Source organism: Tachypleus tridentatus, chromosome 2, assembly GCF_004210375.1.
Source record: "Tachypleus tridentatus isolate NWPU-2018 chromosome 2, ASM421037v1, whole genome shotgun sequence".
Lineage (NCBI taxonomy): Eukaryota > Metazoa > Arthropoda > Merostomata > Xiphosura > Limulidae > Tachypleus > Tachypleus tridentatus.
Window position 1 is genome coordinate 125,107,361 of NC_134826.1, and position 125,097 is coordinate 125,232,457.

Consider the following 125,097-nt stretch of genomic DNA (forward strand, 5'->3'; position numbering starts at 1 on the left):
AACACTTTACACAGTACTGTTCACTGCTAACTCATGTCATAAAATAATCAATAAAATACCATTAATTAAGTAGAGAATCATTAATCTACCTCGAAACTTCTACTTCATAACTGATAAGTATAATTATCTTGGCAAAATCTTGTACCTTGTAACGATAGAATGATGGCGTGCGACGTGTCTGTGTTGAATCTTATTAACATTTGTATTGCGTAACCAAAAATGCCTTTTTCTTATAGTATAACTTCACATTTGAGATATCTCTCGGAATAATATTCGACGCCCAAACAATGAAAGTTTTCTCCTGTTGTTTTTTTGTCGAAACTCTCCCATATTCTTCTGACATTCAAATTATGGGTATCGATATCATATACACATATTCCTAAAAGATGGGATTAGCGAATTCTTTTCGGATCACTAGAAGATGATATGTACGGTAATATTTTTGGGCTTCTCGCTTGCTTGATCTTTGGTATTTCATTTCGTATATGCACATGCTAATTTATCACTCGTGGTAACTCTATTATTTGTTTTCACTATTATTTCAATTATTTTTCTGCCGTGTTTTTTAATTTCGCGCAAAATTTCATGAAGACTATCAGTGTAAGACAGTTAGTCATCATTAGCTACCGCCGATTCTTGGGCTACTCTTTTACCAACGAATAATGAGATTGACTGTAACCTTATAACGCCCCTACGGCTGAAAGGGAAAGCATGGGAGTGGTACGGTGATTCGAACCCGCGACCCTCAAATTACGAGTCGAGTGTCTTAACCACTAAACCATGCCGGACCGTTTTTCTATCGTCAAAGTATTCTTAGCCAATTATTAAGATTCGCATGAGAATAAGAAATAGTAATTTTCGAACATCCCCGGTTGTTTTATAACTTTAAAGTCCCAAGGAGATATTTGGATTTTACCAATTTTAGATTGAAAGACTTGTTAAGTTGGCCCGGCATGGCCAAGCGTGTTAAGGCGTGCGACTCACAATCTGAGGGTCGCGGGTTCGCATCCCCGTCGCGCCAAACATGCTCGCTCCTTTCAGCTCTGGGGGCGTTATAATGTACGGTCAATCCCACTGTTCGTTGGTAAAAGAGTAGCCCAAGAATTGGCGGTGGGTGGTGATGACTAGCTGCCTTCCCTCTAGTCTTACACTGCTAAATTAGGGACGGCTAGCACAGATAGCCCTCGAGTAACTTTGTGCGAAATTAAAAAAAACAAACTTGTTAAGTTAAAACTTCTTCCTATTACACTTTATATTTCTTAAGGTGACTCAAACTATTATATGTATACACTGCTGGCTAAAATCTTAAGGCCAATAAACAAAAAAAAAAAATTATGCATTTTAAGTTGTTAGACTTAACCATTTATTTGAGTAGAGCTTCGAAAGATGAAAATAAGAAAAGGGGAAAACCCAACTGTTTTAGCATTTAATAGAATAAAAGTTTAAGAAATAGTCAAAGTAGATTTGTTTGCTTCCCAGTTGGAGTGTCTGGTACCCATTTTTAATAATTTTTGTCGCCAATTAAATGAAAATGCTTCAACACAAAGCTAAGAACTGGTCCGGCATGGCCAGGTGTGTTAAGGCGTTCGATTCGTAATATGAGGGTCGTGGGTCCGAATCCCAGTCGCACCAAACATGCTTGCCCTTTCAGCCTTGGGAGCATTATGATGTGCGGTCAATTCCACTCTTCGTTGGTAAAAGAGTAGGCCTAGAGTTGACGGTGGGTGGTGATGACTAGCTGCCTTCCCTCTTGTCTTACACTGCTAAATTATGGACGGCTAGCGCGGATAGCCCTCGTGTAGCTTTGCGCGAAATTTCAAAAACAAACAAAGCCAAGGAGAGAATAACAATAAATATCCATATATTTTCAAGTGAAATTTAGATAGACGCAATTTATCAGGTTTGTTTTCGGCATTCTTCTTAACTCTGCAGACAAATATTTAAAAATAAGTTTATTCAGTACTTTGATTTTCCATGAATCATGCGATTTATAATTCATAATGATCATACTTTTCTATAAAGGAAATGTTCTGCCATCTACTGGTTTGATTCACTCGGTAATATCGTCAAAAATTTGATTATGAAATGTAAATGATATTTATGTGATATTGGTATTTGTGACGAGAGATACAAGTACGGTTTATCTTTTAGTAAAGAATAGCTAAGACGGTATAATATTATAAGACTAGTTAACAGTAAATAAAGGATAACACGTCTTACAACTTAAGTTAAATGGCGAAAGGTACGGAAGTTTTAACTAATCAATATCACGGTAAGTTAGTTTTAAAAGACTAATTTAATCTTAACTTTAAATTTGATATTCACTGATTGTTCAGACGTAGTCTTTTCCAAATTGTCCGTACAATGTAGTACAATGATAAGGCTTTTGTCTGAGTGAAACGATTCCACTTCCAATGTTACAGCTTTCAAGTTTTAGTGTCACATAACATTCACGTAAAATGATAAAACTAATAAATTATAAATACACAATAAACATTCCATATAGCGACTTAAAATTATGGCGTTAAATTGAGTAATTCATCTGAAGTTATGATTTGGTATATAAACTTGTAAACAGAATGGTCAAGTGAAAATGCCGTTTATATTTGAGGATAATATAATTTAATATATATATTTATATGTATATGTAAATTACTTCTATTTTTGTGTATGAAACCTTAGGTAATTTTTATATGTTATGTAGGCTTAAATTACATCACAAAGGCTCAGGTTGTTGATTAAACGTAACTTTAGTGCTAGAACTGCTGCTCGTAATAAAAAGTTATTTTCGCTAGGCGCTTTGTGTAGGTTTAAGTTAAATAGTGATCACGTTAAATGTCAAAACAGTTCTAATTTCATTAACTTATTAAATGTTTCGTTGTACTTTGGAGTTTGTTTAATTGTAAATATACATGGATCTGTGCATGGAGTTGCTAGTAATTCCAGATTCATCATATGTATGTTTAGAGTGACATCATAAAACTTTTCTGTAAAAGTTTTGCAGTTTTTACCACATGCATAAAACATATATGCCTTATAATCAGTATATCTATAAATACAAAGTTCCTTGTTACAAAATAAAATTCTATTAGCTTTAGTAGTAGAAATTAAGTACTGTTGTAATGACTTGAGTGATTTATATAGCAGGTATGTTATTGAGTGGGTTTCCATCTGTATTAAAAGTGTAATCCAAATTATAATAACCCAAGTGCATTACAGCTTGCATTAATAATGGTTAAAGTTGTTTGCCAGATGTGTAATACACAAACATTGCTTAATATATCTGGAAGTATTAAGAGTTGAAATGGTATCAGTAAGCTTTTCTTATTAATTAAACCTCTATTATTACCAAATATTTATTTGCTAATTTACCTGTATCATTATCATTAATATAAGTAGCAGCTCCAGACAGTGACTACTGAGACACATCACTATTAATAAAGATTCAGTGTAACTGAATTCCTTCAGACACAATTTTTTAATTTTTGTCTCACCCAGCCACCTTTAAATCCATATCAATAGTTTTTCCTTCTCCTCAACAGATGTTGTTTTCTTAAATAATATTCTGTGTTGCATCTTGTCAATAGCTTCTTAGACATCTAAGCACCAATTCCACGCCCCTTCAGTCATTGATATAAGTAATACCAGCCCTTAGATTAACTGTGTAGCAAAGCAAGATTTCTTAGTGAATCCATGATGAGTTTTTTTTGCTATATATTTTTGGTAAATGGTTTTGTAAAGTTTTTGTAATCAAGGTTTAGAATTTTCCTCACCTCAGAAGCAGGACAACCTGGTGTACAACTTCCAGGGAATCTTTTTTTACCTCCTCTACAGATAAGTAACTAGTAACTCTCCATAGGTTTTTGTTGACTTACCAGAAATGCAAGTGGCTCACATATCTTATCTTTGATTCTCCTTGAAACCCTGAGTTAATCATTGACTCATTCTGGTGCTTTATCTAATTTTAATATCCCAAACTTTTCAGAGGATTACTGTCAATATTATTCAGGTAAACTTCAATATTTATCATAGTGCTGAAGGCTGGAACATTACATATATTCTACGTTGAGGTAACAGAGGAAGTTTATAAGCTCAACCATCTCATCATTTTCAAGCAAAAATCTTGCTCTCTGCATCCCTTTGTAAGCTTAACCCTGTTTCAACATTTTGCTGATCATGAACAACATTAAAAAAATATTTGTTATTAGTTTAGACATGTGGGCTAATATGCATTGTCTTATGCTCTGTGTCATTGGTAAATTCTTTGTGGAATTTACTAAACTTAATACAAGTTTTGAATATTGTTTTATTTTATGAAATGAAATTTTTCTTGCTTTTAATGAAAGTTCATAAATATAAATAATTGTAACTCATAAACAGCTTTCCAGAAGTTGCTAAAATGGATATTTTCTGTTATTTCAAATTATTTTTAGGGTACAAAAGTTTTTATTACCAGCTTATTATTCTGTAATTAATTACAGTGTATATGATTGAAACATTTAAGAGGTTATATGGAAAAATGGGTACAGTAATTCCACCTATTATTATTTTTTTGTTTTTCAAGTGTAAGATTATACGTCAATACTGTATTTTTGTTGACTTAAATATAGGGAAGAAGCATTTATAGAACGTGATTCAAAGTTATTGGTGAATTATAGTCTTGTAAGTTTCTTAATTTCTCTGCATATAAACTTACAAACATTAATATATAATATTTATAGATGTATACTTTTGAATTCAAAATGAGTCTTTTGTTAAAGTATGTAGTAATTTTTTTATTCTGAGATTTTGAATAAGGTAACAATATTTTTCGTGTTAGATAAATTTCTCTTCAACAGTTTGTGGCAGAGTTGTTTAAGTATTCTTGAAAGTTTCTTAATTTCTCTGGATATAAATTTACTAACTTTAATATATAATATTTATAGATGTATACTTTTGAATTCAAAATGAGTCTTTTGTTAAAGTAGGAAGTAATTTTTTTTTATTCTGAGATTTTGAATAAGGTAACAATATTTTTCATGTTAGATACATTTCTCACCTACGGTTTGTGGCAGAGTTGTTTAAGTACTCATGAAAGTCGGTTTAAAATCTTGAAATGTCGAAAGGTTTTCAAGAACTATTGTATTAATCTTTTAATTTTTTTTCCATCCTTGTATTGTTTTTAAAGGGGAACCATTTACATATGATCCAGAATTTAGAGGACCAGTTAAAAACAGGTGAGTTTGCATTGTTTTATGTTTATTATTTAATTTGGTCATAATTCTGTCTTCACTTGTAGGACTAGTAGTAGTTGTAAGTAAGTTTGGATAACTTTAAAAGGTTTTAGATTTCTGTGTGAATAATTAAAAGGAATTAAAATGGAATATAAGATAACACTTAGATGTGAATGATAAATAAATATATGTAGTTTTTATTATTCAGCAACAAAATTGGTGCTGAATAAAATGTTTAAATCCAGCCCATAAGTTATTTTTCAAATAAACTTGAAGACTCCACTAAAGCTGCAAAGCTTGTAATAATAATAAAATCCAACCCATAAGCTAGTATACAAATAAACTAAAGCAACATTGCTTGTAATAAAAGTAAAATGTGATTAAAAAAACCTTTATAACTAAACTATTGACTTAAGAATATAAAAGTAAACAAAAACATAGACACTGTGTTGTGGAATTTAAATTAAAAAAAACAATAGGAAATTGGAAAAAAAACATGCAGACTAAGGAAAATAAACTAGGACAAACTACTGTGTCTGCTGTGTAGAATTAACATTTTTTCCCTTCTTAGTTGACTTTGTATTTCTGAGAGTGTTAGAAAAGAAAGTGTAGAATTTATCCATTTCTTGAATCTTATATTGTTAAAAATTGAAGTTTGTATATATGTTACAAGTCATCATGGCTATAGGGTCATTCCAGGCCAACTTGCCCAGAAAAAGAAAACTTTTACCAGTTCATGTCATGGATTTTCTTGAAGATATTGAAGCAAAAACTTCATTTTGGTTTATTCAGCCATGCAAAAACCTAAAGCTATATTCCAAGTAGAGTTTTAAATGATTTTTTATAGATTGCGACTCACAAGCAAAAATCTGACCTTGTTTTTATTGCAAATCTCTGCATTTTCAAGTTTTTGTAAAACAATGACTTTTGCTGTCAAACCTATGAATACTGTTCTTTTGTAATGTATCCCAAGAGTAGGGCCAAAAATTTGTTCTATACCCATATCCCTACAGCCATTAGCTAATAGTGAGTCCCTAAAAATGGCTATGAAACTGATTTTTCTTTTTTTTTTCTTTCTGAAATTGCGACTTCAACTGCTTACAGAATGTTGGAATCTAAATGTATTGAGCTGAGATTTTTACTGATTATAAGTAAAACCCTATAAATAATACTTCATTTGCAATAAACTGTTTCCTGCCAATAGAATCATAATGCAAGTTGATTCAATGAATGGTATTCATTTTTCATACCCAAGTGTGATATTGCTCAATTTTCAAATTTGATATCTTGGTCACTTTTTGATATTTTCAAACAAAATTTTGAATATATGTAGTATCACCAGTTGTATCAAACCTGCAAGTTGTATCTTTCTGCATGTAATATTCAAAGATATACTCTGATTTAAATAGCTTCAGAACAGGAAATTTTGTTTCTGAGGGGTTATTTACCCTACACTATCTTGAAAAAGACAAATTCTATTTGCTCCAAACTTTTTCCTTAGTAAGAACATTTACTTTTCTCCAATATAGAGAAGAAAATCCAGCAGATTTCAGACTCTCATTGAAGCTGTCCACTTTTGAAGTATACAGTGATGACATAGCTGCTGCTTCATCTGTGCTAGCTGTTGAAGTGGTTTATATTCTTCCCAACCAGTCATGTCTGCATCATCATTTTCTGTACTAGCAAAGTCTGAGTCCTTCTGAACACATGAAGTACACCACTTTTTTCCTGGTTTCACAGACTTGCCTGTCCATGCTGCAAGTTCCTTGGGGTTTTCATTGTTTATGTTCCTTAGTGAACTACTATGTTTGATATTGGGATGCAGATCAATGGGATTACAACAGTGTCTTTGTAGAAAGTTGTACTTCACCAAAAATATTTTTTGGTGGTGCAGACAAACTGTGGTATTGTGTGAGGTTGGCACACCAACTTCTACAGTTTTGTTGTTCTTTTTCTTCTGATTTGCTTAAATTTTTTCAAGGAAATGACATGAAGTGGGAAGTTCCAGGTGAATTGGCATGGAATATGAGTGCTGTAGGTATAAATATAAGGTTTGTGATATTGGGATTCTTATTCTTTTTTTTCTTGCTTGAACCTAGCACAGTTTGAGGGCATATCAATGTTTTTTTTCTTGTCATGATGAAATGTTTTAGAGAAAATATTTTATTCTTTTATAATTAATTTGCATTTCTTTGCATAAGCATATCTGCATTTTATTTATAGTTGTAAGAATGTACCCCATTAGAACCTAAACATTTAATGTCACCTAAAGGAAATAAGCATTAAAAAACTGTGTAAAATGCTTTTATTTCAGAATAACAGTAAAAATGATTTATCCTCCTATGTTGAACTTTTTTGAGGATATATTTGTGTATGGTAAAAGTGTTAAAAATGACTGGAATTGGAAAATGCCATATACTTAAGAACTGCAAAATTGTAAACTCAACATCCAGTATGGAAGTCAAAAAACGTGTTTCATGTATTGATCTCTTAAACAAATCTTTCCTGTACTTCCTTTATTATATACTAAATAGAGATTTGAATGCCTTTCAGTGTCTAGAATCTTAATTGCCCCCTCAGCATGGTCAATTAAACTAGTTTCCAGGTTATTAGAGAGTAAAACCCATACCTCAATCACAGGTTAATACATAAATTTATTTGGGCAGTGACAATCAAGCCCCAAGTAAGGGAAGGTTTTGCTACATGGAAACTTGATGAGAATTTGAACTGTAGATCAGAGTGCGTGAATTGAAAAAAACTAATAGATACTTTTAAATATCACGCTATACTTTTTTGCATCTACTGAAATAGGTTTTGGAGCAAGACAAAATATGATATAGAGAAAAATCTGAGGAAAATTTTTATTTTATTTAATTTCTGGCTTAACTTTTCTTTATATCTTTGCTTGCATGCCATCTGTTATACTTTACCAGAAGAAGTGCAAAATTATATGGATTAATAATTAACTTACATCATGAAATGAAAAAAAAATGAACAGCAAATTTAGCGAACATTTTATATCTGTCTGTAAAAACAACTTAAATTTACAAAATGTGAACACTCCACCTAACTGGTATATTTAGATTGCATGACATGCTCTTTTTCAACATCTATTGGAGATCTTTGTTTCATGTAGTATTTATCACTTTTTTCTGTGAAGATTTGTTTTTCACGGCTGCTGACCAGGGCTTTTGACATTTTTTAAGTAAACCATTTTGTTAGATTATTTTGACTTTTCCCTTTCAGTCATCATCAAGTTACTTTTGTTTCTTCTCTCTCCATCACTGATCAGGTACAGCTTTCTTTATCATTTGTCACTCTGATATCTTGGGTATGTGTTGTGTTTTCTCTTACTCTAGTTATCTTTGCATGTTTATCAGTTATATGTTGCTACATGAGCCTCCATTCTCTGGTGTTCTTTTGTGCTTTCCTCTTTGCTTGTTATTTTCATTCATGCTGTCTTTTCTGTCTCAACTTCATGCTGATTACCGGTTGCAGTGTTCTTCCTGTCTTCTAAACTTCTGTTGTATGGTCTGTGGTTGTGATTCTTTTTCTTTCTTTATGCTCCAATTCCTTGATTATCTGGTAATTCATTGGTCAGACCTGATGCTGTACCATCTATCTCCTGCTAATCTTGCCATTATGGTTGTTTTTAACCAATTTTTGCAAAAGAATGTTTTTCCTGATGCCTGGCACCAAGCTATTGTCCTACCTTTCTTTGAGCCTGGGAAGGATCAGAGAAGCCTTTCTCAAATGACAACATCTTGTATCAATATTCTTTGATCTTGAGAAGGGTTATGACACTACATGAAGGTATGTTATTTTGTGAAACCTCCATTTATATGGGTTACTTGGCCATTTACCTGTTGTTATAAAAAATGTTTTAATGGACAGCAATTCCAAGTTTGTGTGGGTTCAACACTGTTCTCTAGGAACTTGGGGTCCCTCAAGACTGTGTTTTGAGTGTCACACTTTTCAGTATAAAGATTAATGCCATCACTGAACAACTCCCTCTTACTGTTGCAAATGGGCTCTGTGTTGACAACTCTCACATCTCATGTCATTTGTCAAATATGAGGCACCTACAGACTGCCCTCAATCATTCACCGAAGTCGACTACAGCAAAGGGTTTAAACTTCTATCTTTCTAAAATCACTTGCATGTACTTTTGATGCAATGGGGTATTCACCTCAGTCCTGAACTCTGTGTATATGAAGTTGTGCTACCTGTGGTCCTTGAGACAAAGTTTTTGGGGCTTATCTTTGACTGTAAGCTGACCTTTATACCACACATCAAGCAGCTTAGAGTCAAATGTACAAGAGCACTGAACATTCTTCCGTATCCTCTCTTTCACCACTTGGGAGTGTATTGATGTTCTATGCTAAAGATATATTGTACTTTTATTCAACCAAAACTTGACTATGGGTCACTGGTCTATTGCTCTGCCAGAACCTTGGCTTTAAAGATGCTGAACCCCATTTATCATCAAGGAATTTCAGCACTGTACTGGGGCTTTCTGCACTTCCCCAGTTCAAAGCTTGTACATAGTCTCATGTGCCTTCTTTCCACCTCTGCCGTTTGCAACTGTCTTTACTATATGCTTTAAAACTTTGTTACCAAAGCATCCCACATGGGGTTGTGTTTTCCTTCTTGATGGGTCATAGTTTTTCAAAACAGACAATCTGCCATTGCTCCTTTTGGCTTTCATATCCAGGCACAGTTGGATGAATTGGGTATGTCCTTGGATAACATTGCTGTATTCACTGGTCAGCCCATCCCACAATAGCTTCTTACAGTCCCCAAATTTGACCTATCTTTAAGTCATCTGAGAAAAGCAAACACTCCCAATTGGAAATACTGTCTGTTATTTGCTGAACATCACTCGAACCATCCTTCCATTCCTCTTTATACAGATGGTTCAAAATCAGGTGGCTGTATGGGCTCTGCCATGGTTTGTTGTAGTTTGGTGGTTGCATGCATTATCCACTCTACAGTTTTTGTTTTCACTGCTGAACTGTATGCCATTGCTCTGGATCATGTAGAAGCTAAGCAGTACTCAAACTGCACTTTCTTTTTACTTTCTCGCATAGTTCTTTAGTGGTCCTGGAATTACTTCACGTTAGTTCTTGCTCTGTTCTCACTGATATTCAAAACTGACTGTCCCATTTGTCTTTAACATCCACTTCTATCCAGTTTTTCTGGATAGTATGCCATGTTGGTATTTGAAGGAATGGGCTCACTGATGCCACATCTAAAATTGTCTGCTCTGGCACTATCACTGCTGTGCTTGTTCCATACACAGATGATGGTTCTATATTTAAGGTTCATCTCCGTGACAGTTGGCAGTTGGTTTGGAGTGAGCAAGTGAAAGCATGCTTTTACGAATAAAAATAAAACCCTCCATTGGACTTTGGTTGTCTTGCTTCCATAAGGATCGGAAAGAGAAAGTTGTCCTAACTTGACTACTCATTGGTCACAGTTTTTTAACTCATTGTTTTCTTTTATCTGGGACTGCTGGTGCACCATTGTGTTATCTGTGTGACGCTCAGGTAACAATTAGCCACATTTTACTATCTTGCCATCGTTACAACTCTTTAACGACGGCACCATTTTAAACATGTTTTGTTCCAAGGTTTATTCACAGTGTTAGATGGTGTCATTGGTGATGGTGACACTGTTTACCTTACAAATGTTTTTAGTTTTTTAAGGGGCCATTAATCTTTTTAATGCTATTTAAGTTTTTATTTATAAATTACTCCTTTTTGTTTAATGTGATTCCTTTTTAAAAATTGAAGTATAACTGGGTCAATTAGAAATTAGAAAATACCAGTAAATAGCAGTACCATCAAATAACTCAAAACCAAGCCTGGAAAGGCCAACTTAGGGTGTCTAACACTGATGTTTGAACTTACCTGTTAGTCATCCTGGCAAGTTATACTCATCAAAATTATGCTACAGAAAGTCTGTAAAACTTGTATTACTTTACTTTTTGAAAATTGCTGCTGTGACATCAAATAACTGAAAACCAGGACTGGAAAGGCCGACTACAGGTGACTATTGCTGATGCCTGAACTTATCCATTAGTCATCATGGCGAGTTATGATAATTAAAATTATCCTACAGAAAGTCCTTTACAACTTGTATTAATTAGTTTTTCTCTTTCTGCTGTAAACTGAATATAGAAATTGGATTTAAAGCTAATTGTTTTGATTTCAAATATTAAACTTTGTTTTGTTTTACCTTGATTTCTTTTTACAAATTTTAATGAGTTTACTTTAATTTTAACTTTTTACCGGATATTTGGTGCAGATAGCCTAGTTGCTTTGTGCCACAAAATGCCAAACCAACCAACCAACAACCTGTCAGTGATGTGCAACAAGCTCTGCCAGGGAATCATATGCAGAGAAAAGTTATACTTGTGCTGCTGTCTTAATTAATGAGAATCAAAGAAGTGAAAGAGAGATTGAAGATTGGTGAATAAGCTTTCTAAATAGCTGGATGGAACTTTTGTTAACTGAAGTCTTGATTTCAGTTAGAAACTACAGTTTGATCTGTCCAGCATAACTGTGAGTGAGTAAGCTGCACTGAAAGCAGTAGAGTACCACTGATCAAGTCAATGAGAATTATCTCAGTGACACCAAGTTCATGGCCTTCATATCTATTCTGAAAGCAAAGAACAAGAATGGAAGCATAACCAAGAACAGAACAAGCAGTGTTTGATCTCGGCCAAGAGGCTGAAAGGGTATGTCAACAAACAGTACCACACATACATCTTCCAAGGTGGATGTCTATCAAAAAGACTAATTTTGATACTGTATACTATTGGAGTTAAAAGCTTGCAATATCATCATTAAATCTTTAAATTTTTCATAAAATTTTTTGTGGAATTTTAGTTCAACCTGACTTGAAAATGCTAAAAAAGAAAGGTCTTATCTTAGAATGACGTTATATAGATCAAAACCTGTATGTCTGACATGTGAAAAGAACTGTTAATTTTAGAAAACAAGAAACCTGCTTGAAAGAAATTTTTTCTCAGAATGGTTGATATGGGTATGAACACTTATTGATAAGCAGAAAACAATGTTTAGACCTTCCTAGTTCATCTTCAGGTTAACCTTCAGCTTTATCAATAAAACTGTTAATATCAATACCAGCCTATTTTAGATACACTGTTAAAATTAATTGTTTTATTATATCTCTACTTATTTTATATTGATTCTGTTCTTGATTCTTAATATTAATTAGAAGATTCTGTGAAATTATTTTTGATTTATGGAATGGTAAATAGAACTTGAAGTTTATTGCAGTGATAAAAAACACAAATAATTGATGCAGCAGTTATTTAGTTTAATGTATATTTAATGCATCAACATTTCTTCATTTTTTTAACATAAGAAACAAGTACTTTAGAAAGAGCATTTTATCTCACAGAACATTTTCTTTTGTGTTCTATGGATCATTCTCATTTTATAATAATCAAGAAATAAAAATTTCTTTTCTTTTTTTTAGAAGCTGTACTGATATTTTATGCCTCTTCTTGTTCCTTGCTTTCATTGCTGGTTGGATTGTTGTTGCAGGGTTTGGTAAGTTAGTGTGAGCATTTTAACTTTAAAAATATTAAGTGAATAGTAAAAACTGTCTTCTGTACTGTAGTAAGCACATACATACAGAATAACTTGAAATGATATATTTAAAGCAATTTACATAACTTAAAATTCAACTTTTAATTATACCAGTTCATGAGGAGGATAGCATGAAAAGTGTTTTGTATTTGAGTGGGTGGGTTTCATGAGTTAGACTTTTCATCATAGAAAAATTAATTGCTCAAGTTTCTTAAGTACAAATGTTCTTGCATGATTTTTAAAGGAATCAGATTTTTTGCACTTTATTATTCATTTTTTGTTTCTGACAGCATATAAGCATGGAGATCCCAGACAGCTGCTATATCCAACAGATTCAGAAGGTAGAATTTGTGGAAAAGGGGAATTTGAGTAAGTAAACAATAGTTTTTAAAATTGATCAAATAGCACATAAAAGAAGCAGAAAGTAGGTTTTCTTATAGGAATTCTTTTTATTTTGTTAATTGTTGTCCATGATTTGTTATTAATAAGTGTAAATGCAATGATTTTCTAATACATCCACCATAACTGTTTTTGTTGTAGATAACTAGAGTGCTGTTTCTAATGTTATTTGCAAAATATGTGTGTGAAAGACTGTGGCCACAACTTTTACAGTGTTTTTGTTCTGTTATATGTTGTATTGTTTTAAATGTGTAAGTTTTTCTCAAAAGTTATCTCAATGAAAGAAAATATGTAGGATTAACTTTACTCTTCTTCAATATTCAGAATGCATTTTTATAAAAAAGGTGTACTATAAAAATGTTAATTGAAACAAAGTTCTTTGTTGTATTATATATTGTTTAAAAATCCCCATATTACTATTTGGTTTTTAACTCTTTCAATACAGGCTTAGTTGAATTGTGTAAATTTGTGACCCCAACTTGACCTTCAGAGTTTCCATACCAAAACATTTAATATGTTTTTTGACAAGATTCCTAACTTCCATACATATACATAGTTATTATTTTTCACTGCTATCTTCTTTTAGTAAAAGTCTTTCACATGCCACAAGCTTTTCATTCCTATGCATCTCTCAGTTCCTGTGATATGACCAATTAATGCATGCAAATCATCATGCAGCAATCCCCCCTCACATAATCCATGTGACTTCCTTTATATTATTCATCCTAACTATCACTTCTTGTATGTTAGTGCTCATATTCAGATGTTAAGTTCATGCTGTCTTTAAGTGTTTGTTTTTCTATATCTTTGTATCGATTTCTCTCAATAAGTTTGCTATTTATTATACAGAAGTGATATTTTTGTAACTTATTTTGAGGTGGAATTATTTTATATTTCTACCCAGTTACAGAGCTTAATACTTTTTCTTTCTGTCAATGCAATTATATTTGTGTATTCATTCTGAATTGTGAATTCTCAGTTACAACGTTGGGGTTATATCTTTTATCAGCACATTTACACAGATCTCCATGTGGCTTTACTTGGTCAGGAAATTGATTGTCCAATGAGCTGACCTTTATTGGGCCTGGACTTAAGTTTGGGGGCCCAGTGAACTGTGGCCTGTCTACTTTCAAAGATTAAACATTATTTAGGTTTATCTGTAATTCATGTTACTGGTATTTCATAAATTGGGTTAACTGTATTATTATTATTTTTTCATTATTAAATACATTACATCTCATATATATGTAATTATTGTCACAACACTCTTACTTACTTTTACACTATCATGTCTATTTCTTTTCCTCGGTGTGCATTTGTGTATGTGGTGAGAGGACCTCCCAGGAAAGGTTCTGTTCTTTCAGTTTACTTCCTCTGGAATCTAAACATCCATCCACATGATGTCATGCGTGGCAACCAGTGAAGGGGAGGAGAGGATCCTGGTGGTTAAGGGATCTAATCCTAACACACCACTTTGGTCTTGAATTCCTGTAGATGGGCAGCCTTGGGGTGGCCTCTTCTTGGGTCAGTCGGCTGGTCCACTTGGGCTAGGGTCAACCAAGTACCAGTGTGGGATGTTCTCAGCAGGTGTTGTGGACATTGTATCTGATACTGGTCTTTTGGTATAGTGCTCACAAAACTCTGGCATTGCTGCAGTGTCTTTGTTTCACATTGTAGTCCATCTCCTCGTAGGGCTCCATGGTGTATGGGGTCAGTGGGCACTGAAATATTCCTTTATTATTATGGATCCTCCAAATAAAAACCTAAATAGTGAAAAAACAGTCCATAGGTAAATCACCACGTCTTGAAGATTCTGAGCGTAATCGTCAACATCTGTAACACCAGATGAACCTCATTTCCTTATCCTACATTCTCTTTGAGACAAACCTTTAGGGCAAATGTCTTCCCTTTTCATTCAGAAGGGACTTCCTGGCTCTCCAAAGTCAGTAAAGAAGCTTTGATCTAGTGACATATTGGTAGAAACATCCACATCTCAACACAGTGAACTCCTGTTGCATTCAAAGGCAATTGGGGATATACCTATTGAGGTTACACCTTCTGCAACTTTGAATTAATCTCGAGAAGTTATTGTTGAGAGGGATTTGAAGAACATCCCCAAGTCAGAGATTCTCGCTGGTTTCTCCACTGAAGGAGTTTCAGCAGTGAGGTGTATCTACACTCAGAGATAGAATTGCAATGCCAACCAATATCATTGTTCTAACATTTACATCACCACATCCACCTGCCACCATCAAGGCAGGTAATATTAATTGCAGGGTGCAGCCATACATTCCAAACCTTCTCCAATGTTTCCAGTGTCAGCAGTTCGGTCACTTAAAGATGTTATGTGGCTTCCTGACCTGTGCTTGTTGTGGTGATGAGGTCTGTTATGCCTATGAGTGTGAAATGGACCCTTATTGCATGAATCGCAATGGCTCTCTCCCATCCTACTTTCGTTCTTGCCCTAAATGGTTGGAAGAAAAAGAGGTACAGTGTTTGAAAATGATTCATAACATTACTCGAAAGTTGCTGTCCACCACTTTATTTCGGACATGTGTTGCTGCACTTCGTTTCACAACTAGAGTAGGAGTGCAGACATATCTCTTTGTGCCTCCAAAAGAATTGTTCTCAAAACAAATGAAAAGTCTTTTGACCTCCATAGTTAAAAAAGTTGATGAATCAATTTTAAAACCCATTCTTGTCCCTTACATACATTCCAGCAAACCCCAAGATGCACATCCTTTGGTCCTGGCACACACTGGAATCCCCTTCCAGTAGCAAAGACCAGCAGAGGGCAGGATCCATGGAAGTTGATAGACCTCACTCGAATAAGAACAGTAAGGAAAAAAGACGTGGTCATAAACAGAAGGGTTCTCCACCCAATTCTCCTACACATAACTAAAAATGGCCAACTTGATACAATGGAACTGTCAAGGTTTATGTTATAATCTAAATGACATCAAAATACTGATTGCTTAATACCATCCTGTATCTCTTTTCCTGAAACCTGCTGATACAGTCACCTTTCAGTGGTTTTATTTCTACAGAAATGACAGGATGTGTGATGGGGCGAGTGCAGGGAAGGGTGGCACTGTTGGTTGATCAGCATGTGCCTATCCTGTTTTTACCACTTGACACACTCTTGGAGGCTGTAGCCATCCTTATTTCCTTGGGTTGTATCATCACTGTTTGTTCTTTCTACCTGTTTTCTGGAGAGACCTATGATCAGCCAGCTCTTGATGTTCTTATTGAACAGTTTCCATCTCCCTCTTTAATCCTGGGGAACTTTGGACATTATCCTCTCTGGGGAAGAGCTAATATTGATGGGAGGGGTCACTCTGTAGAGCGCTTGTTCTCTGATCACAACCTTTCTCTTTTCAATACTGGTTCTTCTACTTATTTTCATGCACCTTGTCAGTCCTTTACTGCTATTGATCTTTCAGTTTACTCCCCTTCATTATTCTCCCATTTTTTATGGGGGGTTGACAAAAATCTACAAGGCAGTGATCATTTTCCTATAATTTTGAGAGAGAGTGGCTGTGGTCAATGCCACCTTACCAATGTGCCCCAGTGGAAGCTGGATCACACAAACTAACCCTCTTTCACTGCTCTTGCTGAACTTGATCCTGCCATCATATGTAAGCCGTCAGTAGATGACTGTATGGCAGCAGTAACTGACTGTGTTATACAATTATCTGCTCAGTGTATTCCTAAAACCTTGACATGTTTTCCACATGGCAACATGGCACAGAAGGCTCAAAACCGGACCTGGGATACTTTCTGTAGATATCATACACTCTTGAACTGCATCGCTTTCCAGCAGGCCCGTGTACATGCTCAGTGGGTAAGATGTCAAAGCCAAAAGGAATATTGGATTAATTACACAACTGGCATATCTTCTACGGCCAGTTCCAAAGTCATATGGGACAAGATTCGAAAGGTCAGTGGGCAATATAATTCTGTCTCCCTCTTGATCTTGCTCTCTGATGGCTAGGAAGTAACTGATACCCCGAACATTACCTGATACTCTGTGTGAAAGATTTTGCTGGGTATCTAGCACTTTTGCTTCTTCCTCTACCTTCTTAGCCATCAAGACTTGGGAAGAGCGATCACCTCTTGCCTTTCGAGCTGATTGTCCCTTTACACTGGTGGAACTCACACTGGCCCTTCGTTGTTCTGGTAATATATCAGTTGGAACTGATGATGTACACTATGAAATGCTGCACCATTTATCTCCTCTTTCTCTTGCTTTTCTTCTGATTGCTTTTAACTGTATCTGGCAAGAGAATATTTTTCTTGATGCACCAAGCTATTGTCCTACCTTCTCTAAGCCTGGAAAGGATCCCAAGATTTCTTCAAACTACTGTCCAATTGCTTTGACAAACTGTCCCTATAAGACCTTAGAGAGGATGGTTAATGCTTGTCTTATTTGGATCCTTGAATCAAACAATCTCCTCTTGTCTACCCAGTGTGGGTTCCGACAACAGTGCTTCATCGTGGACCACCTGATTTGACTTGAAACGTCAATCAGAGAAGCCTTTCTCACATGACAACATCTTGTATCTATTCTTTGACATTGAGAAGGCTTATGATACAACATTGAGGTATGGAATTTTGCAAGACCTCCATATATATGGGTTACGTGGCCATTTACCCATGTTTAATGGACAGGAAATTCCAAGTTTGTGTTGGTTCGACACTTTCCCACACTTTTCTACAGGAACTTGGAGTCCCTCAGGGCTGTCTTTTGAGTTTCACAGTCTTCAGTATAAAGATTAATGCCATCACTGAAGAACTCCTACTCACTGTTGCAAACGTATTCAATATCGATAAGTTTCACATCTCATGTCAAACACGAGGTATTTTGAGTGGCAGCTACAGACTGCCCTCAATTGTTTATTGAAGTGGATCACAGCAAACGGCTTTAATTTCTCTCTCTTTAAAACCATTTGTATGCACTTTTTCCACCAACAGGGGTATTCACCCTGATCTTGAACTCCAAATTGGTGAAGTTGGACAGCCTGTGGTCCCTGAAACAAAGTTTTTGGAGCTTATCTTTGACTGTAAACTGACCTTTGTACCACACATTAAGCAGCTACAAGTTAAGTGTTCAAGAGCACTGAACATCCTCCATGTTCTCTCTACCACCACTTGTGTAGTGGATCGATATTCTATGCTAAAGATATATCGTGCTCTTATTCATTTGAAACTTTAGTATGGATCACTGGTCTGTGGCTCTGCTAGAACTTTGGCCTTAAATATGCTGGACCCCCCATTTATCATCAAGGACTTCAGCTCTGCATTGTGGCTTTCTGCACTTCCCAAGTTCAGGTCTTATACGTTGTCTCACGAACCTTCTTTGCAACTCTGCCTTTTGTAACTGTCTTTACTATATGCTTCGACACTTCGTTCTTTACCAAAGCATCCCACTTAGAGTTGTGTTTTCCTTCCTTGGTAGGTCATAGTTTTTCAGAACAGATGATCTGCCATTGCTCCTTTTGGCCTTTGCATCCAGGCACAGTTGGATGAATTGGGTCTGTCCTTGGATAACATTGCTGTATCCACTGGTCAGCCAATCCCACAATAGCTTCTTACAGTCCCCAATTATGACCTGTCTTTAAGTCATCTGAGAAAAGCAGACACTCCCAATTGGAAATACTGTCTGCTATTTGCTGAACATTTTTCAAACCATCCTTTTATTCCTATACATACAGATCGGTGAAGTTTCGCTGCCTGTGGTCCCTGAGATCAAGTTCTTTGGGCTTATCTTTGACCATAAGCTGACCTTTATACCACACTTAAAGCAGCTATTGGTCAAATGCACAAGAGCACTGAACATCCTCCATGTTCTCTCTACCACCAGTTGGGGAGCAGATCGATGTTCTGTGTTAAAGATATATCGTACTCTTATTCGATCGAAACTCGACTGTGGATCACTGGTCTATGGCTCTGCCAGACCCTTGGCCTTAAAGATGCTGAACCCCAATCATCATCAAGGATTTCGACTCTGCACTGGGGCTTTTGGCAACTCCCCAGTTCAGAGCTTATATATAGAATCTCTTGAACCTTCTCTGCACCTTTGCCGTTTGCAACTGTCTTTACTTTATTCTTCAAAACTTCATTCCTTACCAAAGCATCCCACCTGGGGATGTATTTTCCTTCGTCGGTAGGCCATACTTTTTCAGAACAGATGATCTGCCATTGCTCCTTTTGGCCTTTCATCCAGGTGCAATTGGATGAATTGGGTCTGTCCTTGGATAACATTGCAGAATCCACTGGTCAGCCCATCCCACCATGGGTTATTAGTCCCCAAATTTGACCTTTCTTTAAGTCATCTGAGAAAGGCAGATACTCCCGATTGGAAGTACCATCCTTTATTTACTGAACATCTTTCGAAGAATATTTCCATTCCAATTTATACGGATGGTTCCAAATCAGGTGACTCTGTGGGCTCTGTCATGGTTTGTTGTGGTTTGGTGGTTGCTCACAGAATCCCCTATACAGCTTATGTGTTCACTGCTGAACTGTATGCGATTGCTCTGAATCACGTAGAAGCTAAGCAGTACTCCAACTGCACTATTTATACTGACCCGCTTAGTTCTCTTGTGGCCCTGGAATCGCTTCACGTTGGTTCACACCCTGTTCTCACTGATATTCAAAATCGACTGGCCCATTTCTCTTTAACATCTACTTCTATCCAGTTTTTATGGATACCGGACCACATTGGTATTTGGGGGTATGAACTTGCTGACACCGCAGCTAAATTTTTCTGCTTTGGTATTATCACCACTGTGACTATTCCATACATGGAATATGGTCCTGTATTCAAGGCTTGGCTCCATGCCAGCTGGCAGTTGACTTGGAGTGAGCAACGCAACAACAAGCTTTTCCAAATAAAACCCTATATTTTTCTATGGCCGTCTAGCTTCTGTAAGGTTCAGAAGGAGGAAGTTGTTCTAACTATACTACGTATTGGTCACAGTTTTTTTAACTCATGATTTTCTTTTATCTGGAACTGATGCACCAGTGTGTAGTTTGTGTAACACTCAGATCACTGTAAGCCACATTTTACCTTCTTGCCATCGTTACGACTCTCAACGATGGCACTGTTTTAAACATGTTCTGTCCCAAGGTTTGTCCATAACATTAGACAGTGTTATTGGTGATGATGACACTGTCCACCTTGATAAAGTTTTGAGTTTTTTTAATGGCCATTAATCTTTTTAATTGTAGTTACCTTTTAAGAGTCACAAACTCTCTAGTTCGATTTGAAATTGAAAAATGGCCACATTCAGGTAAGTGGTGGTAGTTCTTGTACTTACATGTTAGTTTTTCTGGCGGGTTGTGATAATTACTATTATGCAACAGAAAGTCCTTTATAACTTGTATTACTGTAGTTTCTCTTTTAACATCGTAGACTAGATGTCAACATTGGTTTTATGCCATTTATCTTTTTAATTGCTGTTTTGTTTTACCTTCATTTCCTTTTATGAATTTTACTACATTTACTTTACTTTTACCTTTTTGCCAGATGTTTGGCAAATTATTATTACAATTTTGCTACCTGTCTTTTAACACTTTTATTATTTTACCTTTTGATACTGGCCATAATGACACATAACTCAGAACCAGGACTGGAAAGGCCAATTTCAGGTGACTGATGGTGGTTCTTGTACTTACCTGTTATTCTTCCTGGTGGGTTATGATAATTACCATTATGCTACAAAAAGTCTTTTAAAACTTCTCTTACTCTGGTTTCTCTCTTATTATTGTTGACTAGATATCAAAATTGGTTTTATGCTTTTTATGTTTTTCAGTGCTGTTTTGTTTTACCTTCATTTCTTTTTATGAATTTTACTACATTTACTTTATTTTTACCTTTTTTACCAGACGTTTGGTGCAGATAGCTTAGCTGCTTTGTGCCATAAAACACTAAATCAACCTACTTGGGGTTTGTATTTTCCATTCTCAATGGTCCACACTTTTCTATAATAGTAAATATGCGATTGTTCCTTTTAGCCTTCGTATTTGAGCATGATTAGAAACATAGGATATGTCTTTGAATAGCATAGCAGTATTAACAGTTTGGCCTCTTCCACCATGGCTAATTACTATCCCCAACTGTGACCTATCTTTGAGTCATCCGAATTAAGCCTGTACTCCCGATTGGAAATATCACTCCTTATTTGCTTAACATTTTTCAAACAATCCATTCATTCCCATACATATGGATGGTTCAAAATCAGGTGACTCTGTAGGTTCTGCCATGGTTTTTAACAGTTTGGTTGAAGCACGCAGAATCCCCTCTGCAGTTACTGTGTTCACTACCACGTTGTGTGCCATTTCTCTTGCCCTGAATCATATTGAAACTATGCGATTTTTGAAATATACGATCTATACTGATTCACTCAGCTGTCTGTTGGCCATGACATTATTCCATGTTAGTTATCATCATATTCTTATCAATATCAACAAACCAACCCATCTCTCCTTGTCCAGTTTTTTCGGATACCAGGTCATGTTGGTATTCCAGGGAATGAGCTAGCTGACAGAATGGCAAATTCCATTTGCTCTGGCTCTATCACCACCATCCCTATTCGATACATGGACTATGGTTCAGTGATCAAAACCCAACTATACACCATTTGGTAGTCAACTTGGAGTGAGTAACGAAATAATAAGCTTTTTCAAATCAAGCCTTCTTCAGCTATTTGGCCATCTTTTTTGTGTAAAGATTGAAGGGAGGAAGTTGTTTTGACTAGGCTATGCATTGGTCACAGTTTTTTAACTCAGTGCTTCCCTTTATCTGGTACTGATGCAACAATGTGTGGTCTGCGTGTCACTCAGGTCACAATCGTACATATTTTATTATCATGCCGTTGTTACAACCAAGAACGATGATGCCATTTTGAACACAGTTTTAAGGTAGCTTTGCCCTTGACATTAGCCAATGTCATAGGTGATACTGGCCACCTCGCTCATTTTTATATTTTTAAGTTTTTATTGGACTGTACACTGCTTGAACATGATTTTACACATTTTAATTTTGTTTTGACTTGAATCCAGGACTGGAAAGGCCAACTTATGGTGACTGAGTGCAAGTTTGAACTTAATACTTCAGTCTCCCTGGCGGGTCTTAATTTTAGATATTTTCTGTATTTTTACCTTAGCTTCCATATACCATTATAGTATACTACATCTTATTTGGCACAGATAGCCTAGTAGCTTTGTGCAAATAAACATGAAATACCTACCTACCTACCTTAATGTACCATCAGGCAGAGTTTCTTCTTGACTCTTTATACTTAGAATATATTGCTTCAATGGTGGGCAGTTTCTGTTCATCTTGTGCATTTTATCATTTTTCCCAATTTTCCTCCTTTCTTAGTCATTCCACCTATATCTAGGGGATTTTAGCAGGACGTTTTCCCTCTTTCCTACATGTTAAGGTGTTTGCCATCTTGAGTTCTTATCCTTCATGTGTGTCTTCTTTTTTGGGGGGTTCTTCTGGGGGGGGGGGTTGTTTTTTACCATTTGTTTATTACCCACTTCTAATAAGGACTGGCTCTAGTTCTCTGGCAGTCTATTTTTTTGGCAACTCTTGTGCATGTAACATCATTTGGAGCATCTGCTATGATATATTCTATATTCTGGTTGATCCTTTGTTGCATTTTGAGCTATTTCCATCTTAATGCAGGTTCCATGTCTGGCACCTTCCCTTCTTTTATATGTTATACCTGTTGGTTCCTCCATTCTATATGTATGTATGTCATCGCAATCAGGTGGACAGTTTTTGCAAGACTGAGTATTTTTATGGTACACACACTTGTTTTCATTTTTCAGAACACTATCTTAGAGACTTATTTTCAACATGTAATATGGTACCATTTTTGTACCTTGAAATTTAGACCTGTTTCACTTCCATATGTCTTTTGTGAGATAATTTGTTATTTCCTGATCTTATTTGGATGTCTGGTTTTAGTCAGCTCCTCCTGAATGGGATGGTCTTACCATACTCATTTGCTTCTTACTCAAGCAGCTTTGGTCATTGGATTTTCCAGTTGTACAAGTTTTTTCTGTTCCTTCATTTAATACTCTTGTCTGTTTGGGGAGTGTTTTCTTTACACATCCACCTACATTGGGACCATTAGTTCTGCTTCTTGATTGCTTTTGATGTAGTTTTCTGTTTTTCATGCCATTATGGTTGAATATCTTCCTGCTAGAAAGATTATGATACATTGGGTTGTGTGGCTTTTATGGAAACACTTCTCCCTTTAGGTCTGGTACATTTGTGATATTTTAAGAAGATTGCATGACCCATAGTCTCTTGCTATGGTTCCTTTGTATTCTTTTCTTGAGTTTCCTCCTTTGACTATATGCATCTTTGGTTTAGCATATTCCACACATCCTCAAGTTTACCACTTTCTTTACCTTATCTGGATTTGTTTGTCTTTCCTGATGCTCATCTTTTAAGTTGGGGGCATGACTTAATCAGCAGGAAGCTTCAAGACAATGGTCTGTACACATAAAGTTATGACTTGTCATGATCAAGGTGTTTTCATCCTAGTTGTAGATTGCCTTTTATTTTTCTCAAAAATGAGTCTCTTAATCTTCAACTTTTCATTGGCTCTGCTTTTTGTGGGGTACTCTTTTATAGGGAGCATTTGAGTGCTTTCTCAATTCCAAGTTACCTCTTGTTTTTTGATTTCCAGTTTAAAATTCTTCCTCACTGTCAAGATATTCATACAAAATTACACATATTCATACCTGACTTTATTTTCCTCCTATCTGTCTTCTTCCTAGGTGATTTTGATCGTCTGTGTCACTTTGGGTCATGTTTTTGTGTTTGATCCTTCCTAGTAGGCACATATCTGGATTTCTTGGTTGTTTCATTTCAGTATGCTCTTTTTGTTCAGAATTGACTTTACTAACCTACCCTTTGGGGGCTCATACGCAATATTCTTTTTGTCATTTTTATTATTTGCTATCTCCCATATTCATTCTTGGTTGGATCCCAGTGGTCGTTTCTGTTCCATACGTGTTCTGGGTTGCTTCATTACTTTCAAGATTTCTTTCCATTGATTTCATTTCCAGCAGTTTTATTCCCTTACATCAATCCTCTGTTCATGATTTTTTTTTCCTTTTCTTTCTTTCAGTTACGTTCAACTAATTATTTGATTGGTCCTTTATTTTCTATTTCCTTCTTCCTCTAACCAATTCCGGTGTCCTCACTCTGATCAGGAATCTTCCCATTTGCTTGAATCTCAAACCTGTCATCCTTTGGAGGTACTTTATCTGTTGAGCACTTGTACTACACCTCATTTGTTCTTCTTCCCCATTGGGGTACCATCTTCAGTCTGTCAACATCTTTTCCTCTTTGGTGAGATTGTAACTGAACAAATATACTTTCATTTTTATATATATATTATTTTTCTGGGCCCTGTGTCAGGTTTTGACCACAATCTCACTCTTTGGCAAATGGTCCCTGTTCAAGTATACTTCCATCACTTAGAATTTTATTAAAACCAGTGCTTAAAAGTCATGTTTATTTCATTTTTCATAATTTTTATGGCCACAAAATGCAAGCTGTTCATTACAATCACATAAAGTAGAGATGAGATATTCTAAAAAATCACATGTACGTTATTCTTCATGATGAATTTGCTTTATAAGTATACCTGTTCTGGACCATACTAACCCATGGACTTTATGGGTAAAGCAAAAAGGAAATTGCTTTTCAGCTCTGCCATTCCCTAGATAGAATAAGTTAAATTTTTATCTGCTTGTCAAAATAGGGTTTCATGGTCACCCATTATACTGTCTCTAGCATGAATATTCCTCTGGCCTCTGCACTATATTCCGCTGCTGTTTTGTTTTTTTTTTCATTGCAGTGAGAGAGTCCTCACCATTTTCCAGTTCCAAGTCACTGGGGTGGTGGACCATGGAGATATCCTGAATGAGAGATATACAATATTAACGATGATAACTTCATTCAGTTCAGAGAACAGCAGTGGTGTTCTGTGGGTGTAGATAATGAAATGTATTCAAAATGGGTGCTCCATTTCTGCACAGATTTATCCAAGAGGATGCTGAAGCTCTCCCAGTGATTTAGAGCTGAACCAATCAACATATTGCCCACACTCATGTTGTGTCAGTAGAGATCCCTCATCCTACCTCCACTGCATGAATGTTGGCTCCAAGCAGTTGTATTTTGGGTATAAAGCTGAACCTATTAGTATGATGTCTTCACACATGGTGTGTGCCAGCATAAATGCAGTCCACCCCTTCAATTGGAATCCTTCATCCTTGCATGGATGTTGATTCCTAGCAGTTGGATTTAGAGTTGAGACAATCAACATAAGTCCTCACATGTAATCAGAGTGTCCCTGGTCCTTGTGTTGTGAGTCATGGTGGGTGCACTTGTTGGTTACTCCTCCTCTTTTTTTCCTCTACTTCTCAGTGGCTTTATGTTAAGGATGTTACAGTATTTGAGATGTTTCCAGTCTGTTTGATATGAGGGTAATGTATATGTACTTAATTCTGATCACATGTGCTCTTTTCGTAGTCATCTTTGTGTGAAGCGTGTCTTTGATGGTGATTTGTTGCATGATGATTTACATGCATGAATCAGTTGAACCATGTGAACCAAGGGGGTAAGTAGGAGTGAAAGGCTCGTGGCATGGGAAAAAATATCGCAAATATAGAGTAACCTGAGCTAGAATAGTGAATATGTGAGTGAAAGGGAAAGTTAGTACCTGTTGAAAATATTATGATTTGTGTATCTTTACAAAATTTTCCAAGCTTTTAATAAACATGACAAGTGTTTCTTATCTGAACATTTCCCCATGAATATATGGTGTTAGTGTTTTCTGCTATGATTACCCAGTGATTATCATTTTAATGTTAAAAATGCTTTTTCCATCTAAACAGTGTCATATTTCATTTCCATAACCCTTAAAACCATGTAAATGTCAATTTTTCATTAAAACTGTGTATTTTGTCTGTTATTTTCTTTATCATAACTCTGTATGAGGTCAGTAAAATTGACCTTTTGCAACATTTTTATTATTTTTATTTTACCTAATCAAACCTAAAAAGTTTCTAAATTTTACATCTTATTTTAATTTATAATAATAGATGAAGGCATATAGTAGTTTTTAAATAAATCTTTTTGTTTTGCCATTGACTGTTGTTGAAAATTAACCCAATTTTTTATACTAATGGTACTACTGCACAAAAGTTTTATTTAATTAAATAATGCACCTAAGAACAGGATAATAGCATGTAAAAAGCAAGCAATGTCTTATAATTGTCATTAATATTTCTGGCTTTCTAATCTTTAAAAATTCAGCTAAAATGTGAATCGTGTGAGAACAAATTAGAAAATCCTTTTAATTTTTACTGAAAGCTTGTGAAATTTCTTGAATACACAAAACATATTGAAAGTTATGATATGGAAAGTTTCAGGTCAGTTTGAGGTTGGAAACTAGGTTGAAGTGATTGAGCCTGTATCAAGAGAGTTAAAAAAACAAAGTTATGCCCCTATAAGCAGCTTTTTTATTTTCATAACTATAACTGTTTTGGGTTGGAATTGCATTATTTAGTCTCAACTAGGGATGGGACACATACCTACAAATAGACATTGCACTGTACTGTTTGTTGAAAGTTTATATCAGTCTTTTTCAGTGGATCAGATATTGAATAGTATTCCCATTAATGGATTATCTCACAATATTATACAAGTATCTTTCTATGTACACATTCATCTTATATAAAAATGATTGTGTCATCTTGTCCACTGTTTTCATTAGACCTATAATGGATTATGGTATCTGGTAACATGAAACAATTCTACCTACTTAGACTACAAAATTTAATCACACGATTGACTCACCATCTACTCAACTATGCACTAGCTTGCTGTGTGGAAAAATGCATATCTTTACCAATAGTATGAGAATAAACAGTTAAATTTGCTGCAAAATACTACAAATAAATCAATTAAGTATAATCCTCTTACGTCTAACTTCCATAAAACTGCTGCCACCCAACAGTCATGGTGTTGATACGTATCCTGATGTAACCTCATCTCCAATAACAACTGTTTACCAGAACTTATGCATATAAAAAACATATATTTACTTAACTTTGCAGTATTTTTCATGTATTCAAAACCTTAACTTTCAGTTATTCTTTATCTGGGCACTAATTGGATTTTCATTTGCTCCTGACAAGTGAAAGTTGGTTTTCTTTGGGTTCACCTATCTCCCGCACACAAAAGCTTTTCAAGCATTAAATATATGTAGCTACCAACTATGGCATTTGGATTTACTGATTTCTGCCAAACCCTGTCACAGCCTGTTTGTTAGATGTTTTCTTTGTATTGACTTCTCTTCTTCTCCTCTACACTGTATGCAAGGGACTTGCCTTACCTTGCCTTCATTCCTGCTGACTTCTTGCCTCACTTAAGTTCTTACATTTTATTTCTAACCATAACTCTTCCCAACTGATTCACAATTGGCCTGTAAAAACATTAGTTAATACAATATAAATTCACTAATACTTTGAGTGGGTGGAAGGAAAATTGCTTATTCTTTGAGCACCCATGATGATTAATTATTTCTTCAGAAATTTCTTTTCATCAAAATAACTACCAGATAGACAGAATAGAATAGAATAGCCTACTGTTGCCTTATACTAGTTTCTAAATACAGTAATTTTCACTGATACTAAGTAAAGGGAAACCTGTTAATTGCAATAAATATAGTCATTATGTTGATTAAATAAACCATCCACCTACTGTGTTGTACCTTTATGCCACAGGTGGTCATACAATGACAGAAACAGCAGTCACAATTCAAGTAATAAATTTAGTGGGGATTGGGTGGGTAAACCATTGTTCCCATATCCTCTTGCTGCATTCCCTTAAAAGATTAGCAGTGGCCATTGAACTGTGCATCCTTATAATTTACAAAACATGGATGAAGTACCTAATTTAATACTATACAATAATGAAGTGGTAATTCAGACCTGTGGCACAAGTTCAATATGTATGTTTGCATCTACTATCGACAAAATGCCTAAACCTGCTTGGGTATCAGGAGTTAGGTATACAAAATCTAAGATCTGACCACAACTATTTATCTCATATCTAGTTTCAGTACAAGATAAATAAGGACTAGTGTGCACTGGGTATAACTTAACTATGTTCCATTGAGAAGAAAGATTCTTAATGAATTTTCATGATTGCATGCTGCCATGGAATTGAAGTTTATAAACATCAAGTGTTTACAGTAATTATTAAAGAATGAGCATGAAAATATTATTCATGAATTTAAACTTAGATCTTGATATGACCTTCCAAAAAAAAAATAAAACATGATATACAGATCCATTCTACTGTATTCAGTGGAAAAAGATTTCAGTTATTATCAATGCAAGCTTTTTAGTTTTACTTTTTTCTTTTAAGGAAGCCCTTATTATTATTCTCATAAACTGTGTTTATGATATTTATAGTAATTTTTCTTTGCTTTTGATTATAAAATTTTGAGTTTTTCTCCATTGTCATTAGTCAGCTGTGTGCACTTTACTTATTGAATCATCTTTCAAAGGTTTATGTTTTTGTAACTAAACTTAACAGTTCTGAGTTTGCATTAATGACCATCAACATTTCACAGATTATGGTGTTGTGAGTTTAAAGAAAAACAAGATTTTGCACCTCTTTTTTTATTACTGACATCTTTGTAGATTGTGTGTGATCCATTTGCTTAATTAAACAATGTTTTATTTAGTTATTGTTGTTCCTTTTATTTATGTATTGATATAGTAAGAATATTTATTTGTTATTTTTGTTGTGCTTTACCTTTCATGCATGTAGGCCATGAATCTTGAGCATATGGTTTTAAGTTTTTCATTTTGTATCGTTTGTTTGATGTTAATTATACCATGTCTGTTAGTTTATAATTTTTTAATTATTTCTATATGACACTGGAATTTGATTTATTTCAGAAACAAGCCTTACTTGTTTTTCTTTGATTTGACTAAATGCATACGAGGTATATCATCTGTTCTGCAAGGCTGTCCAACTCCACAGGTGGGTTTCAAATATGACTATGTAAATAAATAGAAAGTGGGAATGTGCTAATGTCATTAACCTTTTATTCTCATTAAAACATTTCATTAAACAAACAGTTTTTAAATTTCAGTATTTATCTTGCTAATATTAAATCAGGTTTTCTAATAAATGTGTAAAACCTGTTAAATCTGATGTTATTTTCTGAATATAATATGCTGCCAAATATAATAAACATTCTAATCTTCAAAACATGGAGGCAATTATTGCCTTATTTCCATAAATAATACAAATCTAGAATTCTGCAGTACTGTGATCAGAGTAACCCTTTGATGAAAAGAATGATGCATGTTCAAGCAGTCATTTTATTTTTGCAGTTGCTACCAGCAAATGTACATTGTCACAATGTTAGACTATCTGTAAAATTGCTAAAAGCAAGTTTTCTTTAGCATTTGCTTTGTAAAGAAGCTGCACTAACTCTGAGTTTGAATATGAAATGTAAATTAGTGATAACTATTTTTGTATTTGCAAACATTTCTGTATGTGTATATATAGATTAATCTTAAACAATTACAAGACTTAGCTTCTTGATCATTTTATTTCAAGAAATGAAAATGAAAGAAAACAGGTAACAATTCTCACTTATCCCATAGCAGTATAGAGAGTTATTATCACATACCATCAAAATGCAGCATTTCTAGAAAATGTATGTTATCATTCACAAAATATGTTGGAAAAATAGGTGTGGATTAGCAGTATAAATATATTTAAATTTGTTAATATATATTGAATGCATTCTAAGTGCTTGATAAATTTTTAATGAATAAAATGCCCATTATATTCAAACAAATATAGTATATTTTGAAAGTGTTCCTATTATTTTGTGAAAATAACCTATAAAAACTTAAAGTATTAGTTGTTTCCCAAAGTAATTAGGCCGTAAAGCCATAGAAACTTAAATTTTTCTGAGTTTCTCGCACAGAAATGATATTTCATTTATGCGAGTGCCTGTGAAATTTGCATGCCACTTGCCTTGAGTTAACTTCCACCTATATTCATGTATTTTATGCAACAGTAATCCTCTACCAGTAGAAGGATGACAAAATCTCCAAGTATTTTCTTCTTGTGTTTGCTTTTAAGATTTGCATGACCTAACTTTCTCCTAAGTTCATATGTTTAACATGAACTGAACTGTGTTGGTAATGATAATGTAATCATCATGATTCAATAGCAAAGCCCTTCACCACTAGGATGGTAATCCAACCTCTGTACTTGGTAGCTTCCTATACGCACTTGTACTCATAATAACTTCATTCTTTTCCTTGGTATTATATTGAACATATGAGTTCACATTTTCTTGTCTGTGTCCAGTTTAATGAGGTTTGCATTTTTAAACAAAAGTTTGCTTTTCATTTTCTTTAACTTTTACTCCAAAAGCTATATTTTTGAAAATTTTCAAGTGACAGTGACTTCTTGTCCTGTGTGAGTGACAAAGTTGCAGAGGCCCAATTTCTTCTATGGCTTCTGGAAGCTCATAACTTTTGGAGATGTTATAGCCTTTATTCAATGACTTGTAGAATTACTTCATACTTATAAAGTCTCCTCCTTCCATACATTCAGATGATGATCTTTCTTTTCAGTTGTGAATGGTTAGCTGAATGATAATTTTAATCTGTTTTGCTTTGGGTAATGCCTTACATATAAATATGGCCTCAACCTTCCAAACTCTTTTTGGATATACTTTCTCAGGTTTGTTCTTTTCATTATTTATCACCTTTCTCATTTTATACTCTCCATGAATGCAGTTTTTTGTTGTGATTTATCTTTCCTCCTTCACATTTTATTGAAGTTTATACTGATTCTTGTACCTACATGCCTCACAATCATGACTTTTTGTCTTGATTTACAATGATTATAACTTTCCTTCCTAGATTCCTAATCTTTGAATCCTTTTTTGCCTGCTTTTATAATGGACTGTGTGCATTCTATTATTCTCACAAGTTTCCAATTTTCATCTTAATTCTCACCACCCATTCTGTGTTATCTCTATCTTTTGTTGGGGGTTCTTCATCATGCTCTAGTAAGATTCTATGGAGATGTTTATTACCTTCTCTTTACTAGCTTCATCTGTTTTTATTCTTCAGATCTGTTCTTCTTTACTTGATGGTACTGTTGTGGAATCAAAGTGAGCTCCTTGATAATGTACACTTTCCTACTTCTTTTGTATGTGTCTAAATAAGGCTTCCTTTCTTTGACAAGAAATGTTTGGTGGTTTTCATGTTTTGCTGAAGACCTGAGCTGAAGTTGCAAGACCCCTGTCCTCTCATCTTTCCACATTCTGTGTCTTTCTCAACCTTGCTTTTCAACTCTTATTCCTTGACAGTCTCAGTTTATTCCTACTATTCTCACTCTGTTTGATAGCTAGTTCTTTACCTTTCTTTAATTGATTCTCCTGTTCAATTGGACCTAGTGAATACCCATCTCGCTCTCTCTCTTTTTACCAGATGTTGGTCTTCATATTCTCTTTCATAGTTTTTTCACATTTCTCAAATCTTCCCATTTCCCTTTCTCCTCTCTACCCTCCCCTGTATCTGCAGCATCTCAAGGATACTGTATCAGGTCTTTTGACTGAATACTTCATTGACAGGGTGTAAACCCCTTCACCAGATTTTACTCTCATCTATTTGTGGTCCTCAAGATTTGTTTGTTTTGAATTTTGTGCAAATCTACCCAAGGGCTATCTGCACTAGCCATCCCTAATTTAGTAGTGTAAGACAGCTAGTCATCACTGCTGACTCTTGACCTGTTTTTTACCAATGAATAGTGGGATTGGCTGTTACATTTTAATGCCTCTTTGGCTGAAGCATGTTTGGTGTGATAGGGATTCAAATCCCACGATTTTGAGTTATGAGTCTAGCACCTTAAAATCCTGGCCATGCTGGGCCCTGCAAGAAATAAAGGACTGTTGTCTGATAATCATCCTATTGTCTCACAACTAATTTCTGGTCATTCAAGTTAGAAAATTTCATTCCTCTCCTGTGGTCATTTTCAACCAGTCTGTAGATTAACGAGGTTGATGTGTCAGACATTTTTTGACACATCCCAGTTGTCTTGTCTTCCAGACTATTTCCATATTCTGTTCATAGGAATCATGTCTTCCAGTTCTGTGCTTTCCCTTTGACTTGTGTCATTTCCTAATGTATTCAAATATCAGAGTCTTTTATTATGCTCAGATGATATTTGGTACATTTGGGTATTTTTTTCAGCTTTTGTCTCACCCAGGCTCATCTTCCTTTTATTTGACTGCAAGCCATGAAATGTCTGATCACAAGGATTTGCATTTCTCATTCTAATTCTTTTCAACAGATTCTGACTTCTCTGAAGCTCTTTATTTCTTTGGATTGTGCACACATGTGCTTTGTTCAGTAGACCTTGTGACACTAGTGGATCTCTTCATGGGATCTTTGTCTTCAGTTGTGAAGCTCTTTTACTCAAGAATTTGTAATGTTGGCTAAACCATGCCAATGCTACATTCAATATTCCCTTTCTTCCTACTGGATCTCCATCTTTTCACAGGTGTGTCTCTCTTGGGTTAAGACCTGTATTTGAACAAGGACATAACTCCTGGTGTTTGAACTCAAAACAAGAGTTCATTCTACATCAACATGCTTGAAATTCTTACTGTCCCTCAGATGTGTTTTCAATTCCTATCTCTCTTCATGGATACTCAGTAATGGTACACTCCAAAAATTCCCTGGTAATTTCTAACATAAACCATCTAAGGGTATCCAATCTGTGTCCCTTTGCTTTTAGGCATTGGACCAGCTGTTCTTGGCTCATTCCCATTGAATCTGTCTTATTGCTTGTTATGTTTTTCTGTTGTATTTATTCCTGTTTGGGCATGTGTATCATGAACATCTTTTCCACCCTTCTCAACTCTAAATTTTTTTTTTTTAACTACCCTGTTCCATTTCTCATCCTTTGATTCTGGCTTTTGATGCTCTCAGCTGAGCATGGTCTTGTCATACTAGGCTAAATGCATTATCAGTAAGTGTAGAAATCTAGTCTGTGTTTATGTACGTGTAATTACTTTAAAATTAAAATTAATGTTTCCTTACAAAGCGTACTTAAAATTTATTACTCCAGCGTAACTTATTACAGTTGTGATATTATAAAAATGTGTACAATCGAGAAGTCTTGACAGAAGTGAATAAAACTTTATAACCCAAGCACTTTATAAGAAAAGCTGTTCACTTTTGTTGACCAACACGTAAAATGTATTCACTCTCCCCTTTTACATAAAGGATACAATTCACTTCTTAACACTGTAGAAGATAGTAATATTGATGGGTAGTTGCCAGCAGACTTCTTTGTGTGATGGGTGTTTCTTCCCTTGATACCAATAGTCCACATGATGAAGGATTTAAACAAACTAAAGTCCACATTAAACCTCTCGAATCTCATAGAGTAACTAATCTTGCCAGCCTGGTTTTAACTCTGAACAACTTCAAATTCAATAATGAGCATTACATTTAGGTTAATGGTACTGTAATGGGCACCAAAATGGCTTCCAGTTATGCCAATATATTTGTGGGTCATATTGAAAGTAAAAACAGCTCTCACAACTAAGCCCTATAAAACCTCAAACATAGAAATATTGCACAGGTGATGTCTTTTTCATTTGGACAGCTGGTCTTAAATCACTTAAAGAATTTATCTCACATGCAAACTCCTTTCACAAAACAATTGAGTTTACCTGTGATTACTTGCCTATCCAGATTAACTATCTTGATGTCACTATTTTGCTAAAAGATGGAATTTTACACACTGACTTGTACAAAAAAAGCCTACAGAAATACCACAGTACCTTCACCATAAAAGCTGTTACCTACAGTTATGTGCTTAGAATAAAGAAAATATGTTTAGATGAAACACACCAAGAATCTAAAAGAAATCATGTTACAGAGAGGATATAAAGATACTGAAATCGACAGACAAATTGAGAAGACTAACAGCGCTCAGCATAAAACATCCTAAATCAGAGCAATATTAAACTTTCAAATAGAATTTCTTTTTTTATTACCTATTAGTGTAAGTTCTGAAATGTTTCACAAATTCTGATAAAACACATTTTTGTTTCCTTACAGCTCAACAATCATCTTAAACAGATATTTCCTGAAGTTCCCATTATTTCCTTCTGAAACAGCAGAACTGTAAAAGATATCCTTTATCACACAAAAGTCAATTGCATCCCACCAATAAAGTCCATTGTCAAGCCTACAAGTTCATAAAATCCTCTGACTCATTTTTTGACAAGCATAATGAAAGAAACTATTAGATATCCAAAGAAATCATTTGTGAAACAAGAAACACCATTTACTCTATACAGTATAAAAATGTAATCTCTAATATATAGGACATACACAAACAACTATTAACACTGAAGATCTCCCTATTGCTTAACACTTTAATAGTCATTCCATTAACAGTGCTACTCTCATTGGCATTGAAACAGGATACAAATCTAAAGCAGATAGAGAAATCAAAGAAGCTTACTGGTTGCTAATCTAAACACTCTTTAACGTTTCAAAATTAATCTGCATCTTGGAATCATTTGTTTCATCTCTGTCAGAAAAACAATTTTTCTTCTTTGCTTATTTTTTCAAGTAATATGAAAGCTGAATTTCCTAAAACTTATTTTTTACTTAAGATAATTTTTCGTACTTTGTTTTTATAAATTGAATAGTATAATATATCTGTTCCAGTTCGTCTCCAGATATTGCATTTATTTTACTTAAACACTTAATAAAGTTTTAAATAATCATATATTTAGCCATATTTAAAGCCTTTTCACATATACTCTTGCCATCAGCTACATTGTATCAGAAATGGGACACTTCAGTATATGAGGAAATAGAAACTTCCTAGAAAACTAAATGACCTTTGTGATGTCACTAAATTCTTATTGAATTACATCACCATTCCTGTTATATCTCTGAAGGAGAAAGGTCCACAAGTACTCAAGTTATAGGGTTTTTATTCATTTCCACTAATTATATAGTCGTATTATAAAATTGCCACTCTTTTAACTACTAGCTTTTGAAACCTTATATTTTGTGTTAAGAAGTTGGCTAATTATAAATGTTTTTAACATTATAACATACTTATTTATATAAATTGTTATAATTTAGAATTTTACTCCTGTCTTGTATTTCAGTAATGCTTTTGTCAAAATATTATCTTCTGACTTCACATTATAAAGTTTGCTAATTTATAATTCTTATTTATCTATAATTAAGTATGTCTCTGACATCATTTATTCTTTTGTATGCATTTTTATCTTACTTGTTAAATTTATATAACTGAATTATGTTGCTATTCTGTTTTTGTATATATGCTTTCTTTTTTTATTCCTGCTTTTTTGTGTTGTATTTCTTTTACAAATGTTCAGTGACTGCTTAGGACACTTTTCTCTGCTTTCATGTTGTCATTATGTATATTTTATTATCATTTTATTAAATGTTTATAAACGTGAATAATTGGGTTTATTAATCTACTTATTCTCAACAGGTGTGTGTCACGAGCTGTCCAAATAATACTTTCTCCACATACCCTTATGTTTATACTGATGTGATTTCCTTGAAGACAACAGATGAAATCAAGAAGTTGAAGGAAAAAATGATTTGTAAAAATGAAAGTTTAAAAAATACTCAGGTAATCTTCAGGCAATAAATTGGAAACAAAAATCAATCAGTTATGATAGTTATATTCTAGACAATATGCTCTTATATTATTTATGTATATTTTAATAGGATTGAGAAGTTTGTGTTTGTATCTCTTATGAAGAATAATACATTGTTAAAGATCTATATTTTCTTTTTTTTTATTTAACAGTGTACTTAATGTTTTATCCCTATGTGCATTGGTTCTGGATAAAGTGCGTATGTCATGACCAGACTTGTATTCTCAGTTTAATTAAATAACTTGTTTATGTCAAAAAAATTGACATAAACACATAGTTAGTAATTAAAATCTTAATATTTTGTAGAAATTCAAAATCAAAACTTATATTTAGATGGGTTTCAGAATATACACAAGACGAAACACCAATTATGGATATTTACAGGCTAGGAATTGAAATAAGAATTTCCACCTCCTTTATTTTCTGGCATATCAATACATTTGTTAAACTTACCACAGAAGCTCTTTCTTATTCTTCATGTTTTCAATAATACCTAGTGACTGAATTTTACTTGTCAGTGGCACATATTTATAACCAATAGGCTATCATGTAAGCTCCATAATTATGATCCTTGTGATTTAATTAATCATTACAAAAGGCACCATTTTCCAAGCATATTTAAATGAATCAAGACCAAAGTTTGTGTTTTGGTAAGTAATGAAATTTTTTTGAACCGTGTTAATAGGTCAGTTAGAAAATTAGGTAAATTATAGTATGTTTGGGACATTATTGTTTAAAATGTTGTTTGTGCTTTATAATGCTTATTTGATAGCTACATGCATAAATTATTTTTGGACAACCATCTTAGTGAAAAAACATTACAGTTAGTAAGAGCAGATTCTGCGAGCGAGCTGGCCTTAGTCCTTAAACATGTGCTAAATTTATTTTTAATGGAAATTTTTTATTTATTGATTTTTTTCTTTTCTACAAAAAAAGTAAAATGCAGAGATTGGATTAAATAAAAATCTTAAATGAAAAAAATGTTGTTTTGGTCTGTGAAGAATGTCAAAGGATGTACATAATTAGAAGCGACTTGGTGTAACTTGAAATTTTGTTTACTCTAGAGTGTCCACACTCTCTCTGGATGATTTATTGCTACTTGAGGTAGCTAAACATGGTTCAGAGAGCAATAAAATAATAAAATTTAATGAAAACAGATGTAAACTGTTACAAGTCTGAGATTGTTGAGGATAAGTTATGTAATATACTATACTGTTACAGTTTGAAGTTATTCTAGAAAGCAAGAAGGAAGGATAATATAGTTTTATTGCAAGTTTTTTTTGTGGTGCTTACAAATTTAGTAAATAGAACAACTCTGCATAGTGTAAGGGTAGAGAAAATTAGACAAAATTTAACTAAAAACTTTCGACATTCATTTTATAGGCTCTAGAGCAGTGGTTCCCAACCAGGGGTGATCGCACCACTTGGGGGTGCGAGATAACATTTCATTTTTTTTTGTTTATATTAAGGATACTGTCCTATATATTCAAAAATTACGTTTGATTTTTATTTCTTAATAAAGCATATGTAGCTTTTTTACCTTGTTACGATAAACTATCATTTCTATCATCAGTGGCACAGACTGAAATCTTAATGTACAACTGTAAACAAACAACACACGAAACATAGACGTGACCTAAATACTCTGCACAACTAATTAGGTTACGTTCATGAACACCGTTTTAAAGTATCTATTATTTATTTATGTTATGTATTCATGTGATCGTGACTCAAACTTCCAGAAGTATTCAGAATTAATTGATGATGTCATGTGACATATATTCAAGAATGCTCTAGAAAGTTTTGCAAAGTATATAAACCCATGCATGATGCTATGGTAGTCAGTGCTTTGTTGATTTTGTGTTCATGCAAAAAAACTTCATTATGTCAAAGAAAAGGAAATGGAATGATGACTATGTGAAGTTTGGTTTCACTTGCATTGGAACAACTGAGGATCTGCAAAAACCCCAGTGTGTGCTTTGTGATACTGTCCTTTCAAATGTAAATGAAGCAAAAGAGGTGATAAAACCATGTGCAATAGAAATGGCAATAATTGTTCTGGGAAAAGAAGCCTTAAACAAGCTTAAATTGGTGCCGTTATCAAATAATGCTATTCCAAACTGAATTGGTGATTTGAATTCAGACATTTTGGACCAAGTCATTGCAGATATCAGGGCTAGTCCCTTGAAAATCTCTCTCCAATTGGATAAAACAACTGATCTTGCAAATTGCAGTCAACTCATTGCACTGATGAGGTATGTCCATGATGGTGCCATAATGGAAGATTTCCTGTTCTGTGAAGATCTGAAAACAACACAAAAGGGAAAGATGTCTTCCAGTGTTTGAAATATCTCTTTGCAAAATATGATTTAGATATCGAAATTATTGGTTCTGTGTGTACTGATGGTGCCCCTGCTATGCAAGGAATTTTTGCACTGATGAAACAAGAGATTCTGCACTTGCAAGGTACTCACTCTTTTCTTCATTGACATGCTTTGGCATCAAAAACATTGCCTCCAAAGTTGAAAAAAGGTCCTTAACACTTCTGTGAAGACCATTAACTGGATTAGGAGTTGTGCTCTGAACCACTGCCTCTTCAAGTCTCTTTGTGCAGATTTTGGAAGTGAGCATTCAGTTTTGCTTTTCCACACAGAAGTCCACTGGCTATCACATGGGAGAGCTTTAATCTGCTTCTTTGAACTGCGAGAAGAAATCAAAACTTTTATAAAGGAATTTTACTATGATCTGCTCAGAGAAATAGAATCGCAAGAATTCAACCAAATGCTAGCCTATTTGAGTGATATTTTCACTCGTATGAATGACCTGAGTGTATCTCTTCAAGGGAAAAACATAAACATATTGAAATGCTGCAAAAAGTTAAATGCTTTCAAAGAAAAGTTATATCTTTGGTGTCGACGAGTTAAAAGAGGGAATCTTTCAAATTTTCCATCACTCAAAGAAATGGTAGGTGAGGATGAGTCCCTAAATCCATGTGTGTGTGAAGAAATTTTGGATCATTTGGAAATTCTATCAAAGTCATTTAATGAATATTTTGGAGGAGAACTAGAAACTTCTGAAGAATGTATTATGAATCCATACTCCTTCAATTTGAATATGTTGAATGATGAAGAACTGAAGGAAGATCTTATTGAACTGTGCACAAATCAAGTTCTTGAAATGCAGTTTGAAAGCAAAACTTTGGAACAATATTGGTATTCGGCAGTGGACATGTTTCCAAGACTTTATGAAAAAGCACTAAATGTGCTCATCCCATTCATGACAACATACTTGTGCGAGTTTGGATTTAGTGCCCATTTGTCAATCAAGACAAAATCTAGAAATTGCTTGGGTGCACAGGCAGACTTGCAGATTGCTATCAGCAACAAAGTGCCATGCTTTAAAAAACTCGTAAGAAATAAACAGGAACAAAAGGGTCATTAAATTTAAATTGGCTTATGAACATTTGAACATTTCAAATTCAAAGAAATTTCATTTCATGCTTGGATGAAAATTTATTTTTTTTTGTAGGTCATGCAGGGTTTATGCAACTTTTAGTTTGTTGTAATATTTTTTCTTTTCCAAATATTTTGTTTTTGTTTATATATCATTAAAAACTAATTATAAAAATTTGATTTGACCACCTTCACCTTTATTCTTAAATAAATAATTACTGTGAGGGGTGCAAGAACATATTAAAATTTTTTAGGGTTGCAGGGCATAAAAAAGGTTGGGAATCACTGCTCTAGAGGTTAGGTAAATGAAATATGGAAATTTGGAAAAAGTGTTTTTATTCTCAACATGAAAATCTTGTATTTAGGCTAGTCTGAGTCAGACAGTCTAAAGTAAATTCAGAGACAAATCTTCAGTAGAAATATCATATTAAAAATTTTAATTTTTTTTTATTGTACAATATGTTTGTAATGTTTACTAAATATATATCAAGTAAATTCAAAATTATATGAAGTATAGCAAATACAACTCTTCAGTACAGATTTGGTTTAATGGATTGACCCCATGCAAGTAGGGTTATTCAGTAGTTAATCTTTTAGTAATTGATGATGTAATATTATGTACTTAAAGGTAAGGTAGATTATCCCTTATTTTTCATAATTTCTAATAATTTAGAGTTGGTTTCTCTAGCTTTCATATTCCTTTGATTTGTACTTTGTTAGGAATATTCCATGTTAATTTTATATTTTAACTTTCAGACCATTGAAAGTCTGGTTAAAAGTGGAAACTGTGCACCCTTCTACTTGAAGAGCAGTCCTTGTAAGTAATATCTTTCTACGTTAAATTTTAAGTGTAGTTTTATTTTTGTATTGCCATATTTCTTACAGCATATTCACACAACTATAAATGCTTAAAATCTTGTTATTAAACATATAAATGTTGTGTGACATGCTCTAACTGTACAAAAACATACCTGGGGACAAAGAAAAAAAAAATACTGGGCCTGAAAAACAACCCCTCAGTGTGGATTCCTGTACATAGTGAGGAGCCCTCCCAGGGAAGGTTCTGTTCTATCATTTTACCACCTCTTGGATATAAACATTCACCCACAAGTTTCCCATGCGTGGTGACCTGTGAAGGGGAGGAGAGGATCCTGGAGGTTGAAGGATCCAACCCTGACACACCACTTTGGCCTTGAATTTCTGTAGATAGGTAGCCTTGGGGTGTGGCCCCCCAAGGGTCAGTCAGCTGGTCCATCTGGGCTGGGGTCAACCAATTACCAGTGCTGGATATTCTCAGCTGGTGTTGTGGACATTGTATCTGGTGCTAGTGTTTGGGTATATTGCTCAAGAAATCCTGGCAACAGTGTCCTTGTTTGGCATTGTAGTGCATCCCCTTATAGGGCTACATGGTGAGTGGGGTCAGTGGGCACCAAAATATTCTTTTTTTATTATGGATCCTCCAAATGAAAACTTAAATAAAATAGTGAAAAAACAGTCCATAAGTAAACGACCAAGCTTGAAGATTCTGAGCAGCAATCTTCAACATCTGTAACACCTGTACCTCATTTTTTTGTATTATGTTCTCTTTCAGACAAGTCTTTAGGACAAATATCTCCCTTTTTCATTCAGAAGGGACTAAAGGGACTTGCTGGCTCTCCATAGTTGGTCAGGATTACTGACATATTGGTGGAAGCATCCACATCTCAACACAGTGAACTCCTCTTGCATTCAAAGGTGATTGGGGATATACATATACCTATTGAGGTTATGCCTCATGCTACTTTGAATTTGTCATGAGGAGTTATTGTTGAGAGAGGTTTGAAGAACATTCCAGAGTCAGATTTTTACTGATTTCTCCTCCCAAGGAGTTTCTGCAGTGAGGTGTATCACCACTCGCAAAGATGGAATTATGATGCTGACCAATGTTCTCGTTTTAACATTTACACCACCACATTCACCTGCCACCATCAAGGCAGGTTATCTTAATTGCAAGGTACGACCATACATTCCAAACCCTCTCAGATGTTTCCAGTGTCTGCGGTTCGGTCACTCAAAGACATCGTGTCGTGGTTTCTTGAGGTGTGCTCATTGTAGTGGCAAGGACTATGATGCATATAAGTGTGAAACAGACCCTTATTGCATCAATTGCAATGGCTCTTACCCTTTCATTCTTGCCCTAAATGGTTGGAAGAAAAAAGAGGTGCTGCATTTGAAAACAATTCAACACATTACTTACCCAGGGCTTGAAAGTTCCTGTCCATGACTTCATCTCAGATGTATACTGCTGCACTTTTCCTGATTCATGGCACCTAGCTATTATCCTACCTTTCTCTAAGCCTGGGAAGGATCACAAGAGTCCTTCAAACTACTGTTTAGTTGCTTTGACAAGCTGTCTTTGTTAGAGGATGGTTAATGCTCATTTTGTTTGGATCCTCGAATCAAACAACTTACTCTTGCCTTCCCAGTCTGGGTTCCAACGACAGCACTCTACCATGGAACATCTGATTCAACTTGAAACGTCAATCGGAGAAGCCTTTCTCAAACGACAGCATCTTGTATCAATATTCTTTGACATTGAGAAGGCTTATGATACAACATGGAGATGTAGCATTTTGCGAGACCTCCATATATGTAGATTACGTGGCCATTTGCCCATTTTTATGGATGAGTGCATAGAGGAGTGGCACTGTTGGTTGATCAGCATGTGCCCACCCTGTTTTTACCACTTGACACACACTTAGAGGCTGTAGTCATTCTTATTTCCTTGGGTTGTATTATCACTGTTTGTTCTTTTCTTTCTACCTGTTTTCTGGAGAGACCTATGATCAGTCAGCCCTTGATGTTCTCATTGAAGAGTTTCCATCTCCCTCTTTAATCCTGGGGAACTTTGATGGACATCATCCCCTCTGGGGAAGTGCTGATATTGATGGGAGGGGTTGCTCAATAGAGCATATTCTCTCCGATCACAACCTTTCTTTTTCCAATTCTGGTTCTTATACTTATTTTCATGTATCTAGTTAACCCTTTACTGCTATTGATCTCTCAGTTTGCCCCCCCTTCACTACTCTCCCACTTTTCATGGAGGGTTGACAGTAACCCACGAGGCACATAGTGTTATACAATAAGTCATTTGACAGATAAAAACTTTGACTTTCCATTGGTTATAGGTAATATATAGTTAAACTTAAGAGAAAACTATTAATGAACTATGAAAAGAGAAGATGTGACAGGGTGGGGTGTGATTTTCTATTTGATTGTCATGTAACTAAATATAATTGAAGACTATAATAAAGGTGGTTTGTCTGAGAAATGACAATTTTATAGAGAGTGATTTACATTTAATTTCATACTTTTTTAAGGGGTGGTGGATAAAATAGGGAAAATGACATAATAGATAAATATGTCATTTGTTACACTAGGGAAAATTCAGGATTTTCTTAAATATCACCTCATAGAATTATAAACTGATATATTACATACAATTAAAATATAGATAATTAGTAAAGGTTTTATAGTATTATAGTTGGTATAACACAAATAAAAAGTAGATTAATAAAATTTTAAATCTGAGGTACTAAAACTGTGTGTCCTATACAGTAAAGGATACCTGTGGCAATAGGGTTATATAAAAATTAGGGTTAACTCTCTTCAGCTGTTGACAGTAAAAAGAAAAAAGATTGGTTAAGTATTTTATATCTTAAGTCTAATAAAAAGTTGTATGTAAAAGGTAATAATATATTAAGTGGTTATGGAGCAACAATTTGTTAGGCAGTTTTCCTTGTAAAATACAGATTTTCTTTTATCTGAAAATATTGCATAATTTTAAGTTATTGCACCAATCTAAAATAATTAGTATGCTGTGAATGAGAGTGTATTAACAATCTAAAATAATTAGTATGCTGTGAATGAGAGTGTATTAAAACTAATATGCAAGTTGTCAAATCTTTCAAAACCAGTTTAATTTGTTTTATTTTGTCTCTACAATTGTAGTTTGTTTGTAGTCATTATTGTCTCTTTTCCAATTCTTGCCTACAGAAGTAAGTATTTTTACTGACAGTACACAATATTAAGCATGCTTTCATAAAAATGAAAATAATCAATTATAAATTTTGAACTTATTATGCTTCTTTTTATGATTATATTAGCCTCATGTAATTTAGAATAAATGAAAAAAATTCTCTTAATAAAGATGTAAAAACTGTACATGAAGAAACCATGTTAAATGCTGAAAATCAACACAAAGACAATATTTATAAAGCCTGAAGTGTAAAGTTTTGTTTAACCATTAACATTTAAAAACTTCAAAAATTCAGTTATAACTGGTCAGCAATGGTCAGTCACTTTGTGGTTGGAGGGATGCTAGTCAGTTTTATTGAATGGAAACAAAAACTTAGTTAATGAAAGATAATGCAAATATTTAAAGAGTCGAGTGAAATTTTTTTAAACTTTTACTTAAAAATAGTTGTGGTACACACTTCTACAGAATTTTATGTATTCACAGATACCCAGATCTCATGACTCTAAATTGTTCCTTATTTACATTTGCAGTGTTTTTTCATCTGTTAAATGTGTAAGAATATATTTGAGATCCATGTGTCATGTCTTTTCATGAACAAGATGCGTAACACTGAAGACTCTTTTTGTTGATTTGTTTCACACTTGATTTGATAAACCATTTTCCACATTAGATAACAGTTAAAGCTTGTATCTTTGTTAGTACTGAAAACTTCAAATAGTACTGTAAAGTAATTGAGTGTAATTGATATCATGCACTAAGTAAATATTTCAAAATAATAAATAACAAGGGATTCCAAATTTCCTTTTATTGAGTATTTTTGCATTCATTTAATAAAATCCTTACTATTTCATAAACATTAAATGTAACTTCTTGATTCTGGTTGGATTTTTAAAATATTCAGTTGCAAAAAATAAAAGATTCTATCAATACAATTTGCACAGTGTAGGCTAAATGAAAAATGACTCAATGATAAATAACAATCCAATGTGAAGCTTGTTACCAAATGGTTTTGTATTTTGAGAAACACATACTAAATTATTAGGTGAAGTACATATGCAATGTGCAGATTCTTATTATCAAGTGATAGAGGTAAACCACATAAATCACGTGCAATATTATTGAGTAAAATTTAAACATTATTTTGTTATTTTCATGTTTGTTTTTTTTAAAACATAGATGTTCACGTTTTACCTCATGATTTTGTTGCAGCACAGCTGTATTTTTAAAAGGCCAATTTAATTTGGAGTGGGAGGCCCTATGAAATGCCATTGGTGATCAGCAATACTAATGTGAAAACTATACAAAAAATAAACAAAAACAGTATAACTTCAATACAAATCAAAAAGAAAAAAGTAAAATGAGAAATTTACTAGTATTTACAAAGATGAACAAAATTAACAGAATTTTCTCATTGGAAATAAGAAAAACTGAAAAAAAATTTTTTGGGTGTTTGGTTTAATCCAGAAAAGATTCTGTTGTATTCTTAAGTTCATAGTTGGATGTTTCTGGGAATAGGGGGTCAGAATGTAAAAATTATCAACAGCAATAGGATAGTTCTAATTGTAGAATGCTGTGCAAAATGCTAGAACATGAGAATATTTTGTCATTCTTTCCATTTAATGGGCTAATTCTTCCATGCAATTAATAAATGTAAACTTTAACACTATGATAATGCTTCAGTGATCCCTATTGACAACCGAATGAGCCAAGGTGATAATATTTATCATTCTTTAGAATTCCCATATACTTGTACCAAGGACATGTCATGAAAGTTCTGCTTGAATGAACATAGTGCTCAAACTTAGGTTCTGAAATAACTGTCATGGTATCCCATGCAGTGTCTTAAGTATTTAGAAAGAGGACAGCAAGTAGCTAGCATTTGATATATGCTAGAAGAAATAAATTTAATAGCACTCCAAGAATAAACTTTGATTAAAAACAGTTTAATAATATATTTTAATTTTTGTGATAATGCCATGGCTTGAAAAGCATAGATAATTATTAGTAGAACAGAGAGATGGCATAAAAGCTTTGTGTGATGCTGGTTGGACTGTTTAGTAAATTGCTCCAGACTTGAAGTGCTTCCCAAATACTGTTAAGTATATTCTAAATCATGAGACCTAGATGTTTAAATTTGAAAATAAGAAAGGAAGAGGCAGAACACCTGAACTTAATGATACTGATGTTATTAATCTTCATTTATACAGCCTTCAGGACAGAAGGAAAGTTACCACTGATCTCAAGAGAGATAAATGACCATGTACCAAATGACAGAAATGTGTCCAGATCTGCAGTATCAAGAAGACTCAATAAAAATGGAATATTTTGTTGTGTAGTAGTAAGAAAAAACATTACTTTAATCTGCAAATATTGTTAAGAGACTGACATTTGCTAAAAAATACAGAAGCTGGAACTTTGATAATTGAAAAAGGGTGGTAGGGAGGGAAGAGATGAAGTTTGAAATATTTGGTTCAAAGTGTAAGTTATACATCTGGTGGAAGTAAGGTAAAGTATACTTGCCTCAATATGTAGCACCTTCTGTGGAGCATAGGGGAGGCAATGTGACAGCTTGAGGGTGTTTTTGTGCTGAAGTGATAGGAGTTATGTGCAAATTATTAGGTATTGATCCAATATGGTATGCACATTGGTTTGCATATTATTGCTAAAGAATTATACTAATGTGAAGGTAATGACCCCAAATACTCATCCAGCATATGGAGAAATTACTTAGCTAAGAAAGAAGTTGCTGAAATCATTCAAATGATTCAATGGCACCCACAGAGCCTCAGTCTCAACCCATTTGAAAAGATCTGGGATTAGATGACTCAAATATGACAAGCTTCTTCCATAGACCTTTTATGGTAATGTATTAGAGTATAGTTTGATTAACTATGTTGCAACAATGCCAGAAAGACTGTTTGCTGTTATTAAGCAAAAGTGAGACACACAAAATATAAAGATTAGTAAAATTTTGATGTTTCACCTGTAATTTACCTTCCATTGATTTTTGAAGGTAGCATGAAATCTAGTGTTTGACCAATACTTTACCAAAGCATATGATTAAAAAGAGTATTAGCTTGAGCAGTATGCTTGTTTTGTTTATTGTAGTAAACATTATTGTAGAACTGAGGGTAAATCAAGACAGTTGTGTGTTTCACAGAAAATTTATTTGTTTTCTGTAATCCAGACTACTATATGTTTAGTTCTACATGTGGCTCCATACTGATTAGACAGTCATGGCTTCCCCTGCTTTAACATTTCCTTGTGCAACCTCCCATATCCTTACATTTGTCTCAGTCTCTGTTCTGTCAATCTAAATTGGTCATTGTTCATCCAAACCTTACCAAACTTCATCTTTGCACATAGCTTTTGTCAAGTCTGTTGTTTCATCTAAGGAATTGACTCCTTGTGTTGTTGCATCTTTCCTTTCTTCATTCATCATACCTTCTTCTATACCTGTTTGTCAAAGCCAGTGTTCTACCTTCTGCCTTTTAGTCTATTTAACATAATTTCTGTCCTTCCCACCCTTCCAATACTCGTCTTTTCCAATTTCACACCTGTTTGTATGACAAAGGATTCTCTGATTCAGCTATGTCTAGCTATTGGGTATCCTTGTCATACACAGACCATTTCTCCATGTTCCATTAAGTTTTGTTTTCCACTATCATTTCCATCCTTTTGAGTTATGCATTCTCCATGTTGCTTTGAATTTGCCTGAATGGAATTTCAGTGTGGTCATTCATGCCCTTTCTCAACCTTCCTTTGACCCTTTGTTTCATGTACCATCTCTCCATCAAGTTCTATTTCATTCTTCTTCTTTCTTGCTGATGTCATTAATACGATATTTATGCCATTAATGCTACCTGCATATTGTACTGTTCCTCTTCTGTCTCACTCCATCTCATCCTGTTCTTCCTTTCTAAGACCTCTTTCACCCCTCAAAGTGGTTTGGCATGCATACTTATTTCCTTACATTCCATTTCCCACCTATACCCCATTCCAATCTGATCAACTTCTTTGTCTGATTCACTCCTTAGTGTTATGTGCAGTTCTCATTCCTGAGTTTTTGTTTTCTGGAACTCTTCCTTTTCATCACTTTTCCTGGTTGGGTTCATCAACTCGTTGAGATGGCATATTAGGATTTATTCCAGAAAGTTCACTATCTCCAGTGTTTCTTCTGATCAAATTACATCACTATGTTCTTAGTTGTTCACCTTTGTCTTTTTTGGAGGAGATATTTTAGGCTAGAACCTGGACTACTTCTAAAACCATCTTTGCTCATTATTTGCACAATCTGGTTGCATCTTCCATATCCATCAAAGGAAGATGCAACCAGATTGTGCAAATAATGATCAAATTACATCACTATGTTCTTAGTTGTTCACCTTTGTCTTTTTTGGAGGAGATATTTTAGGCTAGAACCTGGACTACTTCTAAAACCATCTTTGCTCATTATTTGCACAATCTGGTTGCATCTTCCTTTGATGGATATCTTCTTTCCTCCATGGCAATTCTACACTTATCCATTTGCCTTTGACTGGACTGAGTATTATCACTTCCTTTCCTTTGTGATTTCATTTTCAGCAACTCTAGTTTTAGCCACTGATAATGAGAACCCGCTCGGTGGCAGGTGTGCATGGCCAGGTATCCTTCGCCTTCAAACCACCTAAGGCTAAGAAGCAAGGATTTCAGTGACACTAAATTATTTAGGTAAAAGTATAAGCTTCATTATTTGTGTATTAGTAAACTTATTTTTACATAAACAAGACAAAGAAAGACTTCAGTTATTAAAAACAAACTAATTGTTAGAGATGAATGGAGTTGACAACAATATCATTTGAAGAATACTGCTTATGTGAGAGTAGGCCTATAACAACTGCAAATTTTGTGCTTACCAGTCAGTTCTTTTACTGTTTATCAATGTGTTATGCTATTTTCATGGCTTCATAACTGCTTCAGTATATGAAGGGTAAATAACAAATATCAGTAATTGAGGAAAATAGAACAAACAAAAGCTTATTGGTTACATAAAATGGAAATTTCCAATGAGTAATATTTAAAACATCCAGTTTTCTTATTTTTTTAACAGTTACTTTCTACACAAGATCTTTTGTGAACAGATGAGAAAATGAGTATACAAATAGAATAATTATAGTTTTATTGAAAATAATTAACTCTTTTGGATACATTTATATAATTTTAGGCACATAGTAAAAAATAAGATAAAAGGAAGTATTTTTAATATTTTTTGAACATGCCATTTCAAAAGAAAATTTCTGAAAATGCATGATCTAAAATATTAAACCAAATTTTATAACTTTTTGAAGCACAAGCTAAATATTATAAAGAAAGTATTAACCAACTTTTATCCTGTTGGCTTAAGCAATTTAAGAGAGAAATAGTAAAAAGGAGAGAAACAATGTTATCCTGACAACTTGGAAAGGAATACTGGAGGAAAGATAGCCTGTACCAGAATTGTTAAATGTGTAATAGTAATAATATTATAATTATTTTATTTCCACTGGGTACATAGTATTAAAAACAAATGTTGAAAAAAGTGGTACACAATAATCAGTAATAATACAGTAAAAACTAAAAGTTGTTGCTGCTGTGGTCAGGGTGTGGAATTAAGGACAGTGCTATAATACCTTGATTGATTATTTACAAATGTTTTATGAAGTAATTGCACAGTTGGAATGAGGAGAGCCTTTGTTGAATTCCATAGTATAAATGAGTAAAGGAAGTAGGGTTTACATCATGCTTGATTAAAGTATTTTACTTATCTTTTGAGAGTAAATTTAAAAAATATACTTAGATCTGAATAGGTAATATGCTCTAAGTTGTTTTGAAAATTTGTGTAAAAAATGTGGCATACATTTGACATCTATTCAGAATTTTATACTCCTTAAATATTAGTTCTTTCTTTCATCTTTTCAGTTTTGTTTTTCAGCTGTTTTTAGTAGCAGTCTTCAACTTGATAAAAATGGTAATATCTATAATGAGGTTCTAAATATATAGTACACCTACTTAACTCCACAATAATAGTCATTTACAGGTAGAAATATTAATGATATCAAATGAAGAATAATGATATTTTAGAATTAAAGTAACCAGGCAGTATATCTATGTTATTTTGAGTGTTGTGGTTTATAATAGGAAACTTGATTACTTTATCTGTAAAGAGTTTAATAAAAATTTACTGTTTTGGCCAAGACTGTGCTGTTAAATTTAACCATAAAAATGATTTTAAGCAGTCTAAATACCAATGAACATTGTCTTCATTTCTGGTAAAACTAAATGTTCTTAGGCTCAAACTGGTGTATAATTATATATTATTATTAATATAGATATTTTGTAATGTTCTCATTATTAATTTTTGTTATTTGCTTAAGAGTGGATTTTTTAAGTTTTCTGTATTTTTATGTTATGAATTTAAACTAATGTAGTTAATTAATCTTTTGCTATGATATTGAGAGTGAACTAACTCAGTGAATTTGTATGTCAGGAACAAGGGAAAAACTAATTGTGTTGTGTGTTCCTATGATTATATCTTGTGAGGACTAACAAAGTTATGTGTCCTTAACCTGTGTAAGAGTGTATATTACACTCTTGTATTATGAAATGGATATATTAATCATTTTTTATATGACATTGTGATTTTGAGCACTTGGATATCCTTTTCTGAAACTCTTTCAACTTATCAGTAATATTATTGATAATATCAATAAAAATTATTGTGTTTGTAATTTATTGCAAGCCTCATAAAGTAAACCTAAAAACATAAAGTATTCAGAGTTTCCTGAAGTTTTTATTAATGTTTAAATAATGTTTGCTGTGAAGACCATTTGAAAAATTTGATAGTCATATGGAATGTATGAGTCTTGTTAATGTTTTTAAAATTTCTTAGCTCAAATGATTAAAAAATAATTTTGTGTAGTTACAGTACTTTCCAGAAAGAGCTTTTATTAAATATTGATTGTTATCCCTAGTTACTAACAAAAGTTTGTTTTTAACAATTTAAATCGAGTACTGTTTGACTAAAACAGTGATTGTGTGATTTTTAGAATTTTTCTTTGAATTAAGCATCATATTTTTACTTTGATAAACTCAGTTTTAATCTGTTAACAGTGGGAGGAAGATGCATCCCAGAACTTTTCACTAAAATAGGATCAACTGTTATTGATGATTTATCAGAAGACAGTCTTAAAGATGAAAATGGAAACAACATAACTACTTCAGTGGTTGAAAAAGCTGGAAAGTATGTGAAATCAAGTAAAATGTATATTAATGAGCTAAGTCTAAATTGTCTATTTAATACCAATACTGAGATGTTGCACATTGTGATACTCTTTAATATATGATCTTTTTTTATGTAGTGGATTAAAAGGGAATATCATACAGTTAATCTTGTGTTGGTAAACTACTTTGAACATATTAAAATTAGTTACAATTGTCTAAACAGCAGTCTTATTTATGCTGTCTTTAACTACTTAAAAGTATATAGTCCCCTGCTGGGACAGTAGTAGGTCTTCAGATTTACAATGCTAAAATGAGGGGTTTGGTTTGCTTTGATGGACACAGCAAATAGCCCAGCATATTTTTGCTGTAAGAAAAACAAACAAATAATAAAAATATATGTATTCATGTCTTCTTAAAATAAGATTTTTACCCACGTGTAACAATATCCTGAACACACTTCTAACATTTAAAACCAAATATGTGACCATTTATTCTGCAACTGAAATATTAATAGTGCCCACATTTTTCAGATTAAAGACTTTAGACCTATTAAAACTCGGGTTATGTTATATATGGTGGACAAAACACAGATAACCCCTTGTGTAGTCTTTTGCTTAATAAGAAATGTACAGACAAATTGAAATTTTAAGTTATTTGGAACAATATCTTTTAAGGTTTAATAACATCCTGCTATTAAATATTTTTAATGAATTTTATTATAGGGTTTTGAGACTTCAGTCACAGGAATGTTTTTTTATGTTTTAAGAAATATACAAGTTTCATATGAGAGTGTGAAATCATAGAAAACTCTTCCATTTTTGAATAATAGTTTCAAGTGTTGAACATTGTCCAGTTGTTAAAATGCTTTACTGTGGACCTGAGGTCCTGTGGTTCCAATTCCATTGTCCTCCACATGTAGGTCATGAATGTATTATAAGACTGGTGTGGTGTTGACTAGCTGTTTTTACTCTTGTTTGTGACATTGAAATTAGGTACTACTAGTGCAGGTAGCTCTGAAGTGCAAAAGTTAAACAATGATTTAGTTAGTTCGGGGCCAATGTGTTATTCTCAAGTAAAGATATACAACTTACATAATAAGTCACAAACACTAACTGAATGATGCTAAGATCTAGTTGGCAATGACTCATTGATGTTTAATGAATGTAGATGGAATTGTTCCAGTGTAGAAGTTGACAAATGATATTAAATTTTGCAATACAAGCAGGAAAATAGAAATGTTGTATACACTAAAATAATTGAACTTGAAGTAATACTGTTTTGCTTTTTTCCACTTTACAAATGGTATAACACCTAGGATAAGACTGTTTCAACTTCTAAGATTCAAATACACATGTCCAGTCAGAACATAGAGATAGTGCTTCTTTAATTTTAGGCAATCAACTGCAAGATTGCAAAATTACCATTCAGTTCTTATAAGAAATTTGGGCTAGCAGTAGGTGAGGGCCACTTTTCACTTATTTCGAGATATGATACAAGGCTAATATGTCTTAAATTTACAGTGATCAAAACTGAACACTGTTTCAGACAACTAGTCTGAAAATATTAAATAAATTTTGAACATTGTAGAACTAAAGTTACAGAAAGGCTACCATTTAGGATAGCCACAGTTACCACAACAATTTGACAGTGAAAGCTGGAGCATCTGTGATTGAACTTCTGCAGATAAATTTTTTGAGGATTTAGATGCTTCTTAAGTTTTTAGAAGCTATGTTTTCATTTTATTTCATTACATTTTCAAATAGTCTGAAATTTTAATTTTAATTTAGAAGTTAATTGAGTGCCAATATGTATCACATTTATGATATTTACCAAAAATTGATTCACATAATTTCTTTCTTAACACATATATATTTTAATATACAAATAATACAATTTATAATAACAGTTATTATAAATAGTTATTACAACTAATGATTTGTATACAAAAGTTTTACAGACTTGCAAACAATACTGAGTCTTATATCTGGTCTAGAACTGAATTGTTTATCAATGTTCACAGAGAAATGATTAATTCTTTGTTGGCACACCTGCACACTTTTCTTGACAGCTGTTGAGGGTTCATGATGAGAGAATTAATTCTATATTGACAGGAAGCTAGCTAGTTATGTTCTTGGCTGGCCTCATGTGGTTTACAAGCTGATTTTTCACAGAGTCAAATATCTGATGTTCTTGTAGAAATACCAACATCCAAAGTTAATTTTCTAAAGTTCAATGGTTTGTAGTATTAAAAATTTATAAACTTTCCTGATCAAATATCTACTTTTTTGATTAATAAACATTTATCATAGTTATAGCTTCTGAGGTTTATAGTATAATAACTGTAGCAAACCAACAGGAATATAAAACTGTCTCTTGCCATTGTATTGGTTACCTTTTATAAGCATTAAGGTGAGGTTCTTGAAAGTTCAGTTGGCAATATTATTTGAAGACATGCTAATGCTTTCATAAAACATGTTTTGTTGATTCTTACACTCGAGAATTTTCTACAAATTTAAAGAATAGGTGGGAATTTCACAATGCACATTTAACAGTATAAGTTGACTGTCCTAGGCTCAGTACTAAAAGATAGCAGGACAAACATGTAGGAATTTGTCCTCCTATCTGATTGCTTTTTCTGGTAGTTTCCTTTATCCATGCAATTCCATGCTGAGTCCATCTGATTGCTTACTGTTAGCCAGCTCTACCATACTTTCATCATTTACTTCAACAAAAATTATTCCATTCTGTAACACTTCTGTTATTACCCATTCTCCATTGTCAACCTCAGTCATGTGTTCTGCATCCTGCATATCAGATCTTTCAGATTAAAACCTGGCTTTAGTTCAGTTTTTGAGGTGTTCTGGTTTCTCCCTTCATTTGGCTCAATCCACCCCTCTTTCCTCAGGAAAAGTGTATAATTGAAAAGTGAAGGTCTTTTGCAGATAGGCCCAGGCTTGGGGATTTCTTGCTGCTCATCTTACTGTTGGTGACATCTTTGAGTTTCTCATGTAGCTTTTCAACCTAGGTCTTCAGTTTTCTTCAGTTATCGAGTAGCTTTATCCCATACATTTCATCTTTTCTGTTACCATAGGGATTTTCTCTCACAATCATTTACACTATTAATCTAATCCTTTCAGATTCATAGACCTCATCAGTTATCTGATCTTCCATATTAGAATATTAATGTGGTCCTTTGTTTCTTTACTTTATTTCTGTTCAAACCAATTCCATCCTGTTCCTTAAGGCATATTTTCTTCTCCTTTTCACTTGGAGGCACCAACAGTCTCACTTGTTCACCGCTGATGTTACACACGCACTTTACGACCACATCTATCTTCTCCTTTATCAAGGTCCTTTCTTCCTTTCCAAAACCTTGTTGCTTATGATGGTATCTCCTCCTTTTTGCCTTTTTCCTTTTCTTGTATTTCTTATCTTTATCTCTGTTTTCAATCTGGATAGACTTTTATGTCCTGTGCATGGTCTTCATTGTTATATTGCCTGCACAACTTCCTTTCTTGGCTTCTGTCTCTTTACACTGTGGCAAACTTCTTTGTTCAGTGATCTTTCCCCTTTGCCCTCATCAGTTGGGTTTGTCATTTCATCCAGTTGACTTATATCTTTGTTTCCTTTCCACTGTATTTTGTTGTGTGTTAATTCTCATTTAATTGGACACCTCACCTTTTCCATTGCCTATCACACCTTCATTGACCTTTGGAGGAAACCATATAATTGGGCATAACCCTAAAACATTCCTCTTCAATTATTTACATTATATTCCAGTTTTAGCTTCCTCAGGTTTTTGCCTTCCATCTATAACTGTACTTTAGATTTTAGTGCAATTCTGATAATATGCAAGTCTTTATTAGTGTTCTCTAATCTTTCAGAGATCCATTTTTCATACCTTCAATACATGGATCCCACTCTGTGGAGAGTAGTACCTGACCAAGGTATTCTCTAACACTAAATCTGCACTATATTCTTCTGGGCTCTCAAGTGCATTTTTAACCCCCACTTTCTTCTAGTGGAGCCCTTACTACTTACCAGTTTCAAACTGTTGGAGTGGTTGACCATGAGGCACCCTGCTGGATGGGTTCCACATAAGATGGCTGTAATCCTCCAGTTCAGAGTTGATCAAGGGTGTTCAGTCAGTGTAGATAACATAATATATTCCAATCTCTAGTTAACCGTACAGTGGAATGAAATATCCAAATGCAGTTCACCCACTTGATTGGGAGACCTCATCCTACCCTTGTGTGGATGTTGGTACCCAGTAGGCTGATTTTAAATTCAGAGTAAATCAATTGACATAAGTACTTGGGTTATCTGTATTTCTCCTTCAGTTTCTACTTCTCTGTTGTAAGTCATAGCAGGGATAGATGGGATTGTTTTAGTTCTATCCTTGGCTGTCTTTCATTCTGTTATGGATGTTATTGCCTTTTGGTTCTAATGTGTTTCATATTCATTGGAGTTTATTGCATGTGATAGTCTTCCTCTGGATATCAGATGTCACATTGCCAGTTACATAGGTCAGAGTTAAACCTGTGTCATACCCAGGAATTGAAATGAATATCAATTCCATGGTTCTAGGGTTCAAGGTGAAGATAGTATAATTTTTATCCTATTCTCATGCAGATGTCTTTACCATGCTAGGAGTTTTTGGATGTACTTGATTTACCTAGTATAGTCCATTGCACCCTAACAAATCTACACCATTCAATATATCCTCATTTACCTACTTCTTGTGGGATTTAATTACATCTTTCTCTGGTTAGCATCACTATCTTACCACACTCTTTTACTCAGATGTGCTACTGTCATTTTTTTATCCAGAATTCTTCCACATTAAACAAATGGAGAAAGAGTATATCTCATTATCTGGATCAGAAGTGGTGTGGTTTCCTTCTTTGGGTATGCAGATCTGATTTATCCATCTACACAGTTATCATTAGGATACTTTCAGAAGTGAGTCAATTTTTCCCTCACACTAGTTCCTCCTCTTAAACTGAATGTGGAATTTTAGCTACTTTGTGAGTGGGAGGAATTTCCTATCAGAAATATATTTTCGGTGTAAGAAAATAACTAAAACAGATGATCACTTGCTAAATTGGACAAAGAAATTGTTTTTCTCTTATATTATGAAATAAGCTGTTGTTCAGTTATTGTGTGTTTTGATTTCTGATGTACTGCTTACTCCTTTACAATGTTATAAATTACCAAAAAAAAAATGGAGGTCTTAATTTTTCTCCCATTCCTGTTCAAAGTTTGGGTTTATGAAGTTTTTGTTTCAAGCAAAACACTAATCAACAAATTACCAGCATGTAAGTTACCATTGTAGATTGTAACACATAATTACATGTTATAATCAAAGAATCATTTACAAAACAATACAAAAAATAACTAATTAATTAAATTTTTATGGTCATATAGGCCACCAACCATGTCAATGAAAACATAGTATTATATAAAACATGTTAATAGAAATATTCAAAAAAATATTTATGCAACTTAGCATCATTGTTTTTTGTTTTTTTTAGATTTTCCATTGCTGAAAATTATTTTGTTTACTTAATTGATGTGAATTTTTCTGCAGGGCACTAGCTTTGATTTTAAATGCAAGGCAGGTTGGAGAAAGGATTTTTCAAGATTTCAGTAGAGTGTGGTGGATCTTGATTGTGTAAGTTTTTTATCTTTATTATATAGGAATTAAGCACAGAATTTTATAATATTTAAATTGCTATTCTTTGATGTGTTTGAAATAAGATAGACTACTGAAAAAGCTTCATATTACTCATTGCAATTAAAAATAACATTGAGTGATTCAGTATTCCAGGAAGAGATGAATTAAAAAATAATTAATAGTTCATCTATGTAAAAAAAATCAGATAAGAAGAAATCTTAAATGTGAAGAAAACATTTTTACAAATATCTGTAGAATATCTATAAACATTCATTTAAAGTTAAGTCTTTCACTGCTAGGTTTACAGATAAAAATACTTTGTTTTTAATATTTCATTACTTTACTTTCAGACTGGTAAACTTTGGGAAGTTTCTAGAGGAATATTTTTTCATTGTAATGAGAGAAATTTGAAATTAACATAGGTTAATACCATTTTTTGTCTGCTTATTTCATTAGCTTTCACATGCCATCATTTAAAATTAGGTTTTACAAGTACCCATTGTATTTTCTTCAGTAAAGGACCTTTTTGGTAGTTTGGTCTAATTATGTTATGGTACTTCTTCTGTGTCTTGCTATGCAAGTTTCTCCATCTGGTCATTAAGGTAAGCACATCTTTCCACTTTCTGTTCCGAGCTGTTGGGGTGGTTGACTTGGAGAGTTCCTCATTAATTGTGCAATCCCACTATAACAAGAGTCCAAGTGAACAGCACAGTTTAATGGGAAGTAAGTAGAGCATGGGTGTCCACAACATTGTAATGCAGGTCATTCCATCTTATACTTCTCTGCCAACTTTCCAGTGGTTTTACAAGCAATGTGAGAGAAAATGTTTTTCTTCTGCAGTAAAAAGGGATTTTCATCTTTGTCTCTTTATGTATGATGAGTAAAAGATACAACAGAATGCATATCAGACTCTGTGGTCTGAACATTGCTCCAGCCACACTATAGCTGATGTACAATTGACTTATTATATGCAAGTGCTCTGTTGGTTATAAACATTTTTGTCTATGCCTGTCACACATTGGTTTCTTTACCTTTCTCTCTTTGCCTTTCAACCTGAGCAAGGAGTATACCATTTCATAAGATGGATGTGATCTTCCACAATTGTTGTCCATATGGTAAATCCCCACCACTATAGGGTGTCACACTCCATGTACTTTTCTCTTCAGTTGCCTCCTCTGAAGGGAGCTCACTTAAAGTTTTTGCAATTGTAGTAACTCATACATCTCATCAGTGTGGTATTCTACCTAAGATGTGCAGAGAGATAAAAGATAAATTTTTCCTTGTCTGGAAATATATTTATGATAGATACGTACCTCTTTGAACACCTTCTCAACCTTTCTCCTCACTGTAGATGCTCATATTTCTTGTCTTCTTTAAGAATGAAATTTATTTTGAGTGCAAGTGCCTATGGGAATCTAATGTATGTTGAGGTTGTGCTACCCTCCTGTTGGTGAAGGGTTATTGTTGTATGAAGATTATGTTATCACACTTCATATTAAAACATATTTTTTAAGTGGGTGATAACAAGTGACATGCACAAAATCTCAAAGGTATAGTGGTGAGGGCTTACTAGAGGGACAATACTCATGGAAGACCACATCTATCTTATGCAGGGTATACTCCTTATTCAGGTAGAAATATGAAAGGTGGAGGACAAAGAAACATGCATGATGAGGAAGCGCCACTGCATGAAGATAGGTGTGCATTTATCAGAAATACATTTTCAACTAAGGAAAATATTAATTTTCTTATCAGCTCTTTAAGAAATATTAATAAAATTCCATTTTGATCAATTTTGGTTTTCCTCAGAGGAGCCTTAGCATAGGCTGGTGGTTATCGTACTGAGTTTTTAATCTGTGTGTGAAGGGCTTGAAACCCATTGTCAAATATGTTCTTTCTTTCAGCCATGAGGGCCTTATGATATAATATTCAATCTAAATTTTTATTAGAAAAATTGTACCTGTGGATGGTAGTGACTAACTGTCTTCCATCTAGTCTGTTATTACTGAATTAGGGATGGCTGGGACAAATAGCTCTCACTTAGCTCTGCTCAAAATTGAACAAACATAACATAAAATATAATGGATATTTGAGAGAAAAGTATTATCTTGTTACATCCTAACTACTGTAAAAATAATATTGTTATTAATGTTCTTTATGGCACACAAAATATGAAAGGTATATTTTGTAATGTTGTTGATATATTAATCTAAAATTAAGTACTGCTCTAAATGTGAAACTGTTTTAAAATACATATAATGATATCAGTGAGTAACTGTATTCAAACCATTATTTTATGCATATGTATAAGAGTGAACATGAATAATAAAACAAAAGCTTAGTTTAAACTGTTAATTCATTGAGATATTAGCAAATGAGAAAAAGTGCAATCTATCATTGTTTAGTATTTCATCAGGTTAGCATAAATAAGATTTTTAAAGATTTGTTTCAAGAATTATGCACTTTAAGTCTATGGCAATTTTATTTTACAAGTTTAAAGGGTAGCTTTGTGAATTCAAGTAGCAGTTTTCTTTGCAGTGATTTTAATGTATTGAAACAGAAAGCACTAAACTTGTGGAACATCAATAGTGGCATGACAGGAATTTGGTGTGCTATAGATTTGTTAATAATGTTTTTCTATTATTGTATTTGAATTTGAACCTTCTTTTTAATGTTAATAATTTATTGTGTAACATTCACCTGCTTATTATATTGAGCTTATAATTAAGCCTGTTTTATAATTAAATGTTTATGTATGTAAATTATTATTAAATTGTGTGTGTCTGTATATTAATGTAATATATTAAAATTGCAAATTATTAACAGTGTCAGTTAGCTTTAAAATTTGATTTTAAACTAGATTTTGTCCTACTACAGCTACTTTTAAACAGTTTAATACTCATAAAAAAAGTGTGCAATTTATTCAGAAATACTACTCTTATTAAAAATACTACATTTGGGAGTGAAAGTTCTGCTAATTTAAAAAAAACTTTAAAAAATACAAATTTTCGTGTTTGAAATTAAACCTCTGTATGATAATCCTTTATACATTTTAACTTTAAAAGTTGTATTCATAAGAAACTAAAGTTTGCAATTATTATTCTTTTCAGGCTTTTATTAGTCTCAATGGTTCTGTCATTCATTTGGATTTTACTTATGCGCTTAGTAGCAGGAGTGATGGTTTGGTTAAGCATAGTCTGTGTCACAGGATTGTTGGGGTTTGGTAAGTTGATGCATGTTGCATACAGATAGGCTTCAAGTTAACTAGAAATACATTTATTTTGAAAGACTCTAACTTTATTCTACTTAACATTAAATGCCTAAAGATATCATCATTATTATAATTGGTAGTGTCATGCTGTCAAATATCTGTTATGAGTTACTTTCAGTCAAACTTGTGTATGTATACAGAGATTTTGTTGGAAGACATTTTCAGAAAAGAACCTATAAAAGTTGTTAAACAAAATACTTTCTTTGACCTCACCATACTTGAAGTTAAAGATATATACATAAAAGTTCTGCTTTGTATTTTATTTTACAGTATATTTCTTTAGCTCTTTTGTTTATTTTCTTTTTATAAAAAAATTGTAGCTGATATATTTCTAAAGACAATCTGTTCTTGGGATTTGGGTTGATTGGGTTAATCTGTGGTGAAGTATCTTCTCATATAAAATGAAATAACTGGTCATATACATAGCACATATCACATTAAACAAAATTTATCATCATATCATTTCTATCACAGTTTCCTGTTCAGTTATCACATTTCAGTACATTAGATTATTTTTAATACTCATAGTTTTGGGTTTATATGTGTTTTTCACAAATTTCTTTAACTTCTGGCTACAGAAAAAAAAAAACCTTTTGTGAATGAAGCATCACAAAACCTGGGTTGGACCATCACCTTCTTTTTGTATGAGATACCTACAGTTACCTTTTATTGCATTTTACATGATGTGACATTGCATGTGAAGTCCTGCATTATGAGTACTGTTATTTCAGGATTCTTCTTTTGTCACATTAACATTTGAAATGATAGCTGTTCTAATGGATGATTTCATTAATGTCCAAACTATCCCTTCATATGATTTGTTTTTGAAAAGCTAGTTATGGTTATAAGTTTTACAGATTAAATGTTATTGTATTTCAATTTCGAATAAAATAGCTAACTGCACCTGTACTCAGTGTACTGTGACTTATTGTGGATATTGTTGATATACTATATGCATATTTAAATTATAGGTTGTTTAATTTTTAATCTAATTTGGTTTTAGTTTAATCCTAGATTTTATAAATACCTGTAAAATGATATTTATTTTTATTAAATGTGTCATTGTAGGTCACAGATTAAAGGTAATATTATTGTGTTTTGATTTGCATTCAAAATTTTATTGGACTACTATTTTATGAATCTTTGTCAAAAAGTTTGGTATCAAATTGTAAATTGTAATGTTTTGAATTTAAAAGAACACACCCAAATATCAATTTTTGTGAGTCATGTGGTATATTGAATGCAGTACTGGTTCAAATTAAATGTTTGTGTTGCAAAAATTCCAAGTCTAGTTTTGTATGAATTAGGAATTCAAATTATCAATATCGTCAAGCTATAATATAAAATAAAAACCTCATGTCTCTTAATTTTGCTGAGATACAGTTTATATACTGAATCAAACACAGTGGTCCCATTTACCTTTTTCCAGTCTCTTATATACACTTACTTCAATATATGACATACAGTATGAATAATCAGTTGACAGCTTAGAATATCTCCCTAGTGGTTTTCTCAGCCATTTTAATATTTTAGAAGGCCACTTCATGCTTTCAAATTAAAATTTCAAGGAGGTAGGTCGTGTATTTAGTCTTCTCGAAATTTATTATTTTTTTAGACCTAAATGCAGCTTAGTTACTAAGCTTTATATTATAGTGTAATTCTATGGTATCAATATAGTACTTTGATTTTTTAGTTATTCAACTATATATAAAAACCTAAAAAACTATTTAATTTTATATCCCCTATGTTTGAAATTGTAAAAGGCTTAGCAACCTATATCATGTAACAACTGAATACAAAAGTCATAGCTAGAAGAAATAATTGTGGGCTTCTTTATTTATTCTTGTATATTGAAAAATAAAGTTGAATAATTTATTTATTTCTAAATAGTAATAATCTATATACATATGTGACAAATAATAAATTGAAATGTGACTGAATATTACAAAATACTAATCCACTAAGACAGCAAATACAGGGTCACTTTGTAAAGACAAAAGATCAGTTTTATATTATTGGATACAGAAATATGAGTGCATGTGCAATGTGTCAATGCAAACCCTGTAATGTGAGCCAGCTTAATATAATAAAAATAATATATATAACAAAAGATTTAAGCTATTTAGACTAAACATTTGTATTTTCTTGTAATAATTTTTAGTTATTCTAGAATGAAAAAAGCATAATTTTTTTTAATATACAGTGGTGGTTGTAGTTTGTTATTAAGCATAAAGCTACACAAAGGGCAATCTGTGCTTTTACAGTGGTTACAAGGTCAATCAAATTTACAGACTCCACATAGTTAAGGTATAAAAAATAGACAAAATATAACATTTTACTGAAAAATAAATTATGTATTTGGAATGTTTTTGGAGATTTTTGGGATGAAGAATTCTTTGTTAATCATAACATGAAAATCACTTTGCACTCAGACTAATGACAAAAAAGACTTGATACTTTGACAAATAAATCTTCAGTAATAATACTTCATTATAAAATCTAATTTTTTGTGTACAGAAAACTTGCAATCTTTATTAAATATCTACCAAATTTTGTGAAGATATACATACTTTATTGAAAGCTATAGTATAAATACTTAATATGTGCAAATGTGTATATGAATTTATGTGTATTATACAGAACCCATTGCAACAGGGTTAGCTGCAATTTGTGTCAAAAATTACTTTTTGTAAAAGTGTTAAATAATTTATAGGGTACATAAATACTGTACACACTGGGTGTGTGTGTGTAAGTTTTAAAATTAGATTTGATATTTTTTTTATTTTAGGGTGTTATTACAGTGTTAAAAAATATATATCCTTGAAAAATCAACCTGGATCTGATGCTGCCTTTAGCTTCACCACAAATCTGAAATCATACTTAGCTTTGAGAGACACTTGGTTGGCCTTTGGTGAGAATTTAGACTTGAAGTATATATTTTCAAAGGGACATACTTGAGATAATTTAGTTTTTGCAATTTTTATATTTTTATTCTTTAAAATAAAAGAAATAAAGGTAGCAGCTTGTTATGTGTGATTTTGTAATCCTGAAATTTAAAACAGAAAAAATGGGATTTAAAATTGTATATGAAGAACTAAATAAATTGCATAATATGATGTTAAAAAATCTCAATGAATATGTTAGAAAAGACAACTTTCATTAATTTCAGTTAAAACTTTGCCTTACAAAAACTGCTCATGACATACTATATCCACAGTTAGTGACAATACTGTATATTTTTTTTCTCTCTAATAAAAATTAAACTTTGATTTATATGGTAAAAAATTTCCATAGCAATTATTTCTGGAGTACTGCTTATCATCTTATTGTTGCTGTTGATATTTCTACGAAAACGTATCTTAATTGCCATTGCTTTGATCAAGGAAGGAAGCAGGTAAGGTTAAATTCTGAAGTTTTGATTTTCTTAAAGGATTGGCTATTGAAGATACTTATTACCTAAGTTATGTAGATTTAACTGTCTTTTCAGATAATATTTTATCAGATGCAAGTACTTTAGGATATTCTGTAGCTTTTTTTTATCAGAAATATCTATAAATGTAAGTACAAATTGTTTTATGCTAAAATAACATTTATCTTACTAGTGTTTTGTGTGTGCAATTATGCTAATTTTACTGTAAATTATGAAGTTGCATTGTGCAAAGCAAAGTTCATAGATTTTATTATTGGTGTACAATTTTTTGAATAAGGAAATCCAACCTGAAGGATAATTTGGTGAGATTTCTAGTAATTGAAAACTTAGCTTGTTTGGGCTTAACTTGTAATTATTTATCAGACACTGTTCATATAGACCTGTTTTTATCTTTTTAAGAATGTATTGATAGGTTAGTAAGTTGAAAGGATTGCTAAAAATGTATGTTCAACTCCTATAGATTTATAGCAAAAATGTGTTGAAAAGCTGTTTGTTAGAATGATATTCAAGAACAGATAATAAATTGTTATATATGACAATTAAATGTTACTGTTTAAACATTAATTTTGCATTATATTTAAATTGTGTGAGATAATATGAATTTTTCAGCATTTATTATTTGTAATTTTAGGGCTGTGGGCACGATGATGTCATCTCTGTTTTTTCCTATCGTTCCATATGTCTTTTTGTTTGCACTATTTGTCTTTTGGGGCTCAGTTGCAATGTATCCTTTTCACAAAATCTCATGGGGGTGGGGAAGCTTGGTATTAAATATTTTCTTAAGATTTTTAATTTTAGTACTGTGTAAACTTTTGTAATTTTTGAACTAAGATTTTAGGATTTTAATGGATAACATAAGTTAAACTAATTATAATAAACTTTTATGATTTGTACTTTTACACTATGGTGATGCTTTTGACAAATGTGCAAAAAATAATGCTGCATGCTTATGTCTTGTGAGAACTTCAATTCTTTTTTTTTCTATGTTTTAGGTTACTATTAGTCAGTCACAAAAGATGGAATAAGAATTGTAGTTCATATTTTGTCATTATCTGACAATTATATATTATTTTATTTTTAGATAGTGTGTATTTATCAAATATTTTTAATAAATCATCACATGCTTTGAACAACCTTTGCTTTATTTTAAAAGAGTGTATGTAAGAATTAGTAAGTATGTTTTGAAAAATTATTCTGTAAATGAATTTTCAGAAGTTATTTCATTTTCTGTTTGTTAAAATGAAGAGAAATAAAAATGCTGATTTAATTTATAGTACTTCTACAATGTGATAATCCAACTGTAGTTTAACACTCTCCGCAGGCAGGTCGAATTGCACATATCACAATCTTTTACAGAATTACATTCAAAATTTAATTAATCTTATGATTACAGGATTGAACCTATTTTGCTACTTCTTGTATGGAGAAAGATACACAGGTCAGCAATACTTACTTAAACCCTGAGTTTTCTTAACATATGTTCACAACAGTTTGTAATAGTTTATTAAATAATGCAAGTATTTTGTGCAAAAAAATGAGATTATTTTGATCAAAGAATAGTTATGTTTGTATTGTAGTTTTTATCACTCAGACTTTGAATATTTTGAGAATTATCATCATGTATTGTGCAATGAAACATTTAAAGTTAAACAAAATTTGTACTTTTTACTGTCCCATAAAATCTTTTTTTCAGTTGTGTTCTTAATTGTAAGTTTTTACTTTTTTCACATATAGTTTATTTTTAATGTTTTATTTTCCTCTCCCGTCCTTTAGTATTATTACTCATTGTGATACACGCCAACTGGCATTCTTGGGTAGTATTAAGGTATCATATGCAAAGACACTGATGATTTGAAGCAGGTTAGCTTATATTTTGAAAAGTTATTAAACCCTTTTAATATCCATTTTAAAATTAAAATAGCACATAATTATCTAAAATATAAAACTGAAATCTAAATACAGTTTAATTCTCTATCCAACTAACATATTTATAGTGAGAAACATGTTAGTGGTAATGAGGGCAAACAATATTAAGACCAGTTTGACAAGTTCTCTGTGGAATTCTTTGTAACTGTTTCTAAATGATTACTGGAAGATTGTATTTTAAAAGTTGGTCTTTCTATTGATTATAAACATTTGTCTCAACTAAGTATAATTGGCTGAGAAATAGCAACTTTGTGTGTGAAAGTAAATGTGGCATCTGTCAAGAGTTCTAAATTTTTTGTCTTTTCTCCAAATTTACTGTAAGTAGCTTGAAAGAAGAATGTATAAACAGACAAATTAACCTAGATTTTATGTATAAAGGGAAGGTTAGTGAACACCAAGACTTGTTCAAACTACAAAATCCAGAAGTTTAGTTTTGTGGACTTTTGCATCAAACTGAAGTTTAAGAATTTTTTCTTTAAGGTTTCTTTTGAAATACAAAATTAAAACTTAAGTAGTATAAAACTTTCAGCTATAATTAAATTTTGATGCTAATTGTGTTGGCATACCTTTATTGTAAGATTGCTTAATTGAATTTCATGTGTAACAAAGTAAAATCTTGTGACATACATAAAACGAGTGCCTGTAACCATAGTGTTAAACTATTTTATTATCATCAAAACATAGATAATGAATCAAATTTTAATTTTGTGTAAGTTTTAAATTCTTATTTTTATAAGGAAATATTTAAAAAATCCTCTGTCTACCTAGAAGGAGAATTTTGACATTTGTTTTCTAGGTTTTCTCTCTTCTCTGATTTATTTACCACCATTATGAGAAGTACAGAATGTAATGCGCATTACATATTATAATATAGATTTCAGTGAGGTAAACTCTGATTTTTATAGCCTTCAACTTTATTTCTTTGTGAAGTCATAAACTAGAGAATCAGATATCCTTGCCACGTCTGCCTGTCACATCCTTTCTTTAACAATTTGCCTGTAGTTCTCTTTGATACTTTGTACTATATTATTTATAACCAACAAAACACTGACATTTATATTACATTGTTTTCAGTATGGAGATTGTTTATTTTGCCTTTAGTTTGAAAGTTTCTGTAGCAGTGTTCAAATCAAAAAGTGTGGGAATTATTTTGAGGCTCTTTTGTCATAGTTAGAAAGCCAGTTAAATTATGATATTTATAGAACATTGTTTGGTTTGTGCATGCTATTATTCTTTGCATTATTTTAATTCATTAAGAAGTATGATAGTAGTACCATTAGTATAAAAAAAGTAGGCATAACGTTCATTGACATTTAACAGTAAAATAAAACAAAAAACCTAAATAATTATATTTCATGTTTTTCACGTGAATTTTCATTTATTATTAAAGTGTAAAAATTAGGAACTTATTAGGTAAAATAATAAAAAATAATAATGAAACTTTTTCAGGATTTATGCTTGCAGGTAGCTTGTGTGTTATATAATTTGATACTGTAATATGAGCTACACCTTTACTGAGTTAATTATAACTTGTGTGGTGGGAGTTTTAGTTAGACACTGTTCAAAGAGTAATAAAGTAATAAAATTTTAGTAGAAATAGATATGTACTGTTACAAGCTTTAAAATGTTAGTATAAACGGTAATGGTTTTCTGTTACAATATGCAGTCTTTTCAGAAAGAAAAAAGGATAATTTAGATGTATTTTCTAATATTTTGCAGTGATCATGAGGTCAGTCAAATTGATTAATCATGTATAGAGTTATAGAAATTAACAGTTAAGATTTGAAGTCTCTCTGAAAAAAAATACTTATTTAGGAAGATTTAGAAATTAGAAAAGTTTAGAACTCACTTTTTTATAATTTTAGTTTTCTTTTTGTTCAAAATCATAACTGTTTTTATTGTTTTTTTTCAACATTCCATTGAAATGTTTTTGTGTCCCACTATTTATAAAAATTTGAATAAGAATCATAACTTATGCATTGAAAATAAACAATGAAATGATTATTTGTACATTTGTATATGTTTCAATAAGTTATTACAAAGTAACCAGTTGTAACTTGGGTATATCAAACAAATCATGAGTTTTATTGATTAATTATTTGTATATTCTGTTTAATAATCAAAGAGTCTTTATTTTTATTGTATTTTATCCAAAGAACTTTTTAATTTTTACTAAAGGATGAGCACATTCTCTCTGATATTCAGGGTTCTCACTAGGATCCCACAGTAAAGAATCCCAGGCTATCAACTTTTTTATTTATTCAAGAGTCCCAGTGAGATTTTCAGGGGTTCCATAAGTAGAATTTAATAAACTCAAAAAAAAAGGGAAAATTTTATTTTCTATTTACACTGAACATTTGTTTCCCTTCATTGAGTACGAAATAATTTTCATTATAAGATTAAAAATACTTCAAAAATCGTCAAGTATTATTTACATAACCCATAAAATCTCCAAAATAAATGTATATTTTCTTTGAGAAAATCCTTGTTTTATGTGTTATTTTCTTTATCTTAATTCTGTATGAAGTCAGTTGATTTGAATAATTTCACAGCCACTGGAAAACAAATTGGAAAATACTCATAAACTTCCTCTGTTTTCTTTCTGAAATGATTTCAGATTATAACAGAAAACCACAATTGTTTATTTTAAGTAGGTTAAAGCTTGTAATGATATATATCTATTTATACTTAATTTCTATTGTTTTATTGCCCTCTAAACCATGTCTGACTATTATTTGTACCACATGAGTTGTAAATTATATGATGAACATACAACTTGCATTATGGTATTGAATTACGTAATTTATGAACTACTCTCATACATATTTTGTAAAATTATTATTATTAATATTTAAAGTTTTCAATTTTGACATTTGAATTACTTTTGTAATAATAAATAAAGAATATACATGAAAAAGAAAAAATAGTGTTTATCTGGGTTTTCCTTTTTTGCTCTCAACTCTCAATGAAATGTAACTCCACTTTTTTTTTTACAATAATTTTGCTACTGTATTAAATAATGCACCAAAGAAAACAGAATAATAGTATGCAAAAAAGAAACAATGTTCTATAACAATCCTGGCTTTCTAACTTTTGTATAAAAAAAAAAAAAAAAGAAGAAGAAGAAGAAAGCCATTAAAAATTCAGCCAAACTCATCAGTATGTTTCCTGTGGGAATAAAGTTGAAACTGGAAGGAAAATATATAACTACCTCTACAGATAGAGAAAACTTCGGCTTTGTATTTTTAGTAACTAATGCAATTCTAAATGTCAAAAAGAACAATTGGCAAGTTCTGAAAGAGAGGCTGTGACAAAAGGGGTCTGACTTTGTTATATTGCTCTGTAACTAAATCAGATTGGAAGCTATGTAAATTATGCTTTTCCTGAAAGATGACAACACTGTTATGAGTAATTTCTAATATGGAGGGATGGTTTAAAAGTCAGAGAAGGAGGAAGACATAGATACTAAACATCACAGTTATGAAACTAGGGTAGACTGATATTTTTTCATAAAAGTAAAAAACTTAGATAATAATAAACATTGATGTGTTATCTACATTCTAATAAGTTTAATCATACAGATTGATAATAAAGTAGTTTAATTAAACTTTGAAAGTAACTCTGTGAAAGATTGTGACATGCACACTTTGATCCATTCAGGTTGAAAGGGAAAGGGTTAATTGTATGCTTTTATTTGTATGGTAGAAGATCCAACTATTGTCTGGTTATTATGCACAATAATTAATTCACAGGATAATGTAAATAATGTAAGAGACTATAAAACAGTTTTACACATTTTCTGGACATCATGCATAATTACTATTTGATAATGTGCACATTGATTGGTTGATGTGGGAAACAGGAAATATGCACTATCTTCAAATTTTCAGCTTGTTTGTATTTATATATATAAGTACATGAATTCTCCAGAAAACCAAGAATTCTAATTGAAACTAAAATACACTTCAGATGAAGACAATTCAATGATATCAAATTTTAATAATATATGTTTATGAAAAATGTAAAGTATTTACTTAGTTCCATAAAAGCCTAATAATTTAGATGATAAACCTAAATGAATATGATTTAAAATTAGAAATGCATTGCTATAGAGTGTTAAACATGTGTTATGATTACATTGCAGTAATTATCTTTGCAGTTATTTTTAACACTATCTTTGGCTACAAAGTGCAATTTTGACCATGCTTTCCTTCAGGTTATAAAAAAATTATAAAATCAAAATTGTAACTTGCAGAAAACTTATGAGCAAGGAAAAATAAATAAAAAAATAAATAACTAATTTAGAATAAAACATTATGTATTTTTTCCAATTGATTGCAAATGTGGAATGCTTTTTGAAATGAGAGTACTACCCAATAGTTATTAATCTTACAGAAATAAGTACTGGATGGTGTTTTTAAAGCATTTAATGTAGCTACTTAAAAGTATTAAAAATAGTCCCAAGTGTTATATACATTTATAGTTCTCTCTGAATTTCATTAATTTTACTAGAAAGTTTTGCTAGACAAGTATTAAAAATAATTGATAATTGACCTTGATAATAGTTGATCACAGGTACATTGCTTCAGCTGGCCGGCCATCATATAGGATTGCCTCAAATGGTTCAACAGAGTTGGACCTTAAAATAGGTAACAAGTGTGATCCTAAGGTGAGTTTTAAGTCTCAATTTATATGATTGAAAAGGACCTAAATTATTATTTTTTCATTAAATGCTTAATTTCTCTTTTGACGTTAGTTGTATAACTAGAGAAAACTGAGTTGCAATACCAGGAAAAATATGAAAAAGTGAGACAGTGCTAAAACGTTTTACAAAAAAGATTGTTACTCTTCACTTTGTTCAATAACAGTTAAAACTGACTTATTTTTAATATTTATGATCCTGGATTCCTTAAATATGAGTCTTGCATGGCCAGGTGGTTAAGGCACTCGACTTATCATCTGAGGGTTGCAGGTGTGAATCCCTGTCATACCAAATGTGTTTCAGCTGTGGGGACATTATAATGTAATGGTCAATCCCACGGTTTGTTGGTAAAAGAGTAGCCCAAGGATTGGCAGCAGGTGGTGATGACTAGCTGCCTTCCCTCTAGTCTTACACTGCTAAATTAGGGATGGCTAGTGCAGATGGCCCTCGTGTAGCTTTGCGTCAAGTTCAAAATAAACCAAACCTTTAATATCTGAATTTTGGTGTTTTCATTGCAACAGAAATAATTTACTTTTCTATCTTCATGTAATTGTGGAAGAAATTTTTATGTATATCTTTTAATCTGCATTAATTTTTATTTTGAAACTAAGATTTCAGTTAGAAAAACATAAAATGTTCTAGAAGTGCACACTTGGAATGTATAAATTACAAACAAATTTTGAAATTGGTAAATTTTTAATGTAATTCAAGGTTTTTTAATAAACTCAAAATGGGAAGAAGGGAAAACTGTATGGAAGTAGGGAAATTAAAGAGTTATTTGTTTTTATTATTGGGAAAATATGATTTTTCATCAGTCTAAATTTGATAGTTGTTAGGCACCATATTTAGAGAGTAGAATTTTTAATTATGCAAGATTGTTTAAAATATTGCTTATGCTACAAATAATTTTGATTTTGTATTGCATCATTTAAACTGCATCATAAAGGAATGCTACCGCTTTGTTTTAACAGTTGTGCATCTTTATTAATAAACGTGTCAGTCCTGTAAACAGACATACAGAAACACATACGATACTGTGCAAAAGTGTCAGGATGAAGTTAAAAGTTAGATTTCAGACTGCTTTCAAGGTAAATCCTAGGTGAAATATCAATTTTATTAATCTTTATATTTAGTACAACTGAAACTCAGTGGAAGTGCTTGTGTTCAGCAAACAGTTAATACCTTGTGTGTTTCCCTCTTGCTTTAATAACTGCAGACATTCTTTCAGACATTGTTACAATATATTTGATTAAAGTGTTATTTGGAATTTTACTTCAGATGTCTCTGATACTCCTATAAAATTTCTTTTGAAGTAACTTTTGAGTTGTCAAGTTTTTGGTGTAACAAATCCCAAATCTACTCAAATGGGTTGAAATTGGGGTTCTGTGGGGCCATTGCATTACTTGAATGATTCCAACAGCTTCTTTCTTAGTTAAGTAATTTCTTTGTAGGTTGGACGAGTGTTTGGGATCATTATTTTCTTCACAGTGGAATCTTGCCAATAATACATATTTTGGATCAGTAACTGCTAGCACTTGCACCGGTCTATTATTTCATCTATGTTGTAATTGTCTCCTGTTGCCTCAGCAGAAAAACACTCCCAAGCTATCACACTACTTCCCTCATGCTTCATAGTAGGTGCTATGCACTGAAGTTAGTATCTTTCATTTTTCTTTCACCAGACATACAACTTTTACTTTGAACCAAATACCATAAACTTGGACTTGCCCATCCAAAACACCCTTTTCCAATCACCAACTGTCCAGCTTTTGTACTTTATTTTTAAAGCAAATATCAATCTTTTGACAATATTTGGAGATCAAAGTAACAGTTTGTTTTAACTGCTACACAATCAAATATTCCATTCTCATTGAGTCATCTTCATACTATAGAATTAGGCACTGTCATTTGGTACATGAATGTTTATTTTGTGTTTGTATTCAGTGGCAGTCTTCCTTCTGTTCTGAATGCTGGATAAATGAAGACACGTAACATCAGCCCCTCGGTGTGGATTCCTGTACGTGGTGAGGGGACCTCCCAGGGAAGGTTCTGTTCTATCTGGTTACCTTCTCTGGGATTTAAACATCCACCCACGTGTTTGCCATGCGTGGCAACCCGTGAAGGGGAGAAGAGGATCCTGGTGGTTGAGGGGTCCAACCCTAACACACCACTTTGGCCTCGAATTCCTGTAGACGGGCAGCCTTTGGGTGGCCCCCCTTGGGTCAATCGGCTGGTCCACTTGGGCTAGAGTCAACCAAGTACCAGTGTTGGAAGTTCTCAACGGGTGTTGTGGACATTGTGCCTGATGCTGGTGTTTGGGTATAGTGCTCACGAAACCCTGGCGTTGCTGCATTATCCTTGCGTGACTTTGTAGTGCGTCCCCTTGTAGGGCTCCATGGTGGGTGGGGTCAGTGGGTACCAAAATTTTTCCTTTTTCCTATGGATCCTCAAAAAAATTTAAATAAAATTGTGAATAAACAGTCAATGGGTAAGCGACCACGTCTTGAAGACTCTGAACAGCAATCTTCAACATCAGTAACACACGTACCTCATTTTCTTATATTACATTCTCTTTTGGAAAAACCTTTAGGGCAAATGTCCGCTTTTTTTATTCACAAGGGACTAGAGGGACTTGCTGGCTCTCCAAAGTCAGTAAAGAAGCTTTGATCTGGTGACATATTGGTAGAAACATCCACATCCCAACACAGTGAACTTCTCTTGAATTCAAAGGCAATTGGGGATATACCTATTGAGGTTACACCTCATGTACTTTGAATTCTTCACGAGGAGTTATTGTTGAAAGGGATTTGAAGAACGTTTCCGAGTCAGAGATTCTCGCTGGTCTCTCCACTCAAGGAGTTTCTGCAGTGAGGCGATCTCCACTGCAAAGATGGAGTTACACTGCCAACAAATACCCTCGTTTTAACATTTACTTCACCACGTGCACCTGCCACCATCAAGGCAGGTTATCTCATTTGCAGAGTTCGGCCATACATTCCAAATCCTCTTCGATGTTTCCAATGTCAGAGATTCAGCCACTCAAAGACATCTTGCCCTGGTTCCCTGACATGTGCTCGTTGTGGAGGCAAGGACCACGATGCCTATGACTGTGACATGAACCCACATTGCGTCAACTGCAATGGCTCTCACCCCTCTTACTTCCATTCTTGCCCAAAATGGTTGGAGGAAAAAGAGGTGCAGCGTTTGAAAACGATACATAACATTAATTATCCTGAGGCTCGGAAATTGCTATCCACCACTCCATCTCGGACATATGCTGCTGCACTTCATTCCACAACTACAGTGGGAGTGCAGACAGATCTCTCTGTGCCTCCAAGAGAATCGTTTTCAAAACAAATGAAAAGCCTTTTGACCTCCGTGGTTAAAAAGGTTGATGAATCGACTTCCACACCCATCTCTGTTCCTCCCATACCTTCCAACAAACCTCAAGATCCACGTCCTTCAGTTTCAAATACAGGCATTTCTTCTGATACATCTTTTTCTCCCACCACAAGAGACAAGTCAATTATTCGTTCACGTCCTCAGTCACTGGATTCCCCTTCCAACAATAAAAACCTGCCACCCGACCCAGAGCAGGATCCATGGAGGTTGATAGACCTCCTCCGACTAAAGACAGTAAAGAAAAAAGACGTGGTCGTAAACCGAAGGGTTCTCCAGCCACTTCACCTACCCGTTCTTAAAAATGGCCACCTTGATACAATGGAACTGTCGAGGTTTACATTCTAATCTGGATGATATAAAAATGCTGATTGCTTCCTACCATCCTGTTTGTCTTTCTTTGCAAGAAACATTTCTCAAAACTGCTGATACTGTCTCCATTCGGCACTTTTCTCTGCACAGAAATAACAGGTTGTGTGATGGTCGAGTACATGGAGGTGTGGCACTGTTGGTTGATCAACACGTGCCCACCCTGTCTTTGTCACTCAACACACCATTGGAGGCTGTAGCCATCCATGTTTCCTTGGGTCATACCATCACTGTTTGTTCTCTGTACCTGTCCCCTGGAGAGAGACATATGATCAATCAGATCTTGATGCTCTCGTTGAACAATTGCCATCTCCATTTCTAATCCTAGGGGATTTTAATGGACATCATCCCCTCTGGGGAAGTGCTATTATTGATGGGAGTGGCCGATCTGTAGAGCGGATGCTCTCTGATCACAATCTTTCTCTTTTCAATACTGGTTCTTCCACTTACTTTCATGCACCTAGTCAGTCCTTTACCGCTATTGATCTCTCAGTTTGCTTCCCTTCATTATTCTCCCATTTTTCATGGAGGGTTGACAGTAATCCACGAGGCAGTGATCATTTTCCGATCCTTTTGAGAGAGACTGGCCGTGGTCAATGCCACCCTACCCACGTGCTCCGGTGGAAGCTGGATCAGGCAGACTGGTCCACTTTCACTGCTCTCGCAGAACTTGATCCTGCCATTGTAAATCAGCCATCAGTAAACGACTGTGTAGCAGCGGTAACTAAACTGTATTACACATGCAGCTGCTCAGTGTATTCCTAAAACCTTGACACGTTTTCTACGATATTCTCATCCGTGGTGGAATACTGCTTGCCACTTAGCACGGAAGGCTCAAAAGTGGGCCTGGGATACTTTTCGTAGATATCCCACACTTTCAAACCGGGTTGCTTTCCAACATCCCCATGCACATGCTAGGTGGGTAAGACGTCAAAGCCAGAAGGAATCTTGGATTAAGTTCACAACCAGCATATCTTCTACCACCAGTTCCAAGATCATATGGGACAGGATTCGAAAGGTTAATGGGCACTACAATTCTGTCCCCCTCTCGATCTTACTCTCTGATGGTTAGGAGGTGACTGATGTTCGGGAACATCGCTAACACTCTAGGTGAAAGCTTTTGCTGGGTATCTAGCACTTCTGCTTGGTCCTCCACCTTCCTGGCCATCAAGACTCGGGCAGAGTGATCACCTCTTTCCTTTCGAACTGACTGTTTGTTTGACTATAATTGTCCCTTTACCCTGGTGGAACTAAAAATGGCTCTTCATCGGTCTGCCAGTATGTCTGTTGGACCCAATGATATTCATTATGACATGCTGCACCATCTATCTCCTGCTTCTCTTGATGTCCTTCTGATTGTTTTCAACCGGATCTGGCAGGAGAATGTTTTTCCTGATGCCTGGCACCAGGCTATTATTTTACCTTTCTCTAAGCCAGGGAAAGATCCCAAGATTCCTTCAAACTACCGTCCAATTGCTTTGACGAGCTGTCTCTGTAAGACATTAGAAAGGATGGTTAATGCTCGTCTTGTTTGGTTCCTTGAATCAAACAACCTCCTCTCGCTCACCCAGTGTGGGTTCCGTCGACAGTACTCCACCACAGACCACCTAATTCGTCTTGAAACATCTATCAGAGAAGCCTTTCTCAACCGCCAACATCTTCTATCAATATTCTTTGACATAGAGAAGGCTCACGACACAACATGGAGGTATGGCGTTTTGCGAGACCTCCATAGATATGGGTTACGTGGCCATCTACCCATGTTTATTAAAATTTTTTAATGGACAGGAGATTCCAAGTTCGTGTGGGTTCGACACTTTCCGTTCTTTTGTACAGGAACTTGGAGTCCCTCAAGGCTGTGTATTGAGTGTTACACTCTTCAGTATAAAGATAAATGCCATCACTGCAAAACTCCCTCTCACTGTTTCGAATGGGCTGTATGTCAACGACTTTCACATCTCATGTCAGTCGTCAAACATGAGATATATTGAGCGGCAACTACAAACCACCCTCAATTGTGTACGGAAGTGGACTCTGGTGAACGGCTTTAATTTTTCTCTCTCCAAAACTGTATGCATGCACTTTTGCCGTCGACGGGGTATTCACCCTGATCCTGAACTTCATATCGGTGAAGTTTTGCTGCCAGTGGTCCCGGAGACCAAGCTCTTGGGGCTTATCTTTGATCGTAAACTGACCTTTATACCACACTTAAAGCAGCTTCGGGTCAAATGCACAAGAGCACTGAACATCCTCCGTGTTCTCTCTACCACCAGTTGGGGGGCAGATCGCTGTTCAATGTTAGAGGTATATCGTGCTCTTATTAGATCGAAACTCGATTATGGATCAATGGTCTATGGCTCTGCCAGACCCTCGGCCTTAAAGATGCTGGACCCCATTCATCACCAAGGACTTCGACTCTGCACTGGGGCTTTCCATACCTCTCCAGTTTAAAGTGTATACATTGAATCTCATGAACCTTCTCTACACCTTCGCCGATTGCAACTATCTTTACAATATACTTCGAAACTTCATTCCTTACCAAAGCATCCCACCTGGAAATGTGTTTTCCTGAAAAAGTGCTGCCCACCGAGGAAGAACAGACGATCTGTCATTGCTTCGTTTGGCCTTTGCATCCAGGCGCAATTGGATGAATGGGGTCTGTCCTTAGATAACATTGCAGATTCCACAGGTTGGCCCATCCCACCATGGCTCTTTACAGCCTCCAAGTGTGATCTTTCTTTCAGTCACCTGAAAAAGGCACATACTCCAGATTGGAAGTACCGTCTTTTATTCAATTAATATCTTTCAAACAATCATTCAGTTCCCATTTATACAGATGGTTCCAAATCAGGTAATTCAGTGGGCTCTGCTATGGTTTGCTATAGGTCAGTAGTTACGTGCAGAATCCTCTCTACAGCTTCTGTGTTCACTGCTGAACTGTATGTCATATCTCTTGCCCTGGATCATATTGCAGCTGAGCAGTACTCCAACTGCACTATTTATACTGATTCGCTTAGTTCTATACTTGCCTTGGAATCGCTACACGTTAGCTCACATCCTATTCTCGCTGATATTCGAAACCAACTGGCCCATTTCTCATTAGCAGCTACTTAAATCCAGTTTTTCTGGATACCAGGCCATGTTGGTATTCGCAGGAACGAGCTTGCAGACATGGCAGCTAAATATGTCTGCTTCAGCACCATCACTCCTATGCCTATTCCGTACATGGACTATGGTGTTGTCTTCAAGGCTCGGCTCCGTGCCAGCTGGCAGTCCACTTGGAGTGAGCAACGTGACAACAAACTTTTTCAAATCAAACCCAAAATTGGACTTTGGGCATCTAGCTTCCATAAAGTTCGAAGAAGGAAATTGTTGTCACTAGGCTACGCATTGGTCACAGTTGTTTAACTCAGCATTTTCTTTTATCTGGAACTGATGCACCAATGTGTAGTTTGTGTAACACTCAAATCACTATCAGCCACGTTTTACTTTCTTGCCATCATTACAATTCTCAACGACGGCAATGTTTTAAACATATTTTTTCCCAGGGTCAGTCTGTAACATTGGACAGAGTTATTGGTGATGGTGACTCTGTCCACCTTGATAATGTTTTTAATTTTTTAATGGCCATTAATCTTTTTAATCTCATTTAAGTGTTGCATATTTATTCATTACACCTTTTTAATTGTGGTTCCTTTTTTACAGTTTTAATCTCTCTCCTTCAATTTGACATTGGACAATAGCCAGAACATTAAATAACTCGACACCAGGACTGGAAAGGCCAACTTCAGGTGACTAACGCTCTTGTTTGAACTATCCGTTTGAACTACTCGTTAGTTGTCCTGGCGAGTTGTTATTATACTTTTGATGCATATTATTTCACACTTTTACTACTTAACTTTTCAGTACTGGCCATATTGACTCATAACCCGGAACCAGGACTGGAAAGACCAACTTCAGGTGACTGACAGTGGTTTTTATACTTACCTGTTAGTTTTCCTGGCGGGTTGTGATCATTACCATTCTGCTACAGGTAGTTCTTTACAACTTTGTTGACTGGATATCAACATTGGTTTTTATGCCATTTTCTGTTTTAATTGCCATTTTGCTTTTATCTTCAATTAGTTTTACAAATTTTACTCCATTTACTTGACTTTTATCTTTTTACTGGACATTTGGCTACTCATTATTGCGATTTTGCTATGTATCTTTTAAAACTTCTTTTACATTTTGATACTGGCTGCTATGACACATAACCCGGAATCAGGACTGGAAAGACCAACTTCAGGTGACTGACGGTGGTTCTTGAACTTACCTGTTAGTCTTCCTGGCGGGTTATGATCATTACCTTTTTTGCTAGAGTACATACCTTACAACTTCTTATACTCTGCCTTCTATCTTAACATTGTAGACTAGGTGTCAACATTGGTTTTATACTTTTTTGTTTTACCTTCATTTCCATTTATGTCTATTACTACGTTTATTTTTTTTGTTTTTTTTTTATTTTATTTTTTACATTTTTACCGAATGTCTGGTGCAGATAGCCTCGCTGCTTTGTGCCATAAAACACTAAATCAATCAATCAATCAACTTAACATCAGTATCATTGAGTTTAGGTATTCTGCTTCTTCCTTTCCTGTTTTTGAACTTACCTGTTTTTATGTGAATTCTTCATTCTACTGACAAATTTGTATGCTTCTTGGATCATGAAATGACAACAAAACTTATTATATATTGTGTTAAACACTGTTTTTATCAAGGTTTGTTTGTAGAGTGCTATTAAATTGATTTATTCTACCATATAAATGCTAGCTTCTTTCAAGTTAAGTAACTGCATGGAATACTATGACAGTTATTTCAGACCCTAAGTTTGATCAGTATGTTTGTTCAAGAAGAACTCTCATGACATCATGTCCTTTTTAAAAGTATATGAGAATTTTAAAGAATGTTAAGCATTCTCATCCTGTCTCATTTTATTGTCAAAAAGGACCAGTGAAATATTACCACAGTGTTGAAATGTACATTCTGTAATGGTATGGAAGAATTAACCCCATAAAATTAAAGGAATGACGTTTTCCGTTGTCCTAACACTTTTGCACAGTACCATGCACACAAAGCACATATGTTTCATTTTTTGCCTGAAAAGAAAGTTTATTTTGCTTATGGTGTAGTTAGACTGCAATTTCACAGAAGAGTGCTATTGTTCCTAGAAAATTTTTATTGAAGTATTTTTGTAGTTGGTTATGTTTTAATAGAATATTAGCCTTGGGGTTTTTGTTGTTTTTTTCTTCAATCTACTGAAAAAGATGTCAGTTAATGGAATTTATTTCAGTATAAAGTTATAATTGTTAAGATTTTTATTGTCATTAGCCTGATGTACAAATAATGAAAGAATAAATGAAATTATCCTTCTTGATGCAGAATTTTGATGAAACTGAGGAGCAGAATGGAATAATGTGCATCTTTACTAGTTATGATGGAGATCCAAATTTATTCCGAGCCCAGGTCTACAATCTGTTTGGTCTCTTTTGGGCTATGTTTTTATTGTGGGAGTTGGTCAGGTATCACTGGCTGGTGCTTTTGCATCATACTACTGGACTTTTAACAAGCCGAAAGATGTTCCATCATTTGCTGTTGGACTGGGTTTGTGGAGGTGTACACGGTAAGTCTTGCTCTAACATTGGTAGGACAACTTTAATATTTATTTTAGCAATTTTGTAAGAGGTAAAACAATGTGCATAAAAAGCTCAAGTTACACCAGTGTTAGGGAACAAAGTTCATGAGTTGCTTTTTTCAAATGCTGTGAAATGGTTATATCAATAAAATGTCACTCTCTTAAAGCTCCTGGCATGTTGTTTACATATCTTTCAGTTATGTTTTCAGTTAGTTTCTGAGGGTAAAATGTGTACCATTTGGGAATGTATTTAATAACTCACTTGTTTTTTACCAAATGTATTGGAGAACTGTTAAGACGTCAGAAATTTGTTGCAAAACTTATTGAATAAAACCTGGGGTATTGCGAAATATGGGATCTTCTAAATTGTTAACTTAAGTGATTTTGCTGTGTGGAATAAGCAGTGCTTAGTACACCATAAAAAGAGGGATATTCTGTATTACAAATTGTATTATATAAGTAGAGGTACCAGATATACATAATAAATTTATAAGTGTATGATTGTTGTGTTTCTTTAATGCATATTAAGTGTTAATGATGCTGGTAAAATTTATTGCCAGTTTATTCTGAAATAGAAATTTTTGTTTGTTTTACAATCTTCAATGATATATCATGCTTTATTATCACATTTTATTGACATGTTACAATGAAGAGAAGAGAATTATGATAATAAATATTATGTTTATGTTTTTTCCAGCATAAATTATTTCAATTCAGGTATATTGCTACAGTCTACTTTTCTTTATAATTAGTTATCATCTTGGATCTGTGGCCTTTGGATCTCTTATTATTGCCATTGTCCGAATGATTCGTGTCATGCTAGAGTATGTTGACCATAAACTGAAAAAATATGACAACAAAGTAGCTAAGTTTGCTCTGTGGTAAGTGAAATGTAATGTGAAAGTTAGCTCTTTCCTGCATTGCCTGTAGTGAAAGGAATTGGAATTTAATTCAGGATTTAAGTCATAAAATGCTGGTAATATTTCACTCCTTTGATAGGATTTGCTGCATTAATCTATATTATTGATATCTAATCATTAAAAACCTTGGGTGTGAAGAAACAGTGCAGTCAAAAATGGATTGAGTTTGTAACATAAAGGAATGAAATAAAAATTTGTGGTCCAGCTGATAGCTACAACTCTACCATTGATAAGAATTTTACACCAAATATTCATTCATTTGTTAGTAAGGCCACCTTTTTGTTTAACTTGGAGTGTGATGGTGAGTAAAACATAATATGAGCTTAGCTAACTAATGAATAAATAATTGCTATTAAATTCTAATCAGTGCTATAAGTGTAACTACCAGTTTGGCTACCAATCTCTATCATTTTTTTTAACTTATTCACAACAGTTGCCCCTGTAGACAATTTGCTGCACAAATTACTGTTTTGCATTCCAAATGTAATTAAACACCTTTACTATCAATTTATGTGAATGAAATTAACATTATAGTACATATGATTTGAAGTTTTGTGTTATCTAAGTTTTAAGTACTTTGTATCAAAACAAACCTTTTAAAAATCACTTAAAACTTTGTGTATTGTCATTTGATTCAAAGATCTGGGAAAATTCTCTACTTTGGCATTCTGTATCTTCAATAATGCAATAGCAATTGTGTATATGTATTTCCAGTAAAGTACTTCTGTGTTCTCAACAGTGTAACTGTTCTTATTGAAATATTCCATCATGTCTCTCATGGAAATCATCATATATCAATTCTACACCAATAGGAGCATGGTGAATGCCTGTACCAAACTGTGACTTTTCACTTGGCAGCACTTGTGCTTGGATGCTTTCCTTTTTGCTAGTTTAAAGTTTCAAGTTAATCTTTATTTGTATACTCATAAAGTTGTCTTGATTTGTTTCACTTTTAGTTTGTTTTAAGACTGTTTCTTAACTTCAACTTTAATCCCAATGTATTACAGCTATTTATACTTTCAATTATTAGGTGTCTTTTCTTCCATATGAATTCCAAAGTTTATGTTACTACTTTGGGGGTACAGCTGTAACTAGTGCTGTATCTCAGGTTCAGGCAACCAATTAGGGGCTTTGTCAGTGTTTATTCACTGAGTTATTGAACATTAGATAGCTCAACCTCTGTATTCATGCCTTGCCTCACTTCCTCATGAACAAACTGAAACTGTTTAGATGAACAAGGACTTGGATTGTATATTTTCTCCCACTGATTTTGCCTTGCTTTCTCATGTCCTGTGTGAGGAGTCATTTAGGCCAAAAATGGTATTTTTCTTTCTTGCGTATGACATTTTATCCCCTTCCCCTATTTCATCTGAAACTCATCATTCTTTACTACATGACCAATCTTCCCATCCAATTTGGTTTCCCTCCATAGATATTTAGGAACATGCTGAACAATTTGTCTTATAGTTGAATGATGGGATAAGCATGTCTCATCCCACATTGGCTTCAGATCGGTTTGCTTTTGCATATCATCATGCAGACTGTCATTTTCTGGACCAGCAAATACTAGGTTTCATTTTGCTGTCTGAGATGTGGCCTCTGGTATGTTCTGTAAGTCTGACCCATGCTCAATTTTCTCACCATTATTTTGTTATCACAACTCTTGTTTGATTTTTTACATTATCTTTCTTCCATCGATCTCCTATCTGAGGCTCTCCAGTGAAATCCTGAGGGATTTTCAGTTGATATCCTTTCTCATCTTTCCTCCACATCTGTCGACTTTATCTCTGACTTTACCTAAGTGGTTCTGCTTTTGTTGGGACCTCTAGGTCAGGGCAAGACCTTAACACACATTCATTTACCATCATCTTGTCTTGGGAATTTTTTATGGCCCCTTTTCTGTGGCAATACGTTTTTGACATAATCCTCGAGTCTTTGGAATCACAAGTTGCATCAGTACAACAACAGTCTACCCTTCACACCCTTGTTGCCCATATGTTTTACTCAGAGCCAAATATGGTACCTGGTATTGTTTTCATCCCTTACCTGTCCCTTCTTCTCATTGTACCTTGTCTCTTTGTTTTCTTTAGTGATGTACACCACATTGCTAACATTATCAGTCACTACCCAATGGGTTTCTAGTTCAGTGGGAGCTTGGCTTGCCAATTTGTTTCAGTACTGGTGATCTTTCATCAAGGATCAATGGGTTCTTAAAGTTTTATCAGAAGGAATCATGATACCTTTTTCTCCACACCACCTATGTCTCCTATGCCCTTTTCCTTTTGTCTGTCTCCAGATCCCATGACCATCCAGCATCTCTCAGAGGGAGTTCAAGAACTACTGTTTCAACAGGCCATCAAATCTGTTCTACATCAATCACCAAGTTTGTAATCCCGACTGGAGTCCTGTTATTAATTTGTCTTATCTGAACTACTTCGTTCAACTGCCCTGTTTGAGTCATTTCTCACCCAACAGTAAGAATTTTGTCCACAAGCTTACTAATGACAGAAATGGAGATCACCAATACTTATCTCCACATCCATATATTGCCATTATCTCATTTGTATCTTTGGTTTGTCCATAATAAGATGATTTATCACTGGACAAATGTTCAAATCTACATCAACATGGTTGACCTTTTCACAACTCAAAGGGCATGTTTCAATTTCTTCCTCTACTGGTGGAGCACTTGGTCATGTTTCACTCAGTTTATTCCACATTTGTTTCTTGCACTAATTATTAGAGGCACATGTTTACAAACTTTTTTCTTTAGGTTGTTAGACATGCACTTTTGGGTCATCTTCTTGCCTCTCATTTAATGGGAGTTTACATCTTTGTGGTGGACTGCCTGTCTCAGCTAGTGTGCTTTCTTTTAATTGAGCAGTCTTTACTATTCCAGGCCTTTTGTGAGGTTTGCTCTTGGTTAGACTGGCCCCTCATAAATACATTTGCCACCCTTCTCAACTCTTGGCTTTCTTCTATCGGCTGTTGATTTATTTACTCAGTCAGGTCTGGTCTTACCTTTCTTATATGCCTGCTGCTAGTACAGCAGCAGATCTGTTGATTTACAATGCTAAAATCATGGGTTAAATTTACCTCGGTGGGCTCAGCAATTATCTCGATATGGCTTTACTGTAAGAAAACACATTTTTTCATATCCTCTCTCTTCATTTCAACCTTACACACCCCTGTATTTATTAGTTCTTTTTGGCCAGCTTGACCTTGCTTCCTCTCCCCAATATCCCCTGTCTTTTGCTTCACCCTCATGCATTCCTCCTCCACAGAAGGATGTCTTCCCTGTATCCTTTCATTGGGAATTTACCTGATTTATTTTAGATCTTACCAAACTTTTCAATTACTTGGCATTTTTCTTGTCTTGTTCTGGTTTCCCTTTCACTGTCTTTGTGTACCTTCCACCACTCATTTCCTCCTGATCCATCATACTGTGAGCCATCTTTTTGCCATTTTTTACTTGACTGTTCTTGTATGGTTCATTAGTCTTTGCTTTTGTAGTTGTTGAAAGGCCTTATCTCTGGCATTTTGCCTTTTCTGGTGCCACAAGGTGTTTTTTCTTTATGCTGTCTACTTCAATCTGTTATGCTTTTTCATTCTTGTCTGTTCTCTCTCTCTGAACTCCCATGTCTTACTGAAACCTTAATAACTTTTTCATGATATTGCAATGCCCTATTTCAGCCATTGACTTCTTGTCATCTATATTGTCTTTTTCTCCTTACTTGTTTTCTCTTTCTTCTCACAGTGTCTTCCACCAAACTTTTGTATTCCTCTATCCAAACTGATCTTTCCTTTTTCAGACTTAGACTTTTACCTTCATCTCTCACCTATTGCATCACTGAGATACAGATTGGTTCCTTTGTTCTGTTTGGGCTGTTCTGTATGCACTTTTTTCATTATTTTGTATATCTTTTCAAACCATAGGACAAGCTCTACCAGGCAAGCATTTGGATACTTTTCACATAATTGTCTCATTTTCTTTACCTTTTGGCTATTTCATCTCCTTCAGTCACGATTCTTTAATGCCCCATCATTTTTAAGAATATCTACTATTTCTTTTTCAGATCTCCTTTTTCATGATGCAGTATCTCACCAGGTAGCTGGTGTTTTTTTCCTATGGGTATATTTACCAAACATTACACATTGAGTCAGGATAACAGAAATGTTATACCATCCACCCTGGCTCTATCACCAGTGTCCTTTGTAAGATGGTGTGTTTTGTAAGACAACTTGTGGTATTTCATGGTATGTATGGTATTCTCTGTTATCTGATCCAGAATTTGCTTATTCCTTGGAAAAAGCCAGCACCAGAAAAGTGTTCTTCTCACTTCTTTGACATTACTTGTAGGCTTTCAGAATTTAGGTATTGCTGTTGACCTGTTTCACTGACTACAGTAAAAGCCATTTCCAACTGAAGGTCTGACAGGAATCTGAGTATTCTTTGACTCTTCTCTCTCCAACGTGAATTCTCTTTCCCCTTCATCAAGTAGAACACAGAAGACCCTTTCTATATATTAGTTCTTAGCTGTTAGGGTGGTGAGCCACAAAGAGTCCTCATTGATTGGATTCAACAGCTGCTGCTATACAGTTGAGTCACAATACAGTGAGAAATGAGTCTGTGGTGACGTAATGAATGTCATCATAGCCACCCCTTTTAACATAACTCCTGATACTTGTGCCCTCCTCTTGCAACCTGAATCTGTTCAACAAAGTTGAGGAGAGCACACACTATAATACCCTCCCTTTCTTCTGCAGCCACAATCTGTTCACTTGGATTGAGGTGAGCACTTACTTTACCATGATATCACACCAATGCATCCTCAACATCTTGCACACTGTGTCTGTTGAGTAGAGTAGATGCGAGTACACACATGATATGAATCCAGATTGCATACTTATTGTGCTCTACTCCTGCAGCCAAAGTACATTCTGTAGAGACTGAGAATAGATATGAAGTGAGCAAACACCATATGAGATCATATTGCATCACTAACTTGCCTTTTCTTTTTCACACCTTGTGTCTGTCCCATAGTTTCATGGTAGAGTTGAGGGCTTTTGTTGTATGATTAGGTCATCATACATTAGTGCAATTCATACTTGATCAAATGAAATTAGTTCAGAGTTGTTTCAAGCCTAGAGCATGCAACTGTCTATGGCAGATGCACAAGGAAGATGGCTTAACTGTGTGAAGGGGTATCTGTTGGGAATATATTTGTTAACTTCAAATGATAAATATAACCATTCAATTATAAATATCACAATCACACTGCATTTGTTTTATGCTTTTCATTATTTATTAACAAGATGGTCTTAAATTTAGATGTGATACCTTGCAGCACTTAAAGTGTTTGTCATAACCCTATCATCATAGATCAAAGACTGTCATATCATGTTTATTGACTTACTTTCAAAATTTAGTAAACTACTCTTTTATGAATTTTTGTCAATACATTTGGTGTCAAATTGTAAATTTTTAATTTAATTCAGTTTTTAGTATTATACATTAGTTAATTTCTTTATTTAAAAATATATGTTAAAAATAGACTCAAATGTTGATTTTTGTGTATGATGTAATACATTGAATGCAGAATTGGTCCAAATTAAAAGTTTGTGATGTTTAGATATAAAATCTGAGCTTTCTTACAAATTCGGAACTCAAATTACTAATATTGAGAAGCTAGAATATAAAATAAAAATCTTCTGCCTTTTCTATCTGCTGAGATATTTCTGTATTTACTGAATCAAACATAGTGAATATATTTTCAAGTAACTTTTAATTTGTCAAGTTTTGATCCAAAAAATCCCAGATCTGCTAAATTTGGTTGAAATTGTGGTGCTGTGTGGGTCATTGCACCATTTGAATTCTCCAACAGCTTCTTTTCTAGCTAAGTAATTTCTCCATAAATTGGATGAGTGTTTGGGGTCATTATTTTGGTAGTAGAATCCTTTACTAATAATGCTCAAACCATTGAGTATACCATGAAGGATCAGTATTTAATGGTACTTGTGAGGATTCACCATCTATTTTGCAAATATCTCATGCAATCTCAGCGTAAAAACATCTCCAAACCATCACACTGCTTTCCCTATGCTTCCTGTTAGGTGTTATACATTGAGGTATCTTTCACCTTTTCTTCCACTGAATGTACAACTTACACTTGGAACCAGATATTTCAAGCATAGACTCATCCATTCATAACATTATTTTCCAGTCATCAACAGTCTTTGCTTCTGTACTTTTAGGTAAATTTCAGTCTCTTGACAATATTTGGGGATTGAAGTTAAGGTTTTCTTAATTGTTACATGACCATATATTCCATTGTCATTGAGTCTTCTTGATATTGTAGGTCTGAACAATTTTCTGTCATGTGGTACATGATAATTTATTTTGTGATTGTGATTATTAGATTGTGATTCTGTCCTGAAGGCTGTATAAAGGAAAATACTTAATATAAGTATCACTGTGTTTAGGTTTTCTCCTTTCCTATTTTCAAATTTTCCTGTCTGAGTCTCATGATCTTTGATGTACTTGACAAGGTTTTGGAAGCATTTCAAGTCTGCAGTAATTTGTTTGAGATACCGTGACACTTATTTCAGACCCTAAGTTTGATCAGTATGTTTATTCAAACAGAATTCTTGTGCCATGTCCTTGGTACAAGTATATGGGAATTCTAAAGAATGGGATCAGCATGTCCAGGTGGTTGAGGCACTTGACTTGTAACCTGATTCAAATGGCCATCACACCAAACATGCTCGACCTTTCAGCCTTGTGGGTCTTATAATGTGATGGTCAATCCAATTATTCATTGGTAAAAGAGTAGCTGAAGAATTGGCAGTGGGTGATGATGACTAGCTGCCTTCTCTCTCGTCTTACACTGCTAAATTACAGACGGCTAGCTCAGATAGCCCTTGTTGTAGCTTTTCATGAAATTCAAAACAAACCAGACCAAACAAAGCAATCTAAAGAATGATAAGTATTTTCACCTTGGCTCATTCAGTTATGAACAGGGATTAGTGAAGCATTACCATAGTGTTGAAATTTATGTTTCATAATGGCATGAAAGAATTAGCCTCATAAAGTAGAAATAATAACAAAATATTTTGTTGTCCTAACACTTGCACAGTGCTGTATATGTACAATGTTATGAAATTTAAGCTATTTATATTAAATATTTATTTTTTCTTGTTATAATTTGTAGTTGTTATAGAATGAAAAAAAAACATATTTATATTTATTTACTAATTTTTAAAAGGTCAATAAAATCAACTATACCCATATAGAGATTCGATAGTGAAAATAACAGATAAAGTTTTTCATATAAAACATTTTATAATTACCTGTAGGTTATAAAAATTTCACATGTGAAATATGAAAATTTTCTGATGCTCAGAAGTATTTTTGTCTTAAAATCAATGTTTCTTTGCATGTTAGTTAGTCAAAATTCAGTAAGAAAAAAAGCTTCAGAAAAACTTTACTAATAAGCTGTTTAATCTTGTGAACATGCACTTACTTATGCAAAACATATAACATGAAAACTATAACAAGCACAAAGTGGTTACAAGTTTGGTTTGTGGGATCAAACCTGTGTTGAAATAGGTAATACATCATTCATTACAATTTTTTTTATATAATTTACCATTCTTTTAAAAATAAAATTAGTAAAATTTTATGTTTGAAAAGTACTTTGTGCTGAAGGTTAGTGATAAAAGCTATTGGATAGAAACAAATTAACACTTTCACAATGGGTCAGGGTTCAAAGGCCATGTCATCACATTTGTTTACTTGCATTCAAAATTTTATTTAACTGCTATTTTATGAATTTATGTCAGTAACTTTGGAGTCAAATTGTAGATTATAATTCAAACTTTATTATCATATATGAATTAATATTTTAGTTTAAAAGTAAATATTAAAAAGAACATATTAAATATTATAATGATAATAAATCATGTGGTATGTTGATTTCAGCACTGTTTAAAATTAGATGTTTGTGATATCAAAATATGTCTATAATTTCGTACAAATTAAGAACTAAAAATATTAATATTGACAAGCTAGAATATAAAATGAAGAACCTTGTATCTTTTTATTTTGCTGAAATATGGCTTATGTGGTGAATCAAACACATTGGCCCTGTTCAACTCCATACAATGTATGATGTGAATAACCAATAAACAGCCTAGAATATCTTTAGAGTAGTTTTATCAGCCATTTTAATCTTTGAAAAATCTGCCATGTTCTTGTGTTGTTTCAATCCAAGTTTCCAACGAAGTAGGTTGTGTCTGTAGTCTACTCAAACTTTCATATTTTTTTGAACTCTAAATATATGTTAGTTACAAAGCTTAATAAATTATAGTGGAATTCAGTAATATCAGTGTAGTTATTTATTGTTTTTTGGTTATTCAACTGCATATAGAAAACCTAAAAGAAAATTTGATATCCTTCTTGTGCAAAATTTTAAAAGGCTTGTGGAAGTTAAAAACAAACAAAACACTGAAATATAAAAAAAACATACATTGTTTTCTCAATGAAAGAAAGAGCCTACATAGATAATCTGAGTGATTAAAAAGAAAAGAGATTAATGAGAAATAATACACATTATAAAAATAGATATGTGGACCATCCAAAGTACTATTGTGTTCAATTTGAAAGAGATGTGAGAAATTTAATTACATACAGTTATGACAGAAAGTGTTCATACCCCTGCGTTGTAAGTAGTTTTTTCCTCATAACTGAAAAAGTATCACAATTAGGATAATGAAAGTATGGTATATTATAAATATTATACTAACACACATCAACATAAATTTTTATGTACATTGAATGACAAATAAACTGTTTATAAACAAATAACCAAACATAGGAGGGGCAGAAAGTGTTCATGCATCTACTTTAATGGTCAGTTGTGTAGCCTTTCAGATGAATTACTTGGCACAATCTCTCCTCATAGCCATCCATTATTGCTTGACAGTACTTGACTGGTATTTTCTTCCATTCTTCTTTACAGAAGGCCCTCCAACTCTTGCAAGTTTTTTGGATGATGCTGATGAACCATGGTCTTCAACACATACCAAACATTTTCAATTGGGTTGAGATCAGGTGACTGCAATGGCCACTCCAGAACACTTATATGGTTCCTCTGCAACCAGGATTGCACATATTTTGATGTGTGCTTAGGGTCATTGTCGTCCTGGAAGATCCAACGACACCCAAGTCACAAGTTCTGAGCATCATTCTTGATATAAGTGCTTAATGTATCAACATACTCTTCTATTTTCATAATTCCATTGACACGGTGAAGGCTGCCTACACCAGAAGAGCTGAAGGAACCTTGTAGCATGATCGAGACATCTCCATGTTTAACTGTAGGGACGGTGTTCTTTGGAAAATTTTGTTCCCCCTTCTTATGGAAAATATTGCAAACATCATTGTGGCTGAAAAGCTCAATTTTAGTCTCATCTGACCAAAGAATACTCTTCCAATAGGTAAAGGGTTTATCTTCATGCTTTCTTGCATACCTCAATGGTGCTTCTAAATGAACAAGCTTTAAATATGGAGTTATATGAGGACGGCATGCTTTTAACCCAGAAGAGTGTAACATGTTTGTAACTGTAGAGGTGCTTGCTTCAACCCCAGTTTTCCTTACCAGTTTCCATATGTCATTACATGTTAAACGAGGGTTCCTACTAACTTTTCTAAGAACCTTCCTCTTGGTTCTCTCTGGAATTTTGGTGGGGCATCCAGAACGAGGGAAGTTAGCAGTTAATCTTATAAGATTAAACTTGACAATTATGCTTTGAACAGTAGATTTCGGCACATTAAGTTGTATAGCAATACTGGAAAGAGACATGCGAGACTTGTATTTTACAGTAATTCGTTTTTTTTAAATCACTTGGACAGTTGTTTCCTGTTCATCATGATGACCAAGCAGATAATGATGGAGACGGCGCTAAATTGCCGGAATTACATTTTTTACTGGCTAAATTCCAATAATTAGCAACCCAATGTCTTGTTCTGGAATGGTCTAATGTAGTTTATTCGCCAAACTAAACAAAATTTTTACGGGAATATTAGTTTTTTCACACATTCTGAACTGTGCGAACACTTTCTACTCCTCCTATTTTTGGTTCTTTGTTTATAAACAGTTTATTTGTCATTTAATTTACATAAAAATATATGTAGATGTGTGTTAGTATAATATTTATAACATACGTCTATTAGCCTAATTATGATACTTTTTAAGTTATTAGCAAAAACCTACTTGGGACTCAGGGGAAGGAACACTTTCTGTCGTAACTGTATGACTTAAAAACCTTAGAAAACTAATTTGAGTTTGTAAACTTAATATATTTAATTGTAAAGAAAGGAAGTAATATATAATTTTGAATTTTTAATCCTAGACATGGTATGGTAATCAAAGTTTTATCCAGTATATGTTTGTCATATGACAAGATTATTTTGTGCCAAAATATTTTTTTATGAGAGATGATACACCAGAGTTTTTTACAGTTTTTTAAAAATGTAATCTTTGAAAGTGATTTTGAACAATAATGTTTTATCAAGTAATTTTTTTTCATTCATTAGGTGCTGCAAGTGTTGCTTTTGGTGTCTTGAGAAGTTTCTTAGATTTATCAACAAGAATGCATACATAATGGTAAGGTTTCTGTAATGTGATAAACAAGAATGCTTGTGTAATGTTAAGTCTTTATTGAGGCATATTATGTAGTGTTGTTAATGTTTGATACATTTCCAACAGATTGCTGTATATGGAAAAAATTTCTGCTCTTCAGCGAAAGATGCTTTCCTGCTGTTAATGAGAAATATTGTAAGGTAAGATTTTTTCTTTCTTGCTAAGAAAAATTGTTTTGTAATTTTCATTTATTTTGTATTTGTAAAACATGTAAAGTGAACTATATTGGTACAAGTTATTGTTGACATGCACATTTTGCCAATATATTCTATTATTCGATGGAGTTTAAAATTCTGAAAGAATTTGCCCTTTTTTGGCTCAGATTTTAAGTTCACAAGACCTTAGGAACAGTTTATAAATGACCCACATTCACAGAGCCACTTTAATGCAAATTTAATTTCTTTTGCAAAGTTACAAATGGTAATTTGTAGGTTTATTTATTTGTGTGCTTTAATGTAAATCAGTGCCCAATTCCAAAATGATACATTACATCTTTTCACATAAAAAGTTATTCTCTTTCAGTATTGCCTTCTGTATGCCAAAAAATTTGTTTGCAAGGCTTGAGCTCCTACATACCTTACAACAGTCTGATTCACATGTGACTTGCATGCAAATCCTCAGGCAACAGCTTCAATCAATAAGAGTGCAACATATTTTCCTAACTCCTGTGACTCCCTCTATTCAATTTTACTGAACTATCATTTCTTATTTGGCAGCACTCATGTAAATATGATTTTTGTGCTCTTTGAATTTAATAAACTTTGATTTTTTAGTTCTTATTTTGAGGCTGATTTTCATTTTTTTTTCTTCAAACTTGTGTTTGCTTTTCAATTTTATGTAATGAATTTCAGAAGTTCAAGGTACCATTTCATATATCATATCTTCTACTAGCACACCCACACAGATTATAGATGGGAATGACTCATCTTTGGACTTATTGGCTTTCATTTCTTGTGGTATTGATGATTATGTGAATCAAACTGTCTCCCTTGATCTTATCTCTATTCCTCCTGAACATACCAAACCTGTTTGAGGTGGCAATGATTCTGACAGTCTTTTTCTGACACCTGATTTTGCCATTTCTTTCTGTGACCCTACTATGGACTCAGCTGAGAGTAGTACAGAAGTTTTAGACATGATTTCTCAGGTATTTTCTATTTTATCCATTTTCCCAATTTTGTATGATGCTCGTCCTTTTTTGTTGCATATTATCACTTTTTTTTCAGTATCTGGTTCTCCCCTATCGTAAATATTAGGGTTCACGTTGAGTATTTTGTTTCTCAAATAGTTGAGGTTGCCAGTGTACTTCACTTTCCATGAGCTTTGGATCAATTTTCCTTCACCTACCATCAGGCTGAATGCTTGTTTTTTGACTCTCAACAGTTAAAATCGATCCCATGCCCAATTTTTCCACTTTCGTGTTACCATATTGACTTTTCTAAAGTACTTGTCTACTACCCTTCCCCTTTCTGAGGACAGAGATCCTGAGGGTTTTTTGAGGGATTACCTCTCCCTGATTATTTTCAAGTTGGCACGTTTTTTTTCTTCCACTCTAACCTTACGCACTTTCTTTCTCTGGTATTGAGATCTCCTGAGAAGAAACATAGTCTTGTCTCATGTGTGTTTACCACCTCCTTACCTTCAGAACTCATATGTAGTCCCATTTCTTCAAAGGTATGCTTTTAGTAATATTCCTGAGACATTGGAATCCCATGTGGAGTTGGTGTGACAGCACATTCCCCTTTCTTCTTTGGTGAATCATTTGTCTCATTCTGAGCCTAGACATGCCCCAATTATTGTTTCCCATCCAGATCCATCTCAGTCTTTAGCTATTCCTCCTTTAGAGGGTTCCTCGTCTCAGTGTTTTATTCAACATAAACTAACATGTTGTCAACAGTACTGGTGACTACCTGGAGGGTTTGTGTCCAATAGGGACTCACTCATCCAGTTCTGTTCCTCTTTGGCAATGTTTTGCTACAGATATGTAGGTTATTCAGGTTTTATCCAATTGACTTGTCCTACAATTTCTTCTCCATTATCTGAGATACCTGTTTCCTTTCCATTGTCTCAGAATCCTACACAAGTCAACATCTGTCTAAGGCAATACAAGATCTTCTCTTCCAGCAGGCTATTGAACCTATCAGTCAAGTTTCTCTAGCTTTTTTTCTAAACTGTTGGTAGTACCCCAAGAAAACTGGAGACTGGCAGCTTGTGATCAGTTTGTCCATCTTAAATGGATTTTTGATTATATCCAAATTTACCGTGGAGTCTTTTCTCACCCTCAGATGGACTTCTCCAGGTTTTGGGATGATTAAGGTAGACATTGCAAATGCTTATCCCATTATCTTAGCTGTCTTCAGTTCATTCATCACAGAGTAGTTTATCAATTTTGCACCATGTCCTTCAGACTTATTTTGACCTTGTTTGCCTTTTGTCAGGTGGAAAAGGCATTCATCTGACATTTACATGCTCAAGAGTTGCACTTCCATCATGACATGGATGATTGGCTTCTGTTGACTCATTCAGAAGAGAAATTCACTCATCATACTCATCAGCTGCTTCTGGGGGCAGTTTGTGTGGGCTGGTGAATCAAACTGGAGATGTTATTCCTTATACCTACCCAATACCTTGTCTGTTTTTTATTATTTTTATTAACACTCATCTCAGTTGATCCTAACCATTTGCTTTTTGACTTAATTTAGTGGAGCTTTCAGTTCTCCACACTCTTACTGCTCTTTATCTTTCTTAGATTCTCTCACTTGTGGGAATGTGGTCTCCAATGAAAACTCTTATCCCTTTCGGTTGAGTACAAATGTGGTCTCTTTATGGGACTCCACACAGCAAGTGTAATCTTGCACAGGATCCATTGGAGGCACCTATTATCCTTGTATAGGATCTGCATTGGTGTTTAGACAAAGTTCACAGATTGGCAGGTGTTCCACTTCTTCTATCTCATCTGAATTTATATATCTTCACAGATAAGTTCAGTGCTGGGGGTATGGGTCAATCAACAGGAAGCTTCAGGTTGTTTGTCTCCAACAAAAAGATCTTTCCATATCAACATCATGAAACGTGGCAGTATGTCATGCCTTGGATAACTTTCTTCATCTTGTCAGGAATTGTCTGGTCATGATTCATTCTGATAATTCTACACTAATGGCTTATCTCAGTCACCAAAGTGGTTTCCATTCTTGTTCCCTTTGTGGTCAAACCTTGGATATTCTTTTTCCAGGCCCAAAAGCTCTGTTTTCATACCTTTGTATGTCATGTTCTAGGTGCATTCAAACTTGTTGCAGATCAACTCTCCTGTCCAGAAAACGTTTATCTGATGGAGTGGTCTCTCAATTTTCTTGTTTTTCGGTGGTTTTGCTTATAGTGGGGTACTTCTCACCTGGATGTATATGCTACATCTCTCAGTATCAAATTACTTCCATTTTGAACTCAAGTTCTTGACCTTCTTGCTCTGCCTGTTAGCACTTTCAGTTAAGATTGGACCAATAAACACCTGTATGTTTATCTTCTCATTCTTTTTCTTCACAAGGTGATCTTGATCATCAATGCCACTCCATGTCAAGTTCGTCTGATTGCTCCTTACTAGTTGGCACAGTCATGGTTCCTGCAACTTCTCCAGTTTCTATCTGCTCCTCCATTACCTTTTCCTCTTATTACTTCTGTTGTTCATCAACCTCTTCTCACAAGCATTTCATCCAACCCTTTCTATCCTTCATTTTTATGCTTAATTTTTTATCCAATCCTTGGTGTATAGATACAATTTGTCCTAAAGGTTAGTTTCATTTTTAGCTTGTTTAATTGCCCTTCCTCTCAGGATGTTTATCAACGTTTGTGGAACATTTTTTATCACTGATATTTTGGTCGGGGGTTTCACCGTCTAGGCTCATAGTTACTCACATTATTGACTTCCTCACTTGGTTCTATGATCATGTGTCTTCTGTCTCCTAAACTCTGGGTTATTGAGCTGCCTTATCCCACTCTTTTAATTTTTCCTTGTACTGTAAAGTTTTTACTTCTCCAACTGTTTCATTCTTGTTGTGTTCCTTCCAGATTCATCATCCATCTCAGCATGCTATCCTTCTAGATTGCTTCCATTTGAACTGCTGTGCTTGTGCTAGATTTTTCACTAATCCCTTAAGATTTATTTCCTTCTTCTCTTAGCCTGTGGATGTGATAAGTCAGATTTATATGCCATCAATGTTTCACTTACTCTGTATCATTCCACATATATCCTCCTTGTTCAGTGTGACTTTCCTTCTTGCCCATTTTTCTTCCATTTCCCATCTTCATCCTTAATCAGATCCAAGTAGGCTACTAATCTGAATCTGTACTCTTTGTTGTTATGTTGTTCACAAGGCTTTCTTTCTTTGTCCCAGTTCTTGCCTATTCATTTTTTGGTGGACATCCTCTGTTCATAGCCTTTCTCCTCCCTTTCTGATCATTTGGATTTGGCTTTTGATTTGATTGGTGTATATTCCCTTATCGTCTACTTCCTGTAGTTTGTTTCATTTATCAGATCAGGTGCTTACTTTTTTCCTGGTATCTCATTTTCATTGTTCCTTGTAGGAAATTCTTCATTCGGTTATGTGGACTATCAGAATATGTTTGTATCTTTCTCTTCAGGTTATGATCTTCTGCAGCCATTTTTTGGACTTCATTGAGACTGTTACTGGGTGTGTTATCTTTTATATCTATATTTCATCTTTTTTAGGAGTTTTTTTTTTCTTTTTACACTGTCTAGATTCTGCATTGTAAGGCCATGTTGGCATAACAATTTTTCATTTTCATGCACACTGCTGAGACAGGGTGTTCCACAAGATCACTTGTAAGTTTGTCCTCACAATATAACAATAATGTTTTTTCATTAATATGTCCATCCCAGCATTTACTCACCCATGGACTTCTTGGGGACAACTGCCCTTCCTACCATGCCTTGAATTAACTAAAATCAGATGTGGTCTGCTTTTCAAAATAGGTGATTCATGGTCACCCATTAGACTGTTTCAGGTGTTGTTGCTTTTCCAGACTTTCAACCACAGTTTCTTCCTTTTTTTCTTCTAGTGAAGTATGGGAGTCCTTACCATTTTCTAGTTCCAAGCCACTGGAGTGGTGGACCATGGAGGCATCCTCCTGAATGTGATAATAAAATATATGCATAGTGATAAAATCATCCAGTTAAGAGTAAGGTGGTGGTTTTCTGTTGATGTAGATGACTAATTATCCTCCACTGTATACAACTGGATTGAGCCATCAGAATTGCAGTTCACTCCTTTGATTGGGATCTCTCATTTTACCCCCACATGGATATTGGTTTCAAATGGTGGATATAGAACTGAACCAATCAATGTAAATCCTCACACATGTATTAGAGGTGGCTCTATTTCCACAGTCAATTATACTCTTGTTCCTCTATCTTTGTTGTGGGTCATGATGGTGAGGCACTTGCAGATTAATATGGTTCTTCCTTTTACGCCATCCTTCAATGATTTTATCATACCTAGGATGTTAATGCTCTAGTGGTAGTTTCTGTCAGTTTGGTTTTAAGTAAGATGGTTTACATTAGGAAGACATCTGTATGATATCAGAAGTCAAGTTCCTACATTGGTCAATCAGTTTCTTACATTGCTATTCTGTGTCACAATCATATATCAGGGAACAAAATTCCTTCTGACCTGAGGTGACCTGAACTTGAGATGAAGATAGTATGATCCTCTTTCTTAGTCCTATCAGTTGATAGGGTTTTGGATTGTAGTTGATTTGCCACCAGTATGATCCATTTTCCTACCTCCACATGGATTTTGGTTCCCAGTGGCCAGGTTTGGGATTATAATTGATCTACCAATGGTTTGATCCTTATCCTACTCATGCATGGATATTGGTTCCCAGCAGTCAAGTTTTACATGCATTTGACTTGCCATGTACAATACATCATACCCTAGCTACTCTGCACCTTGGGGTACATCATTTTACTCCCACTCACAGGGATGTACTCTTAAGGGATTGATATACCAATATTATGTGGTTTGTATTATTATCCAAATATGGATATGCTCCCTCCAATTTTCTGCTCATGTCTGCAACACCTCTTTCCACACTGGGTAATGATTATACCTCTGTACAAAAAGTACTTACCTCATCTTACCCTTTCTCCCCACTGAAAACCAGTGCTTCCATTTGTCCACCAAAACTTGAAGTGATAATTTCGTAGAATTGAATAGAGGGAGTCACATTCATCAAGAGAGTATGTCATGCTCTACTTAGTGGAGTGCTGTCACATGATTATTTACATATAGAGGGTGACACTGAACAAGAATAGCTATTTATGTGAGAGAGGTAAGTGTCAATTGAAAATATATTTTCAGTATAGGAAAATTATAACTTAAGGGTCCACTTTCAGGGAATCTCCATACTGTTTTTGCAAAATGCCCAGTATCTCTTAAGAAGGAAAAGCTTTATCTTTGAACAAACTTTAGTGCCAAGATGATGCATTTGTACCACTTCGAAGTTCATGAGTCCATTGGTTTAGGAGAGTTTTTGGGAATCCCTAGGTTCCCCAATGGGTTTGGTAAAAAGTTACATTTTTTTTGCATATCTTGGGACAAAAATGATTTTGGAAGAATTATGCAACAAACTTGTACAGACTCTGTGTCATATTATTATTATACTAGTTTGCTAGATTTACTTTCATTACCAAATATACTTGAACATTTCACGAAATGAAAACATACTAAGGACTTGTGAAGCTTGCATAATGTTTCTCACTCTTGAAGTTTTCAAAATTTGATAATATTTAATATGATACCATTTTTTCATACATCCATCATAGCTCAAATATAAAAACTGTGTAGAGAAGTCATTCTATAAACAGCTTAAGAATAGTTTGATATTTTTGCACAATGAGCGATATGTAATTCAGAAGTTATGCTGCAGTTTTATTCGTCGTAGACACGTTTGTTTTATTAGGTGTTTAATGTTAAAAGTATTTAATTATAGGAAGTACAATATTGGTTACAGGCTACAACATTTTCTTTGTACAGTGGAAGAGGGATTGCAGCAGTGTGAACAAACAAATTATCCAAATTTATTATATGCATATTGAAAAGTATGAAATTTTTTTAAGCTTTGAATGCTATCTGTTGCATTCATTTAAAATTGTTTAACCTTTTTTTGTCTTTTTATAATATGGATTAATTTTTCCTAATTAATCAGTAACTTATGCATGAAATGACTTATAATGCTGTAACTTGTAGCAGGAACTTCTGTGTGTATATATTATGTATGTATGTATGTATATATTATATCCATAATTTCTTTAGCCAAAACAAAACACATTGAAATTAAACAAAATATGCTGCATTTTTTAAAAAAATATTCTATGGTACAAGCTACAATGTGGGATTATAAAATGTATCCTAGGTTTTGGAGGTAACTGAAGAGGTAAGACCCACATTGAGGTGAGGATACGCCATCTGTCAGTCTTAACCTCTCATTTGCTAGTCTCACATAAGAAATAGACACAATTAGACTAGAAATTAGGAGAGTGAAATGTGGGTGCTCGACCCCATAACGTGCAACATCTATATCACCCTCCACTATCTGCAGACAGTTGTGGGAAGGTGACTGCTCTCCCAGGTTTCAAATAAAAATAAGAAAAAGATAAAAATAAGGAAACAAGGTACTACCATTTGGGGGTAAGATGAAACTTGTGTCTTGAAGTTGCCATTCCTTCTCCCAGTATGGTAGAGGTCCTAAATAACACGACATTGAACCATATCAGTATACTAAATTTACTGAGACTGTTGTGCTTTTATATGCTGCTCAAGCTGTACATCTGCATAAAGTAGTGCCAAGTTCTCCAATGATCTTATTTTTAACTAAAAATAATTATTAGTAATTTTTAGTAAAATTTCTTTGAATTTATTTGGTACATTTTTGTATTTATTACATAATAGTTTGATAATTTTATCTTAAAATTTCTTTATTAAATCCATTAACTATTAATTTTCGTATCAGTATTTCAACATTATTAGTAAAATATTGCAGTTTATTACAAATTTTACAGTATCTGAATAACTGCAAAGTTACAATGTTTGTAACAAATGGGTATGACACATTACTATTTAAGGAGGGTAAACCACAAATTGGAAAGTCAACATCTCTTCTTTTCTCAAAAATATCAGAAACTTAATATATCTTATGTTTTTGGAACTATATTTTCTTTTCTACAAAAGGATAACAATATTGTTCTATTAATGAATTTAAAACAAAGATTAAATCTTTGAATGTTGTAAAATCAAGTGTTTGAATACTATTTACATGCTGACACTTTCTTAGACATTCTAAAATAGGTTGTTATTTCTTATTATCCAAAACACGTCTTTTATTGTTAATACTTACATTTCCTATTTTATGAAGTAAAATATTAAATAATTTATTTAATAGTGCAGCCAGTTTGATAATTGTTTTTATTGTATTGGAAATACATTTAAACTTAATTGAAGATTTATGTAATTTTGGATTAGCATGAAGAAATGGCAAATCTAAATAAGAATTATGTTTAGAAGAAAATTTATGATAAGCTTTGATAAAATTATTAATTACTGTATTTTTGGATTGGTTAACAGGTTTAAAAGTTTGTGTATTATTAACTTCTTTTATTGTAATTACTCCATGGAACTTTTTACGAATTATACCAATGTTACAGTTAGCTTTATCAATAGGAACTATAATATTTCTCTTACAGTTCTTGAATCTTATTCTTTAGCTGATGAAATGATAAATCTGTATGGTATTTTTTAAAATTTGTTGGATAATTTCATTTTTAGTTTTTTAAGTATATATAATTTCCATTCTAAAAACCATTTAGGTGGAATAAGCTGTAATACAATTAAGTTTCAAAAAAAATATTCATCAATATTTTTTCAAGAGATTTTTAGAATATTATTTTTATTACATTTTGTTGCTATTCTGTATTTAGTTCCTCTTTTGATTATTTCACATAATGTTTTGTCTTTTATAATATCTAAATTACTAGTAATAATATGTTTATGAAATCTATCAACAAATAAACTATTTCACATTCATGAGGTAAATTGTTAATATCACTTACATTTAAATTAACTAAACTTTTATAATTATATATTAATTGACAAATTGGAACTTCATATTTATAACTGATGGTTGGTCTTAAATTTTTATGAGAAAGAATATCTTTTAAAATTGATGAATAATTTTATAAAGCTCTAAATCATTGAATATTTTAAGTCTAAAATTAATTATCAAATATGAAGGTTTTATTTTCTGTTTCTTTTTTTTCAAAACTTGAAACATTAACTTTTAATCAATATTTTATAATGTCTGCAAGTGTTTTGCATGATCATTTCAAAAGCTATATTTATTTATTACATTAAGTAATACTTTTTTTTGGTAAGATTAAGTTCGTAAATATTTTTAAGCAATAGTTTATGTATACTAATGTTAGTATAAAAACTATTATCACCTATCTCAATCAAAAATGGCATGCACTCTTAAGACTCCCAGTGTTGACACTTTCCTGTGCATTGAGCAGGTACATCAACTAGGAATTGAATAACATTCCAAATTTTGTAATACTTCAAGTATTGTTTTATGTTATTACTGGGATAATATATCTAACATTTCAATAAAAATATGGAAGGCAATTATTGTTTAAACATGAATGTTTTTAAGATATTAAGAAACGTCTTCCCATCTGTTGTATTTGTAAATTGTATGTATCTAAAAGTTTATAAAAAAGGTATTAATTGTAAAAATATCTTGTATGTTTGTTGTTTTTCTGTAAATACAATAGTACTGCCTGTTGTATGTCTATGTGACCACGTTGCAGGGTATGGATGGACCTTCATTCAAAATTTGTATGAAGGTTCTTTAGGTCCATTTGGGTGGCTTGGCATGGCCAGGTGGTTAGGGTGCTTGACTTGTTATACAAGGGTTATGAGTTTGGTTATCAAACCAAATGTGCTTGCACTTTCAGTTCTGGGGGTATTATAAATCCCACTGTTTATTAGTAAAAGAGTAGCCCAGTTGCAATGGGTGGTGATAACTAGCACAGATAGCCCTTGTCTAGTTTTGCACAAAATTAAAAAAAATTGTATGGGGTACATACAAAAATTCAGTTTTTATGAATGTTTGTACATTTTTTACCACTATGTGGCCTCTTGTAAATAGATCTTTACCAGATTTAATATGAAGGTTCATTACATTCATGAGGGTGAATATACAAATTTCAAATTACCATTTTGTGTTTTGCAGTTTTTCTGAGCTTTTGGCATTTCTTGACGTTACTTTGGTGTGGAGGTTTATTGGGTCCATGGAGGAGATACATGCAGATTTTCAGATTTGCATATTTTATTGATGTTTTATCATTTTTTTACCACTACTTTGCTTCCTGTTGATGGATCTTAATCAAATTTGATACAGAGGTTTATTTGGTCCATGGAGAGATACATATTTTCAGATTTTGTAGTTTTTATAGACATTTTTGCATTTTTTTATTACTACTTCTCGACCATAAAATAGATCTTCATTAAATTTGGGATGAATGTTTATTATGTTAATTTGGGGAAACATTAATTTTTAGTTTTGCATTTTATAGTTTTATGAGCATTTTTGCACTACTCACTACTACTTTGTTTCCTGTTGACGATCTTAACCGAATTTGGTGTGGAGTTTCACTGGGTCAATGGAGAGATACTTACAACTTTTTAGATACTGTATCTCCAATAAACCTCTATCTTTTTTTCAAATTGCTGTTATGTACCATGACTCCTATCATAGAATAAAGAGATCTAAAATATAGTAAAAAAAACTAAAGAACATAATGTATAAAACTAATTTCAAGAATGTATATTAAGCAGCTATTTATTAAGAAGTTAATATAAAGAATCTAAGAAGTAGTTAATGCTGTAAACTTCTTGTCATTTACTTTGGTACTGATATTTGGCTTGGTTTCAGTTTTTACACAGTTCATCCCCTCGGTGTGGATTCCTGTACGTGGTGAGGGGACCTCCCAGGGAAGGTTCTGTTCTATCTGGTTACCTTCTCTGGGATCTAAACATCCACCCACGTGTTTGCCGTGCGTGGCGACCCGTGAAGGGGAGGAGACGATCCTGGTGGTTGAGGGGTCCAACCCTAACACACCAGTTTGGCCTCGAATTCCTGTAGACGGGCGGCCTTTGGGTGGCCTTCCTTGGGTCAATCAGCTGGTCCACTTGGGCTAGAGTCAACCAAGTACCAGTGTTGGAAGTTCTCAACGGGTGTTGTGGACATTGTGCCTGATGCTGGTGTTTGGGTATAGTGCTCACAAAACCCTGGCGTTGCTGCATTGTCCTTGCGTGACTTTGTAGTGCGTCCCCTTGTAGGGGTCAGTGGGTACCGAAATTTTTCCTTTTTCCTATGGATCCTCCAAAAAATTTAAATAAAATTGTGAATAAACAGTCAATGGGTAAGCGACCACGTCTTGAAGACTCTGAACAGCAATCTTCAACATCAGTAACACATGTACCTCATTTTCTTATATTACATTCTCTTTCGGAAAAACCTTTTGGGCAAATGTCCCCTTTTTTTATTCAGAAGGGACTAGAGGGACTTGCTGGCTCTCCAAAGTCAGTAAAGAAGCTTCGATCTGGTGACATATTGGTGGAAACATCCACATCCCAACACAGTTAACTCCTCTTAAATTCAAAGGCAATTGGGGATATACCTATTGAGGTTACACCTCATGTACTTTGAATTCTTCACGAGGAGTTATTGTTGAAAGGGGATTTGAAGAACGTTTCCGAGTCAGAGATTCTCACTGGTCTCTCCACTCAAGGAGTTTCTGCAGTGAGGCGCATCTCCACTCGCAAAGATGGAGTTACACTGCCAACAAATACCCTCGTTTTAACATTTACTTCACCATGTGCACCTGCCACCATCAAGGGAGGTTATCTCATTTGCAGAGTTCGGCCATACATTCCAAACCCTCTTCGATGTTTCCAATGTCAGAGATCCAGCCACTCAAAGACATCTTGTGGTTCCCTGACATGTGCTCATTGTGGAGGCAAGGACCACGATGCCTATGACTGTGACATGAACCCACATTGCGTCAACTGCAATGGTTCTCACCCCTCTTACTTTCATTCTTGCCCAAAATGTTGGAGGAAAAAGAGGTGCAGCGTTTGAAAACCATACATAACATTAATTATCCTGAGGCTCGGAAATTGCTATCCACCACTCCATCTCGGACATATGCTGCTGCACTTCATTCCACAACTACAGTGGGAGTGCAGACAGATCTCTCTGTGCCTCCAAGAGAATCGTTTTCAAAACAAATGAAAAGCCTTTTGACCTCCGTGGTTAAAAAGGTTGATGAATCGACTTCCACACCCATCTCTGTTCCTCCCATACCTTGCAACAAACTTCAAGATCCACGTCCTTCAGTTTCAAATACAGGCATTTCTTCTGATACATCTTTTTCTCCCACCACAAGAGACAAAACAATTATTCGTTCGCGTCCTCAGTCACTGGATTCCCCTTCCAACAATAAAAACCTGCCCACCCGACACAGAGCAGGATCCATGGAGGTTGATAGACCTCCTCCGACTAGAGACAGTAAAGAAAAAAGACGTGGTCGCAAACCGAAGGGTTCTCCAGCCACTTCACCTACCCGTTCTTAAAAAATGGCCACCTTGATACAATGGAACTGTCGAGGTTTACGTTCTAATCTGGATGATATCAAGACGCTGATTGCTTCCTACCATCCTGTTTGTCTTTCTTTACAAGAAACATTTCTCAAAACTGCTGATACTGTCTCCATTCGGCAGTTTTCTCTGTACAGAAATGACAGGTTGTGTGATGGTCGAGTACATGGAGGGGTGGCACTGTTGGTTGATCAGCATGTGCCCACCCTGTCTTTGTCACTCAACACACCCTTGGAGGCTGTAGCCATCCGTGTTTCCTTGGGTCATACCATCACTGTTCTCTGTACCTGTCCCCTGGATAGACATATGATCAATCAGATCTTGATGCTCTCGTTGAACAATTGCCATCTCCATTGCTAATCCTAGGGGATTTTAATGGACATCATCCCCTCTGGGGAAGTGCTATTATTGATGAGAGGGGCCGATCTGTAGAGCGGATGCTCTCTAATCACAATCTTTCTCTTTTCAATACTGGTTCTTCCACTAACTTTCATGCACCTAGTCAGTCCTTTTCCGCTATTGATCTCTCAGTTTGCTCCCCTTCATTATTCTCCCATTTTTCATGGAGGGTTGACAGTAATCCACTGGGCAGTGATCATTTTCCGATCCTTTTGAGAGAGACTGGCGTGGTCGATGCCACCCTACCAGCGTGCCCGGTGGAAGCTGGATCAGGCAGACTGGTCCACTTTCACTGCTCTCGCAGAACTTGATCCTGCCATCATAAATCAGCCATCAATAGACGACTGTGTAGCAGCGGTAACTGACTGTATTACACATGCAGCTGCTCAGTGTATTCCTAAAACCTTGACACGTTTTCCACGATATCCTCGTCCGTGGTGGAATCCTGCTTGCCACTTAGCACGGAAGGCTCAAAAGCGGGCCTGGGATACTTTTCGTAGATATCCCACACTTTCAAACCGGGTTGCTTTCCAGCGGGCCGTGCACATGCTAGGTGGGTAAGGCGTCACAGCCAGAAGGAATCTTGGATTAAGTTCACAACCAGTATATCTTCTACCACCAGTTCCAAGATCATATGGGACAGGATTGAAGGTTAATGGACACTACAATTCTATCCCCTCTCGATCTTACTCTCTGATGGTCAGGAGGTGACTGATGTTCGGAACATCGCTAAGACTCTCGGTGAAAGCTTTTGCCGGGTATCTCGCACTTCTGCTTGTTCCTCCACCTTCCTGGCCATCAAGACTTGGGCAGAGCGATTACCTCTTTCCTTTCGAACTGACTGTTTCTTTGACTATAATTGTCCCTTTACCCTGGTGGAACTAAAAATGGCCCTTCATCGGTCTGCAGGTACGTCTGTTGGACCTGATGATATTCATTATGATATGCTGCACCATCTATCTCCTGCTTCTCTTGATGTCCTTCTGATTGTTTTCAATCAGATCTGGCAGGAGAATGTTTTTCCTGATGCCTGGTGCCAGGCTATTATTTTACCTTTCTCTAAGCCAGGGAAAGATCTCAAGATTCCTTCAAACTATCGTCCAATTGCTTTGATGAGCTGTCTCTGTAAGACATTAGAAAGGATGGTTAATGCTCGTCTTGTTTGGTTCCTTGAATCAAACAACCTCCTCTCGCCCACCCAGTGTGGGTTCCGTCGACAGCACTCCACCACAGACCACCTAATTCCTCTTGAAACATCTATCAGAGAAGCTTTTCTCAACTGCCAACATCTTGTATCAATATTCTTTGACATAGAGAAGGCTTACGACACAACATGTAGGTATGGCGTTTTGTGAGACCTCCATTCATATGGGTTACGTGGCCATCTACCTATGTTTATTAAAAAATTTTTAATGGACAGGAGATTCCAAGTTCGTGTGGGTTCGACACTTTCCCGTTCTTTTGTACAGGAACTTGGAGTCCCTCAAGGCTGTGTATTGAGTGTTACACTCTTCAGTATAAAGATAAATGCCATCACTGAACAACTCCCTCTCACTGTTGGGAATGGGCTGTATGTCGACGACTTTCACATCTCATGTCAGTCATCAAATATGAGATATATTGAGCGGCAACTACAAACCGCCCTCAATTGTGTACGGAAGTGGACTCTGGGGAACGGCTTTAATTTCTCTCTCTCCAAAACTGTATGCCTGCACTTTTGCCGTCGACAGGGTATTCACCCTGATCCTGAACTTCATATCGGTGAAGTTTTGCTGCCAGTGGTCCCGGAGACCAAGCTCTTGGGGCTTATCTTTGATCGTAAACTGACCTTTATACCACACTTAAAGCAGCTTCGGGTCAAATGCACAAGAGCACTGAACATCCTCCGTGTTTTCTCTTCTACCAGTTGGGGGGGCAGATCGCTGTTCAATGTTAAAGGTATATTGTGCTCTTATTAGATCGAAACTCGATTATGGATCAGTGGTCTATGGCTCTGCCAGACCCTCGCCTTAAAGATGCTGGACCCGTTCATCACCAAGGACTTTGACTCTGCACTGGGGCTTTCCGTACCTCTCCAGTTCAAAGTATATACATTGAATCTCATGAACCTTCTCTACACCTTCGCCGTTTGCAACTATCTTTACAATATACTTGAAACTTCATTCCTTACCAAAGCATCCCACCTGGAAATGTGTTTTCCTTCCTCGGTGGGTAGTACTTTTTCAGAACAGACGATCTGTCATTGCTCCATTTGGCCTTCGCATCCGGGAGCAATTGGATGAATTGGGTCTGTCCTTGGATAACATTGCAGATTCCACAGGTCGCCCATCCCACCATGGCTTATTACAGCCCCAAATGTGACCTTTCTTTCAGTCACCTAAAAAGGCAGATACTCCAGATTGGAAGTACCATCTTTCATTCAATGAATATCTTTCAAACAATCATTCAGTTCCCATTTATACAGATGGTTCCAAATCAGGTAATTCAGTGGGCTCTGCTATGGTTTGCTATGGGTCAGTAGTTGCGCGTAGACTCTCTTCTACAGCTTCTGTGTTCACTGCTGAACTGTATGCCATATCTCTTGCCCTGGATCATATTGCAGCTGAGCAGTACTCCAACTGCACTATTTATACTGATTCGCTTAGTTCTATACTTGCCTTGGAATCGCTACATGTTAGCTCACATCCTATTCTCGCTGATATTTGAAACCGACTGGCCCATTTCTCATTAGCAGCTACTTTAATACAGTTTTTCTGGATACCAGGCCATGTTGGTATTCGCGGGAACGAGCTTGCAGACATGGCAGCTAAATATGTCTGCTTCAGCACCATCACTCCTATGCCTATTCCGTACATGGACTATGGTGTTGTCTTCAAGGCTCGGCTCCGTGCCAGCTGGCAGTCCACTTGGAATGAGCAACGTGACAACACACTTTTTCAAATCAAACCCAAAATTGGACTTTGGCCATCTAGCTTCCGTAAAGTTCGGAAGGAGGAAGTTGTTCTCACTAGGCTACGCATTGGTCACAGTTTTTTTAACTCATCACTTTCTTTTATCTGGAACTGATGCACCAATGTGTAGTTTGTGTAACACTCAAATCACTATCAGCCACTTTTTACTTTCTTGCCATCGTTACAATTCTCAACGACGGCAATATTTTAAACATATTTTTTCCCAGGGTCAATCTGTTACATTGGACAGAGTTATTGGTGATGGTGACTCTGTCCACCTTGATAATGTTTTTAATTTTTTAATGGCCATTAACCTTTTTAATCTCATTTAAGTGTTGCGTATTTATTCATTACACCTTTTTAATTGTGGTTCCTTTTTTACAGTTTTAATCTCTCTCCTTCAATTTGACATTGGACAATGGCCAGAACATTAAATAACTCGACACCAGGACTGGAAAGGCCAACTTCAGGTGACTAACGCTCCTGTTTGAACTATCCGTTTGAACTACTCGTTAGTCATCCTGGCGAGTTGTTGTTATACTTTTGCCACATATCATTTCACACTTTTACTACTTAACTTTTTAGTACTGGCCATATTGACTCATAACCCAGAACTAGGACTGGAAAGACCAACTTCAGGTGACTGACGGTGGTTTTTATACTTACCTGTTAATCTTCCTGGCGGGTTATGATCATTACCTTTTTGCTAGAGTAAATACCTTACAACTTCTTATGCTCTGCCTTCTATCTTAACATTGTAGACTAGGTGTCAACATTGATTTTATACTTTTTTGTTTTACCTTCATTTCCATTTATGTGTATTACTACATTTATTTATTTATTTTTATTTATTTTTTACATTTTTACCGAATGTATGGTGCAGATAGCCTCGCTGCTTTGTGCCATAAAACACTAAATCAATCAATCAATACACAGTTCATATAATGATGTAAGTTCTGTATTAAAAAAGTATAAGTGTATTTTCTAATATTTTTTTCTGTATAATATTTTTAAATTTCAGAGTAGTAGTTTTAGACAAAACAACTGACTTCTTGTTATTCTTGGGGAAGCTGGTTGTTGTTGGAGCTTCAGGTGAGAGTTAATTTTCTCTTTCATCTAGCATGTGTCCACTTTGAGGTGTTTGGAAAGTTTATGCCAGTGTTTTAGATAAAATGAAAGATATTGTTTTGTTCAAGTTAAATGCCAATGTAGTTTAATCCTTTCCAGATAGGTCACAGGTCAAAGACCATGTTATCATGTTTGTTGACTACCATTCAAACTTTTATTGAAGTACTATTTTATGAAACTGTATCATTAACTTTGGGATCAAACTGTGGATAGTAATTCATTTTATTATATTATCCATTAATTAGTTTTTAATTTAGTTTTTATATAATAAACAAACACACACAAACTTATTTTTGTGTATCATATGATATGTTGAATGAAGCACTGGTTCAAATTAAATTTCTTGTGATTGATGACAAAATATAAAGTCCACAGTCTGTACAAATTAGGAACTCAAATTATCAACATTGACAAACTCAAGTTTAAAATAAGAACATTCTATCTTTTCTATTTGCTGAGATATTACTCATATATTGAATCAAAAATGGTACTCCACAGATTACCTCTTAGCATTTTCAGAAATGGTCCCTCATATGCACTTACATATGTATATTGCATGACACTAACCAATTGAAAGCTCAGAATGCCACCCTAATAGTTTTATCAGCTATTTTCAAGTATAATAAGCAACATCTCTTTCTTTTGAGCCACACCTTCATACTGGTAAGTTGGGTTGTTAGTTTCTCTGAAATTTCATTTTTTTAGACCCAAATACAGCATGGTTACTAAACTTGATAAATTGTAATAGAATTCTGTTGTATTGATATAGTAATTTATGATTTTATTTGGTTATACAAATTTTTATATATATATATATATATAAAACCTGAAAAAGAATTGTTTCTTGTCCTCTATGTGCAAAATTTCTTAAGGTTCAGCTTAACTACAAAAACAGCAACTGAATACAAATTTTATAACTGGAAGAGTTATTGTTTGCTTTACTTATTTATTTGCTGTTATATGTTTCAAGAAAAGTTTAAAAACTTGTTTGTTGAGAGTAATAGTCTATATACCTGTAATAACACACAATAATTGAAATGTGACTCTATTTTATAAAATACTAGTCCACTAAAATACAGTCAAGACAGGTCACTTTGTAAAGGCTAAAAGTCAATTGTATGTCACTGGATATGGTAACATGAGTGCACATGCTCTCCATCATTGTAACTTCAGTGTTGTTAGGCACAGCTGAAAGGTGAATATATAATAAAAATAATAAATATGTTTAAATGTTATGATATTTTAATCTCTTTATGTTTTGGTGTTATAATTTGTTGTCATTATAGAATGAAAAAGGTATAATTTCTATTTATTTTCTAATTATTATTTTTATTTCCTGGTTATGATGTTTGTTAAATTGACTGAATCATACAGAGATTTGTTAGTGAAGATAACAGGTAAAATTTTTTTCTTAAGTTTTTTCTTAAGAATTATTTAAAAGCTATCTGGATGTTTTAAGGATTTTGCATGTGAAATATGAAAGTTTTCTGATAATAAAGTTATTTTTACCCATAAAATGAAAATTGCTTTTCATGTTGGATAAGCAACATGTGAAAGAAAAGTCACGAGAAAAACATTGCTTAAAAAAACCTTAAGACTTAATAAAAAAATCTGATATTTTGCATATGAAAGTACTGTTACGTTTACGAATAATGTGCCAAATTTCGTGAACACCTTGCATACTAATTTAAGAGTTATAGCATGAAAACCATAACAAGCACAAAATGGATGTGAGGTTGGTACATGGACCAGGCCCTTGCTTAAAGAGTTAAGTGTATGTTCAAAATTGATTCTGAAATTTTTTAAACTAAATTATAAGTTAAGGACAGTATTATATGAAGCTCTGTGATATGCAGTTTATCTTAATGATGTTGATAAGAGATGAATCATTTTGTTATTTACCCTAAAGTGTACATACTCTAGTGAAGTGAAGGAAATATCACTTGTCATTAAATAAAAAAATTCAACAGGGATTTTATGAAATGTTGGTGTTATAAACACAAACAATTGATAGCAGTTAACAAAAACAAATTCTACTCTATCTAGTGCATATTTTCATGGTGTTCAAAATGGTAGCTACTTGGTACATGGGGCAAGTTGATGCTTTAATTATGCCACCTGTTTTTTTAAATATAATTAATTCTGTCAATAAATAATTGAAAATATTATTGTATGTTTTTCTACCTCTCTATATCTATAAAAACACTGATTTTTGTCATGTAGTGAGAATGTTAACACATTCATCACAATTTTGGCAATTATGAAAACTGTTTGAAACTACTTGTATATATTCAAATGAAGTTGCAGAAATATCACTTATCATTAAATAATAATAATCAGTAGGAATTTCATGAAATATTTGCATTTATAACACAAATGAGTGATAGCAATTTACAACAACAAAACCTGTAAAGGAGGTTAGCTTTTGGAATTGTGTTTATTTTATGTTTTGGATCTTTAAAATTTAATATCCATATAATGTAAATGCTGTTTGGTTTTTATGACACTTTTTTTATAAATTGATATGCAAATGTGAACTGTGTTTATTCTTCTTAGTAATGTGTTACCTCCAGGTTTTAAGGAACATCTGTAAACATTTTAATGATTCATAAGGTTTACATTTACTTGTTTTTGACATATATTGTTTATTATAACTTTTTATTTTATAAAGTTTCTTCAGCACTGATTTTTGGTATTTTGATATATACCACCTATACAGATTTGAACAAATTATATGAACTTTTGGTTTTCAATTATAGCTTTAGCAGCTTTCTATATCTTCAGTGGTGAAGTTGAAATTTCTCAGATTGATGGAGTCACCAACTTGAACTACTATTTACTTCCAGTCATTGTAAGTATCTTAGACTTCTATTGTACTTACATTTATAGTAGAATTAAATATTTAAATGTGTCTGAGTGATATCTTATGATTATATGGTCAGTTGTTCTAATTACATGTAAATTACTGTTATTTTGTACTATCATACATTTCATATTATCTTAGTTTAACCTAAATCACTCTTATCAAATTATCTTTTATGTATCAAATTGATCTACTCAGTTTCTTGTTATCTTATAGATGACATGCTTCCCTGGTTATATTAAACTAATGCTTGATAAATTCCTTTTATTTAAATTAATTATTCATAGTTGTTGATTCTGTAAGTTCTCCAGGGTTCAAGCACTAATGAAAAAAAAATTACAGGGGTTCAACACATTAGAGGATTTATTTTAAAAAATGTCATTACATGAAGTTCTATTAATTGAAAAAAAATGCCTTATATAAACCTGAATTAAAAACTCCACTTCATCATTTCATACGTATAATCCATATTAAAATTACTGACTCTGTGGGTGCATTTATAGGTTCAACACCAAATGCACTGACTTGTATAAAAAAATCTTGCTCAAAAAGGCTGTGGAATTTAAATGGGAAGAGCCAAAAGAAAAAGATGCATCATATTTAAAAGTATGGTGCCCACTAGTAATGTGGCATCTAAACAGGAAAACATTTTGCTTATTAGGAGAAATATGATTCTTACATGTAAAATTAAAGATTTAATTTCATTGAGTTATAATAAAAGTAGTTTAATTGAAAATATTGCTGTGCTTCTACAACTATCCTTCACCCAATATGATTTTCCCACCTGAGCACATCCCAAGTGAAACAAAACTCACTGCATTGGTATAACTCTTCAATTTACATTTAAACTTTTATATTCCATGAATTCTTGTGTACTTATTTTGAAAAGTTAGTAACTATTTCCTCAGCTGTATTATACAATGATTTTGAAGCAAGGGTATCACTAGGCATTGGCTCAAATGCATTTCATACTGGCCTTGCATAAATTGTAATATATTGCTTTAATCTTTTAATTATTTTAAGTACTAGCTGCTTCTCGGGACCCAAGCTCTAAATATTTTTGGTAGCTAGTGATGCCCCTTCTAAAGCAATTAATGAACTGTAAGTTGAACAAAATAGGTCTGTTTTTTCTCTTCCATCTTTTTTAACTGTACTCAAGGAAAGTCTAAAGAGCATTAATATTATATCAGTCTTTTTTTTTTCCACAAGGTAAGTATTAACTACTGCCTTGTCTTTTATGCATGACATTCAAAACTGTCAGTATGACATTGTTTCTTATTTCAGACCATCACCATTGGCTCCTATATCATAGCTTCAGGATTTTTTAGTGTCTATGGAATGGCAGTTGATACTTTATTCCTTTGTTTCTGTGAGTAGTTTTGCTCTGATATTTTATGTTGTGACTAAAAAACTTCCTGTAAATATCAGCTCATTATCTAATAAACAGTTTTATTTAGCTGTAGATGTTAAGAAAAGTCTTTTTATCTCATAAAAAAGTCAGTGTTCTTGTGTTTTTAATAAGGTATTTTCCAAATAATCTTTAAAGCTATTGCTATAATTGTCAGCAAGTCATGTGGACTCTATCAAAAATAACTGTTTTAAAAATGCAAGATAATGTGTGTGTTGCACATGCATAACGGATTAGGTCTTCTTTTAACCATCACATACCCTGTACAGAAAAAAAAAAGATTTCCTAAACAAAATATTCAGGTTAAATATGTACACATTTCATAATAAGTTTGTATTAGGTTCATCAAATATATATTGGTGTAGTAGTTTAATTTGTTAAAAATGTGACTTACTAGCAAGCACTGGTTGCTAACCCTTTAATTCAGCTGGTGAAGCATTTGCCTGGCATATGATAAGTGTTTGGTTCTAATCCAAGTTAAGAATATATGTATTGGAAACAATAAAATTATTTTGACATTCAACTAGTAGCTCTCCTAAAACCTTGAAGTTATGAATATCTGGTGTATATTTCACTCTTATAGCTTTGGGTAAATACTACAAGCAAATAAATGTTTGTTTGTTTTTCAGCCTATATTTATGAGAAGTTGTTTCAAAGATTTACTTACTTTAAATATATGATTGAATTATATAATGTTTGAAAGATAAAGAACAACCAGTGATTTCTCAAAATAGAACTATGGTATTAGGAAACATTACTTACTAATTACAAAAGAAGCCATATTGGGCTGTTTGACTCTAGGTAGCTAAAGGTCAGTATGAAAAAGATAAAATATGTTGTAAGAGTTATGAAGTTGTCCTCTCTCTCTTTGTCTGTGCAAATTATATATGAACTAGAATGAACAAGTTCTTTAAATAGATAGTAAAACTATGCTGTTTTTTAAGATCATATACTGGAAGTTAATCACAAACTGGTTAGGATTTTATTAGACAAAAGAAAAACTTAGATGTTTTTGAACACCATAACTGAGGTTTTTGTAATAATTCAAGCTGGACATTTAGGATTAATATTTGTCTTTTTATTTCCTTCTTTCACATTTTTTAATGTTTTAGGAGCCATAAACATTCCAGAGCTTTTCACTTTGCTTATAAGAGTACAATGTAGAATCTACAAGTAAAATAGCTGTGCATTCTAGCAAATTATAATATTTAAGTTATAACCAGGAGCAACAGCATGGAAAGAATTAATTACAAACAGGAAGTTTCAGGTGCTGTTACTGTTAAGTGGGCAGATTGTAGCTATTGCAATGTTGTTATGTTGAAAGAGACTGGTAAATTTTTACTTATTTTAAATAAGATAAAACCTAACTATCTCAAATCATCTTATAGAAATACCAAAAGTATTAATGTTTTGCTGATATAAAATGGTGATTTGTTATTTCTGTGTTATTATAATAAATGTCATTTCTGTTAGATTGTTTTTAATAAAACTGTAATATTTATAATTATTTTAATAATAACCTTAAATACTGAGAGTTAATTGTACTTTATAAAAATACTCTCTCAGATTCTTTTCTGTTCATAGGAACTACTTTTAAGTTTTTGTTGTGATCAGTCTGATTATTATGAATATTCACTGCTGAACAGTGCTATTATTTTTCTCATAACAAACTTGTATGAAAAATATAGAGGTTCATTTTAAACCACACATTGTAACAGATTTTCTATAAACCCTCCGCTGCATATGTACATCAACTTCTATGATCTCATTCAAGCAAACTAGATACACGAAAGACCATTAGACTTGCACCCAGTACCATAATTTTCATCATAACAACCTACTGCAAAGAACATGGAAAAGTTAGCTTTCTGCTACGCAGTGTTATAGGTTTTCACACACTCCTTATTTAAGTTGCTTTTCAAGATCATGTTGAAATAGACCAAAAGCCCATTGAACCTACTTTGCAGGACTGAATGTATATGTGTTGTTATTCTATCTTTAATATGGAAACAGCTGTTGGTTTTGATGTCTGGCTTAATACCTTATTATTGGTACAGAATATGTTGAAAGCTGTATAAATCTCAATAACTTTTTGGGCCATTTAGCTCTTTTTAACTGGAGTCTCACTTTTTAGATGAGATAGGGTTTTAGATTGGCTTGTGGTATGATTTTGAAGACTTATCTTACAATATAAATATCCTCTCATGGCAACATAGCAATTTTTAATGGTCAGAAATTTTATCTGAACCAAAGTATACATTGTGATAAATGTTACCTGTGGTGTCAAAGTTTGCATTTACAGCAATGTGCTACTGTATTAGCATATGTAAATCATGCTCATGAATTGTGATTGACCCTCTGTGTGACAGACTCTATTTTTGGTGTAATGATTTACTTTATAATATTTTTTCTTAGTTGAGATATTTTACAAACTTAGAAATATTATACTTGTCCTACAGATAGAGCTAAGCCTCTACACAGTGTACCTGTTACTGAAATAATCAGGGCATTGTTTTTATAATTTTACTTTTGGTGACAAATATATGGAAAATAATCTATGTTGATACCTCATTCAATCTTATCGTTGTTGTAGTGATTGTACATAGATGGACAGATAAATACAATATTTCTGTTCATTATAGTTAGTTAGGATTTGTTTGTATTATATTTTATCTAGCTTGAAATAATTAGCTAGAGGTTGTTTTTTATAGTGGAAGACTGTGAAAGAAATGATGGATCAGAAGAAAAACCCTATTATATGTCTAAAGAGCTCATGAAGATACTGGACAAAAAGAATAAATTCCAGAACAGTGAATAAAAATTGAAAAACAAGATTTCAAAGTCCATACTAAATGATTAAGAAAAACTTTAATTTAAAGTTAAAACAAAGGTTGTAGGATAAATAAAATCACACAATTCACTGTTTTTAATGTGTATTTTTAAAATAATTCTAAAGTTTTCTTACAATGATAACTTTTATTTATTTTGGGTAGTTTGTGATTAAATATGGTAGCACTTAGTTGGAACTATATTGAATGTGAGATGAAACTTCACAAAAACAATCATGTTATTTACATGTACAATTATTTCTTTTGTATTGAACCTTGTGACTGTTAGCATAATAGATTTGATGCTAATCTGCTTTCACTACAAATAAATGATATAAAGATTTCTGTGTGTGTGTACATATTTGTTTAGCTCTTAAATTTGAAAAGCTTGACTTAAAAAGTGATTTGCTGATATGCTTTTGGTTTTTTTTGCATGAATTTTGATGTTGAATCTGGAAATTACTTTTATTCAAACATTAAATTTTTTTTAGAAAAAGCTGATTTTTACATAAGGAATACAACAAGTATGAAAGTTAACTGTTTATACTAAAAACCAGCCTTTGCCTAAAGTTCAAGTACGTCCTTCATCTAATGAAAAATAATTTTTGTCTGTCGGAAATTATTTTTATCAGTAAATAGTACATACTTTTAAAAGGTGTATATATTAATTTTGTAATTGTAGTTAGATGTTAAAGGTTTTTTTCATATTTTTAATTATGTCTTTGTTTAAATCTACTAAATTATAATGTTAGGTACTTAAGTTTATGCAAAAACTTAAAGAATTTGTATATACTATGTTAAAACAACAAACAACTTTAATTGTTCCTGATGTTTTGGCTTATGCCTTTATCAAGGGTCTATCACAGATTACCAAACTCATTTTAAATGACAGTAATTAAAAAACAAAATACAGCTACAATAGTGTAACTGCAAGGTGTCTGTTATACAAGTATAGTTGAACAGTTTTGAGTCGTTGATAATACAAGTATAGAAAATTGTAATAGTGACATTAAATTTGATAAAATTAATAATGATGATAATAAAAGTTTAAAAGGGCTTAGCATTGTGCATATTAATTGAAGGACATCTGGATTTAATCAAAAGGGATTTTTTATATTTTCTGTGAAGAAAATTGCCACAGGTTACTAAAATTTTTATTGTATAAGGTGTCCCTTTGATTGTGATATGTTCTTTTAATTAATGCTCAGCAGTAGTTTCTTTGTTGTCAAAATTTCCAGTGAATAAATCTGTTCTTTGAAACAATCGTGTGTTGGACACCTGGATTTGCCAGTGTATGTGGCTGAACACTATATAGATGTAAATTCATAGACAGCATTTTTAAGTATTAAAGTCTTATCTAAGCCATTCATTTTTGCAAAACACTGTGTATTCACAAGTATTGTCATTATTAAAGGCTGAAAGAGTGAATATATCCTTCAGTTTTCTACCAGGTTTTTTTATATTACTTTGGTATTCAAACCATATTTTTAATCACTTGAGAAAAACAATTAGTTAAATGTTCATTTACAAAACAGTGTTTTGATGTAGCAGTTTCTTTTTTGATGTCATTTGTTAATATATTTTTAATCAAAACTGTAAAATGTTTTAATAATGTAACTATATGGATAGCCATTGGACATCAGTATTTTTTGAAGTTTGATCCTGGCTTATGACTTACCATCCATGGTATTGCAGCTTTTCTCAGTTCTATTCGGTTGACTAATAATGGCATATTGTTTGATGTCTGGTGGTTCATGTGAGTTATAATGTTGAATAATAGGTTTGACATGAAGTTAAGAATATACAAAAGTAACAAGTTTGCTGTTTACAATAGTGACTGTGATATCAAGAAAGGGTATAGATAGCTGGCTATTAAGTGTATTATGTTGGAGTGATAACTATTAAGGAATTCATCCAATTCCAAGAGAAGCGAGTCCATGACTCCATGTACCACAGATATCATCATTATATCTGTACCATCTACTTGGTTTAAGATTTCAAAATTCTATTGATTAAGAGCTGATGATTCAAAGAAATGCATAAAATAAGATGTCACAACAACAACAATATTATTGCCCATTGTGGTGTATTTCTTTTGCTTGTAGAGAGTTGAATCAAATTTGAAGTAACTAGTTGAGAATAGGTCATTGTAACTGTTAATGGAAGGGCATCTGGATTAGGAATAAATCTGAGAAAATTTACAATATAATGGAAAAGTGTGTGTGATGCAAGTATAGTTGAAGCTGTGTTTTGTTTTCAGTTACTCTCATTTAAAATTAGTCTGGTAACCTGTGATTTTCATAGACTCTTGGTAAAGTCATAAGTCAAAATGTCAGGTTCAAGTAATTAAATATTTTTTCTGAAGTAGTTTGTCATTTTTACATAATAGTTTCCATCCTTCAGTCAGCACCGAAAATTTTAAAATACATATACTTGCATGTATGGGTATATACAGATACTGTAATGAAAATTTGTTTTAAAAGTTTGCTCTGTATGTTTATTTTATATATTAGATTCCCATGTTTTTTCTTTGACTTGAACAAGTAAAATTACTTTAAATTATTTTTAAAAAATAGTTAATAAAACATCTATCAGAAGAGGAATTTGAGAGATCATATTGATTATAAAAATGTTAATGCTATTGTTTATTTGATATATTTATACATGACATCCTTCTGAATTGTCAGTATTATGTAAGCCACTATCTACTGTGCCTTATAAATTTGTAAAGAGTTAAAACTTGCATAAACTTTCTTTTGTTTGTGTTTCAACTGTATAACTTATATGATTAAATCATTAATTTTATATATATGTAATCTCTTGTTTTGTAAATGTCAGAATTAGTAAATTATTCAAGTTATAATTTCCATTCGTCTCAGGGCTGGACATTGCCTAGTGGTCAGCATACCAGGTTACAGATCAGAAGGTTTAAGAGTTGAGTGGCGATATGTTGTTGAATAAATATCATGCTTTCATCTGTGGTTGTAGATGTGTATTTAATGGTTACTTTTAGTTAACTGCTAACTTTGTCTGGTCATTAGCTTGAATTTAAGGATGACTGGGTCTGAACCTTAGGGTCTCTATCCTGGTAGTTTACTCATGTGTTGCATCAGATGCCATTCAGGTTGAAAATACCAGGAACCTTTCTATTTCCATAACTTTTTACTTTAAAATCCTTTATTTTTTATGAAATGTGAACTTTATTGAAAAGTGAAATATTTTATGGCTTTTTAACTTTTTGTAAGCTTGGAACATTTTTAAAATTAATGTAATTTAGGTAACTAGGTAATGTAACTAGGTCTTGTGTACCTAGTTCTGAATAATGAAGTAAAATTAAAAGCTTGTTTTATAGGAACAAAAAGAGATAAACTCTTTGTGTAACATTTTTACGGCTTAGAAATTGTGCTGAATTTTACATAGTGTGAGGATATTTGTTTGTTCACCAAATTTTTTTCTTGACGTTTGGTGTACATATGTGTAATTGTTATTGCTCATTAGTTTCATTTATTTGTGATTTCTTGGATTTTTATTCTTATCTTGTCTGTAAGTGTTTCTAATCACTCCATGTTGTTAAAAAGGGCAACATGCTTAAAGATTATGATGTTGGTGTTCTTTTTGTATCTGGTTGTGACATAGGTAACAATTGCTACCACTAATTCAGAGCAGCTTTTCTTAAATCAAAATGTAAACCTCTACTAGTATAGGTACAATATAAGAAAACATTCACAACACAGGTTGTTATTATGTAAAGTTTTAGAAATGTGAATTATTTTTATTTCACATATTTAGATTTTCTTACATAATATAAAGAGAAATGACCAAATATTGTCTGTTCACTCTCTTACTTCACTTATGTGCCATTAATTAAGACTTAAAAATTGTATTATTTTATTGCCCACGGTGTGTAGATTTATGATGTTATGCCTTACATGGGAATGTGATCATAGGCAAGTAGGAAATTTGTGGACAGTTGGCCTGGAGTTAGAGAGCTATTAAACATGCCTCAACATTTCCACCATTAGATTTTTTTTAATCTTTATTGATTTGATCATTAATTGAGTATGACTGTAAAATTGGTTTAAATGTGCTGTCATAAAAAATACATGGAAAAAAGTCTTTATTTTTTCATAATGTTTCTTATGAATAATATCAAATATTCAGATGTTAATACTTTAAAAAAATAAAACTTCTAGTAAATAACTAAAATTCATCATAATGCAACCACCTCTCCTTGTCTTATTTCAAACATCAATTATGATTGAACTTAATGGATTGGTGTAATAAACTAAGGTGACCGATAAATCTGTTTAGCCTACTGATTGCTGATTCACTGTATAGAGTACAGTCTGCTTTCAGCAGTTGAATGTTAGTGTGTTGTATACAGTGTATGGTTCACAAAAATTTTATGTGCATTTAAAGCAGCTACAGTCAAACAGTTACATACAATTGTCCTCTCTTTGGAAACAGGTATTTGACAGTTTTATTTCAGATACCAGTAATAGTATTAAATGAATCAATCTGTAAACTACAGGATGTTTGGAAAGTCACTGTGCAGTTTTGTAATCATATGTCTATTCAGTCTATTTCAAGCCAACAACTGATAGCAGTGTTTAGAAACAAAATAAGAAGGATCCAGGCCTGTATTGATGCCAACGGGGGTCACTTTCAACATTGTTTATAATTGTCATTCATATTTACCTCCTGTATTCTGTATTGAAACATGTCTGTTGATAAATATGTAAGTGCACAGTGACTTTTGAACATCCTGTAGTTATTTAGTTATGTTATTTACTAAAATTAATTAATTTGCTGCCTGGTTTGACAGTTTTGTTTAACCCTAAAATAGTCATGTGGTGAAATTGGATATATGTGGTCACCTGGGATCATTATGAGTCCAATATGGTATTTAAATTATTATAAAGCTTTTTTTTTTTTTGTCCAAAGTAAAGTAAAATAATAAGTCTTAGATTATGGCTTACAATGTTAAAAAAACAAAATTCAAAATGCTAAAATACACAAAGTAAAATAAGAAAATCAGTCCATAAATTAGCATTTAATGCTACTTTCTATTTATTTTTTTTTCTCTGTTTTATTATTTGCACATTGCACATAGATAATAATTGTATGTTCTTTGCAAATAAATGCATTGCACTTTAGACACTTTGTTGAACATTGATTGTCTCTTTTCCTTGGGTACATTTTGTATTCTCATCTCAATGGTTCTACTTGAGAGTCTGGCTGCAAAGTTTTTTTGACTGCCCTTGTTGAAGGTGAATTCTCTTCCTGATATTCCTAGGTATATTTTGGTTATTATCTTGAGTTACTTCATAGTTTTTCAGTTGAAAACATTTTGTTTCAATGTGATACTTTGAAGTTGTATATAATACATGCATTGATGACAGGAACATTTACTAAATTAAAGAAAAAACTGCTAATGGCTATGTTTGTTTATCTGAAAGCATTGTAATTAGCACAAAGTTGACCACATGTATTAACACCCCATTTTGTATTAAATGAAATAACTTCAGGCATTCTGATACCTGTAGTATCATTAATGGCATCATGGCATCTTGATATGATTTATTTTTATTTTAGTGCATATGAAACAAAAGTAAGATCTGTGAAACCAAACATGCTACTTGTAATTTTGTTATGCTTGTATGGAAGGCATGCAATTGTAATTTCCCAACAATTTTCAACCATTGTCAATTTATAATCCATAAGGAGAGACCTTACAAGTGGTATATTCACATACCAATTAGCTGTGGTAACATTTTGATTGTTTCCTCTTATTTCATGACTAGAAGCTGAATAATTTCTTGCATACCATTCTACACTGCAAATGGCCCATTTGGCTGAACATCGACATAATTTCATTCTTTACCAACTAATATGACTTTGCATCTACTAAAACAAAGACTTTTATACTATATTTTTTAGCTTGTTTGGAAGGTACTGCAGTGACCTCTGATGGAATTAAGTTGTTCATTGATAGTCACATATTCCAATAGGGTATATACTCTTTCAAAGTTTCCTGGTAGTACATTTATGATATCTTTAATAGGAGCAAGTTTGTCAAAGTTTTTTGTATCTCTCAGGTCATAACATCCTCAAATTATATGCATCTTAATGAAAATAGAAATCTTGTTGATGGCATAGTTACACAGAGAACATTTCAGTTCCCATACCATCATTGGTTCATAAATCTTTGAAGACCTCATCACACCTAACAAGATAAATAAGCCTATAAAGGCACACATTTCTTTTTAAGTTGTTAATCTTGTATCACATTTTTTACTAATTTTGTAATGTAAATATTTGTGTTCTTCACAATTATGTTAGTTATGTTCAGGGGCACAGATCCTGGGGGGATGGAAGTATGCATCCCCCCTTCATTTTCAGTGGGGAGTATGATGCATACAATCACCCCCCCCCTACAGTTTGGTCTATTGAATTGTTTTATTGCATCACAGGCCTACAAATTGTGTGTTTGTTCTTGTGATTCTCGTGTTCTTACCAATCGAATTACATAATTAAGTCTAGATGTAGGCTTTTTCAGTAGCCGAAATGTACGTCTTTAATATAGGTGTGCTTCTAAGCTTTTTGATCTGAGCGATAGTTCATAAGTATCAGTCAGTAAGCCTAAGTATACATGCAAGTATCGTGGCAACAAGATTACTCTGTGACTGCACGTTTACAGCTTTCAGGTTCACGTAGTCGGAGTTTACCAATTTGCAAATTGAACAGTTCACATAAGTGGTTGCAAAAATCATCCCCCCCATTTGGTGTAAAAAAATCTATGCCCCTGGTTATGTTTATCAGAAAATAAAAGGCCTTAAAGGAGGCAGTCACATGTTTTCCATAGTTTCTAGTACCAGGAAGTTGAGTGATTATGTTGTGATGTCTAGTTCTTACACATGTTGAAGAATAAGTTTTTTTTTTTTTTCCCATTTTAATTTCTGGACTCTTTTTAATATAAAAAGAATCTGCTTACTTTTTTTGGTATCTTCATGGCCTTTCTCAAAAGTAATCCCCTATTCATTATCTGTTGCAGTTGCTGTACTCTTCAAATGTTTCCATTGCTTATTCTTTGCTTACAGCTTTATTTGTTTTGTCATCACTCACTTCTCTGTCTTCATACAAGTATCTCTGAATTGCAGTGACAGTAAATCCTTTTTGTATAAAATAAAAGTCAAAATGGCAATTTGAAGATGTGCAAGAAATAATTATATATCATCTAAAATTTATGATGAAACACAGAAATGCGAAAAAAAAGAAAAGTTATAGAATAAAAAAGGCATCTTTTACCCATAAAATAAAAAAAGCACATCAAATCGAGGTAATTAAAATCTCAGGTAAACCAACTGATTATGCAAAAAGTTTAACCCACTAAGACACATGGGATACATACTACCACAATATAAAACTTTGCAAAAGCCTCACAAAGACTGCAACATGGACAGACATTCAATTAAGGAAGCTACTGTGGGCAGGGCTAAGTAAAGTACCATGTATTAGATAATAATTAGTTAAATAATTTGCATGGGGTGATAATGACCAAACATGACTAATTGACAATTAACTGTATCACAGTAGTAGATTCAAATTAATAAAACTAAAATTATAGTTTTAAAACATAATTCTGTGAGATATACAATAATGCCAGAAACTAATTACCAATGTAACATATCTTCCACTTTTTTCAGCATATCTACTGGTGGCTCAGAAATAAGCCTCTGGGATGATAAAGCTAAATATTGGGTTTTGATACATATGATGGACATAGCACAAGTAGCCCATTATACAGTTTTGCACTTAATAACAAACCTTTGAGTTTGCATATTTTGATATACTCAAATGAATACAAATGTACTGCAGTAATGATATGATGCATTTTTGTTAAAATGGAAGAATGTTGTAAATTAAGTCTGTAACAGTATGAAATATAAGCATAACAAAGTAAAATTATTTCTCATTTGTAATATTAATTTCAATAACTAGTTGCCACATCAGTATTTGCCTATATATATAATGCTATTTTGTCTGCCACAAGTACAAAGCTATCATTCTTGGCACTATTGTACAAACTTTTCATATGCCTGTGTATATTATAAGCTTATGGCTAAAGTTACATAACAAATTGACCATCTTTTCTGTAGGCATACAAGCAAATTCAATTAATTATTGTGAAAGAATGTTGTGATTAAATTTTCTCAAAATTTTGGATACTGCTGCTTTTATTTATAATGTTTTCATTTAATTTCATTAACAATTTTTTAAAGAAAAAATTATGTTCAATTATATTTGAAGAAGCATTTGTTCTCTTTGAGTAAAAAAAAGTACACATGTGAAAAAACTTTGGACTTGTATACTAAGTAACTATAGACTTCAATTTACTCTATAGTGAATACTTAATTTGTATGATTTATTTGGCAGTATTATAATTTCATTTTGCATATACTTTATGTACAGTTTCCTTATTGTTAAAATATTTTTCCTTCTACAAGCTTTAAAGTCATAATCTACTAATCATATATGTACATCATATTCTTAGTCATTTTTTTGTATGATAAAATAACATTCAGTTTTTGTCTCCTTTGTCATCCAGTACAAGGTTAATTTGCTTCAGCTTCTGCTGTTTGTATGTATGAGTACTAGGTAATCTGGAATCTACTGATTATTTGTTGTGTGATTAACAAACCACACAGTGGGAGAGAAGGTACCTAACAGTAGTGCTTTTTTATTTTAAATGTTACATGTTTTTAGGGGAAGAAAACTGCACTGAATGCATACAGCTATCCATATTTATTTTAATTGTTGTTATTACTTGACATTAAAACAAACCAGTAACAAATCTTATAGTCTAGTCAAATTACAAGTTATTGAAATAATATAATACAGTGCTTTTTTCACAATTTTCTAGGTTATCCAAAGATGAAGAATAAGTAGTATGCTAAAGTTTGCCCTAATATAAATAATCAGAAAATGTTGATATTTTTTACCATGGTATTCAGAATTGTGAGCAATTTGTGAATGTTCTATTTGTTTTGCTATTGTAGCTTAATATCCTCATATTTGCAAGAAACTGAAATAGTCTTATTTTTTTTAATTATCATTGATGTATGAAACTTGTTTAAATGAACCAAAAGTACCATTTCAATATTCCTAGCTTGAACAATTTCTGCTAGACCAAATCCAAATTCTTAAATTTATTTATAACAAAAGATTTTCAACAATACATAGAACATTCAGAATATTAATATCAACGTTTTTTTAGTTGTTTGATTATAAACATTTATTAAGAAGAATATAAAGACTGAGTTACCACAGCTTTATTGTTGCAATGGTATTTGTCTCTAGTTTATAGTAAGAATGAAAACATACTACTATTTTTTTATGTTAACTGGGTGTAAATTAGTAGAATTGTGAGCTTTTATACCCTGTTGTTTGGAAACTTATGTAATTGTGTCAGGTTAAGTAATCATTCATAATAACATAATTGTTCTTACTATGCCTTTTGACTTTATATATGTTATCTTTGCAGTTTTGGATTAAATTTATATACAATGTGTATTCTTGTATATCATGCAGTTTATCAGTGTATAAATAAAATCAGCCATTAATATCAGTAGTTCAGTTTGTTTTATAGGGTAAAATGTTTAATCTAGAAAACATCAACAAAATAAAATTTTATTTTAATAGTAACTATGAAAAATCACTTTTAAGTTTGAAATCAAGGTTAATCAGATGGTGTTGTATATTTTAAACTTCAAACTTGTAGATCAAAAGATAATCTCTTGTAATAATTTCTGAAATTCATCTACATTCCATAAAAAACAAGAATTAAAGCAAACTTTTCAGGCTTCTCATCAGAGAAAACTCATAAATGTTTTCAAATATGTATGTCTTTTTTCTTGGACTGCCACATTAATGAGGTAATACCCGTAGTAACATAATAAAT

General features: G+C 33.5%; 1 protein-coding gene across 1 annotated transcript; it reads left to right on the plus strand.

The window, feature by feature from the left end:
- The first annotated feature begins 2,047 nt into the window (after positions 1 to 2,047).
- LOC143245025 (choline transporter-like protein 2) lies at positions 2,048 to 117,943 on the plus strand. The gene is given in 23 exon segments (XM_076490796.1): positions 2,048 to 2,272; positions 5,168 to 5,216; positions 12,723 to 12,796; positions 13,126 to 13,204; positions 29,243 to 29,327; positions 35,877 to 36,020; positions 40,257 to 40,317; positions 50,647 to 50,776; positions 56,348 to 56,431; positions 59,545 to 59,657; positions 62,494 to 62,616; positions 63,000 to 63,099; positions 63,767 to 63,859; positions 69,637 to 69,730; positions 78,953 to 79,067; positions 79,070 to 79,193; positions 79,958 to 80,086; positions 90,723 to 90,792; positions 90,895 to 90,968; positions 107,931 to 108,001; positions 110,797 to 110,888; positions 112,185 to 112,269; positions 115,020 to 117,943. Coding segments are annotated over 23 exon segments (2,136 nt in total). The 5' UTR covers positions 2,048 to 2,232; the 3' UTR covers positions 115,127 to 117,943.
- Positions 117,944 to 125,097: the final 7,154 nt, after the last annotated feature.